The following is a 101,706-nucleotide window of genomic DNA, read 5'->3' as shown; positions in this document are numbered from 1 at the left end:
CCACAACAATTACTGTAATTAGTAATTAGTGTAATTATTGGGGGGATTAGTGAATAGATTCCAGGTTTTGCTCATTGTACTATAATTTAAATCTGCTAGAACCGAAAACCTCTCAATGAATCAAATTCAGATAGTTATTTTTTCTAAAAAAAAGTCGGTGAAAAGAAAACGAAAAAATGGTTTATGAGTCTGAAACACATTTTGTCTACAAAATTGAACTGACGTAACTTTTATGCAGCATTAATTCAAATGGTACGTGTAAAAATTAAACTCAAAAACGTGTACAATGAATTCAAGCGCGTAGAAAAAAAGAAAAAATTATTGTCTGAATGTGTACCATTGATTTTTATCACGGCTTACCTATTATCACAACTATCTATTGTATTTTGTAGTTTTAGATTGTAGCTAAGAGTGTTGTAAATTTGTTTAAAATGAGCTTGTTCGATCCATCTGTCAGTGTTTTTGTCGGAGATGATAAATTTACCGGAGATGCCTACGTTGACCAGACAACATCAAAGCAATCCAATTCCAGTGGCGCCCCTGTTTCCCATTACGAAGTTCCCGTGCATGTGGTTTTACCATTCGAAATGTGCGACGCCCTCCACCGAGGAAAAGACAGCAAATTCCTGGAAAATCTGCAGCTTCGTTTAGGCAACGATGTTTACACGTTGCAGGGAAAAGATATTTTGGATGCTAAGCTCTCGAATCAAGATGTGATCACTCTTAAAGATGAACAACACGTGAACATGATTGACTCTTGGCGGCCTCCCGTTTATAATAACTTAGAGGTCGATTTATCTTACGTGACCGGCGCCGTTTCCCAAACAGTCCCAATGGGCGACATCAAAGTTCCGCTTGTGATTCGAGTTCCGAGCGAAAGACCTGCCGACGTCAACCAAATATCAGTCGTATCGCCGAGAGACTTGACGCAAGAGATGACGTCACGGTCGGAAAACGAAATAACAAAAAGATTTGATTCTGTGATGCCTATATCTCAATACACACCACGAGAGGGCGTCGACCAGACAATGCCCGAAATGTTCTCGGATCCGAACGAAACAGTCCAGTTACGAGCCAGAGCAATTTTGAACCGGGGTGTTATCCCAGACGACATCAAAGGAATTGATCATTACAAACCGCCTCTGGATTTAAGAAAGGCGGATAATTCAAGACAGACGTCGGCGATGAAAATGTCGGTTAGGAGTTACAACTCGAACCCCTCGGGGGTGTCGAGGTACACAACTGGACCCAAATCTGGACACAGATACACCAACAGAGGGGTAAATGCAATATGTTGAATCAAGTGAACAATCTCCCCCTAAATCAATTTAGGGAGCAGATTGCTTACTAACCTTTTCAGCCTTTTCATAATTCAGCATTTCGCATGCTTACTGGTTTACTTTTTAAGCTTGCTGCGTTCACTTCGATTAAGTTGCGTGAAAATTGTTTTGCATGGCCATGGTTCGATATATCAACTTATCAGCTGAAGTAAGACTGAAAGGCTACGATCAGCTGCATACTACTACGTGATCGTTCCTTCGATTGTTTGAACACAATCTGATAATTCGCTCGCTCTAAGTTCACACAAAGGTATCATCTGTTTTTTATGTGTTTTTTTAACCTGAACTCCAGGTCAATTGTTTTGCATCAAATTTACTTAATTCCCATAAACCTGTGAACAGTTTCTGTGGCTGCTAAGGTTACCTAACGCAATCGGACAGATATCGCAAACGGAGTTGGCAAAAAAAACAACAGGAAATAGAAACAAGAGAATTCAAATGCTGTTCAAGTAAAACAGAATGTTCCCACCGCAATAATTTAAAATTAAAATTAAAATTAATGACAAAACTAAAAAAAATAGAAATTAATTGTTTTGTTTTTCAAAAAAGCTAAACAATCAGTTTCAATTTTTTCTCTAAATTCACAGATTTTTGTTTTTAGTTAAGGGTGACTGACTGAATTAGAGTTTTGAAAAACGTAAGACTAAGAAGTGATGATAGGTAACATAATGATGAAATTGCAGTCGAAATGAATTGGGAGGTCAACCTTCCTTGATATAGTCAAAGTTGGCTGAAAAAAAAAACATTGAAAATGGACACTAATTCATAGTTCAATTCCACTATTCGAGAATAATTGGAACAATCGTCTTTTTTGTAATTTTTTCGGACAATAGTATTGTTGAAAGAACATCATGTTAAGTGTTTCTAAACTGAAACAGTAAGCGCTTCTGTAATCTTAAAACTAGAACAGAGCTCAAAGATCCAGCTCCGGAAAAGCTAATAAAAAATATATCAAAACAGCTGGTCATTCTACGGCACTTTGAAAACCGAGATTGTTTTGCTTTCATTTTGAGCTGACATTTTTGCTGCTTAGAAAAAACGGAAGAATTTAACCAGAATTGGCAGAAAAAAAATTGGGAAATTATTTTTAATTTAAAAATAAACAGAGCAGACAAAATGTACCCTAGTCCCTTGACAGACCACTACAATTATTTCCAAAACCGGAAGGTGAGTCAAAAAGCAATTGAAGGCCAGTATTTCTCTTGCGCAACATAATACATCTCATAGCAAGATGTTAAATTACAGGATGTCAAAATTTCTGAAAAGTGAGATATAGAGCTCAAATTTAGTAGTTTCACCAGATTTTGTTCTCTGAATTGCCATGAATTTTTTTGCAAACTTACCATAGATCAAAGAGCGTCTTCATTTACCAAGAAATTATACTTATTATGAATTTTCGGTATAAAATTTTTCCGGAAGTTGAAGCAAAAGCCATTCAGTGAGGATAATGACACAAAAAGAAAACAAACCACTTTTATTGTGAATTGAAGTAATTGTCAAGCTCCAATAGACAACCCTTGGCATCATATATTTTTGTATTTTCAACTAAACAAAGCTGATGACAGAAGACGGAAGCGCAAAACTCATGTCACAATTGCTTCAATACCATCTTTTGTCTGATAAAAGAAAAACTTTAATAGGCTCATTTTTTGCCTGATAATGGGGTTTGAAAGATTAATGATAAGCTATACAATCACGCCAAAAGCAAAAGGAAGCTTTGTGAACTCGATTTTTTTAACGCGAAAGCTCATAATTAGATAATTGGAAAAAGACGCCAGTTCGTTTGAATGAACAAACGTAATGAGGGGTTTTGACGTCAACTTTGGCGAGAAGAACTTTTTTCCATAAAAAGAACATTAGTTGGTAGAAAAATTGGTTTGTCACCACAAAAAAGCTCTCTTTTTATCTGCTTTCTCTAAAATGTCTTACTGTTTCTCATGCTCAATGATAATATAAGTACTCTCAAATTTGACAGTTGATAAAAACTAAAAATGAGAGTCGGTCACGGTGCAAATCGGACACAATGTTTCGATCACAGTAGCTAAGGAAAAAAAAATTCCAAAATTGAGTAAACTTTTTCAAGACATCGAAATATTTTGTCCGAAGTTCTTATTGCTCCAACTTTCGATACAAAAGTAACGGAATATTTGTGCTCGGGTTGGGTTTTTTTTTTCAGACAAACTTCGACTTTTTAACTAGCCATTTTTGACGTAATTTTTTTTTCTATCATTCAAAAGGTATTGTTGTCCTGAGCTTAAATTAAAAAAAAATTCACCTGTGATCATTTTTCGTCAAGTTATGGGGGTTTAAAGATTGCCATTTTGGCCAATTTGGGACAACTAACGCGTGATATATTTCGCGCTATTAACGCGCAAGCGGAGATTTAATCCGTCTTAGAAATCGTTCCAAATTGGTTGAAAGAAGATTATTTGCCATAATTGATTTGTTCCAATGAGCGAAATCTATTCTTTTGTACTTTAAATGGCGTGTGGGGGGACTATTTCATAATAAAATTTCAAAGTCGGAATAATAAGTACATTCGGTCAGGGTTGGATTTAAGAGGGGGCGACCCTGCCGACCCAAAGGTACTTTTCAAGAAATCCAATTTTGGCCGACCAACCCTTCAAGAAATCCAAATCATACCTTTGTCTTTCAGTATGGAGCAAGTACGAGCTCAGTGCTGAACTCGGGCAGGGCTAGAACCCGACGAACGCACTACTCGGAGCCGATTTACTCCACATCACACAAGGAGGAGATGAGGACAGGCGCCCCCACCCGATACACGACCCACGGGGGAGAACAACCCCTCGGTATACCTCTCATAGACGAGGGGGAGGAAGAAGACAACTCTGTCAGGTAGATTAACACAAAATTTGGTTATTAAATAGAAAACTGGGTTATTAACAGAAAACTGGATTAATAATAAAAAAATTGGTTATTTATAGAAAACTGGGTTACTAAAAAAACTTAGTTTTTAATAGAAAACTGGGTTATTAATAAAAAAATGGATTATAAAGGCGGCTTAACTTCTGCATAGACTATGCAATTTGAGTCTCTAAATGGTATGCAGCACGACTTTAACAGTCTGGACATGAGTCTGATATGGTGTATTGAAAGTCTTTTTAATGCGGTCGACTGAGCAGAATTTTTAAAATCGTCTGTATTTCATCAGCTTTTCAAAAAAATCGGAGGTTTTTAAATATTTGTTGCAAATTTAATTTTTTCTAAGAGTGTTTCCTTCTGAAATGAACTTTGAAGAAAGTTATATTTTTGCAGATACACAGTCTTACGCTTTGTTTTATCCGTGTAAAGTGTAAGTAGTAGTAGTGTTTTTACAGAAATAAAAAGTTATATATCGGAATTTAAAAAAGACTCACTTTTTGTGTGAATCGAAGTAATTTTCAAGCTCCAGTATACGACCTTGGCATCATATATTATTGTATTTTCAACTAAACAAAGCTGATTACAGAAGACGAAAGCGCAAAACTCAATGTCTCAATTGCTTCAATGCCATCTTTTGTCAGTTAAAAGAAAAATTTAAATAGGCTCAATTTTTGTCTGATAATGGGGTTTGAAAGAATAATGATAAGCTATCCAATCACGCCAAAAGCAAAAGGAAGCTTTGTGAACTCGATTCTTTTCAATCTCGATTGTTTTTTTTTGTAAATAGAATCCCCATAGAATATATTTCGTAATTTAAAAAAGTATTTTTTTTGTAAGTATACCAAAAAAGCCTTATTAGCGCGAAAACAGATAACGCAGCAGATGAGAAGTCAGTGTTGGCTGAGTCGAAGACTTTTGTTTAGGAATGGATGGGGCGAAGGTGTTATGTACTAGATATAGGAGAAAATTGTGAAAGCCATGTTTTTTATTGTTAAATTATTGACAAACTTTAGTTCAATATACTATTTTGAACGAAGTGAATTAAATTAAAGGAGCTCATTGGTTGTCAGGCATCAATTTTTTTAAAATCATTTTAGCACTTCAAAAACTTGTCAAGACATCTTATTATCCAGAAAATTGATGTTGTGTGAATGATTTCTGAGTTATGATTCCTATAGGACTATGGGGAGGCACAACTACCGCCCCCCTCAACACAGAAGGGTGGACAAGGCGAAGACGATCACGTTCTACAGAAATGGGGACGCCCAGTTCCCCGGCTACACGACCAGTGTGTCCACCAGAGAGTTCAGGTCATGGGAGACGCTGCTGGTCTTCCTAAGTGACAAAATCAGCCTGCCTTACGGAGTCCGGTGAGCAAACACAATCTAACCATGGGATTGAATCAAATACTTAAAGTTGAATAATATAAATCATTTATACGCGGCAGTAAAGGGTAGTGTTGCATTGCTACAAATGTTCAAATCGAGAGTTCGAACGTTTGACACAAAGATTCGAACGTTCATTCGAATGTTGAAATTCCCAAATTTTCTGAGCAGCAATTTTTTTCAACAAAAAACTCGAACCTTCGCAAAAAAATTAATGAAATATTCAATTTCTTGTCACGTAGTTAACAAATACCAATTATCACACATGAATGAAGATTTGCATATATCAACATGCTCCCCAGATAACAAACTGCGTTTTTTTGTTACCACATCACCAGCTGTACTAAAAACACGCTCTGGTGGTGTGCTCGATCCTTTCCAACCAATTTGTGGCACTGCGTTAGCAGTAACTAACCTTGGGTGACACATAAACGGTCACTGCAACTGCAATAAGTGTATTTATTAATGTCATATAATTAAATTATTATTATGTAAGCGTGGTCAGGGCCATCGGTGGTGCTAGAATCGTATCAATGATTTATTCAGTATTATGTACTCCCGTATGCAAACCAGTAACAAATCTCAGCTACGATAAACCTTGTTAAAACATCAGTTAACAAGTTAAATTTAACAGTACTTTATCCGCGTTTTATACACCACAAAGTTAGACAGAGTTTGGGAATATCACATGGCGCAGCCAGCAGGATTTCTATCTCAGGACAACAGAACTGATATGGGAATTCCTGTTTTCTGGACCACAGCGAACTCCGACCCACCCTGGAATTTTAAAGTGTGGTTCGACCAGTTCCTGATGACCGTAAAAGTAAAGGAAAATGTTAACCCATATGTAATTCTGGAGGATCCTAAACCTGTTTTAGAGGAACCGGAACCACGTCCGGAAACGCCTCGAGACGGTCAAAACACTGCCGCGACAGCAGATCGAGAAGCACGGGATAGACTGTTAAGAGACCTGCGTAGCAGCAGAAAATGAAGAGAGAGGAGAAAGAGGACCAAAGGTTGGTCACAACATCTATTAAAACGAGGTGCAAAAACGTCTAGAGTCCAGGCTATTTCTGGCGTTTGGAACGGAAGGAAAAAAACGATTTGTTCAAAAAAAATCCACACGTTGAGATTTCTAAACTGGAGAAGCCCTGCGTTGCAAGACACACTTACGTTTGGAACATTGCCACCCGATGAAGTGTTGAAACGTGCATTAAAATTTGAACAAAGTAAGCAAACAATACAAGCCTTTCAGAAATCGACATTTGGTACTGCACAAACAGTATCGCAATCGATTTCGCAAATAAAGATAAAACAGGAACCGATTTTGGCAGGAGGAAACAGGAACCAGCCAAATAAAAGATTCAATCTAGAGAGGAATCGACGAAAACAGCCGGATGGAAGGGCACCAGCCAAGTATAATATAGACAACAGGAAACGATGCAATACATGTGGAAAACCTTTTACGGAAGGACATTTAAAAAATTGTGCAGCCATGGGAAAACAATGCAAGAACTGCAATGAAACGAACCACTTTGCACGCATGTGTCGTTCACAGCAGGTAAACGAAATAACAGTAAATACAGAGAGCTCAGAGGAAGAGTGCATTTTCATACAAATATTCTTCTTCCAATATGTCCAGTGCCGACTTAGCTGCTTGCGCAGTTAATGCAGCATGAAACGCCTCAAACGAGTCCCCAACTTCTTGGGATCTATAAAACAGTTTGTATCGCTCTTAAGTACAACTCTGGCATTTTTCAAAAGTAACCTTCGCCAATCTGACCATTTCTTTAAATTCCAGTTCGGAATCTCAACGTGTGGATATGTCCATCGAACAAAACAACAGTCAGAGGGAGAAGATTAATAGATACATCAAAGAAAAAGTGGAAAAAAATAACAAAGTTGGAACTCACAACAAAAACTAGAAATTTTCGTCGAGACCCAACTTCAGAAAGTATGAAATCATTAAAGGCATCAATTCGAATTGATAATCAAATAATCAACATTACTATTGATACAGGAAGCCCAATATCTTTACTGAATTGGACTGTAGCAAAACAAGTACTCGATTCTTCTGGGAAGGTACAATTTACATCCTCAGAACAATTGAACTTGCCAGCACAATTTGTTGATTATAACAAGAAACCCATCGTAAAATTGGGAGCACTGAAAGCGAATATACCTTCGGCCGGTTGGGAAATTCCTAATGCCACTTTCCTAATCACAGAAAGGCGGACGCGGTGCATCGAAGGGCTAGACTTACAAAACGAAATTGGTATCAGTACTACCCAAAAACTGGCTCCAAAAAAAGTCTAGATTTGACGTACTCTCGTGAGAACAGTCGGAGGAGTGGAAAGAAAAGTTTCATGCAAAATTCAAAAATCTGTTAAACCGTCAAGGACGATCGATACAAAATGTGGTAAACACTACATTTAAGTACCCACTCTGCCCAATTCAGGAAAAGGGGAGGCGAATACCAATCCATGTACAGGAGAAAGTCGAAAAAGAAACGACAAACTACTGCTGGAGGGTCACGTTCAAAGGTTAGATAAATGTACCAGCGATTGCTTTATCGCCCCCATTGTCATTATTGTTAAGAAAGGTGACTCCATCAAGTTAGCACTAGACGCCAAACCTATAAGTCGGCAGTTGTACAAAGATAAGTACCAATGCCAAATGTAGATGAAATGCTAGATGGGGTCAGTCAAATCGTGACTGCACAAGCAGCCAGTACTTTATTTTTCACTGTTCTTCATTTGAAATACGCATACAGTCAACTGAAGCTAACACCTGAAACTGCAAGACAATGCAATTTCAATATAGTAGGGGAAAGGCAACGGGCACATATCGATTTTTGACTTGAATCTATAGTTTGGCTGATATGCCAGCAGAATTTGAAAAAGCAATGGTTCGCACACTGAACAATTTGAAAAACACGTTCTGTTTTCTAGATGATATATTGATAGTTTCAAAAGGTTCAGAGGCAGAACACGAAAACTAATAACAGATGTCTTAAAAAAGCTATAGAGAAAACTTATCTCTTAAGCTATCAAAATGTGAATTCTTTAAAACCGAAGTAAATTGGTTAGGGTATAAACTATCGGAAAATGGAGTTACACCGAAAATCACAAAAACGGAAGCCATACTCAAGTTAGAACATCCAGGTTCATTAAAACAACTCAGATCTTTTCTGAGGAGCATAAACCATCTTTCGAAGTTTATCCCGAATGCAGCCACCCTTACGGATAAGCTGCGACCACTGTTACTTGAACAGAATGAAAAAAAAATGAAAAAATAAAAGTCCCCGTCCAAAAATTCGAATGAGGCCCTGAATATAAAGTAGTATTCGAATACATTAAAAAAATAGTAGCAAATATATTTAAGCTAAATCACTACGACACAGCAAAAGAAACACGAGTGAAATGTGGTGCAAGTCATAGTGGGTTGGGACTGGGTTAAAACAGGCAGAATCAGGAGGGGAGCGCTGGACAGATCGGGATCAGATAGCTTAGACAAAGACAACTATGCTGCACGAGCAGTAACGTGGAACCAAGATGCAATTGAAACTAAGAACTTGCTGTCAATCTGGGACTTAGTCAGTCAGGAAAAAGAATATTCGGGAAACATTCGAGAGCTGGAGGCGGCAACACAAATGCTCACCAGCAGCCCGAGGTCTGGAAATCAATCAAATTCACCTGTGAAATCCATCATTGAAATTGACCTAACCGCAGAGGACGACGATAACAACCAGGACGTAAGTGTAACCCAATCAACAAGAAGGATCAACAAAGGCCGAAATAAACTGTACGAATCGCTAGAAGACATGAGTAACGTTGGAAATTTTAGTCTGTCTAAGTTATTCGACAAAACTTTGCTGGCCGAACTCATCTCGGAAGATGTATGGATGGACCGTTAACGTCGCTTGATAGAGAGAAAGGACCGAGCACGAAATGAATTAATGGACCCGTATACGAACCCACTATGGAACCAATTATCTGTGGTAGACGACTGCATTCTGGTCAAAAATCGTCTAGCAGTTCCGGTACAACTCCGACCGGCGGTCATGAATAGGATTCACAGAGGTCATCCGGGGCAAGAGGCCATGATCGATGTGTCGAATTATCTGTGGTGGCCCCATATGCATAAAGATATCGTGAACCTCGCTGAAGAGTGTCGAGAATGCACTAGCTATGGTAAGAACGCAAAGTAAATTATCCCTAAAAATTCCTCTCAACCTCTGCCTCTGCTTTCGCAGCCCGGACAGGAGGTTCAATAAGATTACGCGGGTCCTTTAGAAGATGGTAAGGAAAAGAAAACCTACTTGTTATCAGCGATTGATAGATACTCGAAATTTCCTCCGGTCAAGGTTACGAAATCAACGGGGGAAAATTTTAACGCTCATACATCGATACTCACGGAATTCCGGAATCGATGAAAACAGACCAATTCTCGGGATTCAAGGGAAAAGCGATGAAAAAATGTTGTGTAGAAAATAACATCGAACAAAAGTTCTGCCCCGTGGGGATCACCACGGATGTGGGTTAGTTGAGAGGACAATTCAAACAAAAAAAAGACGATTGGGGGTAATGCTACTGGAAGAAAAAGTAAAATCGATCAAGTTTTGTCATAGCACAAAAATTCGAGATATGCGTTGGATTTAACAGAAAACGATCCAGAAATCACCATTTGAGGCACATTTTGGCAGACTAACAAAAACGGAGTTTAAAATCATTCGTGACAAGTTCTTAACGTTTTCTGATCATTTAGATAAACAGCATCTGGAGAGATCGGCACTGACCGCCAGCCAGATGGATAAGAGAATAGACCAATCACGGGACTCACTCAAAATTGTCAAAAACGGTCAGAGGAGTCGAGACGTTAGCCCTCTTCTCAAACCAGAAAATATGACGACTCAAGAAAGAAATCGAGCAAGAACTCTCAGAACATTACTGGAGGCAATCGCTAAATGGAACTCGGAGCGCCGGAATTTTGAGGGACAGGACCTACAACAGCTAGTCGATGCTACTAGCACCATATACCCAGAACTTCGAAACGAACTCCACTATTCCTGGGAGTTAGGGTTCGTAGAGGACAAACCCAAAGGATCGGAGTGGAACAGCCAAAATAAACTTAGACGGGACGAGAACCTCAAAAATTGGGCAGGGCTGACTAAGCATTTCAAAGGAAAAGTAGCGGCTGAGTCGCCAAAGGCAATCACAACAGCTGCGGGCGCAGTATATCGGAAAAATGATCTGGCCAAAGCGGCGATTGCCCTAAAAAAAACACCGAAGGAGGGAACTAGTCAGGAAAGAAAAGCAAAAAGCCCACTGGAAGAGCCTAAACGTAAGCATTAAAAGAAGGATGCTGAGCAGGACGAAGAAACCGAGTCGGAGGAGGAAGAGAAAACCCTTTTGACGAACAAACAAAAGATCTCTTCCAGAACAGCGACAGTATAGTCACTTGGAGGGAAACGCCTACAGGTGGGGGACTTAATAAAGCAGTAAGGAGAACGAAACCAAACCAAGGCGGCCCGATAATGAGGGGGCCTAAGACTCAAGACTACGTGGCAATCAAGCCAAAAGAAAGAAAAACAAGAAAAGAAAAAAGCTGCACCAGCAGCGGAGGAACTTCCAAAAACCAAAGCCGGCGGAGACAATAAATTCTCAAGACCAGCCTAGCAGCTCAGGAGGTTTAGACAGTGTTAAATCAAAACCGTCAAAGAAACAGATTATTCGGGACACATCTCCAAGCTCAATTCTGAACGCATTCCAGAAGCAAGACATGGCTCCAGGGGAGTGGCAAAATCTCGAGGATCAAGCACTTACAAGAGGACTACAAAAAACAGCCGAGGAAATACTAAACTCAATGGAGACTGTCAAGAGAACATTGCTCTCAACCGGGTTTCTCGGACGAATTGGTGATTGACGAGCAAACGGGAACCAGTGTCAGACGTAGTAAAAGAACTACAAGATTCGGTAGCCCAGTAAAGCATTCAGTTAAAGTAATAAGTACCGATGAGGATATTGCAGACCTGAGTGAGACGGCTTTGGAACAGTAGATATAAGCTTGCGAACTTAAAGTCGGACCCGAGGAAGCCATTGGAAACGAGACTAAATCTCCTTGAACGGCATCTTTTCCGGAGAAAATTCGGCTACTCAGCGTTAGACAAATCACGACCATGGAAAACACAGTGGAAAGTACCACTAGATCTTACGCGAGAAACAAATCAAAAACTGTCCTCTAAAAACTTTCGACACCTACCGGATCACAAACTGAGACAAAAACTATTGATAGGTTATTAACCTTAAAATTTTATATGTATCTAATAAAATTTTATTGGTCCTCGGGGGAATGTGGCACTGCGTTAGCAGTAACTAACCTTGAGTGACACATAAGCGGTCACTGCAACTGCAGTAAGCGTATTTATTAATGTAATATAATTACATTATTATTATGTAAGCCTGGTCAAGGCCATCGGTGGTGCTAGAATCGTATCAATGATTTATTCAGTGTTATGTACTCTCGTATGCAAACCAGTAACAAATCTCAGCCACGATAAACCTTGTTAAAACATCAGTTAACAAGTTAAATTTAGCAGTACTTTATCCGCGTTTTATACACCACAAAGTTAGACAGAGTTTGGGAATATCACACAATTACAGAGCAGCATGCGTGAATTGCAATTATTCACACTCACATGACAACTTTGCTCTAGAATAATCTACATTCGAATGATGAAATTAGCATTCGAATGTCAATCTTGCGAATGAACATTCGAACGTTCGAACTATTGTTGCAACACTAAAAAAGGAGGAGGGAGGGGGAGGGGAGCGGGAGGGGTAACTGCTCTCTTTTTCATTTCTGGTTCCAAATTGGTTTCGAAAGTTTCATTCCCCTTTTGGGAAAATTTTTTCGACACCCATTTTTGGCTAATTCACCCTAAAATTTTTCTACAGGTGGTTTTTAGCGCCAATCTACACTATTTTTAGATGTTAAGCGGACCAAAAAGCATTGTTTTTCAAAATGTGCCCGAAAACTATTTTAGTTAAAACTATGGAAACTTTTTCCGTAAACTTTTTCTAAATATCGTCAAATTGATTTTTGTCTCATTTAAATCTAGTTAGTGTTTATGAGAAATTGTGCTATGATGATCTTTGAATTTTCAGGTACATTTACACGCTGGGGGGTCAATTAATCCAGAGTATTCTCTCTATGGAAGACGGACAGGCTTACGTGTGTGCCAGTGGCCAGTTTGTCGTAAATGTTCAATTCGGAAACTCAAACGAGACGAAATGGAAACGAAACAGAAAAAGCTCGGGTGGCAAAACCCGAAAAGCCGACACGAAACTGTTGGAGGAGACGAATGAAGAAATAATTGAACTGGCGACGGGGTCTGCTAGACGCGGCGGAGCGTCGCGAGGAAGCAACATGGTTTACAGGAGACAGTCTAATGACGTCCCAGCTGCGAACCCAAATGTTATTACAGTAATTAGCAATACTCACAGGTAATTTTTTTGTTTAAATAAAAAAACAATTTATTAAATAATTTTAAAATTTAAAATCAGTTAACACAAATTAATCTAAAAGTACTAAATCGTGATACCCGCTGGATTTTTTCCTTTCTCCTGCATGCGAATTGTTACAAATAATTTTTGTTCACATTGTCCGATTGCTACAACATTTGACATGCGGACTAATTCGCCAAGACAAACTCATTTGGTCTTAATAGCCTTATAAAAAATTTCGTTGCACCATAAAATCTATGCTCATGTGAAGTGAGGGAAAAGGAAAAAGAGCCTACCCGCTCTTCGGCCCTTTACGTCTTTTTTCGATTATTTTTCTGGGCTGAGAAGTGTTCTTTCTCCCGCAAGCAATTAGTACGAACCATGCCTGGCCTCGAACCACCGACTCCTCCATTGACACGCGGAGAACGTAGCCACTTCTCCAGGAACTCAACTATGTTTAAAGGATGAAACTATTGTTTTATTGTTTTTTTTGCTAGCTAAGAGTGTAAATTAGGTTGAAAAGTAGTGGATATAACTGATTCGTTTATTTGGTGTGTATAATAGGGACAGCAGGGCGAAGATGATAGTGAACCCGCGGACTAGACAGAGTTTCATGGACTTCCTGGAGGACATCTCGTCCAATATTGCCATGTCCTCGCCCCCAGTCCGGAAACTGTACACCGCGAAAACTGGCGAGCGGGTGGGTGGATAGTCGTTTCTCATAAAAAATAATTTTGCTGTGTAGCAACACAATGCTCTGTGGCCATAAGCTGTGCTGTATGATTAACTACTAGCCGTTTAAACAAGGTCACGACCCGTAGGCTTGTTGACATCTTGTTTATCGTTTCTCTACGCAAGTAGGAACCAACATTCGAGATGCTGAGGTCTTTTAGGATAATCTCAAATTTTTAGAAATGTATTTCAAATGAAAAAAGGTGTAAAAATGTTTTTTTTTAGGTTACGTCATTTTTTGACATGTTCGGAAAATTCCGCTTTCACGAGTCCTTCATAGCTTGCGGAATGGAGAACTTCAAAGGAAACATGAACGGAAACCATTTGAAGCTGCCGCCTACAATATCAGAGGGCTCCGAAGAGCAAAACTCATATTCGAACCAGTACAAGACCAATTTAAAGCAACAGAATGTGGCAAACAACCGAAGAATAAATAACAACAAAAGAAGACCGTTAAGGACTTTACAACAACTTGAGAACTCCATGGAAGCTTCTATGAGTCCACGTGACATGGACAATGATCGTAATAACAGGAATGGCGTCGGAGTGTCTATGGACACCAGATTTGGAGACAGATCAGGTACTATAAAGTTTTTTGTATTTTGTATTTTTTTTGTATTTGGAAATGATGGGAAAAGTTCTGGTAACAGCAGATATGCGTTTCAGACAAGTATAGAATCATCAATTATTCGAAGCAAGACTCATACATTTAGTGGTGTTTTATTTGTTTAATTGACCGAATTAATGAGGATTTTTTGCGAACTAAATTGTTATTCTGGTGGTTGAAAAGAAAACATTTTTTATAATATCTAACTTATGCAATTTAGTTTTGTTTTGAATTAATTTCAATTTGGGTTGATTTGTTTTTAGAAGCGGAACACGTGTTAGATGGCGAGGCAGAGCGAAGGAAGTTGTTCAACGATGACATGATGGAGGGGGAGGGACAGGGGGGAGATTTTGAAGAGGATGTGGTGATTGGGGGGCAGAGCGAGGGGGTGGTGGGGATGAGAGGTGGAGAGGGGGGCACTAATTACTCGTTCCACAACCAATACTCTAACAGTCAGCAAAATACAAATTTGAGAGGGACCAGAAACGAAATGATTACAGGTGATATGAAGAACAATATAATCCGAAGGTATTTCGAAAATATTTCAGATTCGACAGAAGTTTTTTTAAAATCAAGCTTTTAATCACAAAATCAACAAAGGAGAAAATTTGCAAGTATTATTATGGACATCTTTATAGTTCTGGAGAGCATGAGTCATGAGTTTCAATCATTTCTAAAATTATGAGTTGAGATAGCTCAGGCAGATTTTTAAATTTGATAATTTTATGAAAAAAACTTGAACTTTGATCTAATTTTTATTAAAAATGTAAAATTTGCTATTGAAACGTTCAAAACACTATTTATCGCTGATTTAAAAAAGCGATCAAGTTGAATTAGGTTCATATTTTTTTACACAAAGGCAAACCTAAACTTTGCTCATGGAAGTGAGAAAATGGCAAACAAGCTTTTAAAAGACAAAAATAAAGTGAAATAAAGTAAATGAGCCTTGAAAAACTCAAACTTTTGCTCTGTGCCGAAGTCGTATATCTAACCTGGAGACTAGTATTCTCAATTACTGACATCTGCGCCAAGGTTGCATGAAAACTGACTAACACTAACTACCAAAAAAGCAGCAATTCTATTCAGCACAAGAGCCAACAAACAAAAAAAACTAATTAAATGAACTGGAATTGAACTAAGAACAGGTAGCTTAGGAGTCTCACGTCCTCGCATCTGCACTGCGGTCGCTTGCTAAAATTAAAGCTCAGCTAAAGCTGGAAATGCATGTTTGATAATTTTAAAAAACAAGTTCAGAACGAAAACGTAATGAGTATTGTTAAAAAAAGATTAATTACCAAGTTCATAGCTGACTTCCATTCAACATTGTTTTTTCATAAATTTTAGAACGTACGAACTACGCAGAAAAATCCAAGTAACTATTCTTTCATTTCAACCCTTGCTCTCAGATTTCATAGGGTATAGTTTTTATCATAAAGTTTCAAAAATCCGTCAAAAATTTCTGAAGATGAGTTTTTCTTAATCAAGACTTTTTTTACAAAATTAATGCTAATTAATGCTCCCGCAGACAAAACTTTTCTAAAACCTTTACAATCGATTGAACCCATAATCTCAGTATGGCTGGGTAGTTTTAGAAAAAACTTGAAGCTTCCAAAACATGGTCAAAACTTCAAAATTAGACAAATTATATAGCTATAACTTTTTTCCACGAACGCAAAGACGTAGTTGTTTAGGCAGAGATGAACCCTCACACTAAATCTTGCAATTCTTCCTTGATTTTAAATTTCTGGCAGGGTATTTTTGAGATAGAGGAAAATTTCTCCAAGGAACTGTTAAAGTCGTAAGTTTGGAAATTCAAAAAGGTTGTTAATAAGTTATATTATAGGCAAACTGTTAGGCATCAAATCGAAATCTTACTGCACTCTTTTATTTCAGATCCCATCGGACATTAGAGATCGCAAGGTCAAGACAGCATGTCCCCAGACAGAAAGAAGAATTGATAGCACTTACATAAACTCAAACTGGTGTCTATCTAGAAGAATTGATAGCACTTACATAAACTAAAAACTGGTCCCTATATCATTCGGGCAACCACAAATAAATTTTAGCGTAGATAAAATTTATCAACTTTATGTTATTGTATTGTATTGTATAAATGTACTAGTTAAGTTTTTAGTTTTTGTTGAGTTTTCTCACCCGCCAAACCTCTCTTAAGGTTACCTTTCTCCTTTTCTCGTCTTGTCGATTCCATCATTTATGTTCTATGCGGTGGATCATAACCCCCCCCCCCATTTTGTCAACTCCGCGTCTCTGCCGTGTTGATTTTCGCGTCGCCATTTCGTGCTGATTTTTATTGCGTTTTCCACCGACGGGTCGTGGTGAGTTCACACTAACCGACGGTACATCCTGTCCTTCGTTCGCCGCACCTATGGTTGGTTCCCTTCGTCCGATTTCCCACTCACTATCGTATTCGTCGTCGTCGTCCTCGCTCTCGTCCTCCGAGTATTCCACTATTCGCTGTTTTGTTGATTTTCTTGCATTTTCCATTGCGGCTCGGTCCTTCTCCGCTTTTCGTTTATATTTATTCGAATCGCTTGGGGCCGGTGTACTGGTCACGTTTCTACTCGGTCCAGGGGTGCACTCCTCGCTTTTATTTCCAATTAGGCTTTCTTCAGCCGCCGATCTAAAAGACACACCACTCCGCCTTAGTAACGACCCTTTTTTCATTTGCACCGTATGTTTTGTCATTTTGTCAATTTTTAATGGCAAACGTTTATACCTCCTTGGGTCCTTTAGATCCGTCTTCCCGGTCCTCTGATTCACCGTCGTTGAACTTGTTTTATGCCTTTTCAGCCATGTTGGGGTCTTGGGTGGGCCTAGTTCCTTGGGGTCCACAACTTCCGGAGCCTTGGGATCCGTTACCACGTCATCGTCCAAAATGATTGGAGCTTTCCTATTTTGAGGGGCGAACACTAAGTCACTTCTCTTCTCCCAATCTCGAGTAAGTTCAACTTCTGGGAGGTTTCCCGCCTTGTCTAAACAAGATAACTTTTGATTAACGACATTGTTCCAATTTAGGTTTTTTAATGACGGCTTTTTCGTTAAGTTTCGCAGTGCCGTATTAGCTTCTCGACCATGGTATGCTTCGAACGGCGTTAGTTTAGTTTTAGAGTGTGGCACGAAACGTAGTGCACTAAGCGCACGGGAGATCATCTCCCCAAATTTGTAGTTTTTATTTTCCTGGAGATAAGTCAACACGTAATTTTTTATCGACCCAATAGTCTGTTCAACCATTCCTGTTGCGCGATGGCCCCTAACCGGAGATTTAATAAGTTCAATACCTTCGTAGTTACAGAAGTTTTGAATTTCGTTAGAGAAAAACCCCGTGGCTTGATCCATGTGCAATTTCCTTGGGTGTCCATGAGTATTTATGTACTTCCTTAGGAATTTCAATACACTTTTTGATTTGTTGCTTGAACAAACATACGCCGACGGCCAATGCGAGAAAGTATCTACTGCTACAAGTACATATTTTTTCCGACCCCTAACATAGTTTACTGGACCCCAGAAGTCTAATTGGACCAAATCATTTGGTTCCTTAGGATTATACGTTTCCCCCATGTCATTTTTGGGAATGTCTGGCTTAAGGTTTTTACCTGCTTCTCAACAACTTTTGCAGTATTTGGCTGTGGCCGCAATATTTCGGTGGATAAGGGGAATCCACACGTCCTTTGCCGCCGCGAACATCATATCCCTCCCATGATGGTTATAATGGAGACGATTTAGAATTGCTGATGATAGGTCCTTCGGTATTGCTAACCGGCCGTCCATCCACAGGCAATTCTCCCTTACTGCGAAATCGTTGTAATGCTGGGCGTAGTATTGTCCTAATCTTGTAATAATCTCCTTTGCTCGTGGGTTCCTGTCTCTGATGTTGTCTCGGATGGTCTTCATAATTGGGTCTTTTTCAATGTTTGCTTTGATTAATTTTAAATTCAAAACTTCCGGGTGTTCAATTTTCTTCACGATTTTCCTATCCGACGGCACTTTGGAATAGATCCATTTTTCATTTTGTACAAGTGGGTACGATAAACCGGGGAACTGATGTGGAAAAGATATAATTGTATTCAGTTTTTTAGAATTAATTTGTTTGGTATCAAGTTTTTCAGGTGGTATCATTTCAAAATCGGAATCCAAGCTAACGCTGGGAGGTTGACTTAGGCGGTTTAACACAACATTTAGATTAACATTTCCCGAATTAGTTGATGTGTTGACTGTTGCCGAAGTTGGAGGATCATTCTTTTCTGGCGAATTACTCATGTTATTTCTCTCGGATTTGCTACTGTATTTTTTCAAAGTAACTGGCTTTTCACTATAATCTTTACTACTGTAAATTTTCAAAGTAGGTGGCTTTTCACTGCAATCTTGTAAGATGGATGGTTCGCAATTATAATTTTTTGACACCGAAGGCTTATACTTGTAATTTGTTGAAATGGAAGGGTTTCGAGGGTATTGAATCAATTTTTTGTGTTTGCAACTGTAATTTAAACAATGAGAACAAAGTCTGAATCTCGTTCTTCGGTATTTGCATATTTCCTCCGGTATGCAAATATCTCGACGCTGATTGGTTAACGGTCGGTTGCATGTAAACACGCCCTCTATTGAGCGTTTGTGCTTACGGTGAATATTTGCATAATCGTCTTTTCTTTCCTTCTCATTGGATGAAACTGCTTTCGTTGTGTCGAAACATGACTTTACGCCCCCTACCGTCGGTTTTCGCTGAATGTTGTTCACTTCTTGACCCCTAGGCTTCATTTTATCCTTGGGCCTCAACGCCGCGTTTATCATTCTTATCTTTGCTACTGTAAAATTTTCATCGTAATGGCTTGTCTCGGGTGCCTCTGCGGACGGAAACCGAGACAGATAGTCAGCCATCCCCATTTTTGACCCTTGTCGATGTTCAACCTTAAAATTGTATGGCACCAGGCGATCATACCAACGAGTTAAGCGACTGAAAAATGTTTTATTTCCTTTTGGTGACGGATTCAACAATGTAAGTAGTGCTTTATGATCAGATATCACTGTGAAATACCGACCGTATATATAATTCCGAAAATGTTCCGTGGCCCACACTACCGCGAGTAATCCCAATTCGTTTGTGGAGTATTTTTTCTCAGCCGGATTAAGGTAACGAGATGCAAACGAAATCGGATGCCACCCGGATGCCACCCGGATGCGCCATACTGTTCTAAAACGGCCCCTAGGCCATCGTGGCTAGCGTCACAAATGATTCTAGTTTCACGGTGAATGTCGAAATGTCGTAATTCGACGATATTTTTTACAAGCGATTTTAATTGTTGGAACGCATTTTCGCACACGGGTGTCCAGACAAAATCATTATTTTGGCTCAGTAGTGGCCTTAACGGTGCGCTTAACTCAGCAAGTTTGGGTAAAAATTTGTGTAAGCTATGTAACGAACCCATCAAGGATTTCAACTGCTTTCGAGATTTTGGGGTTTTCAAGTTTTCTTTAGCTTGTGTTTTTCTTAGTAAGGGCGTTATACCACTTTCCCTAATTCAAAATCCAAGCCATTCGCACTCAGTTTTCGCAAATTCGCATTTTCGCAATTTTAACGCGACATTGGAGACGTCCAGCTTTTTCAATATCTTTTCCACTAACGCAATAAGTTCGATTTTAGTTCCTTTTGAAGCAATTAAGATATCATCAATAAACGCGTTAGCCTGGGGGAACTCCTTAAGCAAATTATCTATTATCTTCTGGAATTCCGCCGGCATTGACGTAAGTCCGTAAAATCCGTTTTTAAAACGATGACTCCCCGTGGATTTTCCGCCGACTAGTGAGAAATTGCATTGCTCGCTTGTTTTTTGTTCTAATGCGACTTGACCGTACGCATATGTGAAATCCAATGTTGTAAAGTATACATTCCCCGATTTTTCTCCGCAATAATCTGACTTACTCCGTCAATTAATTCGTTAATATTCGGCATTTGGTACTTATTTTTGTGTACCTGTTTATTCAATTCTCTTGATTCTAGTGCTAATTTTATGCTTCCGTCCTTTTTTACTGTAATGACGATAGGAGAGACGAAATACTTATCTGAGCACTCTTGTAAATTTATGATATGTGCTTCATTTATCAGCCGATGAATCTCTTTATCCACCTTTTCTTGTAGACTGATTGGCACCCTACGCCCTTTTTGTTGTATGGGCTTCAAATTTTCAAAAAATTCAGCTCTTACTTTCGCATTCCGGATCTTCCCTATCCTAGTAAATAAATTTGGGTACAACTTACAGAAGTATGTTTGCAATTCGTCGTATTCCTCCTCCTCTTGACTGGTCCCTTCCCCTGTGATTCCCATCACTTTCTTCCTTTGAACTAGCTCGAGACCCAGGGTGCCCATCAGGTCGCGCCCAAGGATTGATTGATGATTTCCGGATATTACTGACACCCGCGCTGGTGCTGCCCAGCCATTTAGTGACATCATCACTGTTACCTTCCCTAGTATGTTTATTCGGTTGTTGTTGTAATCCAGAAATTCCTCCTTTGACGGTTGTAGTTGAATATTTGCTTTTCCTAACGTTGTTTTTAGGTCGTTTATGCTGAAGATAGTCACTGGAGATCCACTATCTATCCACAACCACATCTTCTTACCTGACACCTCCAATTGAACGCGGGCCCCAGGGATCTTTAATTCAGTCTCATTTTTCTTCCTTTTTATCAACATTACCATGTAGTCATCCGATCCCGACGTCATGGACTCGTTTTCCCCACACCCCTGCTGATTCACCCACGATACTGGGTCTTCATTCAATTCGTTTACGTTCTGCGTACTTTGATGACGCTCATTTTCCTCTCTGATCAATCCAACTCGTCCACGTCCTCTCCATTGGTTAGTACCCCTTCTAATTCCTCGGCATGTTCGTTCAAAATATCCCAGTTTTCGGCATGAGTTACATGTTGCTCCTTTTGCAGGACAGCTCGCGATGTGATCCAGGGTAAAGTTTGGCGCGTCGCAATTGTAGCACCTACGGTTATTTCCGCTTCCCCCACTACTACTTGGTCCTTGGGTATATCCTCCACGTCCCGCACGTCCTCGGCCTCGAAAAAATCCTTGTCCCCTTCTTATATTATTTACTGGTTCCTGTTTTATTGAAATTGCCGGAGCCGATGAAGCTGGTTTTCCCGTATATGATTTGTATGCGCGCTCACCACGTTCATATGATAAGGCGATCCGGTAAACTTCCTCCGATAACTTAGTTGATCGTGACAATTCTCGTTGGCAGTCCGATTCCCGCATATTCATAATGAAAATATCACGAACGTTTTCGGCCGCGTTTGCAAAATCACATCTTCCTGCTAGGGCACTTAGCTCCGCATGAAATTTTTAGAAAGTTTCGTTCTCACGTTGTTTTCGTCCGTAGAATAGTCCCCGCTCATGAGTTACATTCCTCTCACGTTGGAAAACATTTTGCATCTCATCCAGGACCCGTGGGTACCGTTCCGTTTTAATGTTAACCGTCGGTTTCCGTGCTTTAAATATGCGTTGCGCCTCATCTCCGATACAAAGATACAAGTTAGACTTTAACTTCTTTTCCGAATCGAGACGGTTTTTTCCATTGACTTCTTCAGGCAACGCCGTGATAGCCGCCGCATTTAGAGTACTCGCAAAATAGAAATCATCGGGATCAATGTCGTATTTTGCTATCATCCCCCAGTGAAATTTAATTATCCACTCCTCCCAAAATACTGGTGGTTCCGGCGTTCGTGTTTCCCAAAATGCTACTATATTTAATGGATTTTTCCCCCTCCTTTTTTCTCTGCTGGCTGCGCCATGTTAAAGTCGTAAGTTTGGAAATTCAAAAAGGTTGTTAATAAGTTTTATTATAGGCAAACTGTTAGGCATCAAATCGAAATCTTACTGCACTCTTTTATTTCAGATCCCATCGGACATTAGAGATCGCAAGGTCAAGACAGCATGTCCCCAGACAGAAAGAAGAATTGATAGCACTTACATAAACTCAAACTGGTGTCTATCTAGAAGAATTGATAGCACTTACATAAACTAAAAACTGGTCCCTATATCAGAACAATTAAAGATTCTGAGGCCACTTTCCGCGGTGATAATTCTTTTTATACAGAAACAAGGCGTGCAAAATTACGCAAGATAGATAGCCATAACAGGTTCCTATTTTTCTGATTATTTTTTTGATCTCAGATTTGGCAGGGTATTTTTTGAAAAAAGAAAAAATCCAAACAAAAGCTCACAATTACCCCACCGTCACAGAAAGTTTCGAAGGCCGTCGGGTAAGGTAAAATAAGAAGACACGTAGAATATGCGGCAAATAGGAGATTAAAAGATCTTTCCATTCGTTGTTTCGCCAATTTTGTGAAAAAATTAGTGCTACCAAAAGCAGCACCAATTTTAGCGGAAAAACTGGCCTCGTAGTTTCACACAACGCTTTGCTTGTAAAATTTTTGTCATGATATTTGCTGTCTCTACACCTGAAGATGACTTTTTGTATTTTTAATTCAATTCTACTGGTGCTATACTTCTTACAATTTTGTTCAAATTATCAAAATTTTGACAACTTTTTACGTTTTCAGTGCAACTGCGAGGCAAATCTCGTGATTTCTTCGTTCCCACCGAGTTCGTAGACGAAGATTTGGAGTCGCCGACGAGTAAGCCGAACAAGAAACTGAGTCTGGAGTGGGTGTATGGCTACAGGGGGTATGACAGCCGAATGAACCTGTTCTGTCTGCCCCCCTCGGGGGAGTTGTGCTACTACGTGGGCAGTGTGGCCGTCTTGTATGACAAGAGAGTGGAAGTTCAAAGACACTACACTGGTCATAATGAAGATATTTCCAGGTTACTATTTTTTCCCATAGCTGAAACCATAGTTTAAAAAGTTTCATTGAGTTTGTTTCAAGAGGTTTATGCTAGTTGCAACAGTTGAAGAAAGAAACTTTGACGACAAACGATCATGAAAAATGAAAAAAAATTTTTTTTGTTCAACCTGAAAGAAAGCAAATTTACAAGATGGGCAGGATGACCCTATAATTAAAATGTTGACACCTCGACACCCAAAGTGTCCCCCTTGTATCTACGTATTTTAAATTAGACTGGACAGTAATAGAAGTTTCGGTATGTTTAGCATGGCGGTCCACCCATCTGGAAGCATAATTGCCACAGGGCAGAAAAAAGGATCCGAAAAAGCGAACTGGGTGAGTACAACAATCCCCTGTGAGTTCTTTTGCAACAAGCCACAGGATTTTTCGCCACAAACTACAATTTAGACTAAAGAATCAAGCCCTTGAACCATTTGTCTCTTTTGTCAATAACTTTTGCCTAAATTTTTTAATTAAGTTTTAAAAGAAGAAGAAAAAAAGTTTTTTACTTCTCGAATAATTTAATCATTCTTCGACAAGCACGCAAGTTGTAGCAATCATCAAGAATCCGGAAGTAAAATGCCATTCACGATCCCTTCTTTCTGTTGCTTACAAGAACTTTTATTTTAATCCAGAAAATAAGCAAAAATAACGCATGTAGGAATCTTATTCAAGTCAGCAATAGGAGTTGCCTGCACAAAACTAGTATTTTTATGCTTTTTGGTGGGGTGGGGGTTACAATTTGCCGAGCATGTAGGGGCTATAGTGGGAAGGAGCATTCCTTCTGGCCTGAAAAAAAAACCCAATTGAACTTATGTTCTTGGTTCAGGGTCACGTGCGCATCTGGGACACTGATTCTCTCTCCACCCATGCCATCCTGGGACTGTCCCACTTCGACGGCGCCGTCTGCATCCTCAACTTCTCACAAGTCGTAAGTCAAACATGTGGAACCTGATCTAAACTACATTTTATGATTGGATAAATTAGATATTTTACCAATGTAAAGTATTTAATATTAACCAATCATGATCCATCTAACTAACAACCCACTTATTTGTAAGTGCTGAAGTTACTTGTAATTTCAGCACCAGAGAGATTTGAATTTAACTTAGAAATTAGTTGGACTCTCCCGAGCACTTCAGCAGCCGCAATAAACCAGTATACCCTAGATCTATTGAGCCTAGCAGAGACTAGTTAAACAACCTGAGACTAGATAGTATAAGAGTAAGATTAGGATCGGTATTAGACTAAGAAGTTGCACGAATCTATCCGGCCGAAAATAAGATAGCGTGACGAGCAGACGGTGTACCCTATCCGAAATTACTCTATGAGTTATACACTCCAGTCCTAACTCATCTGGTGCGACCATAAGTCTCGAACAAGACCTTAATAGCTTAGAATTAACCAAAATAGATTAGAAATTAGACAAAAACATTTACAAAATGTTATACGACAATAATTTAATCGAAATGTCTCTACGACTCAATAGATCAGAGCCAATATTCCGAACCATAACAGAACTACCCGGAATTGGAAGAAGACCTCGAACCAGAGACGACATACGACAAAGTAGAAACTTGCCATATAGCTATATGATAGTTAGGCAAAAACCAGAACAAACTTTTATATTTAGAATACTACTGGCAATGAATTTAGATTTTCATTTGCAAACATAAAACCTTGAAGTTAATCTTCAAAATCATTTCAGGCGCTAAACAAAATTACTAATATACAATAACGATTGATAAAAAGATCTAAGATCGTTTTCCTAAAACTCTGCAGTAATATACAAAACATGTTTGAAAAATAATTATTGAAAAATAAAAAATAAAAATTAGTAGCATGACAATAAATGGTTAGTAATCATAAATCATCCTGTTGTTCCAGCTCCATCACCTAAAACATAACAGCAATCATAAACCCACTAATATCATCAAAACACTAAATCTTTCCTTTACACACATTTAAAATTTTATTAAAACTTAAATTCACTTAATTTTAAAACCAGATCATCAAGGCTTATCCTTGGATCTTAAATCATTTTCTACTTAATTAAATTTCAAATTTGATCATCAAGGCTTATCCTTGGATCAAACAGAACAACTTTGTTCTCCCCCACCCACTTAATTAGTGTCTAACGACCTCAAACGTCGATTCACTACCCAACCCTTTCTAAAGACCTAAGACTAATAGAAATTTTTAAACAAAACTAATCATTCAAATTAGGATAAACAGTGAAGAACTTCGGTTATTCATCCTTCACTTGACCCCCCCTCTTAACAGACCCAGGATAAATCTTAGACTTAGTAAGTTTAAAATAGTATCTAACGAACTACTCGCGTTCTAATTATACCTGAACCTTGTGGATCGATTTACTATTCTCCAACCCTTGAACACAATCACTACCCCTAAGTAAGATTAAGTAAGTTAACACCTTAACTTATACTAGCCACGAGAAAGTAAAAAATCATTCTTCGGAATCGATATACTTTTCTCTCCAACCCTGAACAAATAGACCCAGGTTAAGCTAACCAAAAAATCGTAAGAACTAACAGTTTAGGAAAATAGAAATCATTTAACAACCTTTTGCATCCGTCATCCTAAACCTTATGTCATTTAAAAACCTAGGAAATAAACAAACAATCGTTTTACACAATTGTGAAATAGATAACAAAAAATACGACCTTGTAATCACACCTCATACACAAACAGTTGGATACATTCGAACAAAACGACAAACACTAAAAAGAAAAATCATAACGAAACAAAGACAAATAACACGAAAAAGATTTTCAAAAAATCGAAACGCATTTTCAGAATCAGAAACCAACAGTTTAGACGAACTTTACAAACTAAAAGAATCAATAGATAAAAATTGCCCACTTCACGATCAATTATATTTTTCTGACTCAGAAACAACTTCAAATTCATCAAAAAGAGGAAAAAGAAGAATAAAAAAGCAGTATAAACACAAACCAGTACATTTATACAATTGGAATCAACCAATTCGACACATTAATAATTACATATTAACAGTCATCGAACGAAAAAATGAGCTCAACGCACACCCCAGGTGACGAAACCCCAGATGCTGATGAAATCTTTCCTTTTATAATAGATGCAACCACTGATAGAGGACAGCATATATTTTGCAAAAATTTACTATTAAATTTATTTGAACCCGGAATCAGTCCATGTAAAACAGAGTTCCCAGATGTAAAAATCAAAAGACAAATCATAGACCACTACTTAAAAGATATATGCAACATAACACAACAGTATGGAATCTACTCCATAGAATTCACCTCACCAAACCATAATAATAGAAAATATACAATTCAAACAGACGATCTTGATTTAGAATTTTCAAAAGTTTTTTCAGAATATATAAAAAGCATCCAATATCATAACTCACAAAGAGCAAACTCCATATTCACCAATGAAGTTTTCGCAATAATATATAGTTATATTTCGATATTAGAAAACGAAATCCCAATAACAAATGTCTCACCGACAAAAACATCTAAACATTTAAGAGTACGACATGAAATCACACTACTCTCTAGTTATTTAAACATCATTAAAGAAAATTTCACGAAAGACGACGTTTCACAACATACAAAACACGATCTACAAAAAATTTTGGCATGGTTCATAATAGATTATTTCACACACAATATTGATTTAATTGCACAAGCAAGAAAAAATTTTAGACCCCAAAACTCGAACGATGATACCGCTATCACAGAACAATCAGATTATGTTTGGGACCCCGAATGGTCTCATCCCGCATTTATAAGCTTCCCACAATCAATCTCAAGTCAAGCAATAAGTACGATATCTTACATAAGAGATTATGTAAAAATAATACCATTCACCATTGATGCAACACCATTAAACTATCATACATTTTTGCCCGATACACAAAATAATAGTTTAAACTCTACAGTCATACACAATGAAAACCTCAATGGAACTAGGAATCTTACTCAACAAGATATCCAGACACCATCACACTTCATAAATGAAGAAATTGTACACACAACAACTACACAACAAATTATTTCACCAATACGCCCAAATTTAACAACACCAAGAAATACAAATCCTTCACAAACACAGGTAACCTTACAATCAACCGTTAAACCTTCGGTTGCCCCTAAATATTCACATATGGATTACCAAACATACAGACCCATGACAATACCATCAAAAACACGCAAAACATTCACTAGAAACAACTTTACAGACCATAATTATAATTATACACATCCATCAAAAACATATAATCAACCACAAAGAAATTTTAACCAATATACAAGATCTCGAAATTGGGATAACCCAATGACCCAACCTAATTCAATAAATTTCCAAACAAATCCTCCACAGGATCACAGTGAAAATTACCCATTTTTTCAACAAAATAAAAATAAAAAACAGACATCTTATCAAATGGATTATTTATCCTCAGATGATGATTTCTTACAACCAGATATATTTGCACCAAATACTCAAGAATATCGTAGACAAGGAATACAGAGAACACGTACAAATCATAGAAGTTTTTCTCCACAATCAATAGATGCACAACATCAACAACCAATTCAACAACAAAATCTAATTAATACACAATCTTTTCAACCAATTCAACAACAAAATCCAATGACTGCACACTCGTATCAACCATCACAAATGCAAAATGAAATACCACTCCCATATTATCTCCAACAACATGAAATAACAAGAAACCAACTTTCAAATTTTTCTCAAATGCCAAATGCAGCAGAATCATTACAAATGACAATGAATCCATACCTTATGGGTGGATCATCAATAACATCAAACAAACCTTTAATGGTTTTCACAGGAACAGACCCTGAATACTCTGTAGAAGATTATTTAAATGCAGTAACAGCAAACCTGATTTTAAATATTGGACCTGAACCAATTAATACGCCACTACATCAAAACTGGATACATCGACGCACAGCGTTAATACAAACAACCTTAGATGGCGCAGCCCAAAAATGGTTTTCAGTACTACCTCTAGAAATAAAATCAAACTGGAAAAGGTTTACACAGGAATTTTCAAAAATGTTTGACTCCGAAAGAAACAAACAACAACAAAGAGTTTTATGTAATGAAAATCGCAGATTACCAAACGAAACCATCAAGCAATTAGCAGTACGAATCGAAACACTAGTTCGAAAAGCATATTCACTAAATACACACGACTATAAAAACACAAAGATGACAGAAATCTTAATGATGACCTTAACACCACAATTAAGGAAAATAGCAATAAAAAAGAGAGCATCCCATCCTTCTTCAATTCGAGAACCCGATTTAGATTTTCGAAAACTAGTAGACAAATTAGAACAAGCAGAAATCACGATGAAACTAGAAGAAACGGAAAATCTGAAATTACAATACGTTAACAGAATTGAAACGACTCCCACTAATATTAATAATATACAGGAATCAGAGACAGACCTCGTTGAAAAAATCCTTGAAATACTCAATATTTACGAAAAGAACCCAAACTTTAAAGGCAAACCATCTTTCAAAAAATGGTGTAATTATTGCCGACGATACGGACATAGTATTTCCGAATGTAGACAAAAACAGCAAGACAATCAAAATAAACCTCAAAAATATAAAGAACCAAATAAATCATTCCATCAATACATGAAAAAAGATCAAAACCTACCGAACAAAACAGTCTACAGCAACAACAGTTCAGGAAAACCACTCCCGAACAATACAAATTATACAAGAAATCAATCACCATATAACTCAAGTTATAGAGGAAGATCACCAGAACGAAGAAACACGCATAATTCATCACAAAATCACTACAATAGACCAAATAGTCGAAATAACTACTCCAGATCACATTCAAATACACAACGATTTGTTTCTAGATCTAATTCCCAATCAAGAAATAACTACTATCCAAACAACCAATCACGAAATTCATCATACAATAGGAATAGAAACTACTCCTATAATCGAAATAGAAGTTATTCAAACAACCGAAACCAGAATTACCCGAACAATCAATCAAGGAATAACTCATATAACAGATCGAACTTTAACAGACCAAACAATAATTACCAAAACAGATCGCGAAATAATTCACAGAATCGACACTCAAGTTATAATAATCGTTATAGAAATTATTCCCAATCACCACACCGGAATAATAATAACTATAATAATTCTAATAATCGCCACAGAAGTAGTACACCTAAACATCAAAGACATATTAATCAAGTACAATCTAATCCAGAAACAACATCAGACCCTCCAGGTATTGATGACACAGTAACTGATACGTTACAACTCAATCAAATAAACTGTACATCATCAGATTCAGAAAGTGATACTGAAAACACTCTTTCTATCAATATGATAAAAGTCGAAAATGACTATGAATCTGTCATATATGAACAACCTTTTTCATCACACATATATGAAAATCAATCAGAATTTCTTCAAAATTATTACACTACACCCATAAATTCCACACCAACGACGCAAGAAACAAATGAGATTAACACTACAAATCAAACCAATAAAAATATCAAAACAAAATGCTTGAATACAAACCACATTTATCAAAATATACAAAAAGAACAACCCAAAGAAAAAATTTGGACAATACCATTTCTCTTAGAAAGCCCAAGAAATAAAGAATTTCAACCACCAGACCTTGAAATAGATTTTTTAATTGATTCAGGAGCAGAATCAAACATAATAAACATCCCCACATGGAATGAAATAAAAACTTTACACCCAAAGCTAACACCTCTTGAAACCTCCAGTAAGTTAGCAACAGCACAAGGATCAACATTGATAAACTACGGAAAAATCCAATTATTTCTCCTCCCCACCAGAACAATGGAGCAAAGCAAAATTTTAAATAAGCCATTTAAACAAATATTCCATATCACTGATATTAAATATAATATCATTGGAATACCATTTATTTCGAAGTATATACCAACAATTAACATCCTAAATAGTAAAATATTAATCAAAGATAAATATACAAAAACAAAAGAAACATCCTTAACATTTTTTCAAAGATTAAATAAACAACCACCATTCTTTTCAAAATTCTACCCGATATTTAACCAACAAAGAAAACACCTAAAACCACTATCAGGAAATATCTATAATTTTTCAATCAAACAAGTTCACCAATATGATAAAGAACAAAACAAACAAAAATTTTATATGTCAGATTTTGAATTCAAACCTATTCACAAATTTTTCAAAATCACAATCTCATCCATAAAATATTTGAAAAATTCGAATTCAGATATCATTTCCTTACATGTCTATAACAACACACCTTACCAAGTAACATTACCTTTAGGACTTTTAGGATATTGTGAAACCAACGCTACAATATCACCAATACACGAAAAAGCCTATCGCGTAAATAATATACTCCAATTACTAGATATTTGCCAATCTACAATTCTTAATGAAGAATTATCTATAAATAATATAATAAGTAACGAAAACAGAAATACGGATTATTTCACAAAAACTCCATATTTCAAACCTACATTCAACATAAGTAACTACACAGAGGACCAACAGAAATTTTTAACAATGTTTAATTTCCAACATTCACAAATAACACAAGACGAATTCGAAAAGTTAGCCAAACAGCTAATTAAATATTCATCAGTCTATGCAACATCAAAATTCGATGTTGGAAAAATCAGTTCATCACTACATCTCCCGTTAAAACCAGACGCAGTTTTCAAAAAACAGAGAGCAAGTAAAGTACCAATTCACTTACATGATAAAGTGAACAGATTACTCGATATTTTAGAACAATACAACATTATATCACCAGTTAATAAAGAAGAACAACCAAAAGGGAACACATTTATCAACCCCGTTATCATTCTAGCTAAAGGAGAATCATTAAAAATCGTTCTCGATGCTAGATACCTCAATTCACTTATAGATGAATCAAAATGTAATTGGCCCATTGAACCAATACAAGTTATTTTAACAAAAATAAACGGCAAATACTTTACAACCGCCGATATGAATAGTGCATACAATCAAATGCCACTAGATGAACAATCACGACGTTTAACACAATTTGTTATCGGAAACCAACAATATGAATTCAACCGCTTATTCTATGGAATATCCATAGGACCAGCAGCATTTTCAGCTTTTATGAGCAAAATTTTTAGACCACTAATACTCAAGAAAAACGCAATCACCTATTTAGACGATGTTTTTATGCAATCACAAACAAAAGACGAGATGTTCAATGTTTTAGAAAAATATCACCAAATACTTCAGAACGAAAATCTGAAGGCCGCCCCCGATAAATCACACTTCTTTTTGACAAGAGTTAAATTCTTAGGACATAATATAGAAAGAAAAACAATCACTCCATTGAAATCACGCATTGACGCTATTCAAAAACTTCAACCACCAACAAATAAAAAGAAAATCCAAGAATTTCTTGGAATGTTAAACTTTTTAAGTAAATATGTTTATAAAATGCAATTATATCTACGACCATTTTATAACATCCTTAGACAACAAAATAATTTTGAATGGAACACAGAACATCAAACACGATTTGAAGAAATAAAGAAACTTTTAACTGAACAAATTTCAAACACAATTCCAGATTCAAATCAACCATTTTCTGCAATGTGCGATGCTTCGAACTTTGGCATCGGTGCAGCACTATTACAATCACATAATGGTACAAATAAAATGAACCTCATATCAGCAAATTCTCGATTATTCACTCAAGCAGAGCTACGACTCTCAACTCTAATGAGAGAATGTACAGCCATAATATATACACTGACAGAATATGAATTTCTGATACTTGGATCAAAACACCCCACAGTTTTATTCACAGACCATAAACCAATCATCTTTCTCTTTACACAAAAATCTAACCCAAACCACCGAGTTTACAGATTTCAACTAATTCTAATGAAATTTCCAAACTTACATATAGTTTGGACTGCAGGAAAAAATCTTGCATTACCAGACACCTTAAGTCGAAATACACCACCTGAATTACTTACTCGAAAAACAACAGTTGAAATACCCAAAAACATAAAATTCTACCTTGCAGAAAACGAAACATCACCCCGATTGGAATGCAAATATGCAGTAAAAACTGATATTGAACAATCACAAATAAATAGTTTACAACATTTCCCACTTTATTTAGATTGTCAAAATAATCATTATGAAGTTGATCTACTTGGAACATCAACTTTCAAACCAATCCCATATTCTCAATGGATAAAAAATAACACCCAACAAAAACGAACAAAACAACACCCACCTAAGAAAGACCATTTTCCACTAATTGAAAAAGAAAATTTAACTGATAAAATAAATTTATCAGGACCACAAACAAATGATTCAAAATACACAATAAATCAAGTTTTTGACCTCCACGACCCACTTGATACAATACCCTTATCTAAATTCGAAATTGAAAACATTTTTCTCCCTCCAACAGAAACAATTACAATTTCAACACTGAAACAATATCAAAATCTTGACCCGATAATTAGACAACTAAAATCATGGCACAAATATAAAACTAAACCTGTCAAGGCAGATTCAACCATTCTAGGAAACAAAACACTCCTCCGATACTTTCGCAAATTTAACAACACAACAATTAACGAAAATACAGACCTTTTAGAGTATAACCTGAATGAATCTACAGTTCCCTGTCTCCCTTTAAGTATGATTCTTATAGCTTTTAATATTTCACATACACAAAATATTAAAGGACACTCTGGATCAGAAAAAACATATTCAAATTTTATACAAAATTTTTACTTCCCAAATGCACCAATTTGGATAAAAGTACTATGCAATGATTGTATAGTATGTCAACTAAATAAACCTTACCCAAATCAAAAACAAATAGCACAAAAACAAGATTTTAAAGGACAAAGTTTGTACTTTAATCATCGTATCTCATTTGATACCAAAGGACCAATTTCACCCTCATCCGAAGGAAACTCCTACATTATGGTAATTGTTGACGCATTTACACATTATGTAGCACTTAACCCAGTACCACATTGTAACGCTTATTACGCTTACACAACACTCTATGAACACTGGATAGCAAAATTCGGACTACCAGAAATTTTAGTTACAGACAACGGTACAGAATTCATAAATAATGAAATTATCACACTATGTCATTTATATAACATTAAACACAAACCACGTACATCTCATGCACCTTGGACAAACGGCTTAGTCGAAGGTATGAACCGTTCATTACAAGAATATCTTAGATGTATCATCAACGGAAATGATACAAAATATACCGAATGGTCAGCAGATGTAAAATTATTTCCCTTAGCATATAATTCACAAATTACGACAACTTTAGGAATGTCACCATACGAAATGGTTTTTAACCAAAAGCCACGCAAACCAATAATGTTTACAGCAAATTTATTACAAAGACAAAACATTAATGAACAAATCAATTCACGTTTTACACCAGCCTCCGAATTAAAAATTGGAACATTTGTTTTAATACCTAATTTTAATACTCAAAAGGGAATTTCTAAAAAATTACAACCCCTTCGAAAAGGACCATACCAAATAATTGCAAGACCCACTGAGGTCACATATAAAATTACCGACTCAAACAAAAAAGAAATCGTTCAACATCGAAACAACCTATTACCTTATTACCCAAAAGAATACGCACTCCGCGAATTAACTCAATTATATTCTTTCACAGGATTAAAAATCATTCAAAATGAACCACATCTGAAAAACACAGAACAAAATGATAACCCCACCGAAAATCAAAACACAAAACCAACCGCCACCAAAAACAATACACAAAACCATAAAGAATCCCCAAAACAAAGAAAAAATAGAAAAATGACCGAACAAATAATACCCCAAGAACAGATCGACAAATCAGAAAATCGAAAAACAACAAGACTCCGAAATCAACCACGTAAAAACTATAAAATATTCATCCCCCAATCTAAACTTTTAAAGAAAGTGGAATTTCAAAAGTAATTTTAACATTATACTTCACAACCTTGAAACCTCCGAAACATTTTTCATTTACATTTTTCAAAATAACATGCTGACAAGTACGCAATAATTCTAGTTCAAAATAGACCAATAGGATTCATCCAATCCGTCACTTTCTCTAACTCAAACTAAGACCAATTAGACGAATAATATAGAACTCCAGGCACATCTATAACTATAACTTTACGACCTCCAGGTCAAAAATAAGCAAACCACTCCAACTTGACAACTAAAATAAATATCACCATAATACCATACCCCTCCCTTATCTAATAACCCAAAGATCAACAATATTTCCCCAACTCAGACCACGAATACCCCCAAAACAAATTTGTTAACTTAGCCTAAAGTAACAAAATGAACATTTTAATTAGCCTAAAGTATAAAAATCTCACCATACCCCGGATCATTTGACAAACAAAAATAAAGAAAAAGACGACCTCCCGATCACCATGAAAATTGCCCCCAACAATTTTTTACAAAACTCAACCCACTTGTCAAAAAACTAATAAATAATCCGACCACACTTGAAAATCGCCTCAAACAGCAAAAAATATTCGACCAAGAGATCATTTCTTAAATGCTCTTCTCTCAATCAGTTACTCAAATACTCATAAATCTTAAACAATTTTTTACAATACTTGAAACCTTTATAATATTTCTTTTTGATATACTTGAATCTTTTCTAATAATCCTAATCATTTTTTGTAACATTTTTTTAATTTTCTACACTATACTCGAACTATTCCTCCAACTTTCCAAAACCCTTGATTATATCCACAGGTACGATTTATACAACTTGTCTAAATGATACGAACAATTTTCAGTAGAACTGATATTTTTTTATTGTTTGTAATTTTCATAACATTTTTATCATCCCTCATTTTGACAATATGCAAATGTATAAAGAAAGCAATCATCACATTTGCCCTAGCAACAATTTTTCTAATTATTTTTTTGGAAGAATATTATAATAAACATAAACCTTCCCACTAAAGTAACAATTCAAAAATCCATCAAAAATTGCTACCCAACAGTCACAGAATCAGTCTTCACCGACATCATCCCAAGATAACCCAACACCACCTTCAACTACTCAAAATCCTCAAACATCTACACGAATTTCTTTTCAAGACAATCCATACACTTTTGAAGAACGACATGCTCGTTTATCAGAACCACTAGAACCAGTTCAACGACAAGCACCTCTAAGCGAACCAACATATAACCTATACCCAACACTACCACAAGAACTAAGTAGAATAAGAAATCCTAGTCAAAACCAAAATACAGTCGAAATAAATAGACAAATTATACATCCTCGACGAAACAGAAATTTTCAAACTCCCCGAGTTCATTTTGATATACCTCAATCCCCATCACAAAACACTCCAGAAAACCCCATTGGTATATTACCAGAAACCCCTACGCTTCTTTCACAACGTAGCACCTCAAGCCTACCATCAGATTACTTAGGTTCAACACCAACATCTGAACAAATACGTGAAAATCCCTTTAACCCCCCAAACCAGGCATCACGACTACCATATTGGACAACACATTCATTTACACAAGGTGAATTAAATTTAGTCAATAATCCAATAGATATTTCTACGGATACAACAACATCCTCATCACTACCAGAAACATTATCACTACCATCAACACCATCAATAAGCCAGATTTCACCACCACCTTTTAACTTAAATTTTCCAAATAATCTCGACGCCAGATATCGAGAACAATCATCAATAAATATTCCTTTAAGACTAGATTGGAATACATTTACAGCACCTCCACCATTATTTGGACAACATCAAGAAAGTAACCGCCTTCATAACTGGGCACTTAATAGATTACAATATCGCCAAGATATTCACAACGATATCCGTGATCACAATATTCAAATACTCCAACAAAACAGTTTACAATTAAAGTTTGAAATCACAGTTAAGTTAAACAATATTACCCAACATCCCTACCCATTAAACCCACCTAACATAACAGCTCAATCACTACCACCACCGTTTATAACTACTGAAGTAATATACAAATACGACAGATATACCAAAAACACAATTGGCTACATTACATTTTATAATCCATACTCAGGATTATCATACACATGTATATTCTAAAATTATTAATTTTTCTCCAACTCCTTTTTCTAGTAATCTCAAATCAAAACATAAACCCTTCCCCTCGTACAGGACCACAAGATTTATTAGTAACACATTACGATTGTGAAGAAAATGAACAAAAAACACTACACAAATATGCAATAAATCAAGTATCACAATGTGAAACAGAACCACAAACTATAGAAACCACAAATGTAATAGCAACACTCTATTCAAAAGCCCGAGCAACAACAGTTACAGGTTATAAATTCACAGCAACATTTTCCGAAAAGAAAGTACATTGTTCACAAGTCTCGAACGGAAACAAAAACCGACTTGACCATGAATCATTCTATCAGAGTAATATAGAACGTCTTTTACATCTCAATCCCGACGATTGTAAAAATGAATTACTTAGACTAAACATCACACAAAATAAAAACTCCGAAAGAAAGTTAGTTAACTTTCAAGTTTTTTCAGACTCTGTACATCAATCACAACTTGAAAGACACCAAGGACATAAAACTAGACGAAAAATACCCGTATAACGGCGCACACGGACGATTAACCTATGACCTACACGATAAACATTGGATACCACACATTGGTATAAATAACCCATCAAACTGCAAAGCAGACACAAAAAATAAAGGATACCAAGAAATAATGTTTTTCGATTGGAAAATACAACTCGAAAAAATACAACTAACACGAGATTTATCAGATAATACAATGATCTATCAAGGAATCCGATTACCTTGTAAAAATGATCAAGGTTATTGCGACCCTACAACGAGAACACAAGCAACAATTGTTTGGTTCCCCGAAGATACATGTACAACATTTCAAGTAGCAAGAATACACGCTCGTATGATAAAATTTCACGAAAAATACTTTATACAATCAATTCCATATGAACAAGTACATCCATCACGAAAACAAAGTACTAATTTTAGAAACATACACAATATAGAAAATAAATTGACACGTTTTCAAATATATCAAGAAACAGAACTTGCATGTAAATACAGGAATCCACTTCACAGAACACAAGTATTCAAATATTAGTTGAATACGAAAAAGGATTCGACATGACCACTGGAAAAATAAAACTTGACCCATATGCCACAGGTCATCCTCCAAACGAAGGAACATCCTATATACCAGTTAATTTTGAAAAAAGCAACGGACAACCTAGTGGACATCTAAAACCCCATGACACCAGAAGCACACGCTTACAAGAATTATCACTAATGAATACTACATATTTCGGTAATATCCACTATGATATTCATTTAGATATGAAACTAGATTATACAATTAGCCGAATTTTTCAAGAAATGTCACTCTCCGAATTAGAAACACTACACCAACTATGCGAATTAGAACGAACACAAATATTACAATCACTTGCACTAGCAGTATTAAAAATACCCTATGCAGGATACTTATTATCTGGAAATAGATCAAATTTTTTAGACTATGAAGGAAACATCTTATGGTTTTATACTTGTACTAAAAAAGTATCACCACTATAAGTTTTTGAAGATAAACGATGTTATAAAAGAATCCCTATCTTTTATAAGAATAAAGTACATTTCGTGGATACACTTTCACGAAGAACCTATTTCTGGGATACCGCAGTCCCATGTGGATCAGAAAACAGCCACAATGTAGTACAACTAAACCCTGATGAAAATAAATATTATCTTCTCACTCCATATCCCACATTAATGCAATCACTCAAAAAATTTTCACCAGAAAGCATTCGCGCTATTGCTCGAAACCCAAATATAGACTTACAATCAATAGGAATCTATTCAAAATCAGATATTCAACATCACATTAGGACACAACAATTCCAAGAATTATTAACACAAATGGACACTATACAAAGACAATCAATAGACCAAAATTTACGCAAACTTGCGGAAACCGCAGGATTTGCCGATATCTACACGCAAGACTATAGCGGATATTTTAAAGACATTAAAGATTATATATATCTAAACGGTGAAAAATACCGTCCCCAAGATATATCACCAATTAACATTTTTAGCTTTGTTACACTCAAAAATGAGATCCTCGATTTTCTAGGATGGCCCTACTACATCTTAGAAAAATTGACTATTTTATACGCAATGTTTAACTTTATTGGATTTCTTTTCTCACTTTTAAAAGGAATCTACAACACATGTGCTATACACACACAAGTAAACAGACAAGCAAGCGTAGCACGCATACTCTTTGCAGGATTTTTTGGAATCTTTTCTACATCTATAAACAAAATTCTTTTAGACGCACAAATAAAAGAATATAACACAAAAATAGCAACACGACAAAATACATACGACGAAGAACATAACAATGTAGACATAACGCCAACGGCACCACAATTACCACCCCTACCAAATAACCATCCACTATCCCTAGTCCCACGAAATTTTCGAAATTTAGCCATCACACATAATCCAAATTTTCGACTCACCACATCACAAAGTCCCATCCAACATATAATGACACACCAGTCACAAGATCATAATACTTATGAACAAATTATTGAACAACCCCATACCACCGCTTTTCAGTCTCAAAATAATCATTTTTTTAGCCCACGATGAGCCGCCAACTTGGATCACTACACCGATCAAATTCCCACCCAACCAATCTTACCTCTCCAATCCCAATAATACCACTTTTTGCTTTTCCGCCACCCGATTTTCCATCTAGTAATGTAACATCAGGCATGAATTCCGACACTAATTCACACATCTCAGTTTTATATTCCATCTCACAACTCAATAACCCGAATATTGAAACCCCCGATGAATTTGCCGACTCAGAACCATCCCCATCCAATAATTTTCATAACTCTTCTAATTTTTCTCAACCCCCTTTTCAACCCATATTATCCAATAACCCTGACCCAATCACTTCCACACCCTCTTATGCTTCCCAAGTTACCCCAACCTACTCCTCATTTCATTCTGACCAATCATCTCATTCTCCAGACACCCCCCGAATCTCCCCAGAGCTAGATAATTTTATTACCCTTCAACAACAACCCTACCACCTCCATACTCCAACAATAAACCAAATCTCCTCCACAATAAATTCATCCAACCCCCCTACCCCTACACCCTCTTCAAATTATACTGAATCATTAGCACCATCATCCACATCAACTGAATCTTCACTCAACACTAATAGAGCTTACCGCACTTTTAAAAGAAAGTTCCCCAACCATCCTTTCCCAGCAAAACCAGGAACAGCCCGTGAATACATCAACCACCCCAAGCATACTAACACAAAAGAATTTTTAGCCATCACCTTACCCTCATTCCCACAATACACCTTAAACACCCCCCACGACACTAACGAAACACGCAACTTTGTAGATGAATACGTTTTAATGCCCACTCTCTCTTGGACCTCATATTATCATTTTACTAACCCTCTTTGCTTACCTTTATCTAACACTCACATCGATATAGAGCGAAATACGGACATGCTATATCGACTCACTACACCACTAACCGCTAGACAATTTACTTACGTTGGATATAAAAAATCACTAAAAACACACACTGCACCTAGAGCTAACGAATATACACTCGAATACTATGATCACAACATCATCAGAGCTAACCAAGATCAATTCTTAGACGACGATCGCTTCGCTAATCCACAAATTACCGAGAAATTTTTCATCAAGACACCATATATATTTACACTAAACATCTTCGACCGAAAGTTTGATCACATTATTTCAGAAGCACTAACAGACACACAAGCATACGAAAGTTTTAAAGAACGCTTCCAAATATTTTCACTAACCTTTCATTTCCTTGCACCACACGAAAGAGATTTACACTGCTCACACGATATTATGTTGCGCACTAAACAAACCCACACATATAGTTATTATCGCTTCATCCAAAATCACTTTGACCTACACACACCCTCTAGACAACCACACCATCGTTTTCAATTCATTAATTCCAAATACACTTCACCATTTTTCCTAAATTTCACATATTGCATTAAAGATACTAACCTTCATGGTATTCTTCGCAATTATGATCCCATAACCCAAATGTACATCTTCTGTCCCATCACCAAGACCTTCAACGCCGAAGAATCCCGACCCTTCCTTATCCCGCACGAGTTTGTACAACCTATAGAAATCCCAATTTTAGAATTCATCCACAACACTAAATTCAATCACAAATTATATAATCTAATCCAAAACACACCTTATGAGTTTGCAGTTGGCACTGAAGAACTAACCACTATTAAGGCACTTCAATTGCTTTGGCCACTGCTTCAGACTAAAAATATCATCCGCATCTTAGCTAAACTACTAACAAATTCCGATCTCATCCACGACATCTTCCCCCACGGTTTTTTCCCCGACGACTAACAGGTAAGTATGAATTAAATGAATATTACTAACTAATTAAAATATTAAAAAACTCACCATACTTTATCCATGTTTTCTTTAGATTTTTAGCCTTCATCCGACAATTACCTACAAAAACCACAAAAGACAAATAAAAATCGCAAATTTCATCAAACAGATTTCAAAAATTCTATTAATCTCTTACACTTATAAATTTATAAATTTAATACCAATGCAGTAAATTCATTTCTAAAATTTTCCCCACAAGCAGTAAATCTAATTATGATGAAAATTTGTAACTTAAAATCCCCTCATAACTAGCAGTAAATTTCCAAATTCTATGCAGTAAATTAACAAAATGCAAATGCAGTACTAACCTTTTGATATTCTCATTCATTCGCACAGAAATTCTATCCACACTCGCACAGCTCGCCCACGAAGAATTGTTTAAAATAATGAATTTCAGTTTCAAGTTTTCACACTCAACAACTCTAACATATAATAACATGTTTCAAACCTTCCTTTAACCCGGTTGGAAAGGAATCATATACTAAACAAAACTAACCAACGCAGCTTACTAAATACCACAAATCATAGAATAACAGCATGACTAAGAAAAGGAAACCAACGGTACCCAAACCGGATTAACCCAGGTTAAAACTGGATAATTTATTCTTTTGAAGACTATTATAAAGTCTAAGAAAGAAATAATAAAACACAAAAAAGTCGAAAGACAAACCCATACCACGAACAATTTGCTTTTTGGAAAAAGGACATAACCAACAAGACATAAGAAAAACCACAACAAACCCAACATAAAACGTTGTCACATAACAGGACCCCTCATAAAAACCGCATGAAATCATACTCCCACTCCTGGCCTAACCCACCAGGAAGGACGTCCTGAGCATGCTCTATAGCCGGCCTAACCCACCGCGCTACATCCACGCTTTGTGACCACACCTCTATTTTTAATAAGAGCTACTCAAGGGTGAGTAACTCTTCAAAATAACCGAACTAAAACAAAAAGCTTTTGTGAAAACAACTAACTAAAATCATAATTAAAAAATATTAAACTAATAAATGTTTTATAAAATGTAAATTACATTATGCAATACATAGATCAGAATATAACTCCAAGGACGAACATCTAAATACAAAACGACCCCACTACACTCGAGAGAGAATGGCCAACCACAATCGATATGCCACTCACAATCACAACTCAAAGGATTTAGAGTACGACTTGACTTCGCAGAAAAGGACTTCATTGAACTAGACCAATGACCACCTCGATGTTCAAGTATACGTACAGATCCGAGTAACCAGGCATCCCCTCCACGCACAATCTCCACGCCATTCCCAAACTAGATCAGACACAAAAGAAGTTCTCCACGCAGAACAGAAAAACCTGACATAGCCAACCATTCTGAAATCAGATTTGAGTTTGTTGCAAAGACTTAGTCGTTGTCACTAGAAGACACAACGTCTTATGTCTCTAACTCCAGCTTCCTGGAACTTCTTTAACAAAGAGGAAACGGAAGAAAATGATGTTCGCCAAAAACCAACGTCCATCATCCATCCTTCGAATCGCAGAAGAACTATTCTAAAAAACTCTGTAAAACCCGGATGGGTGGAACCTGATCTAAACTACATTTTATGATTGGATAAATTAGATATTTTACCAATGTAAAGTATTTAATATTAACCAATCATGATCCATCTAACTAACAACCCACTTATTTGTAAGTGCTGAAGTTACTTGTAATTTCAGCACCAGAGAGATTTGAATTTAACTTAGAAATTAGTTGGACTCTCCCGAGCACTTCAGCAGCCGCAATAAACCAGTATACCCTAGATCTATTGAGCCTAGCAGAGACTAGTTAAACAACCTGAGACTAGATAGTATAAGAGTAAGATTAGGATCGGTATTAGACTAAGAAGTTGCACGAATCTATCCGGCCGAAAATAAGATAGCGTGACGAGCAGACGGTGTACCCTATCCGAAATTACTCTATGAGTTATACACTCCAGTCCTAACTCACATGCGTCTTAAAGTATCTCTAAGGAAGTCATAACACGAAGCGCTTAAAAATTTTCTCAAATCTCTCATTTTTTCTGCAAGATTTGACTGAGGCGCAGGAAGTTTAGCAAAATAATGGAATGCTACGAGGAAAAAAAGCCGGGTTCATGCACTGCCAAGTTCGACCCACTAACTGATGATCTGATTGGTTAATAATTCTATTTTCCTCTGTTTAGAACAACGGTGAGTGGTTGATGAGCGTGGATGCAGGCGATGGTCACGTGATGACAGTGTGGGATTGGGACAAAGAGACCGTCATAGCAAAGACAAAGGTCAGTCCGCAGTTTCTATACAGAGATGTTTTGATACTTAAACTTAGTTTGAATTAAAAATTGAATTAGTTAAAAAAAGAGCAAATGGCCTGTTCCAGATAAATTTGGTGATGTAAAAGCTATTTTTTCAGACAGAAATTTATGCTTTAAAGTTATCTAAAAATCCAAGCTCATGTTTTAATTACTTCTTTCTATTCGATCGTTTCACAATTTTTTCTTTCTGGAGATGGAACAATGATGGCGAAAATTTTTCAAAGCGAAAATTCGTTAAATTAGATAAAGCGACTATGCTTTGTAAGTCAAAGAGTTTGAACAGAAACAAGGTTGTGAAAGCGCAAAATTACTCAGCCAGGGTAGACCAGCGGCGTCGGACTCAGTAGAAACAGTTGCTGAAGGGCTTAGTTCTGCCTCTCCGCTGAAATGTCGGCAGCTTGAGGCCAACCATCAACCGTGCTCGTTGCTCTCGCAGGCGCGGATGATAAATGCGGCGGGGGTAAAATTTCAGCCCAGGCAAATACCAAAAAATGGTTTTTAAACAATTCAAATCAGTTGCTCTATGTATTTAAGTCAATATCCTATTTTGTTTAATTCATGGCGCCTTCAGAAAAATTTTACGGTTGGTCGGCCGAAAATGACTGTTGTCAAAATAGGGTTTTTATGCTGTTCGGGAAATCATTTTGGGCGGCCTTGAAATCCAACCCTCCTCCCGCCCCCCATTTCAGAGAAACCCGAATCCGTGCCTGTTCAGAAAAGCTAGATCAGCCCCTGTTCAGAAAAGCCTAGATCCGCTCCTGACCATACCCTAAACTATTCTTACACGCTGATATTTGCAGACTACTGCTGACACAGTTGTGTGTGGGTCTTTCCACCCGAATGACGACAGGTGTGTTGTGAGTGGGGGCAAACAACACCTGTACTTCTGGAGACTCATCAACGGAAGAATCCTCAGAGACAAGAAGAGCGGACAGTTTAAGGTCACTACCTAATAAGAACACTGCACGTTTGTTCACATATAAACATAAAAGCAACAATGACAGTTGCATAACTTGTAAAACTAAAATCAGCAACAAAAAGACAAAAAAATTGCAAAGATGTAATCCGGAGTGACAAAAGTAGACGAAGAATTGGTTATATTGGAACTGACTTTTTACAGTAGAAATGTCATGTGGAGTTCAATGGATAATTATCAACTACAATTGAGTTTCATTGTCGATGTCTTTAAAAACGAAAAGCATTCGGTTATAATCAATTGAAAATGAAATATATTACTATCATTTATTGAAGCACTTAAATCTATAGTTAAGTTTTTAAAATCGATATTTTTTCACATCTATAAAAAACGACTATGAAACTCTATTATAATCAAGTTTTTTGTTCCAACTTTCGGAGGAAGTATCGGCATATTTGTGCTCAGGGTGGGTTTTTTTCTTGAGACAAATTTCGACTTTTTGATGGAATTTTTTATAGCAGCCGAAATGTATTGTTGTTTTGAGCTCAAAGTTATGTAAAACTTTGAGTCTTAATTATTTTACTAGAGATGATTTATTGTAAAATTATGCGGGTTTTGAAATTGAAAATTTGGAATGATTAGCGCGCTGTACATTTCGTGCTATTAACACGTAAGCGGACATTGAATCCGTTTTACAAATAGTTCCAAATTAAATCGAGGTATGCTTTTTGGTTTATTTAACATTTTGCTACACGCGAAAAATATCTTTTCGTATTTAACAAGCATGTGGGTGAAAATTATTTTCAAAAAAATCTGATAAATTTATTAATTTCAAAATTTTTCATTTGATATTCTTTTGAAAATTTTTTCGTATTTTTAACTGAAGAACAAAAATCCATTGATCTTAAAAGGTATTCGGAACATTTAGGGCTGCGTCTTGATACAAGCAGTTTTGTTTCTCTTTTATTCAGATGCGGGTAAGCGTGTAAAATTCCACGTACACAAATTCTTTGCACTTTTTAAACAGAAGTTAGTTACTTGCTGTTCAATTTCAACTTTCCTCAAAGCATTTTTTTCGATACTCATTTTGTGTTACTCTACTTTTTTTCCTTTCATTTTCCCCGATTTTCGAAAAAAAAAATGCTGGGGTGGTTTTTTGTAATAAAACTTTTTAAATCTTTTTTTGCCCATTGGAGTTATTGACTTCATGAGTTCAAATATCAATAGATTTTTACTTCCAGTTTTTTTTCGTAAAATTCTTTAAGTTTGAAAATTATCAATTTAGCCATGTTTTGAACTAAAATCTGCGCGCTCTGGAAAATTCATAAAAATTGCTGAGAGCGTAATGCGAATTATTTTATGCGTGGTGAATTATCTCGAACAATAAAATCGCTCAAAAAGAATTGAGGCAAGCTAATTGGTCGTATTAATTTCGTACGACTCAAATTTTCACACTTGATAATTATTAAGGTGTAGTTTTTCAAAATTTTCTTTGCCAAAAACCATTCGATAAGGGCTAAGCGGCAGTCAGAACGTTCAGGGCTTTGCCCTGATGTACGAGCAGTCTTTTTATTTTCTGTATTTATTTAGAAACGCCAGGGCAAGGTTTGAAAGTTTGAGAGGTACAATGCTTGTGTTTACGTATGTAAGTATATACTAATTTTGAGAGAAAACGCGTGTGGAAAAAACGCAAATTTTTGATGCATGAGGAAAGCTAGGAAAATAAATTTCTTCGTCCTAATAATATCCCAACCCAACCCCATTGTTTGCTCCTAAGCCGTACCCCCTCCATTATTGTCGGGGTGACCTTTAATAGCGGAGAAGTGGGTATAAATATTGTTTGTGTGGGGGGGGGGGGGGAAGCGTTGAAAGGAGAGAGGAGTTTGACAAAATTTAGGGGAGATGGGGCAAATATAGGGGGATGGGGGCAAATGTTGTGAGGGGAGGTTTGAACGGTAGGGCTGATTTGAATCGTTTTGAATTTTGAGAGCGAGTAGATTTTGACTTCGAGTTTGAATAGACCATACTGTCAGATCATGCCATACTCATGTAATAAAAACAGAAGCTTTGCACGACGCGAACAAAAAATGAAATGTAAGTTTCGAAGTTGAGAAAATAATGTAAAATAGTCGATTTATAATCCAGTTCGTTATCTGAAGACATAGGAATCAACTGCGTTGACAAAGTCTTAGACCGATCTCAATTCTATGTTTGCGGAATAGAAGCGATTCATGAGCAACCAGTTTGCGAGCGATTATCGATTTCTTACAGATAAAAGGGATTTTTTTTTCATTAAAAAATTGAATTTTAGTATCTAAATGATCAACTTTTATTGTACAAAACGTGCATTTAATCTGTATATAATCTGTAGATAATCTTTAGATAATCTGTAGATAATCTGTACAAACTGTAGATTTAGCAACAATTCCCCCTGATACAGGGGCGGATTTAGGGGGGGGGGGGGAAGGGGCGGACGCTCCTCTTTCAGGGATTCGACCTCTTGCCGACCCAAAGGGTCCCCCCTTTGGTACTTTTTAAATCCATATTTGGCCGACCTACCCTAAAATTTTTCTAAAGGCGCCAATATATACTAATTTTGAGGGGGCGCGCGCGCCAAAAAAAACGCCTTTTTTGTACTGTTTTTTCAAAATTTTGCCTGCGGCGCAGAAATTTTGGCTAAATCAGGGAACATACTGTGCTTAGGGAGAGCTCGAAAAATCAATTCGGTCGACCTAAAAAAAAAGGTCGACAAAATTTCGAAACAATTTTGAAAATCCGCCCACCCCCCCTCGAGAAAATCCTAGATCCGCCCCTGCCCTTATACGTCGAGGGGGCACGAGACATTAACTCTAACCCAGCGTAAAAAGTTTGAAGCTTAATGACCAGAATTACGGAGAGAATAACTGCGAACACAACTTGCTTCATGTGAGTATAAGTAACTTTCAAAATCAGATGCAAATTTTCAAAGACAATCAATTATTATCAAGACTTGGAGTTTTGAGTACATTTAAAATGATAAATGATACGAAATTAAATTAAGCCGAGTACAACGCATATATCTTCAATAATAATTGTTTAGGACGAGATTCCTCATTACATCACCTGTTTGACCTTCAACTTCGAGGGGGAGGTGATCTCGGGGGACTCCAGTGGAAACATCATCGTGTGGGGCAGAGACAAGCGAAACATCTTCTACGTGAAACACACCATCATCAGGGCCCACGAGAAAAGTGTCTTCTCTCTCGCCCACCTGCAAGATGGGACCCTTGTTTCAGGAGGGGGGTTGGACAGGAGGATAATTGCGTGGGACGGGGCCCAAGACTACAGATCTGCAAAAGCCGGAAGACAGGTCAGTTATTTCAGAAGTAATCATACAATTTCTTTAGTCAACCAAAGTTCAAAAGATCGGAGATTCGAGGCCCACCATGATCTGTGCTCGTTGATTGATGATGATTTCAAAGTACCACACGAAAAAAATAACCAAACAAATTGCAGTTAACTCTTAATCAAAGGCACATCAGTGGTTCTTCGAGGGGTAAACAATTCATATGTTGCTCCTTTTCCTCAAAAAAAGAGCCTAAAATTAATTACGCAATAATTTCCAAATTAAACAGTTGAATTACGCCGAAATTGAAAAAAAAAGAATTATCGGAAAGAAATGAGATCGACTAAAGTAAAAAAAGAAACGAAAGGAAAAGAGCTAAATTGTAAAAAAAGGTTTTCTGAAACACTAATCTGAAACACTAATCGATCTATTCTCATTATGATCTGTTCCTAATTATTGCGATGATATATATTACATAAATTTCTCCGAATATATGTCTAGCTCCGAATACCGAACAACGCTGAGAGACGCAAAAAGACCATTTATCTTTGACTCTTTCCCGTAATGAAGAGTTCGTGGTAATTTTGAGCATCCTTCATTAACGTACCAATTCATACATGGCGTCGTTCTTAAATTTTGGAAGGCACAAACCAATAAATCCAACTAAATTTCCTGAAAAAATAGTAGTTTGATGTGGAGCTATTGCAGTAGGCCTTAACAGTCCTGTTTAAGGATATTCCATTTGAGTTACTTCCCTCATTCCAGGCTGAGTTATTTAGTTGAGCTAAGCTCTTTTTTGCTACTCAAGGACATTTTTTATTGCGTCTAGAACTTTTCTCGTGGTGCCGCTATTGCAGCCGTAATCGGTCAGGCTGTGGTAGACCTGAAGCTAGAGGTCAAGTGAGAGCTCGTACCCACACACTGTCATTACCATGGAATGGGATGAGTGGAAGACATCACAAAAACGCTTTGATTTCGTGTGTTTTTCAGTTGCCAGAGGCGATCGGAGGAGTGCGGATGTTGGCCACTTCTGCCTCTGGGGGAGTGGATGGCCAGTTATTCGTGGGCACCACTAAGAACATCGTCATCGAGGGATCTTTGCAGCAGAAATTCACATCCATCATACAGGTAATAAAAAAGAACAAAAAAAAACAGAATTTAAGGAATGCGGAGCAATCAAAAGTTACAGCTCTTTCTGACAGTGTAAAAAATTGTTAAAAGGTCAAATAGATATCGTAAGCCCTAACAATTTTTTTTAAATTTCATTGAAGAATGTTACAAAGGTCACATATTTCAAATATAGACTGAAAATTATCTTGAAGTTTGATGCAAGGTATCAAAAAACTATATAAAACATAACCAGGGTGGATTAAGGGGAGCGGGGGCAGATGCCCCCCCCCCCAGGGATTCGACCCCCTGCCGTTCCAAAGGGTCGCCCGTTTGTACTATTTTGAGATATCCATTTTTGGCTGACAGCCCTTAGAAAAAATATACCAATGAGGGGGTAGTGCGCGCCTAAAAAACGCGATTTTTTGGTAAACATTTTCCAAAAAGTGCCTAAAAACGCATTTTTTGGCATGTTTTTTCAAAATAATTTGGTCGACCTAAAAAAAAGGTCGACAAAATTTTCGACCCGCTCAAGAAAACCCTAGATCCGCCCATGAACAGAACAGTTATTTTACGATAATAAAAAAAATTCAGGCGTCTTCTCATGAGATGGTAAAATTCTCGAGCTAGTGCTATGTTTATTTTTACATTACACTTACAATTTAATAGCAACAGCGACACTTTATCAACAAATAAAATAACTCAGAATTAAAATAGAAAAGAAGACGCCTGTATTTTACTCTCGAAGACAATTAACTTTTAGTTTATGCCATATATTGCCGTGTACTATGGCCAGAAAAGAGTGTTTTTTTTCTCTGTCCATAGGGCCACTACGAGGAAGTATGGGCCTTGGCTTGTCACCCCTCGGAGGAGTTCTTCGTCACAGGGGGCTTTGACCAGCAGATCTGCATGTGGAATGCTCTCTCCCACAAACTACAGTGGAAGGTCTTCACTGAGGTAAACATATTTAACTATGTTGGTATTCTTCAGACACCGAAACGCAGAAGCACTCAAGAAAAAAATACACAGAAACGACTAAGTATCTGATCAATTTTGAATCTGCGGTGCAGCAGTAGGTGTATGGAGAAGAGTTTGACCGCCTGCTCTTTATTTTCATCATTCAAAGAGTTTCACATGACCTAAATTTATCCTTTTTGACACTTTTTTATTACTAAACAATTACAAAAAAAATCTTAGGGCTTGAGGATTCTAATTTGATGTAACAGCGTACCAAAAAACTATGAAGGTTTCAAATGAAAACATTCCAAGTGGTTCCCACAAAGAAAAGTAGCAATGTTGTTGCCTGTTTTTTTATTCTGACATGTTCTGATATGGTAATACATAAATCCTACTTCTATGATACGATAATTTTTTTTGTTATGCGAGGTACGATTAAACAATAAACATATCCGTTTATTTCGTTTCAGAAGCCCTGCATGACCTGTGTTTTCCACCCATCCGGCACAGTGGTCGGGGTGGGCCAGTCATCCGGGAGGTTTGTGGTGCTGAACGCCTACAGTGGGATCCACGTGACCTCATTCCACGTGTCAACTGAACAAATAGACGTGGCCAAAATATCCCCGGACGGGGGACTTCTAGCCATTGGATGTCACGACAAAAACATCCATATTTTTGACGTACAGGACAACGGACTCTCTTTTAAACGAAGGGGATCAATGTCTGTAAGTATCTTCAATAAGTTCGATCCGAGAAAAAATCAAACTTAAAAAAGTCCCCCTTGTCGTTACTTCTAGATCCACGACCATTTTGCACTAAGTATCGAAAAGAAGTTTAAAATTTTGGATAAAGTGGTCCTGTTTGTGTAATAGTGTATATTAAAACGCACTGAGGTTCTTTCAACACAAAACTTATAGAAATTACTTTGAAATACCTGCTCGAATGTTAGCTAGCATACTTGTCAACGGGCTGCCGTCGTCGCGTTTACCTAACCGCGTTTTTAAAGGCTCAATAAGGCCTGTTGCTTTGAACTTATGAATCATATACAATGCTGATTTGTATAACTACATAATTTATTATACAGCATTTAAAATGTATACTTTAACCCTATTGGGTTATCTTGGAAAATTAAAAGCTTTGATGAATACTCAAAAACAAGGCAGATGCATGTGATAATTTCATTTGATTCCAGGGCCACAACAGTTTCGTGATGCAGATAGACTGGTCAGACGACAGCAACTTCATCCAGAGTGTCTCTGCCAACTACAACCTACTTTTCTGTCAGTCTCAATTCCATTCAGTTCTCTTACTCGTACTTTTGTAATCGCAACTTTCAAAAGTTCAACTTCGTTAGTAGCAAAGCTAGCACTGTCTTTTGCATGGCACATGTGTGCTAAAAACGAAGTTGATCGATTTTTACGGTTGCGATCCATCATTCAGACCCAAAATAATTCTGACATCTTTCCAGTGAAAAATTTTTGTTCTTTCTGACTAAGATCATTTACAAATTCATTGTACAAAACCATTTACAAATCCAGTAGCGGATTTAGGGGGGATTCGACCCACTTTCGACCCAAAGGGTCCCCCTTTGTACTATTTTGAGATATCAATTTTTGGGTGACTGACCTTGAAATTCTTCTTAAGGCGCCAGTCTATACTTTTGGCTCTTTTCCAGTCCCCCTTTCAAATTCAATTTTGAAAAGCTTATTTAACGTTGTCATAATGCAATGAAATTTGACGCTGTGAACACATCGACAACTGTGAACAGATTTGTTCTTCATACTTTGCAGCGTAACATAACGCATTTAGCCGTAATAACACGTAACACATGCATAAAACTCGGTAGTTTGAAAGGGGTGGGAAACTGGAAAAGAGCCCTAATTTTGAAGGGGGAGCGCTCGCCGAAAAAACGCGATACGATGTTTTGGTCGAAATTTTCCAAAAAACGCCTTTTTTGGCCTTTTTCAAAAGTTTCCCGGCGGCCCAGAGAATTTGGTCAAATTAGGGTCTTTATAGTGATTTGGGAGAGCTGAGAAAATCAATTTGGTCGACCTAAAAAAAGATGTCGACAAAACTTTCAAATTTTTTTCTAAAAATCCGCCCCCTCGAGAAATTCTTAGATCCGCGCCTGTACAAATCAATTGAGACAAATTGACAAAAAAACTGGAAATCAAAGTCAATTATCATACTCAAAACGACCAGTGCTGCTTAATTTAGCGAATATAGTAATTGCTAAACAAGAACTATTTAGTACACGTACAATTTGAACTTCAAAATTTCGAGTTACGTTGAAAAAATATGAGCGTTGTGTGTAACTAAGCCTGGATTTTAGGGGACGTTTTGAATCTGCGGCCAGAAAGCGGAAAAAAGACGAAAGACATGAAGTGGCACACACACTCCTCCGTTCTCGGATTCCACGTAGCAGGTACTCGCTTTTCGGAACTTGTTAACTCCCCCCTATTGCACCGAGTTATAGACTTTTACACCCCTCGACAAAGGGAATGGGGGGGGGGGGGATGGGGCAGCCATAGAGATTTAGTAACTCATCGAATTTACGGTTTCACCTGGCATGTACTCGGAGCATTCCGCAAACTTTGCATGACTTGCTTTGCGCAATCACTAAAATCGCTTTGGATAAAAAACAAATTAAAAAGGAAAAATATTTAAAAAAAGACGAATACACTATGCATATTAGCTTATAAGAAAAACAACTTAGTAAAACCTCGGAGACTACGGGATGCTTGAATAATAAAACTTTCCAAATGTGACTTTGCAGGTGTGTGGCCTGCGCTGCCTAAGGCGACCAATGCGAATACGTGTGCCGTCTCAGACTCCAGACAACTGGTGGTGTCAGGCGACAGCAGAGGATCAGTGCGCATGTTCCAGTTCCCCGCATCACACTACAAGGTCAGCATAATAGTTGTAATAATAAACACAGACGAATCAGAGCTTCTACACAAAATAGCAGACAAAAATTGAGACAAAAGTCGCTAGAGAAAACTTTTTTTGAAAACGTCAAGGATAAATATCATGATGAAGGAAAAATTTTAAATATTATATTAAATTTGAATAAATATTAAAATATCCCCTTAAAAGAGCAAAAGACTCACACACAAATCTTTTTCGATCATCCAACAATGCATCATCATGTCACTAAGTCGATTATTACAATAGGCCGAGAACTTTTGAGCCGACATAAAAAACAAACAAAAAAATTGAAACAAATATTGAATAGAACGGAACGGGTCTTTGAAATGCAGACACTCACAAAATATGTTTGTTGGTTGATGAAAGTGCAAGTTTGACAAATTGATTCAGTTAGGTTGTTGGACAAGATGCTTTACAAGACATATTCTTTACAAGAGAGGTTGTTTACAGGACAAAATATTTACAAGATTAAGTCTACGTTCCGATTAAATAAAGCTCGCTAATCGCGAGCGTAAATCTCAGCAAATTAACTGACGGAGCAGTAATTTCAAAAAAAATGTTGAAAATTTTTCAACATAGAGGCGAAGCGGAGCTTTGCTCCACTTGTGGTACAACACAAAAATGGCATGACAGCAAGCCCAAAAAACAGGGCGCAAGCTAAATCGAAAAATAAATGTTTAAAAAATCATTGAAAAATTAATTTTTTCAAACGTTTGTCTGGAATGTGAGTAAATAAGGGAAAAATACTTAGAAACACAACCGTCAGTGATAAATAACCACAAAAAAAAAGTCATTAAGTGAATATATAGCAGACAAAACTAAGGTAGACGACTGATGAGCCCAAAAAATTCCTAAGTCTTACGCCCCCTACACTTTTGGAAGCACAAAAGCAATTCAAAAACTTTGGTGCTTCAAACGGCAAATTATTTAGCATCTAAAGATATAATACATCAGCCAAAACAAATTAAGCCAAAAAACCCTAAAATGAAAAAAAACGAGCGGAAAAAGAAAAGTGACAACACGAGTTGAATTGCAACCAACAATAGAAATTCGAATGAAACAGTCATTTAAAATGCACACATGCTCAAAAAAATCTGTTGACAAATATTTTGTTCTGTTGCTGTCAGAACAGCCGTGCTAAATGATTCAACTGCTTTGGTTAAATTAGTTGTCAACCCAAAAAACGCCCGTTTGATAACGCTTGCTAGTCTAAAAATAAAACTAAAAATCCGCAACAAATTTTGTAACTAAATTAATTCTGCCAATGAGGCTTTAAAATGGCATTCAGAAGCTAAAAATAAAGCTGGATTTTCAAAAAGAAACCGTGCTACGGTGGTTAAGCTGACAATTTAAACAGATGGGGGATAGTCCGAGAAAGCAAAAAATTTCTCATGAAGCAAAGTGAAATACGTGTAATTTTTACATGAGAACTCTCGTGAAAAAAGTTGTTAACGGAGAAAAAACTAGTACCCGGCTGGAACACCTTTGCTTACTGCAAGGGTGAATGATAGTCATAAACATAGCCAACAGGCTGTAAACAGACCAGTTTTTTGAAAAAAGCTCTTGTTACGAACTTCTAAGAGAAAATAATTGGCATTAGCTTTTTGAACTTCAAGAAGAATATCAAGCACTTTTTGATAACATTAACTAAAGTTGAGAATAGGCTTTATTTTTTTCATTTCGCTGGGGAATCTAAAAATTGAATTCCTTTTTCGAAATTTTTTTGTGATCTGTACTTTTTTTGCTGATCGATACTGGATTTTGCCTTCCTTTTAACGAAAATGAGCTGAAATTAGAAAGAAATCATAAGTCAAACCGTGAAAATTTAAATTTGAGCCTGAACAAACTTTAAGTCTTTTCCTAAAAGAAATCATTACGACCTATCTGAGAGTCTGAACTACGTTCATGAACTCTCAATAAACACATGACTTTTAACTGTTTTCAAACGATACCTAGTTTCAGAATTATGAAAAAAAAATTCGAGAAAAAACATATCTGCAGCAACATTAGGCCAGCACAGCCAATTTTCAGTTGTCTGATTCACAGAGTACAGCTTTTGGGCAGCCAAACTGATATTCTTTGCTGTGAATCAAGGCCCAACTTTTGTGACCAAGCACTTCAATTTGGAAGACTTCCATTGAGCTCAAATGAAGGCGCGTCAAATATGAGGTTTAGAAGTCATAAAGCTCTCGTTCTCGCACAGATTTGTTCTTCCGATCTCAAAACGAACATGATCTTCCGATCTAAAAGTGAACGCAACGCCTCAATCTGAGGTTTTTCGTGAATTTTATCTGTTTCGATGTTGCTGCAACCTTTAAAAATGAAAGATAAACTTTTTTATTACGGAGTTGATTGTTTGGCCCTGACATTCTCGCCATTTTGAAAGCGGAAATGACGAGTTTTTTCGCGTCATTTCAGCTTTCAAAATTGGAGTGGGCATGTTGCCTACCTTATAGCAAATTAACTTGAATTGAACTGAAAAAGTGCATAACGATATGGGTATTTGGCATTAATTTTGGTTTTAAAAAAATCAATGCATTAAAATTTTAATTTTAGTATAAACACTATTCAACCTTTAAGAAATAGCACAATATTGTTTCTTGTCAAACCACAACTTTTAATTATTCATCTTTTCTCCAAAATCTGATTCAAGATGAGGTACAGGAACTTGCAGTTATATTAAAATTTTAATTTTAGTATAAACACTATTCAACCTTTAAGAAATAGCACAATATTGTTTCTTGTCAAACCACAACTTTTAATTATTCATCTTTTCTCCAAAATCTGATTCAAGATGAGGTACAGGAACTTGCAGTTATATTTTGACTTTTTCGGGATACTAAAATCATGGCGTGCAAACTTTGAAAATTCAGTCCAAATCACAAAGCCATTATTGGTCTTTCGCCTGAAGCGGATTTGAGTTTTGTCGAAAAAAAATTAAAAATCATTTTTCAGTGTTTCTTCACCGAGCAAAAGATGTGCAGTAGCAATGTGACTCAACTAGAGTTCCTACAAGCAGACAAGACACTCATCGCCACTGCTGGACCAGATGCTTGTTTGTTCCAATACCACCTGATCGATCCCTAACCACTCATCACTTCACTTGATTAAACAGTTTTTATCCCAATTTAAAACGCCTTGACCGTTATTCGTCAATTCAATTCTTTTGAAATATTATTTTTCTGTGAATTTAGAAAATTTTATTAACTAAGTTTCCTCAAGATTCCGAAGCAGCAAACGAGTTTGACTCCGCATTAAGTTTTCTTCGTTTCTTTGCTTTGTACTTCATATGTTTTGCGAAGAAGTCTTTCTTGTCCAGACTCATTTCACTTTTTCTCTTTCCAACGTTGACCTCCATCATAAGGGGCAAAATGTGTTCTTCCTCGTCTATTTCTATGACTTCCAACTGCTTCTTGATCCTCTCTTCAATCTTCGCCACTTTCTCGCGATCATTCGGTGTCACTGAAGTCAACGTTTAAATTATGATTTTGATGCTCTGTACCAGTCCCGTTAATTTTTGCAAAACTTTACTAGCAAATTAAATTATACTCGAACATTTTTTAAATTTACCCTTTTTAAATTATACTCAAACATTTCATTAGAACTAGAGAACAGTTATGAACATTTTTTAAAGAAAACTTATATATTAACTTCATGAGTATGGAAAACTGGAAAAGAGCCTTTTGTTCCCACTATTGAAAATGGGGATGAACTTTGGATTCGACTGTATTTTAGTTTTTTTGTTTTCCCTGCAATATCAGGTACAACAAAAAAGCATCAGATTAGGAAGAGTGATATATCATATAACCTAGGCAAAAGCGTTTTCCAAAAATAATTTCAAAATATTGTGAAAAAAAATTGAATTTTTTTTGTGAAAACTTTATTCATTTTCTGTTGGTTGGTCATTTTTTTAGTGAAATGATATCGATTATGAAATTCACTAACTCTCTATCTTTCTACACATTTGTACAGTTTCCTTATCACACCGCGTACAACAAGGACTTAAACTTTTCTCTGATAGCTAGAACACAAATTTTGATTCAGAAGAACAAAGCCGAATTAGAAAACCGCAAATGCGACACAAAAACATTCTAATGTTCAAGAAAACACCACTAGAAAAACAATTGCAACCAAAATTCTTTCAAAAGTTTTCCAAAGAAACAGCTACTTATTCTCAACACTTTCATTTAGATCTATTAGAAAAACTCAACTCGATCGAATCATTTCATCGAGCAGCAAATGAAATAGAAAAAAACAATTAAAAACTTTTTAAAAAAAAAATGCGATCAAAAGCAAGCAGTATTTCAAACAAGGATACCCAGTTGCTGCCGGATGAGCGAACTGAACTAACGCTTAGAAAGTTACCAAATTAGGCATACCCGACAACAGTTGTGAACAGAAGTGATGAGAGGATCTGAGCGAAAGCCTAAAAGTTAGACACTCTATAGAAATAGTAAAACATAGCCAACAGAGTTGGAGAAGAGTCAATCAACGCAAAACAGACAAAAACTGACTTGTTTTTTTTTTCAATGTCAACTTTCGATTTTCGAAGAATAAAAACAGATTCGCTTAAAGCTCACCGAATTTCAAGAAATTTAAGAATGATTTTTTTTTGCTAAAATCAAACCAATTTGAGAAAATTGGAGGGTTAGGTTAACTTTTTGTTGCGCTGGAAATCTAAAAACCAATTTCCACTTTCGAAAATAGAAATCAGTTACGTTTTTTTTCACGCCATTTCCTTTTTCGCAATTGGAGAGCTTTTTTCCCAAAATTTTAGCAAATGAAATTGAATTGAAATCAAAAAGAGTAAATATACCTAAAGGCATTCATAAATGCGCTAATATTTTGGTAGTTATTAGAGCAATTTAGAGCAGACTTTTTCTGAAAAAAATCATCACGGCCTTTATAAGAGTCTGAACTAAGTTCAATGAATATATGAATATATGTTTGGTGTATTTAAACATTTTCTTAAAAAATGGAAACAAACAACTGAATTTTTTTGACTTTTTCTGTAGAAGGCGCAAAAAAAATCGAAAACTATTTTTACTGGAGCTTAACTTGTTCGTAGGCTCACTTTGAGCCTGAACAAACCTATAGACCTTTCATGAAAAAAAATCATCGCGACCTTTAAAAGAGTCTTAACTAAATTCATCGCCTCTTCAAAAAATTAACCCATTTTGAGAAAACTGGATTATTAGGTGAAGTTTTTAATCAGCAGTGAAATCTGAAAACAAAATTCAACTTTCGAAACTAGAAATGAATTATGTTTTTCGTGACCTTCACACTCGTGCTGTGCAATGAACGGAATTTCCTGAAAAACGCGAAAATAATGGCCTATATAAGAGTTTGAACTATGTTAATCGTCTATATAAGAGTTTGAACTACATTTTGATTCGATTTTTAGTGAAAACTGTTGTCGAGCATGCCTATTTCAATACGTTTTTAAGCGTTTGTAAAGTTCTCTCATCACACCACTTAGAACAAACTACATTAATTTGGAAGAAAAAAAACTTTTTCGTCTGTGGTACCGGCACAGCAAACGGCTGTCCTTAATGCAAAAAAAACACGACTATAGAAAATGAGTAAAACATGCGACTCAGTTTGGGAAAATTGAGAGCGTAAACAGACAAGAATTTGCTTGAATAAAAACTTACCAAACGTAATGGCTTTGCCGGCTGCTCCAGCTCTTGCAGTTCGACCGACTCTGTGTATGTAAGTATCGGAATCCCAAGGAACGTTGAAATTTAGAACTAAATGCACATCAGGGATGTCAAGACCTCGACTGCCTACGTCTGTGGTGACCAAAACGCGAGCATGTTTTGATTTGAATTTAGAGATACTCAAGAGTCTCAACTTTTGTCGCATTGCCGAGTTCAAAGCTACGTTCGACACATTCACCTGATGCAAAAACTGACTCATAGCTTGACAGTGCTTGCATGACGAGGTGAAGACAATAACTTGCGCTTCTGGATTAATCTCCAGCTCGGATTTCACCATATGAACTAAATACGTGTCTTTTGCTGCTGGCGCAACAAAAATCATTTTTTGGTCTAATTCTTGAACTGTCGTTTCTGATTCGTCGTTGGACCATTGAAAAGGTTCATTTTTTGCAAGCTTTAGAACTTGTTGCAGAACTGATGTCAGTGTTGCACTATATAAAAGAGTTTGTCTCTTTTCAGGAGCATTTTCTATGATAGTTTTCATACAACTAGCCATTGAATCTTCAAACAGTCGGTCCGCTTCGTCAAAAACAAGATATTTAATTTTGCTTATGGAAACACTTTCATCATATTTGAGTAACTCGGCTAGCCTTCCTGGAGTGGCTACTACAATGTGAGGCTTAGCAGAAACTTCGCGACTTTGATCCGATCTGTCTAGACCGCCACACACTAAACTGACTCGTATATTAATGGGTTTGCCCAAAACTTTAGCTTGATCCACAATTTGACATGCCAATTCTCTGGTAGGAGAAATAACAACTGCAAAAACACCATAAGGGTCTCTGCTCAAGTGTGTTAATATTGGAATCAGAAAAGCTGCAGTTTTTCCACTCCCAGTTTTTGCACATCCCAAGACATCTCGACCTGAGAGAGTCGGCGGAATGCATGACTTCTGGACTTCAGTTGGATTTTGGAAACCAAGAGTAGCACATTGCTTAACTAGCCAATCGGGCAACCCAATATTTTGGAATCCTGACATTCAAAACTTCTAGAAAGAGAAACATAATTAAAATCGAACGCACGCGTAAACAAGAAAATCTCATCGTAATGTCTGGCGCATCCTATCTTTTTCAGCTCGAGTAAATTGATAACCAGAAAATCACCAACCTGTACACGAAGTAACTTCTTCACTATAGCAACCATAAACGACTGGAGCTCCTTTTAACCGAATCAAAATTTTCAAGCGTTCATATAATAATATTCATAAAAAATTGTTTCCAAGTGAAGTCATCACACGTCCAGAATTACAAATGAAGAATTTGTTTTTTTTTTCTACAAAAACATCACTTGAGAGAGCGCCGCCGTAAAACTAAATTAAGCCTGTTTTGGGGCGTCTCAGATCGAAAAACAAAGTTTTTTTTTGATATCCTTGAAGTTAGGAGGAAAGAAATCCTCGAGACGATAGCCCAGCTTGATAACAAAAAATATAAAAATTTTACCGTTTGATCGAAATTGCGGGTTTACCAGAATAATCATAATAATAATCATATAATAAAAAAATGTTGTCGATAAACAGTAAATGAGGCTTTTTGCTCCGCCTGCAGAAAAAAAGCAACAGTCCTCAAGTTAGTAACATGTTACTCTATGCGTTTTGTAGTTTAACTATAATAAATATGTATTTGCCTCCTTTACTGTTTATCGACAACATTTTTTTATTATATGATTATTATTATAAGGATTACTCTGGTTAACCCGCAATATCTATCAAACAGAAATTTTTTTACCCTTTTATGGAGGCGGAGCAAAACGCAGAATTGTAACAGTCGCCTACTTCGGTCACATATGAGGCTTAAGAAAAATAGGCCCTATAACCATTGGCTCAAGAGTCAGGGACACTATCTCTTGTGTTTTTCTACCTCAAAAACGGTCGGAGCCAATTCGGTTCGCTTGCGACATGAGACTAGAACCCGTTACAGCTTAAAGGCTACTACCAAAATATCACCCCACTCTAGAAAATAAGAACCTTCCCATACTTAGGTCTCGAGATACCCAAAATACATAAACGCCGTTAAAAACAGGATCGGAACAATCCGTTAAGTTATTTTTTATTAGACAGTGGAACTTTGATCCATTTCAGATGGATCAACCTAAAACTCGCCTTATCTCAACATAACAATCATAAAACACACTCGAGAAAATTAAATTTAGTACTTACATAGCAGCACGCTTGAGACACAGAGTAACTAAACTAACTAACGACTCTGGCATAAATATAATCAAATATAACTCAAGAAGTTTTCTAATGATGAGTCCCAATCAAGGGAAGTAAGTTTTAACTCCAGAATATAGTTTTGGCTCTGGACCATTGGGAGACTTCACTTGTCCACCTTTCCGGTGAAGGCTCACACTGTACCAGTTGATTTTAACTCCGGTCTCTTGTTCGTTTGGTCTCCTATATCAGATAGGACAGCTCTACTCTCGTTTTCTATGATGGAAATTGCGAATAGCGATTTCCCACTGTATATATTTGACGACTTTCCCGCAATTGTTAATTCGGTCGTTCTGATTTTTCATTTTATGTTTTCAGTTGTCGCGAGAAAACTGAGCATGACAGGCTCCATTCGAATTTTTGAAAAATAAAACTCCACTCCAAAATCACGTATATTCGTGTCCCTCAAGGTCAAACTTCCAGATATGACCGACTGGCACATAGTCCCCGGACTCAAGATCGATGTCCTCATCGCGTGCTGCCGTCTGTCAGTGAATACCCAGAAATCCGAGTGTTACTCAAGATACAGTGCCAGTGGTCATTTACAGAAGTTTGCAGCAGACTTAAGTTTATCTACACCCCAAAATTCACAACCATGTAAAATTTTCACACTATCGCTAAACAGCAATTAAAATCTGCACACACCTGCACCTGTGAATTCTCGCTTTTTAAGCTAGTAATTTAAAATTTCTTTTGCCCTATTCAATCAGGAAATTGTCATGCAGCATTTTGATTAATATAATAGATATAGCATATTAAAAACTATATCTCATTTGTTAAAATTTCTTTTTGGTTAACCCAGATTTCATCCGAGTTCACCCTCGAGCCCCCTCCCTCTCAAGACTCAAGACTCTAGAATTCCCTTTTGAGCCACCGGCTCACCTCGTGTTCTTCGTCTTCGAGGTACCAGACCCATATATTTGACACTGTGATCTGTTTCAATAGTGCCTCTTCATCATCGGAGCCGATCACAACCTCCTCCCAAGCCTTCAGCTGTTCATAGGATCGCATCCACTCCCTTTGCTCCTGCAAACTCTTCGCTTGATTGGGTAAACTCTTCACCTTCGACTCTCGGTTCAAACAGAAGGAATTGTGAAGACTCAGGCTTACATTTTTCGCCAGGTCTTCCTCTAGTATCGACTCCCTCGCTCTGGTGTTGTTTCTGGATACTCTACCAACTCTTTTCCATCCCGTCGTGATCGCATTTCGATGGGTCAGCAGAGGTCTCTTGAAGGCCTCCGGTCCTATCTCGGCCTGGAACTTTCGATATTCCTTTTGATATTTCCTCATATGGTCCTTCGTTACCATGTATAACCAGGACGTTAACGTCGCTCGAAACCAAGGAAAGAACCTTAAGCGGCTCCATACGTGTCTGACTTCCATTGGTATGGCTAACATCTTGCATGCGGTCTCAAACAACTCAAACCTCCTGCTGTAATCTATCGCGTAAATCGACTCTGCCGTTGGCGTCTTCGATTCCCGATACTTTGCTACATTTTCTTCAATCCATCGTAGGGCCAGCATCGTGCTCACCATCAAAATGGTCACCTTTTGCTGATGATTGGGAAGTCCCAACGACCTGATATCCTCCACATCCCAGATCAGGCAGAGATTCGCGTGGTCCGGGTACCACACTGTTTGCGCCAGACAGTGGCATGGACAATCGCCATGTGTGAGGTCGATGCTCCTAAGATTGCGTTCTCCCGAGGCTTCTAGGAGAGGCTCAAGTTCCATCATTTTCTCGTGTATCGCGTCGATCTCTTCCAGGTTTGGAGCACCAACCATAGGTTTCCCGATCACGTTTTGTCTCTCGTGGTCACTTGTGTTTTCACCTTCCAAACCCAGAAGTTCTTCCCCCCAGATTTCACTCAAGTTGTCCCTCTGTTCTTTCGGCACTGTCCCTCGGATTTTCCTCAACAGCTTGTGTGAGTGATGCGACATCCGAGCCAGTCTTACGCATTTGGGCACTGAGAAGGCTTTGTCTATCAATACCCTTTGGCTGGATACTTCCACCATCGCCATGTGTAATGGATAGTGGCTGCCACATAGGTTGGCAATCACTGACCCCACTAAGGACTTCGCATTCAGAGGCAGACCATAGGCTTCGCTCATGGGAAATCCCATTTCCGCTTCAAGTCCAACCTTCCAGTTCTTGATGTGTTTCTGGGTCACTTGCAACACCCCGGGCCATGACTCCACGCTCAACGCGGTCACCAAGTGGTGTTCTGACTCTAGCCTCTCCAGTGACTGGAGACTGCACATTCTTGAGAAGAATCCCAGAGCTTTTGCTAGGTTCACAGTGGTACTCGCGTAACACTCAGCCACTATCTGTATTTCACTCTTCTCCCTTTCGGTAATGTCTTCAAACCAGGTGACTAGGTCTTCTTTCTGGAAGGACTGTATCCTGACGCATGACCGTCCATTGCAGGTGTGCTCGCCATTTCCACACGTCGAATCAAGACAACTGCCCGGCTCCATTTTCTTCACCGACCCTTTTCTACTCGTCACTTCACTTGACTCCTTCACCTGAGGCAGGATCAGTCTATGCACTATACTCAATGTCGCCAGATCTTTATCCTCTGCTGGTGCTAGTCTCACTCGCTTCCTCAATCAGGCTCGCATGGGGATGTGGAAACCAGGAGGGCCTCAACAACTTCCACACCACTCCCAGATTCGTGACCAACATGCCATCCCCGTTACCCATCTTCAGTTCGACTCTTTTACTTGAGCGGGGCACACTTATTACTTCTGGTGTCTTCTCGAGAATCAAACCTAAGCTAGGTCTCTCTCTCTCTACAGTGTCTATCTCCACTGTCTTCTCTGTCTAGAACTTCAGCAGCTCCGCCACCTCGTAGTTTCTGTGAGCGCATCCGGCTTCCGAGTCCAGGAAAGGGTTGTATGCCATCCCCATCACTCCAGACACATACTGGTACTCTCCCTTTTTGTTGGGTTTCAAGTACTCTCCTGGCGAGGCCAAGTTACGGTGTACGTCGTGTTTCTCCTCGAACTTCTTGTTGTAGAATCTCCGTATATCATTTAACTTCCTGTGGCTCTCTAGAGACTGCCTGGAACCACCCTCTTTTTCTATCCCAGTACTCTGGTATACGTTCAAGATGACTGCTGAGACTCTCCTTTCCACCGTCTTGCTTCCGAATGCTCTTTGGTGACATGCTAGGATGGTACTATCAGTCATCATCGACATTATCCACCTCAAGAAACAAGTAACATCTTTCCTCCTTGCCAGACTCAAGCCTGAGTTATCCCTAGCAACATGTTGCATCAGCACTCGATACAACTCTAGATTCTTGCCTCCCAATTTCAACTTATCAGACGATGTCAGTGTCTCTAGCTCTATTCCCACCAGACTCCACGCAAACATCAGTTGTCCTGCGGTTCTAATGAAGGGATTCGCCATCAACGGCGATGCCGATGAGGATGTTCTCATCGCTTCTTCAAAATGATCCCTCAACAAGTTCTGCCAAGTTCTCTTCAGTTGGCTCCCCAATTCCAATTTGTTGATATCAGCCCTCTGCTGGGTAGCCCAGTTGCGACGTTTGCGTGACACTCGACTGTCGAGCTTCTTTAGGCAGTCTTCCAATTCCTTCAAGGTTTCCAGGGCCACCCACCACGGTCGGGAGGTGTTCCTCGTTTTATTCTTCTCAAGAGGATCGCTAGTCACTTGCTTCCCAGTGGCCTGATGTTCATTTGAGACCCATTCTTTGCCGACGTCCACCTCCCATGTCTGCCGCTCGTCGAACCTCGTTTCATTTTTGTCTTCTGAGGCTTGAAGTCTTCTTCCGTTGTTGAGCCGGTGGGGATCTCCATCTCTCTTTCTACGTCGAGCAGTTTTCTTGATTCGTAGCTACTCTTGTAGGCTGCTGTCTTCCATCGTGCCAGAACCATGGGGGCCGTCTCTCTCAAGTTTTTCTCCGAGACCGCATCCGCTGAAGGACTACCCAATCCCTCCACCTCTCTCTTCCTCTTGCGAGACCTCACGTCTTTACTTCGGGGCGTTGCCGTTATCATTACTGATTCGACTTCTTTGTCTCCATCTAACCCTTCCAACTCTTGCCTCCCCCTGCTCGAGCCTTAAGGATATTAGTACTTTTAATTATACTAATAGTTTCGACCTTATCCCCCCTTAAACTTTCAATTATTTTATTGTCAGTTTTTTGTTTCAGAGTAGAGCTGTCTTTACATTGGTCCTCTTTGGTCTTCCGTGATGCCTTCCTCAACTCGACCATCTTGCTCAGCAGTTCTCCTCTAGCTTTCTCCTCCACACCTGTCCCCATCAGGACAGGCTCTCCGAACTTCACCACCGTGTCCCACAGCTCTTCCTTGAAATCATCCAATGTGATCTCGTCATTCACTTCTCGATTGAAATCATCCAGAGTGCCTAGGAACGCATCCCTGTTTCCCTCGAAGGTGTTCTTCTCCCTTCCTTCTGCGCTCAGGAAAATCATTCTCATATTGGGAGTCTAGCTCGTCAATGATAACTCTAGATTCTTGCGGGGAGATGAGGTCAGAGGTTGCGTGGCAGTGTCTGCCCAATTTTCTCCGCTCAGATCCTTCAACAGTTCTTGAGTGGTGAATTCCTCCTCTGATGGTTTTGGCTCCCGTGTGTTTCCCACTTCCATATCCTCTCCTGCCTCGCTGAGAGTCTCGTCCATGCTTTCCTCTCCTGATTCTACTCCTCTTTTCTCAAGAATCCTCCTGAATCGATCTTCTACAGGGCCGCTCCTTTTATCCCCAGGGGTGCCCACCGATAGGGGTGACGGTGTCGTCGGACCCGTTTTCTTGTACTCTGTCAGAGCCACATACAATGGGCCTGCTGCATCCAGCTCCTTCCCCTCCTGTCTCATCTCCACTTGCTCCAGTCCGTAAGGTGCCCGGTATCTCCTCGTGGCAAACATAATCTCATCTCCTTTCAGTGCAATATGTCCTTCCTCCACGATCATCCTGCCATCATCCCACACCGGCAACCTGTTCTCCAGATCTGCCCGCTCAAGTTTTCTCAAGACTTCTCGCCGTCAGAGGATTTAGGTTCCAGAACTTGGGGTAGGTTTCGATGGGGTCTTCGCGTTTGCCTCCCATCCTACACTGCAGTTGTCCTCGGAAACTGTATGTCATCAACTCCGGATCCTTCACTTTTCCAAAGAGCACCGTGTTGCTCGTTTGTGCCCTCAGCACCTCTTGTTGACACCAATTGAGTGTCGTCCCATCCAGTATACTTATGAGGCTCAAGTGGGTCACTGAGTAGCAATAAGCTGTCACCAGAGGATCTGGAAACGCGTACATCACGGCCGGTCCATAAATGCAGGTTACGACCTCCTCTAGCCCCCGGATTATCCCCATGGGGTCCGATCTCATGGCCAGGCACAGGTCTGTCAACAGAGGCATGCCCCCATTCACTTTCTTCCATTCATCTCGCGTCTTTGGGCTCTTTTCTTCACCAGTCAGGTGTCGGTTCTGCATCAGGAGGTACTGCACTAGCAGCGTCTTCAGCCCGGCAGCACACTTGTACGAATAGGTGTCAATGCTCGAGTGGGTTCTTCCCATCGACAGGGGCTCCCCATATTTCATTAGCCGATGAAATGACACCAGTTCCCCATGGGTTAGAAGCACCAATGCCAAATATCCGTCAATCCGGAGTGTTTCCACATCCCGACTGAACATGTACGCTGGGCCCATATTGAATAGGTACCTCGGGTAAACCAAGTACAGTGCCAACAACAGACTGATGGGCATGTTCAGAATTTCCTGTATAAAGGCTCCAAAGATAGTCTCTTTTGCACTGAACACTCCAGCCATGAACTCCTTCCCCCAACAAGGACTCAAGAACTCATAAATCTCGGAATCCCTCATCGTCTTCAGCTCGCCCCTTGCGTGCTCCCTCCAGAATCCTCCAATCGTGACCTCAATGGCCGCTGTGACGAACCTGGCCACCGTCATTTCCCTTTTCTCGGCCACTTCCAGCTGCTCCTCAAGAAAATCCCAGATTTGCTTCACAAGAGGTGGAGCATTCTCTCTCGTCTTCTCCGTAGCGTTTTCCAATCTTGGTGTCAGGAAGGGGCATCTGCCTCTCTCTTGTGTCAGTCGATACACCATCGACTCCAGTTGCTTCTCCGTTGCGGCCACATTCTTCCTTTCATTGCTCGGTCCTCTAGACTTACTGGTGGAGCTTGTGATAGTTAACTCCATGCTTCGAAACCACAGGCTGGCCGTCAGGTGAGTCACTATTGGATAATCATCCCCTATAGCCGGACTGAGCTTGAGTTGCCTGGCGAAGTTTGATATCTCCAGCAAGAGGACCTCGTCCAATACAATGAGGATGTCTGCCAACTCGTAGAAGCCCCTCAACGCGTGGGACACATCCGCCCACGCCGCCGCCAGTTCTGACTTGCGAAGTCTCAAGTTCGTTGGTTCCAACTCCCGATTGGGAGCTGCCATCAGGATACGCCACCCATTCCCTTCCGCTATCAAGATCAAGACCGCATATACAAATTGCAGAGCGGGAGGCATGCTCGCGTACCCGGGGGACGTCGTGAACACTACTTTTGTCTTGGAACCAAATCGTGAGGCAACGTTCTCTTGTACCTCGTTCATCGCTGCAAATAACGTCTGGATAGCTTCCCAGATTCTCTTCGGCGCTGGTTCATCACCCTTGAGCTGCTCAAGAAACCCTGTCGCATGCAAGTGATCATTCATTCCCGCAAACAGTAGTAGCTCGGGCTGTTGTTGTTGTTGTTGTTGTTAGTTGTAGGCCGTCTACAGTGCTGACGGGGGGTAAACCCCAATTCTCCCCAAGTATTCCAAGACGGCGGTTGTATTTGTCTGAAGTACGTCTAGTTTTGGGTTTTCTCCAAGTGTGTCCTTCCGCTCTTTATCCCAGATGCTGCAATGTAGGAGTACGTGTTCTGTATCTTCTTCTCCGTTATTACAGTAGGGGCAGCTTGGGTCATCCACTTGTCCGTGTCTGTGTTTTTTTGCTTGTAGGAATGGCGCCCTATTCAGCCTGAGTTTGTGCGGGATAACTTCTTCTTCTCTTCTTCTGCATTCTGTCGGCATGGGCTGCCCTCCGGTTGCTCTGCGATGGAAGTGATGCGCCGGGACTTGGTGTAGGTAGTCTTTGGACTTGAGTCTCTGGCGTGGTCCTGGCTGGCTCAGTGCACGTAGGTGGTGGTCTTCTGGGAACTGGCTGCATCTGATCAGCAGTTTGGCTGCAGAGTCTTCGATTTCTTGTCTGATGGTCGTGAGCGCTATCTCAGCCCTTGTTTGGGCGGCTGGTGAGCCTTTCGGTGCTCCTGTGATGGCCCGGGCTGCCATGTTGTTGCAGGTCTCCAGATGAGCTATGTGTGAGTCTGCTGTGAACGCACCCCACACTTCCGCTGCGTATAAACCGCCGGGTCTGACATAAGCCCTGTACAGTCTTTTGACGTCGGTAGCACTCATCCCCCAGTCTCTGCCTGCCAGCGCCTGAAGTATCTGGTTTCGCTTGCGGAGCTTCTTGCAGGCTTTCTGGGCGTGGTTGCCGAACCTCAGCTGTGAGTCGATTTGGACTCCCAGTATCGTCACTTCCTTCTTGTAGTCGATTTTCCTTTCTAGCAAAGTTATCGGTGGCTGGGCTTTGCCAGCTGTTTCGCGAGGATCGAGCGAGACAACCACGGCTTCCGTCTTCTCGACTGAAATCATCACATGGCGTTCTTCTGCCCATTCGGTGATGACGTTCAGTGCTATCTGTGTGTCAGTTGCCGCTTCGCCGGGAGTGTCTGCTGCTGCACCAATCGTCATCACCGAATGGGCAGAAGTAGCTCGGGCTCGCTGGGAACTGGCATCGCAAGGCATCTCCGATTTTATTGCTACCACCAAGGTTAACATCTGGTTTAGCTCCGCTCCCGGTAGTGAGTATATCAAAGTTTCCGGCCAAAACAACTTGGGAGACGTTCCCTCAAAATCTGATCCCGCTATGATGACCACCCTCGCAGCGGCTGGATCTGCTCTGTCATAAACTGCCAAGGTCTTGGCCAACTGGGTGTTCCCGCAGGGTTTTCCGTATCTAGGATCGTCTGCCAATCTCTTACCCTCATAAGCGGCGTCCGGCAGTTCCATCTCCCTTGGGTCTAACAGTTTGTCCACCACCCTCAACTGTGCTGGAGTTGCCAACCTAATTCTGGCAATGCTTGTTCGATGCTTGGGAGGCTCCACCACGAGTCCCGGACTCCCCAGCAACTTGAGAGGCCTATAATTGATGGGTCCCATGACCGATTTCGTGGGAATCCCAGTCAGATCCGCTGTCTCCATTATTTTCGCTCTTGAGAAATACGTCTCGTGAGCCTTCAGCCAGTCCATGCACTGGTGTCTACCCAAGTCTTCATGTGACACCCGCTCAAGACCCAAAGCTTCCGCCAACTCTTGCCTGCACTCCAGATCTTCCAAGTCCAGCTCTTTCACCTTCTCCACATATCTCGACCTACTGGTCTCCGCTGGCCTCTCCAGTTGTTTGCTCTCCACCACCACCGAGGATATTACCGAACCCTGAGGAGTTGATGACGTTGCCTCCTCGGCCTCCATGGGTGCTGCGACTGGCAACCTGGTTCGGCTGCTCCTCGAGCTGTCTCTAGAATCGGCCGTCGCTCCCAGGCGACTGGATAGAGCTCTCGGGTTGAAGAAAGGTGGATTTGGGGGTGGCCCGAACGTGACTTGGGCCGTCTCTAGCAACTCTGCCTCCAACGCGCTTATGTGTCTTTGGAAGACATCATTTAACCACTCTACTCCCCTGGGCCTGTCAAAGTGAATCCCGTCTGAGGATGCATCGTTGGGGAAAGCAGATCGCTCCATCTGCTCGGCTACGTCCAGTAGTCCAACGGGGAGGACGCTCCTTTGGTGTATCTGCCTGGTTATTTCATTCAGGTTTCGCACCTTCGTGTTCATCTCCATCGCATGTTGATCCGCCTTCATGTTGTAAGGAATGGTGCACACTGTGAGAATGGCAGGATCCATTTGAATCCGCAATTCCTCAAGGATGCAGCTCATCTTGTCATGTAGCCTCGTCACCTTCCTGGCCTCCCCCCTAGACACGTCATTCATCCCGGCCATCAGAGTTACCGTGTATACTCTTGCCATCCCTAGCATCTCAAGTGTTGCCAACATCTGTGGCGTCGCAGCTCCAGCGAAACTCAAGATCCCCGTTTGCCAATGTGATTGAATCCGGGTCAGCACCCGCAGCAAGCTGTCCCCTACGATCAGGTGGACCGCCCCCTCTGGCACCCGTGGCTGCGTGAGGTATTCCACCCAAGCCGCGTCATGGAAGCAATCCCTCCTGACTCTCTGTGCCGTGCTCCAATCCATACGATTGTGCCTGTGGTATCTGCCTTCTGTGTTCTTCTTGTAACTTGAGATCACCACACTCCTGATAGGTTGCTCCCTCCATGTCGAGGGTAGCTCCACTCTTGCTGGACTCTCACGACTCCTCAGCTGTAGCCTCTCGTTCAATTCTTTCAGTCGTGACGAGCTACCGCTCACCTGACTACTACTCGGGGTTGAACTTGGGGTATACCCAGGCAGCGCGACGTCCCTCAATGGGCGTATTGTTTGTGTCTCTAGGCCACGCAGGGAGGATGTTGATTCAGTTGGTATCCACACCTCCAACCCCTCATTCATATGCTCTATAGCCGCGCGATCAAGGTTAAATCGTCCCTTCGATCTGGGAGCTTCGTCCACCTCCATACGCGACTCTGGCCTCGAGCCGGTAACCATTTGCTCCTTGGGCCTAGCCCCTTTCTGCATGTCAAGCTCGCGTTGTCGTTGCTGGATCCTCTCAAGCTCCGACTTCAGCTGCTCACAATTCGCGGCATTCTCTCGCACTCTTTGTTCTTGTAGATGTTCAGCTTTCAACATATCCAGTTCCCTCCGCGCTTGGTCCTTTTCGACGACCGCTTGATCCCTCTCCATTTTCGCCTGATCTCTCTCAAGCTTCGCTTGATCCCGGTCGAGGTTCGCCTTGTTCCGCTCCCGCTGAGTCCTCTCAAGCTCTCTCTTCATGATAATGAGGTCCGGATACGCTTCCCCCGTTTGTTGCGCTCGCGTCATCGATGGCATCTTACTCGTGCTCTGGCCTGTAGATCTGGCTGATGGTCTGATCGGTAGTGGGAACTCCCCTGCGCCATACTCGGTATTGTTGCTCAAGCCAGGGTTCCTTGCCAAGTCGAATCCCCTTATTCCTCCATCCACATTCCAGGACAGCCATCTGGTTTGCTCTTGGTTGGATATTCCATCGGTGGTGTAGCCGACCATTAGAACCACTTCTGTTGCAGACTCCCGGCATTCGCCCTGTTCCTCCAACTGGAGGATGGCGTTCAGCATCACCGCCATTCTCTCATCCACTTGAGTGTAATCCAGGTCCCTCAGGCGTCTGTACAACTCATCAAGTGTGGGCCTTTTCAGAGCCGATGGCATGGACTTCCAGAATCGATCTGCCATTTCTGTAACTTCCAGGTGATCTTGAGTATTAGCAACTTGAGTTTTACCTTAGCATCTTGAGTTTTACCTTAGCAACTTGAGTACTTGAGAATTATTTTCTTGAAGCGTTGTTCAACTTGTGTGTTCGTTCAAGAACTTCCTTTCTTTCAATTGAATGTAGTTGGGTAGTCAATTTGACTTTACCAAATCAATCTGAAAATAACACTCGATTTTTAGACTAACAGGCTATGTTCCTAACCTAAAACCCCCCTTGCCACTGTAGTTAAAACCTTTTTATTTCGTCCTACTAAAATAGTTCAATTGTAAATTTTCTAAAAGCATGCAGATTCATTTTATGTTTTAGCACCATCAATCATTTAAAATTTAATTGTCATGCCAATCACCTTTAAGATCCTTTTACCTGTTTTGTACCCCCACACCTAATTCAAGATCCTCCCCTCGTACCCAACTCGAGACCCCCGTGTACCCGACTCAGGCGATGCTCAAGTAGTATTTTTATGGAGATGTACCATTATCTCCGTTTCTGCGAAGACCACGTGTAGGATAGCGTACAATTCCCTTGGGCTCAATTTGCCCCTGTTTGGGCCATACACCGGCATTGAGACCTCCGTTATCCTTCTTTCAATCATGAAGTCTCGTAGTCTTGTTAGTGCCAACATCACGTGTTCGGGATCGATCGTGTTCCTGTCATTGACCCTCGTCACTAGGAAGCACAGGTATTTGCCCGGGACTTGTGCTACTGATGGTGGAAGCGCAGCCATTCCTCCCAGCCCCGGTCTCTGTCTAAACAGAAACTCCACGTTCTGGTACTCTCTCTTGAAGTCAGCCTCCAGTCTAGATTTGAAACTCATGTCGGCCGTGATACAGATTTCGCTAGTCCTGTCTGACAGAATGAAGTCACTATCCGTTATCAGGATATTTTCCGAGTATTCGTTTGGTATTTCAAACTTCGTTTTGAAATTCCGTCCTATGGTGGGCTCGGCCTCCTCCCCATCCAGTTCCAGTCCGCTCGTTTCTCTCACTTCCCTGAGTTTCTTTATCATTAAATTTTCGGTGTGGGTAAGTCCTACCCCCACTCCCCGGACAAAATTATTTATCGACGTCCCCGTCGATGATGCTGGGTCTGAATTATCTGGCGGAATGTCGAGCGGCCTGTCTGTTGCTGTCCAGCCGAAGAGAGGATTCTCCGTTTTCATGTGCTTTCCCGCTGATATGTCAACTTGTTGTATGCTCTGTCCTTCGTCGCTTCCGTTCTTGACATCGCGCCTCCATTCTAATATCCTCAGGTTCGTATTCTCCCTCCTCTCTATCTCGCTCTGTTCCAAATCCGTCTCCCGCTCCGGTGGCGAGTAGTCTTCCTGTGGGTAGTGTTCTCTATCATTGATGATTTGCCATTCATCATCTGCCGCCAGTTCGCCCACACTTAGTAGTTCTTTGCCCTATCGTCGGGCTGTATCTTATCAATCAGGAAATCGTCCCCGTACCTGTTGTACCTCATGCCTGTTCGTTTGCGATTGCCACTCCTTGTCCCCGCTGGTATTGATAAGTCTGGTTCTGTCCACTTCGGCACCTCACCTTGCTCCGGATCGTTCCAGTCTTCTTCCCCAAAAGATTCCGCTTCAGAGTCCGCTTCTATTTTTTCATTGTCATCCAAACTCAAGTTCTCATTGCCATCATTTTTCTCTCTGATGCCTTTTTCGTTCACTTCATATGCTGGCTCCACCAGTAGGTACTCGAGTCCCTCCATGTCCTTTGGTATACACCAGTCCTCTGGGGATGGGACATGAGGCTTCAGATTTTCATAATGTGCTGCTCGCCCAGTACTCAAGCGGTAGAACCGTCCTTGTTGATGTACTTCCGTTATCCTGAATGGTCCTCTCCATTTCGTGAGTAGTTTTTTCGTCCCTTTGGGCGGTATGACATTCTGGAAAACCCACACGTACTGGCCCACCTCATATGGCTTCGTCTGTAATATCCTTTCATCATATTTCTTGCGCTGTCTCATTTGTGCTTGCGCAGTGTTCCTCCTGCATAGCTCGTTTATTTCCTGCTGTCTCCTGATCGCTTCTTTCACGTAAGCTTGAGGCGACGTCCTCTTCCCTTCATATTCCGGGTAAAAGAATGTCAGGGGCATTGCTCTCTCTCTGCTTGTCAACATCATGAAAGGACTGATGCCCGTTGTTGAGTGTTGAGTACTGTTGTATGCCCCTACTACTTGCGGCAGATATTTATCCCAGTCTGTCATGTACGTTGAGCAGTATACCCTCAGCATATTCACCAACGTTCTATTCTGTCTCTCTACCAGCACGTTGGTCTGAGGATGGTAAGTCGTTGAGTGTGCTTGAGCAATGTGAGACCTCTTCATTAATTCTTTAGTCAAGTCCCCCACAAAGGCCTTGCCGTTGTCTGACTGAAAAGTCATTGGACAACCATACCTCGATATCCAATGGGTTATCAAGTGGTCACAAGTTTCCTCTGCCGAAACTGTTTGACACGGCACCGCTTCTGCCAGCTTTGTGAAGTGGTCAATTATAACCAGTATCTGGTTATACCCCGACTCCGTCGTGCAGATCTTTTGATGGTCTATCTGCACTACTTCATTAAATTCCGAGCTTTCCACCGACTTGAGTGGGAATTTCATCTTCCTTGGGTCTTTCATTTGCAGGCATGCCAGGCATGCATTCACCCACCTCTCGCAAGCTTTCCTCAATCCTGGCCAATCGAACCTGTGAAGTATTCTTTGTTGCACCTTATCTATCCCCTGGTGCCCCATCTGATCGTGCGATCTGAACAGCAGCTCTGTCTGATACAATTGTGGTAATATGATGAGGTTGTGCTTGTGTAAAATCTTCTCCTCGTCTTTTATCTTGCATGCTACCACCCCGTCAGCTGTGTGATAGAATAAATCTTTCCTTTCTTTGTAGAACTGGCTCAGGATCTTGTAGCTGTCTTCTTCAAGTTCCCCTTTCTCCTTGGACCCCGTTCGGATCCATTTGGAGAGGTTACTTGTCATCTTGTCATTCTTTTGAGCTCTTATCAGGTCCGACAGCCTATATCTCGCCTTGACATGTTCCTTTAGTGCCATGATCTGTCCAATCATTTCCCCAGGGTTGTGGATGTCGTCATTCAGCTTCACGCATATTATCCTCTTTACGATCTTCATATCATCTTCTGGCACCAGATTTGTTCTGACATTTGAGTTGCATGATAGTTCCCTGAATGGTTTCCTCGAAACTGCAATTCTTTCAAGTTCTTCACCTCCTCGTACTTCCTGTACGTCCAAGTTGTACGTTCCTGAGGACGGATCTGTTTGTAATTCCCTGTTGCGGTGTCTAATCTTCTCTTCTGCCAATATCATGCAAAGACTATAATGATTGTCACTGTTCTCATCCGAGTCCTCATCCCATATTTCACACTCCCCGGACAAATTTCCTTCTTCAGTATCTTCTTCCTCCGTGTACGTGAACCACTCCCCGGACTCTTGACCTAGTCCCAGGTATTCAGCCTCTTTCTTGAACGCCACTTTCTTTTTCCTAACCCGAGTCTGTTCAAGTATGTCGTCAGGGATTTTTTCAACCAGTGACTGCACGACTTCTTTCCCATCAGGGTTAGTCACCTTCGAGGTGACTTCATCACTAACTATCCCGCTCTTTCGCAGTATTGTGACCTCTGGTTCCTCCTTACCCTTTTCTTGGATCACGGGCTTGTCATCTGCTAGTTTCTCGAGTAACCTCATTAAGTCATCGTCTATTTGTGCCTCTCCCGTCTCTACCTGGTTAAGATCATAGCCTTTTGCTTTGAGCGTCTCCCTCACAATCTTTGACTTGAGCATTATCCCTACCGGCATCCCTCGGTTCTTTTTCAAGATTGTTTTCTCTGGAGGTTCTTTTGGTAATTCGGGGTGATCTTCTATTGGTTTGCCTGATTTGTCCAACCATCTCGTGAGTGGAAGACTGTCGTACGTTTCCTTGTCCATGAAGGAGAAGCCATCCTTGATCTCAGGTCTATCTGCCTCCCTCTGTTCTTGTCCCTCGTAGAACTCCGTCTTCTTACTCAAGCTGTCAGCGTTTTGATGTTTGTCTCGTGTTCTATGCTCAATTATCATGTTGTATCCATCCAGGCGAACTATCCACCTCCCAATGTAACTTTGGTCCATTGAGTACGTTTTCAGCCAGCTTAGTGCCCTGTTGTCGACTCGCAGCTTGAATGGCTCGCTGCCTAAGTATGCCCTATATTTCTCGACAAAGGTAACCACCGCGAACATCTCTGCTTTCGGTGCCCCGTACTTCATTTCCGTGTCACTTAAGACTTTGCTCCCGTACGCTATTGGTCTCAAGACTGTTTTCCCGTTCCACTCTTGTTCCTGATGGAGAATTCCAGAAATCGCTACTACCGACGCATCCGTATCCAGCACGTACATTCCTTTCTCTGCTGGCATCCCTAGCACTGGTGCCTCGCACAACTCTTTCTTTATTCTCTGGAATGACTCTTCTGCTGCGTTGTTCCACGTGAACTTCTTGCCCTTGTGTCTCATTAACTGTTGCATCGGGTAAACTTTGTCTGCATAGCCTTTGATGAATTCTCTGTAGTAATTTGCAAAACCCAGGAAGCTCATCAATTGGTGTTCCGTTTTTGGCGATTTCCATGTTAGAACTGCTTCTACTGCGTCTGGATCTGGTCTGATGCCGTGTCTGTCCACCATCCTGCCCAAGTATTTTATCGAATCCTTGAGTATCTCGCACTTTGATGGTTTACACTTTAGCCCCGAACTCTTCATACATGCAAACACCTCGTCAAGTCTCTCAATGTGGTCTTCCAGTGTGGGTGTCGCTATTACCACGTCATCCACGTAGCACATTACCAGATTGCCGTACTTCTTCGTCACACCTATCAGCGCGTGTGCCATCAACCGCTGAAATGTGGCAGTGGCATTGCAAAGACCAAACGGCATCCGTTTCCGTTGAAACAGACCCAACTCGCAGGCAAACCCTGTCTTGTCCCTGTCGTGCTTCCTGAGTGGTACCTGCCAGAAGGCCGAACCTAAATCAAGAGTCGTAAAAAATTTTGCATCACCTAACTTCGAGAGGCTCTCATCAATCCTAGGTATGGGATAGGCATCCTTCACCGTGACGGAGTTCAGGTATCGAAAGTCACAACGAAACCTCAATTGGTCGCCTTTCTTTTTGGCCATCACTACTCCACACGCTCACGGTGATTTGGATGGTTCTATCATATCATACTCTAGTAGCGTTTCGATCTCTTTTCTACACGTATCCGATTTGTGTGGAGTCATGCGGCTCGCCCCCTCCCTGTGCGGTATTGCGTTCTCCTCAAGTTTTATTTCATGCTCAACAAAATTACAACACCCGATGTCTGCCTTATGTCTTGAAAAAACTTCCTCGTTCCGTTCTAATACGTCCTTGATGGCTTCGAGCTGTTCGTCCTTTCCCCTTAAATGTTCAATTTCCGATGGGACCGGTTTATCACTCTGTATTTCATCTATTTCATCTTGCCCCTTAAATGTTCAATTTCCGGTAGGACCGGTTTATCACTCTGTATTTCATCTATTGTGGGCCGTTCCGGGAAATTCGAACAGCTCGATAGCCCATCGTCTGTCTCTGACTTAAGTGACTTCACAAGACCTGATGAACCTTTTATTTTCTTCAATCGTCTCAAGATACAAATTTTGTCCCTATGATTGGGACAATCAACAACTTCATTTTGTTTTTGGTTTTCAGTCATTTCATATCGAGTTTTTACGGGTAAAGCATATCCCAATTTCCTCCCCCTCTGTATCGTGATTGGTATGTCAAGAGTATTCAACAAGACACTGACGCAGAGACCGCTCTTGGTTATCGAGAAGGATCTTCCTAAAACAGCAGCACTTTGACTCTTTGGATTTGGGACTATGCATACCTGCTTGTTGTCACTTAGTTCATTGTAAATTTTCATTCGTAAGCTTACGATCGCCGCTTCGTTCGCCTTTAGCCTCACCCTCCTACTCAAGAATACCGGTGCTTTGTTCTCATTCGCCATTATTAAATTTACCGGTTTAATTGCATACCTCCTATCCGGGTTCCGTATCCTGAACATTGCGTTGTTTAGATCAATCGTTACATCAAAGTTCCCGATGAAGTCTCTGCCTAAAATGAATTGGTCAGACTCATCTAGGTTTTCTACCACAAGAAAGCTCATCCACAGGTTGCGTTCCCCCAGATTTAGGGCTATTATCGGCGTTCTGCCCAGCACCCGCAGCGCCCCTTTGTTTGCAGCTGACAACCGTATTCTCGAATCTATCAAATCTTTATTGTTGAAACCCATTCGTTCCCAGGTTTCGATTGGTATGACACTCAAGACCGCTCCCGTATCGAGTAACCCACGTAACTGAGTCTTCTTGCCGCTTATGTCGAGCACATGTGCTGATACATCCGCCTCTGTCCCGATGTGCATTGCGTCTTCCTCAAGCATGGCTCAGTGTCCAATCGATCTCACTTTCAACTCTTCTTTTCCTACGAAGATTTGCCCTATTAGATCTTCATCACATGTTATCGTTGTTTTTGTATAGATGTTGATCCCATCTATATTTAGCATCACCTCATCCGGACGATAAGCTTCTGTGTACCTGTTATCGACTCGGACTGACTTGCTACCCCCTCTCGTGAGTAATGCCCTCAATGCTCTAGAAGTCGTTTGTGGGCTTATGCCATTCAAGTAATCTGCGTACACATCAATGTGCATTATTGTCTGGTCACTTGGTTCGCTCAAGTTTCTCGTTACCTCATGGCCGCCCACGGTGATTATTGACATTATTCTTGCCCCGATCTTTGTTATACCGAATGGCTTCCCCGTCACCATCTTTACAGTGTTGCAGTTTCCAGTTTTTGTCGACCCCGCTACAGACCTGGTATTGACTGCGAGCAACCTGATGCCTCATTCATTTTCTGTCTTTCGATCTCTTGCTTCAGTCGTTGTTCTATTTCTTTCGCCGCCAGGTCCTGTTTCACTTTATTGATAGCTTCCGCCGCTGCCTTCTCATAATTTATCTCTAGGGCATTCCTGGCCGTGGCCTCTATTGCACTATTAACTTGCGTTACAGCTTTCACGGTTTTCGTTGGCAGTTCCGCACTTGGTGTTTCTATGTTTTTCGTTTCAAATTCACCTTGTCTATTTCTCTGGTTCTGTACCGCTGCTAACGCCAACTTGTGTTTTGGATGACTCTGGTTCTTGACTGCCTCCCAGAACAACGGAAAGTCCATCCTGAAGTGCCCCTCTTGGTTGCAGAAGAAGCATCTTGCGCCTATTTTGATGATCAAGCTACTATAGAACTCGTGTTCCTCCATCTGGCTCATATCCTCCTCATCGGGTGCATATCCCAAACTCTTCATGCCCTGCTTGTATGTTGTGCAATCCGCCACATGATGGTCAGCTGACCCACAGTTCGCGCATGATCTACGCTTGTCCATGTCATCTCTGGGCTTGTACCATGACGACCTTTGTGGTTGATTCCCCCCTTGCGTATTCCTGTTATCTGAGTACGAGTATTTCTTGGGTTTCATAAGCACTCTCTTCTGGAGTTGGTGCACTGTCTTTCGACAATGTATAGTATGTTGCTAACATTGTTCTCAAGCCATCACTCTTTACCCCATCAATGAATTTTGAGGCGATGCTGAAGTTCCTTCTTTTGGTCGATTCCTCCGGGTCACTCCTTCGTCTCAAGCTCTCAAGATCATCTAGGAACCTGTCTATCGATTCATCGTCCCTTTGCCTTCTCTTTTCAAATTGCATCATCGCTTGATGACCCTTCATGCCTGACCCGAATCGATTTAACAATATTTAAAGATTTTATCCGCTGTGTCGCGTTCCTCTTCCTTCTTCGCAAACACGCATTTCAATGCCGTGCCTTCCAAGTTGCTTAGTATCGCTGTGCATGCTTGCCTCTCATCGTTCAAGTTGTCTAGTTCCAAGTGCAACCTCATGACTTCTACCCAAGTGTCAATGCATCCATCTGAATCATCCTTGAATTCTTTCGTTTTTTTTGAAAGTTTTCCTGGATTTGTTGCTTCCTCTGTCACTCGAGTCGGTGTTCCTTGTGGCGAAGGCTTCTAGTGTCCTGTTCATCATTTCCCAGGTGCTTGCCCATGTCATGACATCCGGTCCCACGTTGTTGTGAGTCGTGGAGTCCCCTGGACCACTCGTTGTGTTTGCTGTTCCACTCTTCATAATCGCTTTGGCCCCCCTTGGCGCTGTACTCGCAGCATCCCGGGGTAATGGTAATGGTGTTGACTGCCGTTTGTTCCGTTGTGGTTCCACGAAGTCAACTCTATTGCCTTGCGTTCGCTCCGCTGCTGGCCTGTCTTGTGACGTTGAGTTCCTCAAGATGGCGTCTAACTTTGTCTGTATTGCAATTGAACTCTCAGCCTGGTCCCTACTCATCGTATCCATTCTCGTTTCCAAACTCCCCAACTGGCTATTCACTGCGTCATATCGTTGCTGCATTTCTTGCATGTCTTTTCTAATGTTCTTGTCTCGCTCTTCATCAGTGTTATCTACCTTGTCCGACATCTGCTGAAGCCTTTCCTCTGTCGCTTTCGCTAGATTGAAATAGCTGTCCAGGTACTCATGTTTGTTGTTTCTTATTTCCTTCCTTATCACATCTCTATCCTCTTCGCTGTGCTTCAGTTTCTTGTCTATCTGATCTAGTTTCGCTATCAAATCACCTAGCTCAAGGGTAGCTGTTCCATGGTCAGTTGTTGTCCTGTTGTTGGTTGCTGTTCCCGGTCTGATCTGGTCTTCGTTTTGGTCGGTGTCTGTCGTTCTCGTGGAAACTGTTCCGAATGTCTTGCCTTTCTCGGCTTTCGTCTCTTCTACTGCTGCGTCTGTCGACTTCATTCCGACCATTATCCCCAGTCTTTCAGTAAAAGACGTTCTTTTTGCTTGAGACTCGTCCTTCACCGTTTCCGGCCTGTTGCCTGTTGTGTCTTCCACATTGTCTATCGGTGAGAACTCCATGGACTTTGGATTGGGTTCTTCCACATTCGGCATAGGAGTTGACTCTGTCGTCTTCTTTCCCACCTCATCCACACTTTGGTCCGGTGTCTCTAGTTCAATCTCGATGGTGGGTTCTGCTTGTTTCTCTTCCGTGCCCTCTTTTGCTCTGTTCTCTATATTACTCCTCGTGTTGACCATGCTAACTGAAAAGTTCTTCTTTGTTATATTTGGACCCATTGATGTCATTTTACATAGCGACGAGTTATATTTTGTCTTCGCTTCAGTAGATCTTTTTTCAGCCACCGGTACCCTGCTCCGCCTCATTGTTTTATTTACAATTGTTCCTATTTACAGTATTACTATCTACAAAATTCTACTCTAAGGTTAAAACCTCTTTTGACAAAATTGATAAAAAGAAATTTGCAATTTAATAAAAACAACGTTTCCCAAGACTTTTTAAAATTCTATGTGGTCTTGATCTCTACAGTACCGGATCTTTAGGACTGGATAGAAAATTTAATTTTGCAATTGGTTACTTCAACCTATCTTAGTACTCCCTAGTACCGTCACCCCCCTTCTTTATACTGTTCCAAGACTTCCTCTCTACTGTCCCAAGACTATTCAGTGCTGTCCCAGTACTTATTGTTAGTGTCCCAAGACCACTGTGCCAATACCCTTGCCCTAAGACTACTGTTCCAAGACCACTGTCCCAAGACTACTGTCCCAAGACCACTGTCCCAAGACTACTGTCCCAAGACCAGTGTCCCAAGACCACTGTCCCAAGACTAGTGTCCCAAGACTACTGTCCCAAGACCACTGTCCCAAGACCACTGTCCCAAGACCACTGTCCCAAGACTAGTGTCCCAATACCACTATCCCAAGACCACTGTCCCAAGACCACTGTCCCAAGACTACTGTCCCAAGACCACTGTCCCAAGACCACTGTCCCAAGACTACTGTCCCAAGACTAGTGTCCCAAGACCACTGTCCCACGACTACTGTCCCAAGACTACTGTCCCAAGACCAGTGTCCCAAGACTGTTTCGTACCAAGACTGCTCTGGTCCAAGACTGTCCCAGGACTGCACCGTCCCAAGACTGTCCCAAGACTGCACTGTCCCAAGACTGTCCCAAGACCGTACTGCTCCAAGACTGTCCCCAGACTGCAATGTCCCAAGACTTCTTCGGTACTGTCCCAAGACTTGTCACTAAGTGTCTGGATATAGGATCTCTTCTTCTTCGTTGTGGGGACTCTTGAACCACTGTACCGTGTACCACCACTTGAGCTCTAGTAAAAATTTTCCCAAAATCCCTATCTTAACGGCCAAAACCCAAATACTGACCCCCTTGTATTTATCTCCCTCTCGTTGTTTCAGGCTATTTGAAACCCTACCTTCCTCGCAGGTATCTTGTGATCACCTGTTCGTTCAAATACCAATAAAAAATTTTCACCAAAACGTAAAAATTTAAACAGGAAAAATTCCAAAAACAGTGAGATGAACCTACTTAAAATTCAAAGTTGACAGATGTCAACTTTTGTCTGAAAAAATAACTGGTACCCGATTGCCACGCGTTTTCCTCCCCACTGCTAGCGATCTTATGGGGTATCACAAAAAGTGTCTATATCCGTTCACCCCTACCGATCCGACCAGGGTACCTACCTTAACCTGATGTTAAACTTGGATATCCGCTTCTTATAACCAACGCGTGTAAGTATCTAATGTAACTAAATCGACGATGCCGAACAATTAGTTACTCTAATGTGTCCCCCCTTTTTACAATTTACAACCGCTAACCTCTAACCTAACCAGCCCCCCTTCTAACCTCCCCCCTCTTTAGCCCCCCTCTTAAGCCGAACAATCCCTTAAGCGCCGGGTGCTAAACCTCTCGAGAGAAAACCGTAGACCTGATTCCAGGCCTGCTTGTGTAAAAACTTCCTCAAAACAATGGGGCTCCGCTTATCCAATTTTACACTTATTTCCTATAATGTAATGTGGATTTTAACGATACCCGTCTGCCCAACTTGAAAACACCCCTGTGCGTCCTCTTCTTGTTGTAGCGATCCCGTGCTGGTTGTCCCCTTGACGTGCACTGCACTTGACACCAGCACCACCTTCCCACTTGGCTGGTCACCTCTTCCAGTCAAGTTTCCTAGCGGTTCAGCTCAGTCCTTGTGAACTACTTTCCCACTCGGCTGTTCACCTCTTCCAGTCAAGTCTCCTAGAGGTCCGGCTAGGTTGCAAGCTATCTGAAAACCCTTAACAACGCCCCCCACTTGGGCACCTTATTGAAGTCACTGGTTTAGATTGCTAGATTGATCGAAACGATCGGTCTTATAAAACAGTATGGGTATACTATTTAATTAATATAAAGGTTTGATCCAACTAATCTGGTATCAAAGTCACTGTCTTCTTTTGTTTTATGGTTTTTGTTCCTTTTTCTATACTTTTTTCTTGTTTTTGTTTAACATTTTGTCTTTTTGCTCATTTTTTGTCCCCCTAGTTACCCCCCTTACTCGGTTAGCTAGGCCTCGTTCGGAGAGCGTACCAGGAAATTTTCTCAAGTTTTCTTAAAAAGCTATCACGGTACAACCGGAAGGTTTACACGTTCCCGCTGAACCATACCACCGGTACTCTAGAACGGGCTTGCAGCCCGAAGCTGTGTCAAGTGGGTTCGACTCCGTAATCATGATGTCGTAAAAACACCCAGGAGCGCCATAAAAACACTATGTAACAGTCGCCTACTTCGGTCACATATGAGGCTTAAGAAAAATAGTCCCTATAACCATTGGCTCAAGAGTCAGGGACACTATCTCTTGTGTTTTTCTACCTCAAAAACGGTCGGAGCCAATTCGGTTCGCTTGCGACATGAGACTAGAACCCCTTACAGCTTAAAGGCTACTACCAAAATATCCCCCCACTCTTGAAAACAAGAACGTTCCCATACTTAGGTCTCGAGATACCCAAAATACATGAACGCCGTTAAAAACAGGGTCGGAACAATCCGTTAAGTTTTTTTTATTAGAAAGTGGAACTTTGATCCATTTCAGATGGATCAACCTAAAACTCGCCTTATCTCAACATAACAATCATAAAACACACTCGAGAAAACTAAATTTAGTACTTTAGCACGCTTGAGACACAGAGCAACTAAACTAATTAACGACTCTGGCATAAATATAATCAAATATAACTCAAGAAGTTTTCTAATGATGAGTCCCAATCAAGGGAAGTAAGTTTTAACTCCAGAATTTAGTTTTGGCTCTGGACCATTGGGAGACTTCACTTGTCCACCTTTCCGTTGAAGATTCACACTGGTCCAGTTGATTTTAACTCCGCTCTCTTGTTCGTTTGGTCTCCTATATCAGATAGGACAGCTCTACTCTCGTTTTCTATGATGGAAATTGCGAATAGCGATTTCCCACTGTATATATTTGACGACTTTCCCGCAATTGTTAATTCGGTCTTTCTGATTTTTCATTTGATGTTTTCAGTTGTCGCGAGAAAACTGAGCATGAAAGGCTCCATTCGAATTTTTGAAAAATAAAACTTCACTCCAAAATCACGTATATTTGTGTCCCTCAAGGTCAAACTTCCAGATATGACCGACTGGCACAAATGGTCTAAGAGCAGATTGGGTCCAAGAGCAAAAATACAGAAAAATAATACCTTATATTGATTTATATGGGCTAATTGAGAAAACAATTATTATAATCTTCAATATTACCAAGAAACTGAAGAAAATATGCATGAATAGAATAATTTTATCAAGTTTTTTATAAAATTGAATGAAGAAATAAATCTCGATTAAATTTTTCAAATTATGCATAAGCTTTTGCTTCTTCGGTAATTTTGACAATTCTTATACTTAATTTAACGATTAGTTGGGAAAGTTTAATATTTTTTAGTTTTTCTGCTATTGGACCCATTCTGCTCCTAGACCATTCTGCTTATTGACTGGCCATCTTTTTCTATATCATTTATATACAAGATGAATAGAAGTGGGCCCAAGAGCGATCCCTATGGTATACCAATATTTATTTCTTCAAATTTTGATTTTTGTCTCGAGATATACACATGTTATTTTCTGTTTGCTAGATACAATTTCAATAAGTTAAAAATAGGCCCCCTTAACCCATATGACTCGCATTTATCCTGCAGAATACTATGGTCGACAGTGTCAAAAGCTTTTCACAGGTTTATGAATGTGCATTGGTTTAAGATGGTTAGATCATTCCAGTGAAATCTAAATTTCCCCAATCAGCGAGACAATAGCATCTATAGTGCCACGTTTTGATCTAAATCCAAACTGATTTTGATTGACACAATATTTATAACAAAAAAATCAATCAACCTATTGAAAATGAGCTTCTCAAAAAATTTACCGAAAACAGGTATTAAAGAAATTACCTGTTTTCTAAAAGTAGCAGGATCTTTTTTTGTTACCGTCTTTGTATATGGGAAAAACTTGAGCATATTTTAGGATATCCCGTAAAATCTGGCAAGAAAAGCATTTTTCAAAAATCGCTGTCAACAACTTCAAAATTACCTGTTTTCTAAAAATAGCAGGATCTTTCTTGTTACCGTCTTTGTATATGGGAAAAACTTGAGCATATTTTAGGATTTCCCGTAAAATCTGGCAAGAAAAGCATTTTTCAAAAATCGCTGTCAACAACTTCCAAAGTACCTGTTTTCTAAAAATAGCAGGATCTTTTTTGTTACCGTCTTTGTATATGGGAAAAACTTGAGCATATTTTAGGATTTCCCGTAAAATCTGGCAAGAAAAGCATTTTTCAAAAATGGCTGTCAACAACTTCAAAAGTACCAGCTGAAGTTTTTCAGAACAAAATACCTAACGTCGTTAGGGTCAAGGCTGTATTTCGGTTTCATGTTATCGAACACTTTTTTCTATTTCTTTTGTGTTTATTGGTTCCAAAAAAAATTGATTGAGTGCGAAACTTTCTTTCACCTGGCCGGAAAAATTTTTGTTGCGAGGTTTTTTCCTATATTAGAAAAATACTCATTGAACTTGCTTATATCATCTTCTCCCGTTTAATTATCTTTTGTAAATTTTTGAGTCTGTTAAATCTTTGTTCATTCTGAAAAGTTCTTTGTATGCATTCATTGTAAATATTTGCTTCAGCTTTCCTTGGCAGAACACTTTCCTTTTTTGGCTTATAATTAGTTTTAGAAAAGTTGATTGGATTTGATGTTTTATGCGCAATGCCGATATACCGAGCCTTTTAAACTGGTTTCGAATCGATGTTTTTTCGTGGCCGCGATTTTTGTTTCATGATCAATCAAAACAATTTGTCGCTCTTTGGAGATATATCCATAGGGAATAATCAAATCTAGTTTTGGTATTAGAATTTCATGCAGTCTTGAAAAATATCATCACAGTGTATTAAAGAGATGTGATCCTTAAATTTGTCGATGCCAGGTTTAAGACTGACCCACTATTTTATTAGATTGCACTTTATACCAAGGTCTATTTGTATCCTTTTGAATGGGAGTCTCTAATTCTGTATGAATGTTTAGATCAAGTGTTACAGTGTAATGATCGCGTACTGATGTCCAAGTGATTTGTTTTAACAAGTTTGATTGCAGAAAGAGGGATCGATACACGATTTGTTTTTACTACTTTCTCTGGTCGCTTGGTTTCTGTTGGCAATTTTAAATTCAAAGGTATCTAGTACTCGTATATGAATTCATTTTTCCTCTTGTGTTTCGTTCAGCGTATTAATGTTGAAATCACCACATAATACATGTTTTGCCTGGGGGTCAATCGTAAGACTTTATAAAGGTTCGTGAAGGTTGTCTAATGTTTGCGAGTTAACTGCACTGGATGGTTTAAAAACACAAAAAAGTATGATGCTATTACAAATTTTTGTCACAATTCGAATGCTCAGATTTTGGATATTGTAATCACTTAGTTTTATATGTAAAGTGCACTTAGTTTTATATGTGATTTATATTCGCTTTTGGCTTTGGATTTAGTTGAGCAACCAAAATTTCAAACGCGCGAAGGGATCTTATGTTCTGTAGTAAGATGTGGTTGCTCGATTAAAGTGCCCCCTATGAGTATTTCTTATTTTTGTCTGATAAAAAACTTCGAGCAACGGCCGTTGTTTTTTCCTACTTCTGCTTGATCAGTTTTGAACTCAAAAATTTCAATGAAGTTTCAATTTTACGCTTTCTATGACTTATTATGTTTCATTTTTTACCTTTTTTGTGAAATAAACACTTTTTGTTGGCAGTTTCTTTGATCTACAGTGAACTTTTATGGGTAATACTAAATTATTAAGAAGAGAGAGTCAATGTTTGATCAAAATAAACTCCGCGTAATCACAGATCTGTTAGAATTTTTTTTCTATTATTGGTGTATCACCAAAAATCGTTTTGAAGGACCCCTTCAGACTTATCGATTGCGTTATCATAAACCAGTCAGAGCTGCGTGCGTAATCATCATCAGGGCCGACAAAATTTCTTCCGTTACTTTCATCGAGCACTGATTTGAAATAAGTTCAATTCACTGTCAAATTAGCCAGAAAAGAAAAAAATTGAGGAACTTCATAAACTCATCTTAAGCGAAAAATCATAAAGACTACCCAAAAAAGAGAAAAAAAAACAAATTAGATAATTTCATTTTTGCTCTGATTTACCAGCTCAATCAAATATGCTTAAAATTTTCAACTCATGAAATAAGCATTTAACGAGAGTACTGCACAGCTTGTCATTTAAAACTCAAAGTTTAAAGTTTCAGTTCCTAATTGTAGTTAAGGCGCAGATGCTTAATTTTGGGCAGCGTTATGTCTTTTAACCGGCGGATACACTTTTTGACCAGTTATATCCTCCTCGCAAGTTGAACATATTGTCTTTTTATTGCATTATTTTCAAGCTTTTTCAGCTCCTTGACGCTGCTTAGTTCGACATAATTTGCCATTTCTCCCGCCCTCACCGCAATCGAAACCACACAGTTGTTCTTGACGGTCTCGAGACACGTCTGCTTTTATTCCTGCTTCTGCTTAGGGCAGCGACACGTTTCAGCAAATACCTTTTTTATTTACAAAATTAATCTTTTTGCGCAAAATTCGCCAGCTGTTCCTTATCACCGACTTTTCATCAAAGTACACAAACTTGCAGATGGCACTTGGCAAAACTACCTTGTACTCCCCAAGCAGAATATGGCGCACCTTTTTCCTTCTATTCTAATTTCAATTCCCAAATTTTTTTTTGAAAAATCGCAGACTCTCAATGGTTGTGTCATTTACTCCTCTGGCATGAAAGGGTGGGTTAGCAATAATAACACTGTCCTTTCGTGACTGTCGTTCTTCGCTAATTGCCTTTTCATATAATTTTGATTTTTTTTCCAAAAATTTGATCCGAATTTGTTGCTCACCCGTGATTTTTATCAAGTTTCTAACCTCTTTTTCTAGTAGGCTCACCTTTTCGTCTGCTATTTTTGTTTTCACGGAACTTGAAGATTGAACTGTCTCCAACCCACCCATCGCGAATATCATACTCGGAATCCATTTTAACGAGGATAGAAAGATAATTCAGAAATAAATGCTTAACATTTAGGATCGAACAGTTTTAAGCTATTAAATGCTTTTTTGAAATAGCTGTTGGAAATTAAATTCAAATTCGAACATTTTTTGAAGCTAAAACCAGTGAAGGTCAACCGCTTGTTTTTCAGACTCTCAATTGCATATCAACTTGATCATATCGAAACAGGATAAATATCTGGAAAATGATACGTGCGATACATCTTTTTTCGCATGACGAAATAGACATTGTAAAAGGGGTCAGCAATATTAACAACAACGAAACACAAATTCCAGACAGTGTTTTAAGTGTGGAAACCACTATGGTCCGAATCATCTACAAGCATGTCCGGCAAAAGACAAAATTTGCTCAAAATGCGCGAAACGCGGACACTTTGCAAAAGTTTGCCGTTCTACAAACGTAAATTACCTTGGAAATACAAATGAGGAACAGCAAGAGGAGACAGAAATAGAGAGCACGGAGACGGATACCGACCCGGTCGCATATGCTGAGTTCACCACAAACAATGGTTGGGAGAACTATCAAATAGACGAATTTTGCTTAATGGCAATATCGGAATCATTCGAAATACAAAACACAAAAACACTATCGGAAGATGACTTAAATGGACATATTGGTAAATTCAAGACGAATACAACATAACTATTCGCTATTGCAGACTCGGGCAGCCCGATGTCTTTCCTAAACGAAAAAACCGCTCAACAAATACAACAAAATGATCAAACGGCAGTGTTCAAAAATATCCCACCAGAGGATACAGCCAGAAATTTAGCATGTTACAACGGTGAATCAATAAATCCTAAAGGAAGGCTAGTAGTTATGATTGAGTCGGAAGGATGGAAAATACAAACAGCTCCGTTCATCATAGTGGATAACCACAAAGCAATTATAATAGGACGGAACATATTACCACGCATCGGCATTAAATTTATTCAGGACAAACAAACCCACAGGGTACTCACGGTGCAACGAAGCGACGAATCAAACCACGAAATTAAACAATGGGTCAAGGTTATTTTTCAACAATTATGCGTACGCATAGGAAAGTCAAAATACCACGTAATGAAAACACAATTCAGTAAAAAATTTGCGGTACAACAAAAGGGTAGACGTATACCAATACATCTACAACAAAGGGTCGAAGCGGAACTAAACAAATTGATTGATCATAAACACATTGTCAAACTCGATAAGCGCTCAGACAAACAATTTATAAGCCCATCAGTTATCACAGTCAAAAAGGACCAGACGGTTAAACTGGCCCTCGATTCCAAAAAGATTAACAAATACATACACAAAAACAAATATCAAATGCCAAACTTAGATCTCCTTCCGGATAATATCGCACAAGTGGTGAAATCAGACAAGTCAAACCAGACATTATTCACTACACTCGACTTACGATACGCGTATTCACAAATCGAGTTGGATAAAACAACAAGAGAACAATGCAACTTCAGCCTCATTGGCGGAAATGCTACAGGAACAACCCAATTCCAAACGGGATTTTACGGTCTTAGAGATATGCCGGCAGAGTTTCAAAAAGCAGTGGAATTAACGCTCACAAATTGCAATAATACTTACGCATATCTGGACGATATTCTAATCGTAACAAAAGGAACAATAGAGACACATCGCCAAAAACTCCAAAAGGTGCTAACGAAACTTGAGGAGAATCTGGCGATTTCTTTAGACAAGTGTAAGTTCGCATGCAAGCAAATTGAGTGGTTAGGTTTCACTATCAACAGTGAGGGAACCAAACCACTTATGAAGAAAACTGAGGCAATTGAAAAATTATCGCCTTCCAAAACGTTCAATCAACTTAAAAGCTTCATGGGTTCAACACACCATCTTACAAGATACATACCAAATTTAGCACAAGCAGTGGCAGCTCTGCGGCCGCTATTAAAAAACACTGAAAAGAATAGACATAGCAATTGGTTACCTGAACATAACTTTTCAGCTGGTAGCTAAAATAACTTAAAATAAACACTTCGACCAAGATTTATATACTCGCATCGTCTGCGATGCATGTAACACGAGTTTAGGAGCGGCATCATAGCAGCACTCAGCAGAAGGTTGGTTGGCTATAGCATACGCGTCACGATTTTAAAACTACCTTGAGGAAAAATATTCAGTCGACGAACTAGAACTATTAGGGGTCGTATGGGCAATTGAACACTTCAAATACTATCTTTACGGCAAACATTTTACCGTCATCACCTATCATCAAGCTTTAATCAGCGCTTTAAACGCCAGCGAACAATCAAAGACAAGTCGAAGCCGACTAACCCGCTGGATTGATAGATTAATACCATTTCATTTTGATATTAAACATTTCGCAGGGAGTAAAATGGGCTCAATAGACTATATGTCACGAAATCCGGTTGGATTACCAATACCCCCCAGTGAGTACGATGAAGAATTCATAGTTGCGGCAACCAATACATTCATAAACAACCTAGAAATGATTGACAATGTCATTCTAAATAAGTTGGCCAATCAAAACACAGCACGGCTAAACCACAAACGGACACAGCCCGATCAACCATAGCCACACAAACAACAACCAACACAGAACTTGAAAACGAAACAACCAAGTCGACTACAGCTACACAAACAAACAACAATACGGGAGACGATACTCTAGTAGAAAAGGAAATATGGGTCAGCCGCGTGGACCCCAGCGTATGTTTGCAAGAGGAAACAACATCCAACGTGGAGTCCCCAACGATGACAACTTCGTCACAGCTAGAGGCCAGCCACAACGAAATAATGGATAACGTAGTGGCTACAGTGGAGAAAGCCACCAAAACGGAAGAGGACACGCCGCTATTCCGTCGAAAACTCCAGCGAGTACTGGGAGTTCCGTTCATCGCCGCAGCTACCAAGAAGGAATGAAACCTGCGTCCACTGATCAACTTTGTGAAAAAGCGGGACTGGGACGCCATCAAAGCCTCCTACGGACAATATTAGTTCAACATTCGGAACCGGCTACATGTCCGCGAGGATTGCCTACTCATCGATGAAAGAATCGTCACTCCCTCCCAACTGCGACAGACAGTACTTGACAGTCTCCATCTAACACACCCGGGATCAGCAGCAATGTTGGACTTGACTCACCAATTCTGGTTCCCGCACATGCACCGTTCAATTGTGCAAATGGCCCAAATTTGCAAACATTGCACAGAGCAAGGTAAAAATTTAATACCCATCTTAGGAAAGAAGCTTTCATTCCAAATGGAACCGGTAGTCGAACCTAATGAGGAAGTTCAATTAGACTTCGCGTGGACCCTACTGGACGAAGTGAATAGGGATGCATACATTTTAGTTGCGATAGATAAGTGGTCAAAGTTCCCGACAGCAAAAAGTGTATCAAATACAACAGAAGACATTGCAATCAAGTTCATGCAAAGATATATCTCTAACAACGGGGCACCGAGAAGATTAAGGTGTGATCAAGCGCAAACATTGAGGGCGAAAAAATTCCAAATGTTCTGACGGACAAATAATATAAAACTACTTTTCGCACACGTAGATGATCACAGAGCCATAGGGGTTGTTGAGAGAATGATTCAAACGATTAAACGTAGGTTAGCAGTAATGAAAATAGACCAATCAAAGACACCATATAAGCTAGCTTCAGATGTCGCAGAAATATTAAAAAGTCGCAGAAATAAAACACTAAGAATCACAACACACGGTGTCACAAAATTTTCCCCTTTTGTGGCACATATGGGTAGAAAACCAAATACCCCACTGTCAAACATAGCCACAAATAGCTCACCTAACAATCTAAACTGGGAGGGCGCAAAGCATGCATGTTTAGTTCGAAAGAATCTTACGAAGCCACCTCTGCCAGCAGAAGTTATGCATGACCTCGAGTTATGGTCGGAGGATGAAGTGCAAATCTTACGTCACACATAAATCACTACCAAGGACGCTCACAAACAGGCATTCACCAACACAGCCAGAAACAGGTGCATACTCAAAACCTATAGAACTAGTTAAGAACAAACTTAACATAAGATAAAAGGAAGTGCAACGAACAGTCGACAAAAATATCGAAAAATGCATAGAACAAGTGGACGGAAAACTATCCGGTTAGCAACGAAAGTTGAAAACCCAAAAACATTTGAACAAAAATATAAGACCATAGATGGAAAAATTCTAACCTACACACCACACACTGCTTGGGTACAAACTTTTGGCAAACAACCGAGGTTACTAAGAAATAGCGGAACTGCCTTTGTTACTAACCCGGTAATTACGGACCTTGCAGACTTTCTCGTTTAAGCGACTATGTTGCTTATAAATCCGCACGGAGAACAGGACCATGCTTACGTTTTTTAGACAAAAAAGATCCACAAGCTCCACAATATCCCATGTTTAAGGAGGACACCACAACGGGGCAACCAATCAAGCTAACATTCAAGAGAAGTCAGCACAGAACCAGAGCACAAACAAAGTCAGTCCCACAATAAGAAAAGCGACAGGAAAGCGGACTGGAGGAAAACCAGTAAGAAAATTACAAACGCCACGAGGGATGAGCCTCCAAACGGAGATTGAACAGATACCAAACAAAAGCTCAGAAAAGGAAGATGAATCGTCGTCAACATCGGAGAAGACCACCTCACCATCACCAAAGCGACAAAATCAGAAGAATACACCACCTGCAACCGCAACAAGAAAGTCGACTAGAAACCGACAGGCGACATTAGCGACAGCACTAGGTAATCCCATCCCAATCAGCAGAATACCGATCACGAGTGCAACCGGGATAAAACAATTTGAATCTGATTCGCCACCAGAAAAATCGAAAAAAGACTCGCCAAACCTAAAATCTCTGATTCAGGAAATGGGGTTTTTGGAAAAAACTCCAGAATATAAGGCGTGTGTGCAATTTATACAGGCTATTAGCCCAAAACACAAATCAAGCTCCACAAACAATGCGATAGATCTAACTTCACCAATGGAAGCAGAAGACGAAACGATGGAAAATGACGACATATTTTGCATAAACACGAAGGACATAGAGAAAAAGCAAGAAAAAGCAGACAAACAACCGAATACTGAAGAAGAGCACGGAACAATAATTGACAACTTCGATAACAACACCGCGGAAACAAGAGGAGAGAAATGAATAAACAGAACAAACAGTCCAGCGGGGACTTAAAAACTCAATTAAAAACTTTATCATTTTTCCCGAGGAGGGGGAATGTCATCCGGCATGGATAGATAAAAGTCCATATAAAACTTATTATGTATTTTTATATCGATTATTTTTTGATATTATATAACATTAATGTGTGCTGTTCGATTGACTTTGATAGCAAGGACGAGAACGACGTCTAATGAGAACTACGGTTCAGAACGTAAATAAACGTAAACATTAACTAGTTGTTTTAACTTCTCTCGCTCAAGCTCCACATTATCTATCCATGCGGATTCAAGGATTAGCAGTTCATACCTTGAGGACATAGCGGTATGACAATATCATTCAATTTGTAAACCCGAATGAAATCTGTAATGCGATTTGATAGCTCCTAATTGGATTTTTTTAGTTTCCCGTCGCTCTGCATGTTTTGGGTGAATGTTACCGTGTTGAAGTTCAACAACTGCTTGAAAAACTCTTTTTTGATTTTTGCCAATGAAGACCTTCCAGTGATTTATAGCCTCTCTATTAATGAATTCAGACACATCATTGAGACATGCACATGAAATTTTTTTATTTTCAAAACAACGGTGCTTTTATTCATCAATGCAATCATACAAATTGATCCCATGTTTCGCTAGTTTTGAATTACTAGTAGTGTTACTATATAGCGTATATATAGGGTTACTAGTATTGCGCAAAAAAATTAGTTGTCGTTTTACTCCACTGTGCCTGCTTCCTTTTTTTGTCTTTTTTTTTGCTGGACGGGCTATTTTTTACTGGAGGGGCTTCAAAAGAGCTGCCACACTGTATTCTTCGCCCAGAAAATGCCCAGCGAGAGAAATAAAAAAAAACTAATTTAAAAAAGGGGCCCTTCCGTTTAGTTACGGTAAGTGCACAAGCGGGATAGGGCCATACCAGCGATATAAAAATGCATATATATCAGCAATGAAGTCATAAATCAGCATTAAATGCATCGTCGTAATGTTAATTTATCTTAACCGTCCTTCCTCTACAATAGCGTTTATGGAGTTGTCGATAAATTGAACTTTGGAAACAACTTGATTATGACAACAAACAGGGATAAAAACATTATTTTAGTATTGAAGAGGTTTTTGAAAAAAATAAAATTTCAAACGTTTTCGCTCTATGTGCATCGTCAGGACTTTTACAATAAACTAATCTAAATGGCGATAAAACATCAATTTTATTTAAATTTAATGCAACACTTCATAGGTCAAGTCCATATTGCTTTTGAAAAACAAGGCTACTCAATAATTGTGTGGCAACTATCATCAGTTCTTGGGTGCTCGTGTCAGAATTCTAAAGATCTTCGATTCCAAAGTTACAATCCAGCAGTCGCTGATATATTTCCTCCAGAGCACTTTCTAGATTCGCTGAGACTTAAGTTCATTTTGTCAAAATCAGTCAATCAAAATTTTTGTTTCCTGTGTGTAAAAAGTACTACCCAGGGGGTTTGTCTACCTCAATTATACGAAGCATTTGACAACATCAATTTAAAGGCTCGGAGCTGGAACTTAATTACATGGAATAACCAGATTAAGTAATATAATTTACCACAACCTTGCATAACACAACACAGCAAAATTTAAAAAACAATAAGACAACAAGAAAACTATACAACGTAACGCTATTCTAAGATCAGTTCACTAGTTTTATATTTTTTTATTTGATTACAATGTTGAAACCTAAATTTTGAAGAGAAACTTCTGATTCATTATCATGTACCTTCAAATAATTAAATAGTACTTGTTAAGCAAGTAAACATCAATATCTACTTCCAAAAAATTATCTAAATCAGAGCATACCACCCACGTGGGCGCAGTTCTCTCCTATTTGGATGTAAAAACCTGTAAGAAGAGTGAGGTCACTCCTCTTTCAACTACAAATTTCCTGAGACGAGGTAGTACCAGCACTAGAAAAACAAGGTTCACGCGTTGCCTATCAGTGGCCTTGATTAATAACGCATTGAATTGATGAATTCCCGGTATCTGCGATGCAGCATGGGGCAGCGCTATCAATCCCCAAACTTCTGGTCTCTATTTCTATGAAAAATTGGTGGTTTTAGCCTCAACTAAATTCAGCTGCTAACGCCGTTTTAAAACACACATCCACAATTATAGCAATGGCGCATGTGCATTTCGTAAGTGTAAAGTTGCTGTCAGTGACATTGATGATGATTGAGTAAGTTTTCGAAATGTCAAAACAAGGTTAAAAATCCACTTAAATGCCGGATTATTAGAGTTTTCTCCAATGTCTCTATTTCTACTGTTTCTCTAGCCAATTTGAATAGTTTTTGGCCAATTTTTCTGGTGTGGCTGAGTTTTACTCCTTCTTCCCGGACCGAAAAATTCATAGACATCCTGGTCGGTCACCCATGACAAAGCATGTCGAGGTTCGATTCAGGTATGCTTAGAGGTCCAACTGGAGCGACCCAGTTGGCTTCAGTGTTATCACGTCTAAAGTACTTCCTGCTCTTGTATTCTTGAATTGTCTCGTTCAGGTCAACATGGAAGGTCATGATTGCATTCAAGAATCCTTAGGTCTTGATCATGTGTTTGTTCAATTTCTGTTTCTATCTCGAATTCTGGTTCTGGTCGATTTTCAACCCAGTCAGTCTCACTGTCATCGGCCAAGTCAACGTCGTGTGGGATCAGTATCTCATCAAGTCCGACCAATGATTCCATCACGTCATTCAGCTCGAATTTTTCGTAATTGTATCTCTTATACTTTTTGGCTTGACTGCCTTCTTTGCTTCGCCGCGTTTCCATGACCAAAGGTAAGTCCGGTTTTATCCTTTAATTAATTCTTCTTCAAAATTTTTCTTTTTGTTGATTCAATTCAGGTCCAAATCGCTTACGATTTCCTTTTCCTTGTTCTTGTCACATGTTCTTCTTTCAATTCTTTCATTTTCGTACATGTCTCTTTGATTGCACCCAACTTCCGACGAAGCATTGTGTGGCTTACTTTTATCATAATGAGCAGCTCGGTGCTCAATGGCTAGCGTAATTTTGTTTTCACTTGCGTGCTCCTAACGAATATTCATTTCATTTGTATCTTCTACGGTTTTTTTTGTAGTCTCGATAAAATAAAACATGTTCAAAAAACTATCAAAAATACTAGGTTTAGCTTTTGCCAACATCTTAAACTATTTGAGGCAGTGAGTTTAGAGAGTATAGAGGACAAGCAAAATCTTCGCTTTTTTCAATTCCAGTTCATAGATTGATTTTTGCAAGAGCGTTCAACCTAATATCAAAAACGCTTGTCATGAAACATATTATAAAAGCTCAGTTTAATCTATAACTACAAAAAACCTCTTTTCACTGATTTATCTCCAACGCTAAAACCGGATCCTTTTTTTACCATTTCCCCCATTAATGATTATAAAAACAAGACTGTGCGTATATCACGGCAAAGCTCTGATTGTTCCGACTGGACTTCAAGGCCAATAAAAAAAAATTTCGGTCGAAAATTGACGAAGTAATCGAAACAAAAGTTTTTTTTCATGGTTTTGTTAGTTTTAATAGTTTATACGCCACACGCTAATATGCTAATGTAAACTACAGAGAGATGAATTTAACGTATTGTATCTAAGAAATACGACCAAATACGACGAAATGATTTGCCTCAAACGAGTATGGAACACATGAATCCACCGTTTACGCGTGTTATTAGAACGCAATATATCGCACTCTAATTTGCCCAATTTGGCCAAACTAGCAATTGGCTCAACTAGCAACCCCCATAATTTTACAAAAAATGATCAGAAGTGAACCTTTATAAAACTTTTGAGCTCAGGAAAACAACATAGATGATGCTATCAAAAGATTCCGTCAAAATTTTGTTGTTAAAAAGTCGAAAATAGCTGAAAATTTGCTCGTTTATCAGGGCAAAGCCCCGAATGTTCCGACTGCATCTTAATTAGTATCGAATATCGAATAATCCATATCGAATTGTAAAAAAAATATTTAAAATTTTTGGGAAATAGCGAAGATCAAGTGTGGAAAAATGAGTTGTACGAAATTATTACGACCAATTAGCTGGACTCAATTCAATTTGTAACGATTTTGTTGTGCGGGATGTTTCGCCATGCATAAATTTTTTGCGTTTTTTTCCAGCTTTTTGAGTAAAATTTTCAGAGCGCGCATAAATAAGTCAAGAGCAGGGCCAAGTTGGCTGTTTTTAATTTTCGAGAAGTTTGAAACAGATTATAGGTAGTTAATGTCTTCAATGGGGAATAAAAAAACAATTTTTGGCAAAAATTATTAATTCGATAAAACCACCCCGAGCATAGATATTCTGTTTTATTCAAAAGTCGGAACAAAAACCACCTCAAGCATAAATAATCTGCATTCCGAAAATCGGAACACAAATTGTGGTTTCTGCGATTCGCACACAATTTATGAAAGGCTATCTCGTTTTTCTCGTATGTCCGCTTCTTGTGTTTTCCACGTTCCAGACTGAATTATTTTGTTACAAGGCACATCCTTTGCATATGCTTAACCGCTGAGAATGGGGGTGGAAATTTTTATGCTTAACCGCGGAGAATGGGGGTGGAAACTTTTTGTTGAGCAACATTGGGTGGAATATTTAACCTATTCTCAAAAACCACCAATGGAGAATTTTTTTCTCAATATGATGGAAAGGTTAAAATCCCATGTTTGCTTGGTTTTATAGTCGTTTATTTCTGTGAAACAATACTAAAAACTTTAACGTGCCCGTGGGAAAATCTGCTATAGGCAATCACCTTAAAATAGTGTAGGTTTTGGGGCCACCCAAAGGGGCCATGGAATCAAAGAGACCAGCTGATACTATTGGTCTGGCCTGAAACTGAGTTTCGCCGTGTTTGACTAAGGTTTTAATTTAATATAAGAAAAATGGGAAAAACAAGCTTTTTATCCGACTGCATCTTAATTAGTATCGAATATCGAATAATCCATATCGAATTGTAAAAAAAATATTTAAAATTTTTGGGAAATAGCGAAGATCAAGTGTGGAAAAATGAGTTGTACGAAATTATTACGACCAATTAGCTGGACTCAATTCAATTTGTAACGATTTTGTTGTGCGGGATGTTTCGCCATGCATAAATTTTTTGCGTTTTTTTCCAGCTTTTTGAGTAAAATTTTCAGAGCGCGCATAAATAAGTCAAGAGCAGGGCCAAGTTGGCTGTTTTTAATTTTCGAGAAGTTTGAAACAGATTATAGGTAGTTAATGTCTTCAATGGGGAATAAAAAAACAATTTTTGGCAAAAATTATTAATTCGATAAAACCACCCCGAGCATAGATATTCTGTTTTATTCAAAAGTCGGAACAAAAACCACCTCAAGCATAAATAATCTGCATTCCGAAAATCGGAACACAAATTGTGGTTTCTGCGATTCGCACACAATTTATGAAAGGCTATCTCGTTTTTCTCGTATGTCCGCTTCTTGTGTTTTCCACGTTCCAGACTGAATTATTTTGTTACAAGGCACATCCTTTGCATATGCTTAACCGCTGAGAATGGGGGTGGAAATTTTTATGCTTAACCGCGGAGAATGGGGGTGGAAACTTTTTGTTGAGCAACATTGGGTGGAATATTTAACCTATTCTCAAAAACCACCAATGGAGAATTTTTTTCTCAATATGATGGAAAGGTTAAAATCCCATGTTTGCTTGGTTTTATAGTCGTTTATTTCTGTGAAACAATACTAAAAACTTTAACGTGCCCGTGGGAAAATCTGCTATAGGCAATCACCTTAAAATAGTGTAGGTTTTGGGGCCACCCAAAGGGGCCATGGAATCAAAGAGACCAGCTGATACTATTGGTCTGGCCTGAAACTGAGTTTCGCCGTGTTTGACTAAGGTTTTAATTTAATATAAGAAAAATGGGAAAAACAAGCCTTTTATCCGATCTAAAATTGGCTCCATTGCTTTTGATTAGGAAAATCTACCAGTGACAGTTAGACGTGAATGGGAAAATTGGAAAAATGGCTGTATCTGTTTTTTCAGCTTGAACTACTGTATCTCCAAAACAATATAAAACAAAAAAAGGATGGGGGTTTTCTTGCAACTTTTCTGAATACATAGGAGAAAGGAGACAGCTGTGCCAAATTTTGCTGAATAATTGATTTTGGATTTCCACAGCACTTTTGTTCTCAATTTTGAATAGAACATAAAAAATTTTGAAAGATGTCTGCATATGGATGGTTATTTCTGCTTTTCATCAATTCCACTCAGTTTTTTGGGGGCGACTGTCAATTTTGTTCTAGTAAAATCGAAAGCTGTGAACTAAAAATACCCAAAAACCCGATCTACAACGCAGTGATTGTTCCGCGTTCTGGAGTCAGCCAACAAAACTGTGTCGAGAAATTGGAGAGCTTCCATTGGTCGATTGGGATCTACTGTCAATCGAGTTCATTTTGTGGCATGGGTCTGGATTTGAAATCTGGCTACAACTTTGGTTCCAGCGGTGGAGTTGCTCCAGTAGATGAAGTGTGTGATGTTATCGTTGACAGGTCGAAGTTTGAGTGTGCGAGTCTGAAGTCAACTCTAATTGACGCTGGAGTTCTCAGATGTGAGTTGAGATACTTTAGCTGGCATCAAGGACATTTTCGATTAATGTTTCGATCACTCTCGAAGAGTAGGGCGGAATTAGTTTCCACTTTTTTTAAAAAAATTTAGTCTTTCTATTTTTAAGTTTTTTAAAATCAATTTGGTTGAAACATTCTGTGCTACTTGCGCAGCAACTGTTTCTCGTTGTTATTTATTATAATTGATTGTTAATAGAATAACCCAGATATCCGCTAATCTTTCCGCTCGATGCTATCCCTGATAACGACTATGAGGGTGACAACGAACTATTGAGAAAACGAAACATTTGTCCCTCAAAAGCATCCATGGAAAAACAGAATCGACAGCTTTTTCGTTTTTTTTGCGCTCAATTTTGAATCAATTGAGCACTCTCAAAATTGGTAAAAAGCAGAAAACTGTGATTTTGTAGCCTTTACCTACCATTCTGTGGTAAACTTTTAATGGTTAGATTTCAGCCAGGGACAGATCTAAAATTTTCTCCGCGGGATGGGAGGATTTTCAGCTACGTAATTTTAAACTTGGTACAAAATTCCTAAATCACCCATATTTTTGGGCAAAAAAATTGTGAAAAAATGATCGACGAGAGCAGAGGCGGATCTAGGATTTTCTCGAGGGGGCGGTTTTTTCGAGAAGTTTTGAAAATTTTGACGAGCCTTTTTTTAGGTCGACCAAATTAATTTTCCAAACCCTCTGCGCCACAGGCAAATTTTTGAAAAAAAAACAGGTAAAAAAAGCCGTTTTTGGGCACTTCGAAAATTTTTACGAAAAAATTGCGTTTTTTGGCGCTTCCTCCCCCTCAAAGTTAGTATATGTTCGCGCTGAAGGCGCCTTTAGAAAAGTTTTAGGGTCGGTCGGCCAAAAATGGATTTCTTAAAAAGTACCAAATGGGACCCTTTGGGTCGACAAGGGGTCGAATCCCTGAGGGAGGGGAGCGTCCCCCCTCTAAATCCGCCCTGGACGAGAAGAAGCTAAGCTGAACGGAAAGTTTTCCTCAGTGTCCGCTCTTTTTTCTATTGTATGTTTTGCTGGAATTAGCAAAAATGACTGCATTAAATCAGCTTAAAACCGAAGTTAATTTTTTCTTTGATGAAAACAATCTGAAAACTCGACCTGAGAAATTAGATTGCAAATTGTCTTCAGTTTAACCTAAATAAACTCTTGCAGATCCAAAAACACGATGCGTGGCTCATATTCGATGAAGTTCTCGGCCGCTATAAACTTTCAATCAATTTTTTTTTCAAAAAATCTTGGAAAAACAATTTCAAAAATATTAATCAATTTAAGCCGCTAGTTTTGAGCACCTTAGCGACGCAAGTGACATAACTAACTTTTGATAATAAAAAGACGATCTGGATCCTTGTCCGACTAGTTTTAGCTAAGGCCAATTCACGCATGAACAACCTGGAAATTGTTTGCGAAGCAACTTTTTTCACTTCGAGCTGCATCAGCCACACTGAGATCAAGTTGTGATTATAAATAATCACAAGTTTACGTTCAACCAATATAATTTTATTAAACACTTTTTTGGCTTTTTATCCATTATCTTACATAAAAATTGGCAGAGTGAACTAATTAAAACTTGTTGGTTTTCTAGTTTTTTCACCAAATCGAGTTTAATCTAACTGCTAACATTTAATCGCACAAAAAATAATTAAGAGCAGGAACTTTAAATTTGAGACATTTCTGTCGCAAATCAACTGCCACAATGACATGTTCATTTCGAAGAGTTTTTAGTGACAATTGAGATCTTGGTGAGAAAAAATTAGAATCTCTTACATCTTAGTCGAGAAAAACAGTCCGAAAAAAGAAAAGTTTTCAGACTGTAGTTTGATATTAAAAATGAAGAGAAAAAAGTTTGAATAAAGTGAAAAATGACTAAAAATTGACTTCATGAGCTCATAAGCAAAAGCACTATGAACAATAATTTAAAACAAAACTGCTCGTATACAGGGCAAAGCCCTGAATGTTCCGACTACCCCATAATCCATATCGAATAAACTGTGGGAGAAAAAAAATGAAAAAAAAATCTTCGAAGCGCACATAAATTATTCCAGAGAATGGCCAAAATTGGCAATTTTCAAACTCGCATAACTGTGAAAAAATGATGGCGGGTAAAATATCCTTCTAAATTTGGTTTCAGGGAGCCGATATTTTCATTGGAGTATAAAAAATTGTTGAAAACTATTCTTTCGGTCACCGAATATGGACTGAACAAAAAAAACCACACCAAGCATAAACATTCCGTTTTTGTTCGAAACTCGGAGCAAAAAATGAGAAATATGAAAAAGAATATTTATAATACTTTTGATTATGATCTGATGAAGTCAAAATTGACTCATTTCAACCACACTTTTCCTTCTGCATAAAAAGCGCTTTAAATATAAACAAAAAATTCCTTCTGTTCCAAACGTTTAAGGAAGTTTTCTGTTGTAGCA

General features: G+C 39.3%; 2 protein-coding genes across 2 annotated transcripts; one reads left to right on the top strand and one right to left on the bottom strand.

The window, feature by feature from the left end:
- Positions 1-291: 291 nt before the first annotated feature.
- LOC134841568 (echinoderm microtubule-associated protein-like CG42247) lies at positions 292-55,650 on the top strand. The gene is made up of 20 exons (XM_063857598.1): positions 292-1,280; positions 3,997-4,196; positions 5,402-5,593; positions 12,775-13,113; positions 13,678-13,813; positions 14,071-14,425; positions 14,716-14,952; positions 23,036-23,297; positions 23,584-23,653; positions 24,147-24,248; positions 43,199-43,294; positions 44,128-44,268; positions 47,323-47,592; positions 48,559-48,696; positions 49,501-49,632; positions 50,103-50,357; positions 50,825-50,912; positions 51,965-52,057; positions 52,409-52,539; positions 55,516-55,650. The coding sequence occupies exons 1-20, from the start codon at positions 432-434 to the stop codon at positions 55,645-55,647; spliced, it is 4,218 nt and encodes a 1,405-aa protein (XP_063713668.1). The 5' UTR covers positions 292-431; the 3' UTR covers positions 55,648-55,650.
- Positions 55,651-55,698: 48 nt separating this feature from the next.
- On the bottom strand, positions 55,699-59,265 carry LOC134841168 (probable ATP-dependent RNA helicase DDX49). Its single transcript, XM_063856972.1, has 2 exons — positions 58,215-59,265; positions 55,699-56,022 (listed from the first exon to the last, which is right to left on the bottom strand). The coding sequence occupies exons 1-2, from the start codon at positions 59,257-59,259 to the stop codon at positions 55,778-55,780; spliced, it is 1,290 nt and encodes a 429-aa protein (XP_063713042.1). The 5' UTR covers positions 59,260-59,265; the 3' UTR covers positions 55,699-55,777.
- Positions 59,266-101,706: the final 42,441 nt, after the last annotated feature.

The sequence above is a fragment of the Symsagittifera roscoffensis genome, chromosome 3, assembly GCF_963678635.1.
Source record: "Symsagittifera roscoffensis chromosome 3, txSymRosc1.1, whole genome shotgun sequence".
Classification (NCBI taxonomy): domain Eukaryota; kingdom Metazoa; phylum Xenacoelomorpha; order Acoela; family Convolutidae; genus Symsagittifera; species Symsagittifera roscoffensis.
Note: the sequence above shows the minus strand (reverse complement) of the source record. Positions and strands in the feature narration are given on the sequence as shown.

Bases quoted from the DNA above. Each gene is read 5' to 3' on its own strand.
- LOC134841568 (XM_063857598.1), top strand. From the start codon at position 432: ATGAGCTTGTTCGATCCATCTGTCAGTGTTTTTGTCGGAGATGATAAA. The intron at 13,114-13,677 runs GTAATTTTTTTG...TGTGTATAATAG, and splicing joins GTAATTAGCAATACTCACAG to GGACAGCAGGGCGAAGATGA. The intron at 14,953-23,035 runs GTGATATGAAGA...TTACGTTTTCAG, and splicing joins CAGAAACGAAATGATTACAG to TGCAACTGCGAGGCAAATCT.
- LOC134841168 (XM_063856972.1), bottom strand. From the start codon at position 59,259: ATGTCAGGATTCCAAAATATTGGGTTGCCCGATTGGCTAGTTAAGCAA. The intron at 56,023-58,214 runs GTAAGTTTTTAT...CGTTGACTTCAG, and splicing joins CGGCAAAGCCATTACGTTTG to TGACACCGAATGATCGCGAG.